General features: G+C 41.8%; 4 protein-coding genes across 10 annotated transcripts; 2 read left to right on the top strand and 2 right to left on the bottom strand.

Annotated features, from left to right (window-relative positions):
* Positions 1 to 1,097: 1,097 nt before the first annotated feature.
* On the bottom strand, positions 1,098 to 14,066 carry nfx1 (nuclear transcription factor, X-box binding 1). Of its 2 annotated transcripts, XM_022767125.1 has the most exons (23): positions 13,841 to 14,066; positions 11,462 to 12,391; positions 10,759 to 10,920; positions 10,383 to 10,460; positions 10,091 to 10,196; positions 9,569 to 9,640; positions 9,293 to 9,432; positions 9,027 to 9,126; positions 8,691 to 8,908; positions 7,781 to 7,878; positions 7,232 to 7,262; positions 7,056 to 7,138; positions 6,349 to 6,457; positions 6,007 to 6,126; positions 5,843 to 5,922; positions 5,522 to 5,752; positions 4,899 to 4,972; positions 4,715 to 4,816; positions 4,264 to 4,401; positions 4,058 to 4,124; positions 1,985 to 2,130; positions 1,755 to 1,859; positions 1,098 to 1,542 (listed from the first exon to the last, which is right to left on the bottom strand). In XM_022767125.1, the coding sequence occupies exons 1-23, from the start codon at positions 13,857 to 13,859 to the stop codon at positions 1,467 to 1,469; spliced, it is 3,285 nt and encodes a 1,094-aa protein (XP_022622846.1). In that variant the 5' UTR covers positions 13,860 to 14,066; the 3' UTR covers positions 1,098 to 1,466. The 2 variants fall into 2 exon arrangements, with proteins under 2 accessions (XP_022622846.1, XP_022622847.1); XM_022767126.1 differs by lacking the exon at positions 1,098 to 1,542 and having other exon boundaries at positions 1,751 to 1,859.
* A 3,820-nt stretch (positions 14,067 to 17,886) lies between these two features.
* asap1 (ArfGAP with SH3 domain, ankyrin repeat and PH domain 1) lies at positions 17,887 to 72,568 on the top strand. 6 transcript variants are annotated; one of them, XM_022767117.1, is made up of 30 exons: positions 17,887 to 18,039; positions 36,690 to 36,762; positions 38,435 to 38,580; positions 41,060 to 41,134; positions 41,579 to 41,628; positions 41,857 to 41,986; positions 47,115 to 47,200; positions 49,299 to 49,374; positions 50,190 to 50,276; positions 50,994 to 51,002; positions 51,299 to 51,399; positions 51,555 to 51,624; positions 54,593 to 54,680; positions 54,927 to 54,975; positions 56,942 to 57,108; positions 59,635 to 59,768; positions 60,042 to 60,133; positions 60,225 to 60,411; positions 62,052 to 62,137; positions 63,063 to 63,178; positions 63,272 to 63,339; positions 63,957 to 64,064; positions 64,940 to 65,168; positions 67,266 to 67,334; positions 68,031 to 68,192; positions 69,873 to 69,951; positions 70,107 to 70,171; positions 70,257 to 70,801; positions 71,649 to 71,771; positions 71,890 to 72,568. In XM_022767117.1, the coding sequence occupies exons 1-30, from the start codon at positions 18,010 to 18,012 to the stop codon at positions 71,962 to 71,964; spliced, it is 3,375 nt and encodes a 1,124-aa protein (XP_022622838.1). In that variant the 5' UTR covers positions 17,887 to 18,009; the 3' UTR covers positions 71,965 to 72,568. The 6 variants fall into 6 exon arrangements, with proteins under 6 accessions (XP_022622838.1, XP_022622834.1, XP_022622835.1 ...); XM_022767113.1 differs by having other exon boundaries at positions 17,887 to 18,591; XM_022767116.1 differs by lacking the exon at positions 17,887 to 18,039 and adding an exon at positions 30,767 to 30,827.
* A 1,486-nt stretch (positions 72,569 to 74,054) lies between these two features.
* Positions 74,055 to 76,000, bottom strand: LOC111237914 (elongation factor 1-alpha-like). Its single transcript, XM_022767225.1, has 7 exons — positions 75,857 to 76,000; positions 75,587 to 75,766; positions 75,215 to 75,511; positions 74,989 to 75,139; positions 74,580 to 74,836; positions 74,265 to 74,499; positions 74,055 to 74,164 (listed from the first exon to the last, which is right to left on the bottom strand). Exons 1-7 carry the CDS (start codon positions 75,998 to 76,000, stop codon positions 74,055 to 74,057), a joined length of 1,374 nt encoding a protein of 457 aa, XP_022622946.1.
* Positions 76,001 to 87,070: 11,070 nt separating this feature from the next.
* Positions 87,071 to 113,559, top strand: LOC111237833 (protein FAM49B). The gene is made up of 11 exons (XM_022767099.1): positions 87,071 to 87,154; positions 98,133 to 98,215; positions 99,334 to 99,455; positions 100,578 to 100,683; positions 104,155 to 104,294; positions 105,945 to 106,022; positions 110,671 to 110,787; positions 110,890 to 110,969; positions 111,065 to 111,191; positions 111,269 to 111,339; positions 112,766 to 113,559. The coding sequence occupies exons 2-11, from the start codon at positions 98,143 to 98,145 to the stop codon at positions 112,827 to 112,829; spliced, it is 978 nt and encodes a 325-aa protein (XP_022622820.1). The 5' UTR covers positions 87,071 to 87,154; positions 98,133 to 98,142; the 3' UTR covers positions 112,830 to 113,559.
* Positions 113,560 to 121,377: the final 7,818 nt, after the last annotated feature.

Here is a 121,377-nt window from a genome sequence, read left to right as displayed (position 1 = left end):
CAGTTTGTTATTCACTCAGCCTTAAGTTTGCTTTTATTTCCTAGATTGATCTAAGGACTTCAACTAACAGCTATTTTCCATTTATGACTAGTCTGCCAATTATTTTCTGGATCATCAATTGTGTTATCTATGAAATGTCAGAGAACAGTGTAAAAAGGCCTATCAAAATTTCCCAAAGCCCAAGGGTACTCTACTATTCTGCAAAAATGTTCAGTTTATGTTTCATATATGACAAAGAAAACTTAAATCCTAAACAGCATGTTTGTATTTTGGCTTTAAGAATTACTAAAACAATTAATGAGTTATCAAAGTTGCAGATTCATTTTTTGTTGATCGGTTTATCAATCTATCGTTGCAGCGCTATATGTCTGTATCTGCAAAGTTAATCCAGTTCACAATTTTCATGAGTGATGCATAAAAGTAAAATGGAACAGGCTCTACTCGTCGCCATTGTATGAAGTCTCTTGAAATATTTTGCCATATAGAAGACTGTTGCTGCTGCCTTAATAAAAAGAAAAATATAAGAGGAAAATCTGAGTCACATTTGAATAAAATATGCTGTTTTTGTGCTGTGACTCAAGTCTGAGCTGGCATCAAAACTCTAACCTGACTGAAAGGGACCATCAGTTCGAGAAAATCTGTCAGGAGTGTCAAGCTGACCAATGTCCTCCCTGTTCAAGTGTCCTCGAGCAAGACATGAATCTCTATCTGCCGAGCCTGACCTCAAAATTCCTTGTTTGACTAAGGAACAGTTTTCAGAAAATGCAGCAGCACATCTGGGTCATAGCTGTGTTTCAAACAAAACTTTCTTTCCGCAGTGCAGCCCACTCATACCTACCCACAAACTCCATCATCAGAGGTTTACTACTGAAGCCTTGGCTCAACACCAGCAGGAAAAACACAAGATACCCCATGGCTAAAAAATTACTTGGCATATTGTTGGAGCATCTCAAAAAGAAAAAAAGAGAGAGAGCTCAATTGGAAGAAGCACCTACTGTTGAGATATGATCTATTTTTATGAGGAGTGATTGGATTTTGAAGCTGATGCATTAAATGGATATCAACAATTGTGTCCTTTAAATGAGGAAGAATTCACTTTTTATTAAACCGGCTTCAATGAGGGAGCGGCTGCAGACGGGGGAGGCAAAGAAAACACTCAGGAGCTTTTCAGAAACATTCCATCTTCAGAATCTGAGCAAGTTTACATTGACTTCAATATCTAAATTCACGAGGAAGACTTCACTCAGCACCATTTCGATTCCTCCTCCCCAGATTTACCAAGTGTGGGGTTTTCCTATTCTCCAAGATAATTTTATTTGATTATGAAGCCAGGGAAATTCTTATTGAACATTGATGAGCACAAATGAGAAAGATTATTGAGACTTTTTTTGGCAGATGATCAGTGATGCTTCTGAGCAGATCCTGCAAGGCCGAGCAAGGTTTCCTCTTTGATGTCTGGCATCATATTAGTCCTGGACATCAAAATAATCTATCACAGGCTCTTCTTTAACCATCTTCGACCAGGTGCTCCCACTGGCAACCCTAGCGGAGAATCGAGAAGGAAATGAGTCAAAAGAGGGCAGGAAAATTTGAAACACTAGACAAGACAGAAATAAAAGAATCAAGATGCAAGGACAGACAGCTGCATATGAGTTATTAATTAATCTTTATCCAGAGAAACTTTGAATGATTGAGGAGGCAAGAGTTCAGTGTGATTCTTAAGGACTAAGGATTAACCTCGGAGGAAGACTCACTTGCTACTGTGCTGTTTGATATGAGCGATGGGAGGCGGGGCTCTTGCAGCTGTCTCTCTCTCTATCAGTGATGTCAGGGTTGAGTTTGGACAGGCCGACTTCCCCCTGGACGTTATCAGGAGATACACAGGCACATCCTCAAATCCACAGTCAACACTTTTTACTTTTTTTTTTTTTTTTTAATTTCTGCCTCAGCATAGATATTCCTGTATTCCTGTAAAAGCTGTTACTTGTGGGCTGTGATGACCACGTTGCGTTTGGGCTCGCTGTCGTAGCTCACGCTCTCCACGCCGTAGACCTCGGCCAGCTCGTGGATGATCTTCCGGTGTTCTCTGTTCATGGGCGGGAAACAGTGGCTTCTCTTTGCCAGTTTTCCCTGCAGACATCAGTAACGCATGTCAAGTAGGGATTCATACTCGGAAGCATTTCCAAGGTTCACTCACCTGCATCCCTCTGCTCTCCACAGACATTTACTTGCGGAATTAGTGTTAATTTTGTCGACATGTATGCAGTTCTAATGGAAAACGACAGCTTTCATGGTGAGCTGAACTGCCAGAAATTAACCTAGCAAAGCAACAGATGTCATCATTGGCCAGTGTACACAGCACATCTGATGGTTTTACAAGATGATTAATAGGATATGAAAGAGAAAATGCTAAAACTGATTTATCGTATCAAGAGTTCCTTCCAGCTGCTGCTCTTTTCTTGTGAATTAAATCATAATTTCCTTTTCTTAAACCTCTAAAAAAAGTATTCAAATGAATGAATATATGGTTATAGACACACAACCTGTGACAACAGGTAGAAATAAGGGTTCACAAGTCAGAAAGCATGTTTCGTTGATGTTTTGTTTGCTTCAACTTTGCCTATATCCCCGTGCACACACGTTTGTGCATTTAGGTCTGGTTTAGGCTGAAACCCTCAACTCCAACAAGGGAAAAATCTTAATGCAACAACACACAGGGACATTGTAGACTACAGTGTGCTTCCAACTTTGTGGCAACAGTTTGGAGAAAGCCCTCTTTTCTGTGTCAACACAAAATCTCCCTGTGCACAAAACCAGGTCCATAAATAAATGCTTTTTCCCCCCAGTTTGCTGTTGAAGAACCCGACTGGCCCTCCACAGAGTCCTGACCTGAACCCCATCCTGAACCCCATCCAACACCTTCAGGATGAAGCGGAGAGCAGACTGCGTGCTGGGTCTCATCACCCAACATCAGCGTCCAACCTCACTAATATTCTTGTGGCTGAATTGGAGCAGATCCCTGCAGCCATGTTCCAAAATCTTGTGGAAAAGCCTTTCCACAAGTGTGGATGCTTGCAGAGTGTTTTTGGGTATGTAGCGTAAGTGTGGCCTAATTTCTGAAGACAGGGTCACTGAGCATGTTTGACCCGACTTTTTATAGTAGTATGTTAACAAAGGAAAAAGTTGGAAAACAGCTGGCATAAAACAGGTCCACCTTCTTTGCCAGAAACCAGTTAGAAAGTACTACAGCAAAATTTCGACAGAGTTGATTTAATAACCTCATTTTTGGGAATGTTAACCCACACAAGAAGAAAATGAAATCGGTAAAGGCAGCACGGTCTGCAGCAAATTCAATACGTGAGAAGATAAAACCTTTCATAAGCAGAATCCAAGGCAGTAAAGCCTTGCACCCATGATACAACATTCCAAACAGAGATTCAGGTGGTGATAAACAATCTTTTATATTTGTCAAAGAAGCCAAAGCAACAGTGACCATGGTGACCTCACTCCTGATTGCCTCAATGCATCGAACAAAGCTGGAAAAAGAACACGAAGACTATTTTTCTAGCTGCCCCACGAGGTACCTACTAATTTAGCCTGGCTTAGAAACAGTTACTAAAGAGGTTTCACTGCACTGTCAGAAATCTACAGGCAACCACAGCCGGTTCCATGTCGGAGGTCCACTGGAGAATTGACCGAGCTCAAAAATAGCTGAATATAAAACAACTGGGTCAGAAAATAATATGACACTGAGGTAAGCTGTGGGTTTAGATTCATGTATTAATGTCCGCAGTAAGAAAGGAAGTAATATATTAAAGCAAATGATGCCTCAGATGGGCAGAGTAGGCTTCGGCATCTTTCAGCAAATTGTGCTTGAAAACCTTCTATGCCATGTCATTTAGTGCTCATGAAGAGTTTACTGCACTGATTCTCTGTGAATCCTGTTGTATTAGAAGTTCAGTTTGAATTATGTTTTGTCTTATTCGTGGGCTCTCAACGCAGCCACCAGAGGGAGCATCACATCACAGGTCGTACAGGATTCACTGTAACATCTCACCTTATTGACAAGCTCAACAAGATTCTTGATCTCCTCTTCTACCTCTGTGACAAACTTCAGATCTTTTCTGAAAGAAACAAGAAGGAAAAGAAAGCTGAGGAGGGTTTCATCTGCATTTTCTTGGCTGTGAGGACAAAACGACACAGAAAATAAAAGCCAATGATGACAACCAGTTTTCTAAGATCATGGAAGTGTCAAAGACAGACCTGGCGTCCTCTTTCAGGCTGTCGCTGTATACGGAGGTGGAGCGGATGTTGAAGGGGTCAGACGACGAGTCTATCTGTAACGCCTCAGCCAAGCGCCTGTTCCTCTCCAAAGTAGCGCACTCTTGGTCACATTCAAGCCTGAGAAACATTTGAAGAAACATACACTCAGGGTCTGCATCACAACATTAGGATGGGTGCTGTTCACACATTATTTGTTTGAATTAAAATAAAATCTCTTATAAAAACAGATCGTCCTGATTGGCTGAGTCAAGCTTGAAGCTGATGTAACCCATTAACTGCAAACCTCTGATCAATTGATTTAAATATTAATGCAGAAATAATAGGTCTTTGGTCATGGTGAGCATGAGAAATCCATTTCTATGGATGGCCTTTAATGGGTTGTTGCTTGGATCATTTGTCTCTCTAAATCTTTCACACAACATTACTCTACCTGGTTTGTTTCAGCTCCTTCTTAGTGAGGAACGGGCCAATGTCCATGGAGTCGCCGAGCTGCATGTCAGACAGTTTACTGGCCATGGCGATGGCTGCATACCTGCAGTACAGAGAGTAAAAGATGTTTCAACCACTTCATATTCAAAATTCAAACAGCTAAATACAGAAACAGTTGAACTGACCTCTGATATGAGCTGGCTGCTTCCGTGCAGACGACCATTTCCTTCCGTCGACCACAATCACACTGTAGAGCTACCTGTGAAAATTAGGAACAATTAGACTATCCTACATGTGCCAAAAACATGAGGGATTTGGCTTCAGTCTGATGCAAATGGTTTTTCTAAGCAGACGCATATGTTGCTTTTTTGAAAGTTTGACACTGCTCATGTGAGGAGCTGCAGCAGCTGTGAAAGGTCTCATTGTTTGTTGAGCTCTTGAATTTGGAGGACTGCCACTGACATGTTTTTATTTCATCCAACTTAACTGTTTATGGCAGTTTCATACTATTACAGCAGTTGTCATCAACTGCTACTAGCCTACATATAGCTAAAAAGGAACAGAGTGAATCCGCAGCTGTGCTGTTGAACATAACCTTCAAATCATTAAGGAGATGTGACACATTCATAAAACTGGATTTATTCACTAAAAAACGTTTTCACCAGGGTAATAACTTATTATACTGAGGAGAAACGTTTGATGGTGGGAAAATATGCCTCAACGCCAGCCCTCGACATAACAAAGACCATCTGCACAAACTTTGTAACCCACTGGAAGTCCAGCTGTTCTCTGTGGTAGTGTTTTGTACCTTGGCAGTGCAGGTGGTGCGTGGGCAGCTGCTGCCTTTATGACAGGGGACAGAGCACGGGTGGCCACAGTCTGGACGCGGCAGGATGCATGGCTGCTGGCAGCTGCCTTCTGCCAAGCAATCGCCCCGGTGGCAAATCCGTCTGCAGCGGTGCATTTCACATGGCAGTGATTTGTTGCATGCCAGGCCACAAGAAATGTCTTGCAGATGACATGGGATGTTGCTGCGTTGCTGTGGGTCAAAGAAGACAGTGTCACTTTACTCCCGGGGAAAAGAAACAGAAAACAAGTGATTAAACATTGTCAGCTCAGGGGAAGTTACCTCGTGCTTCCCCATGCACCACTTCTGAGTGAGGTACGTGCAGGGTGGACACTTCTCTTCGCTGTGGCAGTTGTGAAACACTAAATGAGAGGCAAATGTTAAAATAAAACACTCTTATTTTCCAGTTTATAACAACAGTGTGAACAGTTGTTGTTATATTGTACCTGGGTGGTCACACTCGTGTCGTCTTGTACACAGGCTTTTGCACTCTGGTGGCTTGGTGCCACAGGGGATGGGCGGGTACAATACAGTGAGCCCACAGTGACACGTCAGCTCATCAAAACCTACAAACAGAGGGAATCATGGCACACTGGTTGTCAGCTGCGTCGCTACATCATGACATATTAATCCCAAACATAAAACCACAAAGGGGGAAAGAAAACCAAACAAAAGATGATGTAAAAACCTCAAATTAGTTGTTTTTGAATGACAGAATAACTCTGTGGTACTTCTGAGACTTGGCTTATAAATACTGTTGGATTGGATAAAATGTCTGCGGGACTCACTGGACTGCCAGCAGGGTTCACAGTTTCCACGGTGACAAGGCTCCTGGCAGCGGTGGAGGCCACAGTTGAGCTTGTAGCCGCAGATCAGGGAGCACTTGTGCTCCACAATCTGGATGGACACAGACAGAAACCAGTGACAACACCTCATATGGTTTGGTGCCGTCCTAATAATCGAAAATGATTTGCACAGACTGTGATGGTGGCTACAGATGGTGCAAGGAGGAATAACTAAAAAAAAGAAGAAAATTTGGAGCAAGCTATAGTCTGGCTCTTATATGAAATGAAACAAGTTGCAGTTAGTTTTTTAAAATTCGCCCTATGAACAGAGAAAACAGGAAAAGACGGTTGTATTCCTGACTGGCTCTAAAGGACAAAAATCCTACAACAACCAGAATGTACTCCATAAAACTTTCACATAAAAATAATGGAACTCTCATACTTCTACTAAAAGTGACAAAACTAGTTCAACTCAAGTCAAATTAACGAGACTGCAGTGCTTTTAGTAGAAATAAAGCACAGATGTTTTTGGGACACAGCTTTACAGTTTGTTTCCCACATTTTCAGTAGTAAAAAAAAACAAAACAAAAAAAACCTGAGTTTGTCACTATTAAAACACTGATGGGGTCTTAGCTTTTATCACTTTCATCAATTTATTCAGAACTGGACAAGGTGTGCTTGATTTTAAACAGTGCAAACTAATCACTCACCACACAACACAGCTCGCCACACTTGTGTCGGCCACAGGAGCGTTTCTTGTTGCAGCGCCTCTCGCAGGTGAAGATGAGCTCGTCTGGAACAGAAAGAGTCAGAAAGGAAAATTTGTCACGTCGGCTGAAGGGGTTCTCACGCTGTTTAAATTAATCTGAATGTGCTTAAATCTCACCTTCTTTCTGGATAGTTGCACATGGGACCTCCTAAAAAACAAGAGACTTCTTTATTAAAACTTAAATTTTATTGCTTTTCAAATTATTATTATTACAGAAACACAAAAATTGAAGGTTTTGATGATGCCTTAGTTATTGGTCGTCTAATAGATATCTGTCTTCATGTTGTATATTTTCTTGTATCAGATTACCTAAGTATAGTGCCACACGTCTTTGGTAATTCCAAGCCCAATATCACCGTCAGTTCTAGCCATACATCATCCCAATACTTTCCTAATTTCAAAAATTCCCAGAATACATGACCGATCTGTATTTTTCTCACCACACAGCCTCCAGTATCACAGTTGTGTAGATGATAGATACTTTGAGTCTGAAGAGTAATGAAGGATCTGACTATATTTTTTCCAAGTGAATTCCTTCCGCAGCTTGGAGCTGCCGGCTGATTGTTGTAAAAAGATGCCTTTCAAATCTTTGGAGTCACACACTAAACAAAACAAATGACAGTGACACAAACAGCAGACATACAGCAAACAGATGTTCTTGCCCACCTTGGTCTTGGAGCCACATCTGCATCTGATAGTAGAGGTCAGTGAGCAGGGCCCACAGCTGTCCTCATGGCACAAATTCTCACACAGATGGATGGTGTCTGAAACAACACAAGTTCATTAACTCACAAACTGTGAGAACACTGTAAGCTCAAGATAATGCACATCCTGTTTGCACACAGAACACTTAAGACCCCTGAGCAGGAGTTAAAATCAGTTTCTTTGTTTCAGAATTTAAAAACTAAGGCCAACGGAAAATAAAGAGAGACTACACAAGGTAAATGTCTTCAGGAACTGGATCAGTTTTTAGAAAAATCATTTAGAAAATACACAAATAGGATTACATGTTCATACAACTAAAGACATTCAGAGTCAATGCAAAACACATGACAGTGTAATGTGTGCTGGGAAAAATGCAGTTGTAAACAAGATAAAAACTTCCAGTTCAACAAGACATGATGGAAAGGAATGAAATCTTTACATTTCTCAAGTCTTTAAAGCCGGACCTTGTGAGGTTTGATGGTTTCTCTGCTTTTCATTACCAGTTTAAACGCTCAATAGATTCCTGTGTGCAAACAAACCATCAACACCATATTTACATTGACTCATTTAGCAGATGCTCTTATCTGAAGTAACTTACGAGAGAGGCGACTTGGGGTTCAGTGTCTTGGCATGTGAACAGGAGGAGCTGGGGATCGAACCGCCAACCCGCTCTGCCACCTGAGCCACAGTCACATATAACTGCACAGGACTGTTTTCAATAGAGAACGCGTTGCATCTGTGTGCTGCCTTCAGTTTTACTCTTAAGATCTGTCACAGGTTTTCATATCGTGTTTGCAGATCTTTTGTTAGTGTGTCCATCTTTTGAATAAAACTTTCTCTACTTGAGACACATCTTGTCCCTTTGTCTTACCGCTGGATCCACAGGCCAGGGGTTTGTTGCACGTCTTTCCACAGGAAGGGATGGGATCAGAGCAGCTTAGTCGTTCTGAGTAACCCAGTTCCAGGAGTTTGGCCAGCCGTGTCTGACCGCAGGGACAAGTCTTCACCAGGGTCGGGGAGCGTGGGCACGGCTGGCATGGACCGCGGTGGCACACCAGCTGACACTGGTGGGCTTCACAGTCCAACATCCTGCACAGGAAAAGAAAGAAAATACAGTGTCGAGCTATGTGTGGAACCGTCAATGTGAAATAAGAGCTTTAGAATAAATGGAGGAAGGACGTCATTAGCGCTGTGTCATCATACTCACTTTCCACATGTTTTCTGACAGGAGAAATGTCCCGAACCGTCAAATCCTTCTTTATCTGTTCCACACAGAGCTTTACGAGTTGTAACTCCACAGAAGCAAACTATAGAAAATCAGATCAAGGTGGAAAGTTGTAATCAGTTGTTTCCAAGACGGAACTACGGTTATTTATTCTTACAAAAGGTGAAAGTTGCTACGGGAAACGCCACTTCAGGATGCATTTCATCAGTCACAATGTTACACAAGGTGACTGTCAAAGTGAGACTCACCCTGCTGAACCTGCAGCTGGCAAGGCTGACATGCCCCACTGTGGCACACCTGTGTGCAGGTATGTTCAGCACAGTTGAGTACAGCACCACACACTTTGTCACACTGGAGCACTGTAGCCTGGCCGCAGCGCATTGGTTGACTAGAAAAGAGATGGTTCAATATTAAGGTGACAAAACTCCAAGTAACAAGGAGACGTTTGAGGAATCAAACTCTAGGGTTAACCTCGCTAAAAACACAAGAGGTCAAAGAAATGGTAGTGAAAAAAGGTTAAGTACCTGGTCTTCCCACATGTGCAGGATTTTGTTACAAAGGCAGGACATTGTGGACAAGGTCCAGGGTGACACAAGCTGAAGAATAATAAGGAAAGTATTGATTAAGACAAATACTGCTCTCCTGTAAACCTGTGTGTTTGGTTAATGACATTTAAAGTTACAGTGACTTTTTAAAAACATATATATTTTCATGTGGATCTATTAAACAAGTGAAGCCAAATTTGTACAAAATTCTTAAGGATAAAAAAAATCATTTTCAAATACAGCTTATCTTTAAAACAGTACCAGCAGATGAACCCAGAGATGTTCACAAATGATGACACACACACACACACACCTCAAAACTGCAGCTTTACAACTATCAAAGTGACTAAACTGGCATCACTGTGTGGTGTTTTATTATTTGGCCATTGACCTCTGAAAAAAAGCCATGTCCTCTTTTAAGAGCTCCAGCATTACTTGAAAATACAGAGACAAGACAAGACATTGTCTAAACACTATATTCTTGTGATCTTTCAGGCTCACATGTTACAGGGGTGATTGCAATCCACTCCGCTTCTTTTCTTTCCACACATGTCACCACAGCTGTGAGGAATCTCAGTGCGCTGCCACTCCGGGTTTGTCACTTTACCTGCCAATCAAATGTGGAATAAAATGAATGATGTCCTTGTTTCACCCAGTGACTGATGGGTTTTTAGAAATCTTATAGGACAGACAATAAATAGTACATGATTAAATTTTGATTACATTTTCTAACCTGACAAATAGCTTTCTATTTTAAGATGTATTTCATTGCATGGATGAAACTGTCACTCACCACAGAAGCAGGTGTAGGAAGTCGGGTTTTTCAGTACAACATGCTGGCAGGCTGGACAACGCCAACCTTCAGTTGAATCTGAAAAACAGCATCAGAAATATAATGTTTATATAAACTTAACATTTAGTGTAGTGTTGTGCAGCACTATGCACTGTTGAAGCAGCAGAAATGCAGATGCAATGTTTTGTCAACAGGGCCACAATGGCCACCTTTGTACGGCACATGTACCCGATGTTGTCTACATAGCATTACAGAGCATTATGCTATGCAGACCCATTGTTTTGTAGCCCTCCAGAGAGGTCCACAATAACCAAAGTCTAGGTCAGTGCTGCATAAACTGATCAGATGTTGTTTTAAAAAAAAGAAAAGGTAATACCGTCTGCCTGAGATGCTGGAGATCGAGCCCACTTTTTGATGCAGTTCAGGTGGAAGACGTGGAAGCAGCTCTGGCAGCTCCACACCGGGGCCATGAGCCGGATGATATCGCAGCACACCATACACTCGTACTTCTCTTCGGAGAGCTGCTCAATTAGACACCCTGTGGAGAGAAGAGATCAGAGGTTCAGAAGACAGCAGAGCTTCAGACAAATAACCCACAATTAACCTCTTTAACCTAAAAGGACCCTTTTTGGCAGCTCAATCAGAGAACGATCATGTACTGATAAACCCTGTTCACGCCCATTGACCCTTATTCTGTGTTTCCAAAGATACCAAATATATTATGCTAAATTACAAGGTGGTGTATAGAATGATGCACAAGCCATCTACGTTATTATAATGGATGAAGCTACATGTTTCACTTGAGGAAACAGAGCTGGAACAAGCTCGTAACTGAATAGAAAATATGTCAGCAGTGATTTATGTTTAACTGAACACTGATTTATTGAGAATATTCAGGGCAGAATCAGGAGCCCTGAGGTTCAAGTGATAAGGTAGATGGGTAAATACAATAAATTACAACAGCTGGTAGGTTTACCATGATATTCTGTACTAATACAGGCGGGGAGTTGGTAATTTTTTTCAATTAATACCAACTCTTTAGTCTCTACACAAGAGTTCACAAGGACTTTCAGTCTAACCTGTCTGTGTCTCCTTGCTCTCTGGCATCTTGTCCCAGGTCCTCTGAGCAGGTCTGGGGTTTTGATGGTGTGTTCGTCTCCCCCCTCTGCCCTGGAGTTGTGTTCGTCCTGAACCTCCCCCAGCTTTACTGGGTGGATCCTGAGACGATCTGCTGTGTCTGAAGTGATCTTGGCCACTGGCTCCCCTCTCTGAGCCTGTCTCCTCTTGAGATGGTGGTTTGGGTGGTTTGATTGGTCCCTGCCGTCGCTTCACCTCAGGGTGTTTCCTCTGATGATCATCATGTTGAGAGTCTGGACCTGCCCTGCTCCTCTGAGTTTTCTCTCTGTTTTCTGAAGAGTGGTTTTCTCCTTTAGTGTCATCTGACCTCTCATGCTCTACTGAAGTGTTGTTCTCCTTTAAGTGGGTGCCCTTCTTGTTATGTTCTCTTCTCCTCTGCTCCTGGCTAAACTTCCTGGGTTTTTTCGCCCGGGCATCCTGGTCTTCACTGGTTTGTTCCAAATTTCTGCTTACATCATCTCTTCGCCAGTTTGCCCTATCAGGTCCATCCATGGGATGTGCACCTGAGTGGTAGCCACCCACACCCCTGTTACTGCCACTGTACGGGCCATTGTCACTTCCAGGTCTTTGCCACCAGAAGCTGGAGCCACCAAAACTCCCATTCACACTTCTATTCCCTTCTCTCCTCCCTCTACCTCGCCTTCTGGCTCCATCTTCTCCTTGGTAGGGAGGATGCTGATGCTCTGCATAAGTTGAATTATTATGGCTAAATGGTGGGTTAGAGCTCTGATGAAAGTGTCCATATTGTTGAGAAGGATCATAACTATTACTGCTCAGGTTCCTGTCATTGTTGTGTCTGGGCCGACCTCTTCTGGATTTGTGCTGATGTGGTTTTTCATGTGACGCCCCATTTGGATTGAGGTCAGGTGGGTCTGCAAACAGAAAAAGTGACAGTCTTAAAAGCCTGAATCTGTGTGTGTGCAACAATCACAACCAAATACAGCAACAGTAAATATACAGTAGTAAACAGTGGGGGACGGTAAAACCTCTAGACTCTAAGAGTGATTTCAGACATCATTATGACCAAGCATAAAAAAATAAGTTACTTTTGCCTGGCAGATACAACATTTTTGAGGCTGATGCCAATATTGATATTTTAAGATTTATAATTAAAAAAAAAAAAAAAAAAATTCAGATAATGACATCAGCCAATATCAATATCACATGACCAATATCACATAATGAATAATATAAAACAGTTTCATAACGTTTCCTAACATTTGTTCCTTCCTTTTTTAGAGGGATAAGACACTGAATAATATACTTCATAACATCACTGCCCTCTGGCAGACAAACCATAGATTGAAGATGCTGTCTTACGTTTGGCATTTTTGTATATCAATTTCTTGTCAGCTGACACATCTGCAGTGAGCTAATATCAGCCGCCAATTTATCAGTAGGACCCTGAGAGTTATTTTCATCAGAATTGATCTGTCAGTTACTATGTCTCTTAATCAGATCATGAGAGATATGTTAATTACACCAAGGGAATAGATTAATTAGTAACCAAAAAGTGGAGATTTACAAGAATTGGCTGATATGGGTAGACACTATGAATAGAGACTACAATTACTAGCCTTTGTGAAGATAGGAGTATATAAAGTACACAGTGACGATGACAAAGATAAGAACAAACAAGTTACCAGACCTCAGAAGTATGTCATCTTCATCACAATATTAATAACAGTTATTTAACTAAAAATGGTGTGGGAGACATGAGCAGACACCAGCAAATGTTCGTGCTTATGGTACCTAATTGTTATGAATTTCACAAGGCCTCCAAACCGTAATCTATTAGCTATTAATCTTATGAGAATTAACTTCTGCTTTAAGAGCTACACATATTGGGGTTTTTTTTGTAGCCCGCAGTTATGCTACAGCTGTTAAGTAACTGGTAATAATTTAATATTCATCAATACACACATTTCATGTGTAAAAATCTATTAAAACACTGATACTACTACGGCTAGACAGGCTTGTTACTAGTGACACAGCTCTTGGTCCTGGCTTGCAAAGTTCACTGTCACATGTCATCACGTCAGCTACGAACAGCATGATCACACTGAGATGCTAAGCTAACATTAGCAACCTTTAGCTAAACGTGAATAATAAATCAGCTGCTAGCTTCTCTTAGGTTAGCTGAAAGTTCATAGAAGCTAACCTTAGCTGTGCAAATTACCACAAACAAAACGTGTAAAACGTTAGCAAACAAGCTTAAGTGCGCAGTCAAACTAATTCAGTTCAGTCTTAATATTATGAATTTGTTTTAACCACTGAAGTTGTCAAAGTTAGAAAAAATATTTAGAGAGCATGTTATTTACCCGAGGAGCCCTCAGCCATTCAGTTTAAACCGTGGTTGTTGCTTCTTTCACGCAGCAAGTTTGAGGACAACGGACTGTTTCCGAGAAATGACACGTGTATCCAGGTACCCAGCGACAATATTCACCTTTTCACCTGTGCCCTGTTTGTTACAAATGAGACGGACTCTTTAAAAAGCACCAACAAACTCCAACTATCTCTTCAGCTCACCTAATCAGTACTAGCTAGCAAAAGGCTAGCACAAAAGATAAAGCTAACGTGAATTAAACCGGGACTTCCCGTTATGATTTTCAAAATAAACCGCTTACTGGCAGGTACTTATTCCACTAATTTTTTTCTAAAATAAAAAGGCCCCATATACAGTTAACTCACATATAAACGATGGCCTATCAGCCTATACCTCTCCCATCCATTGACATTATTAATTTAGATGGTTTGGTCAATGACAACCATTGACAATAAATAAGTATAGTAGTGAAATTAAATTAGATTATATTAGAGGTCCTCTAAGAACCCCCTCAAGGATGTCTGGGTAAAAAACAAACAAACAAAACAAAAACATAACCTCTACGCAAAATAAAATGAAAAAAAAAAGCAGCATGACCACAAGGTGGCGCTTCATGCTTGGGTTTGTACTACAGAAAATCAAGAGGTTTTCCTAAGGAAAAATAATGTTTTCTGTAACACTTTGTGACTTTGTGCACACAACTATACAGAAACAGCATATAAACATTTAAGAAATGGTTTATAACACACTATAACATAGTTGTCAGCATTTTAAAGTCTTTATTAAAGTGTAGTATTGTTCAGTAATATAACTTGGACAGTGTGTATTATTAAACCTGTGTTTCATTATATTGTCATTCATTATCTGTTACAGCAGCTTCTACTTATGGGTGTCCACAGGAGGAGATATTGACAAATTCACAACAAACACTTACTTACAAGCTACATTAGTGTGTTGTAAACCATTAATTTAATGTTTATATGCTGTTTCTGTATAGTTTCGGCCACCTGAACAAGCTTGTTCATGGCCTCTGGTTTGAGAATGAGGCTCGTTGTCTCTAAGAGTTTTGTAGATATGACAGACGGCTGTGAAGTTGGTTTCAAAAAGGAAATAAGCTGATATTATTTTGTGGCAAAATTCCAATTCGTTTTTGGCTTATATGGCAGATCCTTTCTAACTCTATCAGAAATGCCTGAAATGCAATCTTCAGGTCTTTCCACAGATGTTTTATTCGGTTTATGTCAGGGCTTTGGCTTTGCCACTGAAGGACATTCAGAGACTTGTCCCGAAGCCACTCCTTGGTTGTCTTTTTTTTTTTTTTTTTTAGAAAAGAAAAAGAAGAACCCTTTTTTGTCCAAGTATGTTTTACACACAGGAAATTTGACCTCTGCATTTAACTCATCCTTAAGTACTGACCACACACACACTAGGAGCAGTGAGCAGCTGTGAGCAGTTGCGGGCTGGGGGCCTTGCTAAAGGACGCCTCAGTCTTGGATGAAGGACTTGTCTGTATAGGTTCATTTCATCCTTCCCTCAATTCTCCCTGTCTTCCCATCACCTCCCTTCTTACCTGGTTACTCAGTTTGGTTTTATGGCCAACTCCAAGAGTCCCAGTGGTTACAACCTTCTTCCTCCATTTCACAGTTATGGAGGCCACTGTGCTCCTGGGAAGAACTCAAAGCATTAGAAATGGTTTTCTGATCCAGGACTCAACACAACTGTATCACAGATCTCTAAGTTGAGTTCTTTGGACTTCATGTCTTGTGTGTGCCTTTCTAAATATGTCCAATCAGTTTAATTTGCCACAGGTGGACTCCAGTCAGGATCTAGACACATTTCAAGTATAATTAACACAAAGAGGATGCACCTGACCACAGTGTGGCGTGCCACAAAAACAGGTCTGAATACTTTTGATTAATGGAGACGAGAGAAGCAAAAAAAAGTTCTGATACACAAGTTTGTGTTCAATTTTTGGACTTTTTTCTTTTCTTTCTCTCTTTATGGAGAAAAAAAATGATAATTTTACCAGTTTTGGGTCTTGAACAATTATCTAAGTGAGACCATCTGAAAAGTATCATGGGGAAAAGTGCTAATGGGGTGAAAGTGTTTATAACTCAAAGACATCTGAAGGCATAGAAAGGCTGGGAAACACTGGTTTACTCTAACTACGCATTGTATTTCATGAGGTTGTTCAATGTGAAGTCATATATCTGAAAAGTAACAAGTAACTACATCTGCCAGATAAATGTAGTGGAGTTAAAAAGTACAACAATTTCCTTGTAGTAGAAGTATAAGATAAAACTGAAAGTACGTCAAATGTTCTCAGTTACTTTTCACCACTCATACACAGATTGGATTATACGTATTTAAAACTGATTCCCAAGGGGGGAAAGAAGTTAAAATAAGTTGGAAATAGTTGAACTGATCCTTTTGAGAGCTCACATAGCTACACCATACACGCGCCATCAGAGCCAGAAACATGAGAGCCTGTAATTTCAGAGCCCCAAAAGCCAATTTATATTCAATCTGGTGACAATGACAGACTTTGTAAACTCATAAAATGTTTCTTTGGACACCTATATGACATTAATATATTACCACTCACTCAATTCCCAGTAAACCTATTGTAATACTGATTCTTTTCTCCAAGTCACAGTCAACAGAGTTAGAAGAGGAACTCACCTCTGACATTAGGTAACACTGGTATGAACTCATTACAACCAGCTGCTCTGTTTTAATCAAACCATGGGTGTGAAAACCGTGGGGAAATGAAATTAATGATCAGAAACAGTACATCATGATTCATTTGGATAGCTGTTACTGACTGTTGACCTAATTGAAAACAGGGACACATAGTATAAGAACATAAAACTGAGAAATTTTTTGCTAAATTGTTTGTTAAGACAGTGATTCTCAAAGTTTTGAGTTACGTTAAAATCAACAAGGCCAATGGACGACGTTCAACCGATAGCGTTTAAAAGCACCGTTATGTTTAATTTAGTAGCTTTTCAAACCAGCTATTTCCAACTGACAATATTTAGATGGGCTCGTGGTCTTCAAATAATACTGAGAACTGTAAATATCCCAAAAAAAATGTAGCTTAAAGTGAAATAAATGACACACGACTGTTGGTTTTTTCTGTAAATCGTTGTTTTCTGTATCAGGCACACAGTCAAACCGCTCTCTCTGCAGTCACCGATACCATATCGCGCATGCGCAGAATGGCTCCTCGTTCCCGTCAACCAGGCTAGGTGGGTGGGAGAGGTTTGCGTCGAGTTACCATCAACAGATATAAAACACCGGAAAACGGATAATTTTGTTTTCAAAATAAAATCATAAAATTCTATTGTGGCACGAGCTTTCTGCTTTTGTTGCAAAAACATATGTACCGCAAGTATTTGTATGCTTTATGATGAAGCTTTATATAGCTGCTAAAGTTTAATTTTTAATCTCATAAACAACGAATTGCAGTTGTATAACAATTAATTTACAAAACATACACACGTTTGAAACTGGCTAGTAACACAAATTGGGCTCTTTCACCGTCCAAGATAATCAGACAGCATAAAACTGCACCTCATCTCTTGATTTTATACTACTTTATACATCTATTTCACTAGGCTACATTTCAGAGAGGAACATTGTACTTTTTAATCCACTACATCAATTGTATAACCTTAGTTACTTTGAAGATTCAGATTAATAACCCAAACGTATTTTTAAAAAATTGAATCTTTCCCTAATTAAATGTAATTTTAAAATTCTTTTCCTTTAACCAGAACATACTGGGGAACTAACAAAACGTGAAAAAAGCTGGAAGCAATTTTTTATTTAAATTTGAAATTGTGAGAAATGACATTCTGGGGCACATAGTCATTGACATTTTTATTTACCACTTCTCAAAACATAATTCATTCCAACATTTATTTGGGTATTTGCAAATAGTCAACCTGGGATTTTATATTGAAAACCATGACCGGAAATCATGTTTCCCTTCCAGCTAGCTTGACAGCGTCTCTGAGGAGCCTGAGCGCGGCCGAGCAGGAGAGAGTGGCAGCGAATGTGTCTGCGGCAGCGTTTAGCATTAAAAAACATCAACTACGGCTGAAGAAGAGAGGACCAAACCCCGCTGCAGCGTGAGACGACCTCGGCATACCATGGACTATGATAAATTTTAACCAGAGGCTGGTAACGGTGGGCTGTTTTGACGACAAGCGGTTTATTGAACATCTGTAGAGCATAATGAGGGCATCCGCTATTCTTTACGGTGGTTTTTCCTCCGAGGTTTAGTTAGACGCAGAGTGACAGTATTTATAAATGCGTCGCTTTTAGACATTCTCTCAAGGAATAGGCACACCGACGGGACACAGCCTGCAGATATTTAGTTAATTCCCTCCTCCCATGGACCCTGGGGAACAGTGAAGTCATTTGAGAAGTCACCGGAGAAGAAGACACGTCTTAATCATCTCGATAGTTTTACACAGTTCTGCGTGGAAAATCGACTCTCCCGTCCACCAGACTCCCCCTGCTTTCTTTCTATTTTTAAATCTTACATGGTTTTGTCTTTCTGAGCTTTCATCGCCAAAACCCTCCAGTGGGCATTTTCCCCCCCGTTAAAGGATGCCGGATCAAATATCGGTGTCCGAGTTTCTCTCGGAGACAACAGAGGATTACAATTCCCCGACAACATCCAGCTTCACCACCCGACTGCAGAGCTGCAGGAACACAGTGAATGTGCTGGAGGAGGTAAGGCCACGGTGTCAGCCTGCCTGTGAATGATGGATGGATGGATGACGGATGGATGGATGGATGAATGGATGGATGATTCAAGATGGCTAATTAAACAACAGAACCAAACGGAGTAGATTATAATATAAAGATGTATATTTTAATGAAAACACACCAGGTTTTGATGGTGGGATGGCGTTTAAGTACAGTCAAGGTTACATGCAGTCAACCTTAAATTCAACTGGTGATGTTTGACAGCATAGAAGCCCAAAAGCATTATTATGTTGTATATCTTTCTGTAATTGCACCTGTTGAGCTGCAGTGTCTGTTATTTCTGATCTTGCACACCTATTTTAGTTCCTCATCTGATGCAAAAATGGACATTTCCCCTCTCTGTGGGGACTGGTTATGCAGAGCCAGCGAGTGGTGAAGGTGAACCCTCATCTTGTGTGTTTGCTGCTGCTCTTTCTTGCCAGAGATGTAGAATAATATAATAGAGAGGGGGTGGGGGTGGGGGGGTGGATGGCTTTGGTGGAAGAGTGCAGGGAATAGGAGGATGTGCACTCAGGCCTGGAGCTCTCTGTGTTCACTATTACATAACTCACAGCTTCAGAGCATGCTGCCAGGCTGTAGCAGTGTGTGTGTGTGTGTGTGTGTGTGTGTTAGACAGAGAGAGAAAAACCTCTTCTGGTCACTGGCAGTCAGATCTGGATTGAACTATTTCAAGATTACAGAGATTCCCTCCTCTCACACAGGCCAGAGTGCATTTAAAAATGATAGATTTCTTCTCAAAGCAGTGAAAAATTGTGCAGGAACACACCCAGAGTCGCACTCTATGATGATGCTGTGTCACCTTTGATTATGTAGGAGGATTGTAATAAGGTCAGGGAGGTGGGTTCTGATATGTTTGGGTGTAAGTGTGTGTTTCCCACTTCCCCTTACCCTCCACTGGCATCCTTCCTGCCATGATTGAATAGAGCATCAAACACACTTTCGCTGTTGTACATTAATGCCAAAGCATGACCTCATTTCCTACTTTAAAACACATTTAGCCGAAGACATGAATGACCTCAGACTCACAGTTATAGGTGTAATCTGTCATTTAAAGCTGAAACATTACCCAACAAATTTATTGCTCATTTTCATTCTAAAGCAATTAATGGGGATTATTTGTAGCTAAATAATTGCACAGCTCATATGCAAATATTAACATTAGCAGGACAGTAACCACAGATGGTTTGTTTAAAGGAGGAAAAACATAAGCCTAGTCCTCTCTTCAACACAATAACAGCTCACAATCTGTGCTATCCATCACTTTTAACTTCAGTCCTTTACAAGTTTATTATATTGTAGCAATAGAAAATCCAACAAAACAGAGCCAGGGCCGTGTTTACTGTGAACCCGGGGCACACTTTGTGTCTGCTGACTGTAACAAGGAAAAGGCTCACATCGTGAATCACCTCTCTGGCTCTGTGCCTCAGAGCCGAGAGACTGCAGCAGCACAAACGAAAAACATCTGTTAGAGAGGGCCGCCATGTGCGCTGGGCTTCAGTAGCCGCTCTGGAATTTTTGCACAGAGATCACATGACAAGGAAGACCATTATACTGGCACCAAAGAACGAGCATCATGCTCTTCAGTGTTTAGACAAAAAGGCAAGATGCTCCTGAAACATCTCGGAGAGGATAATCAGCCGGTCGGGTTACTCAAACTGGGATACACCCATCAGACGCAGGTTGTGGCAGAACACAAGCAGCAGACATCCAGCCTACAGTCATGAGTGCTGTTAGATTAGTGTCTGTTATATAAAATTCACTACCCTGTTTGATCCCTGCGTAGACATGCAGGGACCCAAAAGAGCCTCCTTGAGATGCAAAACTGCCTTTGGCATCACTTTGCCTGAAGAGGAGTTTGTTTAAAATGCCCTGGATTTCTGCTGAGCCGCCGAGTTCCTGTCCTCAAACTGAGAGCATTCACCCCTTTTTTTTTTTTTCTCCAAGTCATTTCCTTGGTATGTTGACAAGGTAAATTATGCAAAAGTACGGCAGTGAATATTTAATACTGTAACCTGAGGGGGAGAGTTGACTCCGCAGGAGAGTTGTCATTCTCTGCGTGCTTCCACTGACTCATCTAGATGTGCAAAAAAAAAAAAAAAAAAGTCCTTGCAGCATCATGTTGTCTTAATTCAGTGCCACACATCAATTACTGATCAGTGCATGAAATGACACAAAAGTATTCATGAATCACCAGCCTCCATCCTGTAGCTTTTTCTCTCTCTCCCTGGGGCAGCAGCAGAGCACTCAAAGATGTTTACTGTTTATACTTGTATCAGTGCAGAAATATGGAAAACAATGAGCAGCGAGATGGGGAGATAAAGCCCTAAAAATAACCTCTCTGGCCCGCTGTCTTGATTACTTGAGACACAGGGGATGGGGGCATTGTGTGTTACTTGTGTGTGGGTGGCAGACCAGGAAGCTGGTTGATGTGTCTGGGTTTTTATTTAGGTGACATCTTTAGTGTAAATCAGTCATTGTTGTGATGTTCTTTCTTTTCCCACTGCATTTCCCAGAAAAACTCTTGAGCGGAGGTTGGATTTTTCTGTGGAAGTGTTGTGGGTGATTATTTTTTTGTGTTTGTTCATCCAGATGCGAGAGATTATAGCTGCAACTAACTGGGATTTCCATTATTGATTATTGTCAAAGAGAACAGTAAATGCCCTCCCATGTTCCAGGAACACAGAGTCTTAGAATTTATTATTTCAATTACGCTGATGAGAAGCAGAGAAAAGCAATAAAATCTTTGGATTTTAGACACAGTAACCCAAAAGATATTTAGTGTTTTTTTAATCTGTAAAAGGTTTAACAAGCATATTGCACAGAATTTCATTTGTTAATTCATGCTCCGAGTATTTGATTTCTCAGAACCTTGTGGGCAGATTGCCATGAAATTTGCCAACGAGAATTATGCTACTAAGGGGATTTGATTTTTTTATGAGCCATGACGTTCTCTACAATGCCACCATCAAGTCAGCTTTACTTTTTTTTTTTTTTTGGCCCCCACTACAGGTAAAACCTCCAAAATAGGACTTTTATATTTGGAGTATCATGAACATATTCTGCCAGGAAAGGCGTTTTTGAATCTCAAAATCTCCTTTCAATGTCCCTGCATGACTGGTAAACAGCTTATAACAATTAACCAAATGATCAAATTATAATTGATAATTTTCCTGCAAGTTAATTGACTAATTAGTTCAGCTGGTGCCAAGCCGATAACAATCACTACCAATTTCATCTATTAAACGCAGACGTACGCCAATGCTGTACTCTGTTTTCATCACCTTCTATGAACTTAAGAAGCACTACAATATGTAATGTAGTAAAACACTCTCAGTTGCCAGTTTATTAGGTACACCCAGCTAAAGCTAATGCAGTCTGATACGACAGTCATCACAGTGATAATGTTTTGCGATCTTGTTTTCACTCTGGCTAATTAGAGCTGCCTTAGCAACACAACAATTAGTCAATTCATTGATCAGTTATTAGTATTACAATAATCTATTTATCATTTAGGTTATTATTCGAGGAAAACCACTAACCGTTGTCTGTTTGAAGCTTCTCTAACATGATGATTTACTGCTTTTCTCTGTTTTTATCGTCGTAAACTGAATATATTTGGGTTTTGGATAATTGCTTGGGCAAAATAAGACGTTTAAAGATGCCACCTTGGACTCTAGGAAACATAGAAGGACATTTTTCAATATTTTCTGACACTGGAGGAGCAAGGAAGAAAATAATCAGCAGAATAATTAATAATGGAAATGATTATTTGCAGCTTTACAATAGTAATATTACTCTTGACTTGGTTTTCTCTTTCCTCTACATACACTCAAAGAAAAACCATACAACACTCACTGTGTATCAGTAACTGCGACATTAACATACAAAATTATCAGCGCATCTCTAATTTCTTCCACACACACATCACTCAAATGCATCTCAAAGAAGAGCAAACACACTGGCCTGAAATAAGTATAAAAACTACCAGGCAGATTGCGTTTGTTGTTCAGCAGCAAATCTGACATTTGCTTATATGGAAATGTCACAGGTGATTACTCCCGCTTTCTCCGGTTTTTTCTCTGATACAGCTTATTATTAGCAGCAGGCACTTGTTATTCCCCTGTGGGGCGTGTATTGTCGCTCGCTCTCTACCCCACAGATGGCACTTTGCGTCATTGGGTTTGTTTTCCCCTAAACCACACAGAGCCACGGCAGTGATACAAGGGAAACCCTCACTGCATTGGCATTCCTTTGAGCATGCCTCTCACACCACATCACATGGGCAGGACCAGAAAAATGTTGACTTTTCACAGTCATTCTATTCAAGCATGGCTGGGCTTGACCTAATAGGCAGAGGTCTTTTTATATTTTTTTACTTTTATATAACAAGCCTTTTCAGTCCCGGCTTTTTTAGCTTGCAGAGAGTTTGATGTTATCCCTTATTTGAAAAAAAGAAACTGCTGAGTGAGGAGTTTTATTCATTTATATTGGAATGAAAATCATCGCCTTAAGTCGTCATTCTTTCATGTAGTTCGTAAGTCCAAGGAGTGGACTTAACATTCCTACCATTCTTTTAAAAGCTCCTGTGTTTATTTACTGTATGTCATTTTAGAGTTGCCCTGACTCCTATCAACTGTTGGATCTCTCAATGTGGAAAAACAAAACTCATCTGTAAGGAGCCGTTTGAAGATTTTAATCACTACAAGAATAAAGACATTTTTTCCGATTGATGGCGGGTCATGCATTTTAAAATCTGCTGGTGTTTGGTGGTGCAGGAAGAACCGGAGCTGATGAAATGTAGGTTTTAAAGCATAAAAAAAAACAAAAAACAAGTGTTCACAGTGTTCACTTGGGGGTGGCACAGACATCTGTGTCACATTCAGTTTTTTTCCTGTGTGGTGTGGCACATGTTGGCCCAATAGTCACTATTTATGGGCAAGACTGCTAAAAAATGAATTCTAATTACTTGGCATATTATTTCCCCATTAAATCATTCTCAGTCTATTAAATGTCAGAATATAGTGAAAACTGCCCGTCACAATTTCCCATAAACCACGGCAAGGTCTTAAGATGGCTTCATTTTGTCCAACTAGCAGAAAATACTCTGTCTGCTGTCATGTATTGATCAAAAGGAATTTATTTATTTTTTTTACATTATATCGCTCAATAGAGGAATCAATCTCTGCACCTAAAGTCAAAGCACCTAAGGCCATTAATCAATCTCCGAAACTGTTATTGAAGTTAATCAGTCAGTGGAGGTTAGAAGATGTCTACTGCCCGAATCTATAATAATACTGTTAAATGAAATGAGAAACAAATCAAGAACCTAAAGTAGAGCCTAAAGAGAGAATTTCACTAAAATACTATGTTGGTGTTGTACATGTGTAAAAACTGCACCCAAGCAGCACCCAAATAGCTTGCAACTCCTCCACTGGATATAAGAAATGCATTAAAAATAACTAAACAACAAAATATTATGTAACTGATTTTTTTAACAATAAAACCCCCATTCAGTAACTTTTAGAGAAATCTACTCTGTGTTGATTCACAGAAGAGTTGTTGTTTGTCCTTGAGTTCAGATTCAGAGCGGAGACTAAAACATACACTATCTGTTAATTATCGTAGCTCCGAGTTGTTTTTCTGAAAAGTGCCTGAGGCTGGAGCCTTCATGACATGTTGTCATGTGAGGCTTCGTCTCTGTCACATGTAACGTCAAGTTCCACCAGCAAAGAACTGCAGAGAAAACGCTTGATTCTTCTTCTTCAGTTTTTAGAGGGCGAAGTTTCACCTCTCACACGGGAAACTACCTGAATATCCAATGAAATACGTGATTTTCAAGCGAAAGGAAGTTTCACTTTCACCTCTGTCACAGCCAAGTGTTTCACCTGTTGGTGCCTGTATATTCTGTCACGTACTTAATTAACACTGAATACATCTGTGTACCATGTGCTTGTCTGTGAGTCAAGTGTTGAGTCCTTAAGAGGATTAAAAAGACTAAAACCGTCATATTTTGCTGCATTGTAAGTTACATTTTGCATTATTATCAGATACTGTAAAAAAAAAAAAAAAAAAAATAGACTGGCTCATTATTTTGCCTGTCAAAAAAAGCAGGTTTTTTCCCTCATGTCCTTAATTTGATTAAGATTGATGTTTTGGACCGCTTTTAGTACCGTACTGTACCGTTCCCCCCCCCCCCTTGCAAAAACAATGAATAATTCACAAGGATGAGACAGGTTTTTATCATTCTTGACTTTACATAACAAAACTGAGTGCTGGCTATTTATGTCTCCATTCTGCAACATTTGCAACTGAGGAGCTCAGCTGTGTCAAGATTCAATTATTAATGAAGTTATGGCTTTTTATTCATCATTTGTCCCCTGTGTCACCAAACCCAGTGAATCATATTGTGTGAGTGAATGGGAGCATTTTATTTTGTCCCCTGGCAACATGGCACATGACATCTTGTTCCAGTTAAATAGCACTGTAAAAAAAAAGAAAGAAAAAAAGCGGTTTAAATGGTGATTTCCAAGATTCTCAGTCTCAGTTTTGACATTTTCAGAACCAAGTAAGCTGTAGTCATAGTGTTTCTTCACTGCATTCCTCATAGGTAACACAGTAATATAATACTGATCCTAGTGCTATGATAGGTGAAGGTTTCTTATCCCAAGATTTACATATCTGCTTCCACAGACCTGCTTTTCCGTTTAAATAGCAGTCAAGTGTAAAACTGACTTATTTATGTGTGGAAATGTTTCAGGCTGTTGCTTTAAATTAAACTCAAACAGATAGTTTTTGTTTTATAATGCTTGCTTGGAAGTCAAAGTGTCAGAAATTATCAAAGTTTTGGGAGAATTTAAATTTGAAAACGACTCCACTGCCGTGTTTTAGCTGTTTCTACGCGCTAGCAAAGGGGCTATTAGCCGGCTGATTAATAGCGCAGACGAAAGAGCTTTAATTGAGCTATGACAAACCCCGCTAGCTTAGCTACCACATCGCCTCACGCTCCGTTTGCTGGGTGTTCCTTACAAAATGGCGACTGAACGGAGGAAATTCCAGGTTCTGAGTAAATGTGATGTGTTTAGGGAAGGTATGTAGACCGCAGTTGTAAGTTCCAAACATCATCACAGAGATACCTCTGGGAATGCAATGATTATTACAGAGCGATGATGCATCAAAGAGCATCCAAAGGACGGAAATCTGACTCTTAAGTTTCCCCCCCCAAAAAATACTAACAAACCTCGGAGCCATTTTCTGATTTGCTCTCTGACTCCCACAGCAGGAGGTGAGACTGTGTTGTGTTGCTTGTTTGTAGGCTTGTTTGCTGTCTGTGGCTGAAATCTGATAATCGGTCTGTGGGCCACAGCTGTTGGCCTACCTTCCTGCCACAGCTGCACTGCGTATATCATCAAGGGCTATTAGCCGGCAGCGGATTAGCCCCAGACTAGACCCTGCTCCGGCACTCTGATCCCCCTGCTCTTCCCCAGATTTAGGTGAGGAAGAGTGGGTCAGTGTTCACATCTGTCTGCTGCCGTTCTCACGCGGATGGATGGTGTTAAGGTCTCCCTCCTTTTCGACAGCCATTTTAATCTCTGATGGGGCAGGGCGTACTATCAATGAAGCCAGGATGCGTTTACATGACGCTTTTGGAATTCTTGGATTTTTGTTTGAATAACATCAGCTTTCAAATGATGGTTTCTAACTATTATTTCTATTATTCGAGGTACAATACAGTACGTAACAATTTTTATTAGCCATGCTAGTGACACTGTTCTAGGGATGGCAATGTTTGATGTTCGGCCGCTTTCGTTCAGAAATGTCCCAACGACTATTGAATGGATTGGATTTGATACAGAGAGTGTTGAATGTCTGGATTTCAGCTGCAACAAAACAGCCACAGATCTTCTTCATCCTCCTTCATTCGCCTTTTGTGTTTGTTTGTCTTCTGTGATTATATCAGCGCAGTGGTAACATTGTTGTTCTCAAGGATGGCCCTGCAGAACCGGGAGACAGCGTTGTCCTGTGACGGCTGGCTGTCTTGTCGTGTCCTGAGGGGTAAACAGTGCATCTCTGTCTGTGCTTGCTTTGTTGGTGTTTGCCCCTGGACCGTGTCTGTCTGTGTGTATATGTATGTGTGTGTGTGTGTGTGTGTGTGTGTGTGTGTACCAAAGCTAAACAACACGATGCAGCCTTTCAGTACCGAATTTGAATGCTACCTTTCCCAGAACAGCCAAGGGCCTGCTGAGATCATTCAAGCTTGCATGAAAAGCATTGATGGTCCTGCAAGACAAGCTGTTTACACCTTTTCCTAATGCCATTTAATGTCAGGGAAAAGTGTAAGATCACCTTTTCTACATCATGACAGCAGCTGTCAAAGAAACTCACACTCTGAAAATGGGGGGAAATCCAAGTGTAACTGTGCATCAACACAGTTTCCTCGAGTGATTAAAAGCTTTTGTTAGTTGTCACAGTGAAGGCGTATTTCTGTTCCTCTGTATGTCCAGTTGCTCAAATGTCTGAACATCCAAATGGCCCGTGGGAGTGGATACACCTGTGGTTTTGGAATAGCTGGTCTCTCACCCAGCAGAGTCCCATAAAGTGTGAAATTTGAGACTCGTCTGCAGAAAAAACTTCAAGGAATGCCATAAAGCGCTCTGCAGAGTCCTCGCCTGTGACTTTGGCCGAGGACTCATGACTGCTTCAGGAACGTTACTCAGAGGCTAGAAAAAAAAGAATAATGTTACTTCTCCTTGTGCATGTTTATCAAAGGAGCACATTCCTTGGCGGCGTGCCCCAAAGATTTACAACGCGGGCGGCTGGTTGGTAGGAAGTGTTGCTGGCAGACTTATCAGCTGATCAATGATAAGCGAAGGATTAGTGATAAAAGCTTGGAGTAGTTTATTTTAGTTTTTCTTTGATCGACCTACACGGCGCTGGTCTGTTACAAAAGACAAGTCTTGTTCTTTCGCCAGCTCATCTTGTGGAGTAATTCTCCTTCATTGGGTTACGCTAACACTCACCATGTTGATGTTGATGTAATAAACCGGATTTTCTCTTTGTTTGACTGGATTGTTTGTAACAGCTTCAACTTCAATAATAATGTGTGTTTGTAATCTGTGTTTTTCATTAACAACATGACGTCAGCCTGGATGTGATCATGTTGTGATTTGTCATTGGACCTAAAAATAATTAGTTGATCAATTGTGTTTGGATGAAGGATGGAAGGTTAGCTGGCAGCTGTTTTGATAATCTGTTGATCTTTTCAAGTCATTTTCCAAGCAAACATGCCAAACATCAGCTTCCTAGCTTCGTATTTGTGAGGATTTGCTACATTTCTCTGTCTTATGTGGTAGCCAACTGAATATTTGGGGATTTTGGACTGTTTGACTGGACAAAACAAGTGTGTGTAAGATGTCACCACTGACATTTTTCATTGTTTTCTGTCGTTTTATAGACCAAAATAAGTTGGGAAAATAATGCATTTCACCTGTATTTGGCATTATCTGTCATTTCGTGAGCTAAATGGTTGATTGAAACCGTTTATCAATTGAGCAATTGCTAATAGCCAGTCACAGCTCTGAATAGGAAGTGGTTTTGACAGTTTTGAGGTTCCAATTTGTCCTGAGACAAACAGTCTTTTTGCTCTGCTGTTGGTTTTTTCAGTGACAGAGGATGCTCGCTATCATTTTTTAATCATCAGCGGTCAGATCCTCCCACTACTCTCCTGTGGATGGTTGTAAATAATCAGAATAATCTAACAGCTGCTTCAAATGAATGATAGTTTCCTGACTGGTAAACATAATACACATAAAGGTATGCTGCTTGTATGATGTTAGGGGAGTATATAGTCATTGCAGCAGTGTGTGGGTGTGATGGTGAAAACATGCACGTTGCTCGAAACAAGTGGTGGGGTGAGTGAGAGCATGCATCGCAGGGGGAAGCCGCCAGATCATGTGTGAATGTAACACCGCTGCATGCACGGCTTGACTTTTCGCCCCTGTCGCACGCATGCGCCTCAGCTCCTGCGCCTCAGAGTCTCTGGAGGTGTGCTGCAAAGAGTCGGCATCCTCGCAGCTCAGAAAGCTGGCTTCATCCACCGTGTGGCCTCACCAAACCCACCGCAGAGGAGCGCACAGCCGAGCAGCTCCTTTCTCTCGCTGGGAGGCCAGAGCTGGAAGCTAATAGCCTCAATATATAATGGACTAATCTCTGACTTGTATTGACTTCTCTCAGTGGCCAATGACATTAGCAGGTCAAGATTTGTATTACAGATACAAGCTGGTATATCAGACGCTACATCAGAGGAGTATACCGGGGATTTTACATTCTTTATAAACACATAAACATCATATTCTTCCATTTTACCGAAGCATCACAGAGGATTTTAGCAGCTACTGCTTTCAGTTCATTTCAGCGTAAAATGAAACTCAGCTTTGATCATTTCCAAAGTAACATTATCACCATATGACAGCGCAGTTGACAGCGGTGACTGTTGAATTTCGTTGTGGTTTGAACTTCCTTGTGGGACATTCAAATGCTAATGAGAGGTTGCCGCAAATGGGAATTGAGAGTTAGCTGCACAAAGGCAACACATGGGGGAGATTTGTTGCTTGAAAATCTAATGTGGAAGATTAGAGGAGGCTGTGCATTGCAGACGAATATCATACCATGATCTTTTTGTTCATTTCTCAAGATAAAATGGTGTTTGGAACATATTGTTAAGTCAGAGCGTTGGTTCTCTGTAGACCAGGGGTAATATTACATATGGGATCTGATATAATGCAACCAGCTATTGTGTGTAAAAAGCCGTGTAGATGTGTAGGTCAAGCACCGAATGTGCAAGTAAGCAACGACATAGACTGCACCGCAGCTGCTTGTTTGTTCCTAAATGTGTAATTTTCTGAATATTGAACCATTGAATTATCAGGGACATACCTCATATCACAATGTCGAGCCCCGGCCTGAGACAACAGGCAGATGTGAGCGGTATGAAAAGGATTATACCAACTTGACAGCTTAGAGAAAAAAAAAACTTTGAACTTTTCACACCAGCTCATGGAAACACACGAGCAAGAAGAACAATTCAAATCGGCCTCGTTTTGTTTTTTGGAGATCATTTAACTTTAACTGGTCTCTGTGAATTATTACCCATAATATATCAAGCAAGTTTAAGTCTCTGAGTTTTTTCATACAAACTAAAACCTGGAATGTAAAGTTACCTGCAAACACAATAGCGTGGTATCCTCTGGACGCCGTCCTGCATTATGGATTTGTGAGTAGATGAATGGACACAAAGCATGGACTCAAGTGAACTGTCAGCATTTGGCCAAATTGTTGCTATTGATCAGTATCTCTCTATCAACTTCAAGACTCAGGAAAAGATGGATCTTTACTTAATCCTTGTTGTTTCAGTTGCCATGTTAGATACACTACAACAGTCATGTGGTCGTCCTGATACACCTCCTAACCAAAACCAAAACCACTGGCAGTCGATCACTTTCTTTCAGTTCTCTCTCTCTCTCTCTCTCTGTGTGTGTGTGTGTTTGGGTGTGTGTTTGTGTGTGTGTTAGAGAGAAAGAGAGAGAGACAAATAGGCCATCTGACCTCAGCTGCTTTTGGAAATGTTACATCCTCTCATTTTTCCCATTCCGCAGGCCCAGAGAAAGGGATGTGCATTTGTTTCCTGCCAATGAAAACTGCTCCCCACCCTTCCTGCTTGAGTCATGCCACATAGACTTGACAGACAAACTCACTTGACAGACGGACTTATCTTTTTCTGCCACTTCTTCTTTCTGACATTGCAGCATTACATTTCTTTTAAAAAAAAAAACTCATTCTTTATAGCAGTTGTTGTGTAATTGTGAGCCAGAAAGGAAATGTGATTGCATTTGTACATGCTGGTCAGTCCCCTTCTATAAATGCCCTTGGTTTTCAGCCCTGTGTTTTGACTCTGGGGAAGCCGTTTGATCGCTGAATCCCTTCCTGTTTTCTTCTTCTAGGAAATAATTTGCATATTAGCAATTCTGAGAACTTTAGCGCCCGTCTCCGTTGGGTTAGGAGTAAAAATGCCACAGTGGCACAGCTGAGTCCCAGAGAGCTGCTGACAAGCGGAGAGCTGGCTGGTTAGTCAGAGCAGCTTCCCGCAATCTCCACGGTGAAGAATGTTGAGCCGACGCGTGAGACAGCCGGATCACATCTCCTTGGTAACCGCACAGTCGCCCGCCGGTGTGATGCCAATTTTGCCGGGCTGCAGGAGGAGCGGAGCCGGGAAGGATGAATTCAGGCAGGAAATGAGGAAGACGACTTTAACGTGCCATGAAAGTGCCAGAGCAGGAATCTCAAGAGTGGATCAAGAAAAACACCTCGCAGACGTCCAGACAGCGTGTTGTTGTTATTCTGCAGCTGACAGCGGAGAGCAGTTGGTGTCATTAGACGGAGTGCTGCCGACCCAGGACAGGACACTGTCAAGCCTGGCCGCTTCCTGCTTCCTGTCAAAGGACGGCTGCAGGGGAAACGGCAGGGCTGCTGGGGGAGGATAAGGCCTCGGGCAGGAAGCGTGAAGCTGAGGCAGCCTCCAGTCAGTCATGCCCAGTCACTGCGGCCACCAATTTCCCCCTGAGGCTTGTGGTTGTTTGGGAACCAGAAAGTCAGCCTCATTAACCCCACTGGTCACATGGGTCACACATGGTCCCTTAATATTTTTGATTAAAGTTATAGTCAGAAAAAGTAAGAAAATCAACCATTTTTGACATTTGAAGATGTCACTTTGGGCTTGGCGTATTTAAAACACTTTTCTTTTTATGGATAAAACAATTAATCAATGCATCCAAAACATATTTGGCAGATTAATTGATAATCAAAATAACCCTTAGTTGCAGCTGTAGCATATTTGTTGTTGTTTTTTTTAAGTCTTTTATTTATATTTCATTGAATAATTTAGAGTTTTAGACAGTTTAAAAGAAAAACAGCATCCACTGAGAAGAGCGTTCATGTGCCCAGAACATGATCAACAATGAGACAATTTTTATAGATGCTGATGTTGATACTCAAAACAATCCTCAGAATCCGTTGGTATCAGTCCACACGGCCGCATCTAAACCTCTCAAATATCGGCCCACGACCGACGATTTCCGCTGAACAGGATGAAATACCAGGGATGCGTTTTCTGCCTCCTTGCGTTTTTAATATGAGAAGTTTCAAGGACAAGTCACTTCTGACTCTTGGTGCTCGCGCTCTTGCCAAAACCTCCTCATACTGAGGCGCCATGCACGGCCACCACCATCACCCTTCACCTCCCTTAACTTGACCCTTGACCTCTTTGGCTCCATCTCTGACAGACTTGGACTTAAAAGCATTCTGACACCGACATGTTGACTTTCACGGCACAAATGGCTCCTCAAGAGAGATATTTCTCAGTAGAATAGCACACGGCCACGAAACCTACTTCATCCTTTGCTTCATTTTCTCAGCAGCACTAAATAAATCATCCGTATGCATCACTTGCTGTAGGGGTGGAGAGACGAGCGGCCGCAGATGTTTTGGCATTGTCACTCTTGCTAATCCCCCTGGGTTGAGTGGGAGCTCGCAATTGGTTGCTGGCAGATAAAAACAATCCTTTGACTATATTCAATAGTTGTCAGCCTTTTGGAAAGCAGAGTTTGGATGCATTCTTGCCTGTTGCCAAGGGCTTGCAAAGACTGTGTGCCAAGACAGCGCTATTTCATTGATTTTTTTTTTTTTTTTTTCACCCTGAAAAGCTGAGAGAAAACAGCTTTAACAAACCACCTCTCCAAGTTACTTAGTGCCGGCCAATGAGAAGATATTTATCGTTTATCTTCTGTAATAATTTGTTTCGACTTTGAATAAAAGTGCTCAGTCTTTCTTTTTTTTTTAATCTTGTCCAAAGCAGCTACTGAATTAGATCTCTTGTGTGTAGTAATGTACAGATGTACGACGTTACGGCTGAATATTTAATTAAGAGCACAGAAAGGGTGAATTATGGGTGACCCTTGGGGTGGCGGCGTCAGCTGCTCTCAGCATGAGCGCCGTAAAGGTCAATCTGCTCGCTCAGCCTGTGTGTCGTGCTCTTCATCTCCTAATCAGCACACATGACCGTAACTTTCGAATAACCACAGATTTATTTTGGAGGCGTTTCACTGCAGACTGACTCCTACTGAGTGACGAAGGCGGCGGTTAGGGGCGACTTGAGAGAAGACACAGCTTGTTGGTAAATGTGCTGGCTGTTAAGGGGATCTAATGTGTGACTTTTGCGGTATAACACAACATGTCTATTCATTTAGCTTGGAGTCACTCAGAAGAAAAAAAAAAAAAGATTGATTCTCTTTCAGCTTGTAGAAGACGACTCTTTCAACTAACAGTTATTTTCATCATCAATTTGTCTGCTGATTAATTTCTTGAATAATCATTTACTGCAGTCTTTGAAGTAATGAAACACGTCCATCATAGTTTCCCATAGCCCACAGTGAAGTCTTTGACATCTTCAGGGTTCACCAGAACCCAAAGATATTCAGTTTACAATTATAAAAACAACACAGAAAAGCAGCAAATAAATCACATTGAAGTGGCTGGAAACAAAAAATTGAAAACGGCACTGAAACAATTAATGTGTTATCAAATTGTTGGCAATTAATTTTCTTTGAACTTAGTGATCCTACTCTACATTTTTGAAAAATCTGATTATAAACCAAAGAGAAATCCATCATATTATTCTTACTTCAAACATGTGGTGCTGGAAAATACACTAGTGGCACTGCAGATGTGATAATAACTGAGGGACAGAGAAGGAGATGAGATTTTGTTTAAGTTAAAAACAGATAAAGTTATTTCATTTAGGTGGTTTGCTCGTGCTACCTGGCTGTTAGCTGTGTTAGCGATTGTTAGCAAAGGCTAACAGCGGTGTTAAATGCCAATGTTAAATGACAGCCAGCACGCTCTCGCAAATCCTACTCCACGGTGGAAGAGCAGGACGAGCCTCCAGTGAAGACGGGCTTTTAGCTCAGACAGCTACAGTCTTAAAGCAGCCTTGTGACACATTTTACCTTTGTCAAAAAAATTGCATCGATTTGGATTTTGCACTTGCCCATATTGCGATTTCGATAGCATTTCGATTGATTGTTCAGCCCTACTGCGAGGCGCGCGAGTTAGCAGTCAGGAGAGAGGCAGAAGGTTTTTTGAGTAAAGCGGGAAGAGGAAACTGCATTGTGTCGACTCCTCTGGTAGGAAAGCTGACGACTGCCGGCGCCGGAGTGATGATATGATAATGAATACAGAGACTTCTGAGGATAGCAGTGAGGCAGCGTTCCCTATAGGGAGACATCAACTCATGATAACAGAGAACAGGGGTTACAAGTAACCTCAGGTTTTGAGTGAAGCTTTTTCATCCTATATCGTATGTTTACATACTGTTTGAAGATTTTCATTATAGTAATTATCAAAATAATATGTATGTATATACACAGAGATAATATTGGCCGTGGTGATGGTACTATTAAATGTTCATTTTGGGCCATTATTTTGGTGAACAGACACAGGGTTACGCAGTGATGCAGTGTGGGTAGGTACTGGGCAGCAGTCTGCTCCCATGTGCAGGAGGATCAAAGGGCCCGGGCCTGGCAGTAAGGGCCCTGCGGCGACAAACTACTGCTGCCATAATTGGGGAAGAGCCATGTAAAACTGTCCAGGGGAGGCCAAGGACAGCTTAATTATGTTGTGAAATTTAATTAGCTCACTGTTGTGTGTGTGTGTGTGTGTGTGTACGCCTCTGCTCTTAACCGGCTGACCTTGATGTAATGGTGTTTTTGCTGGTGTTTATCATCTATTATGAGCAAACACGGCAGAGTTATGGTTCCATTCCCCCTGGTTAAAGCAGGCTGGATATGAAATGTTTGTGCTGTCACGATAAATTTAATGTGAATTCAGCAGCAGTGGCTCAGATTTGAAATCATTTCGCCGAGACAGGTGATGCAGGTCTGCGCTTGTGTTGCTTTTCCTGAGCGCATCGAGTCCACCCGACGGTCTCGGCCTCTCCCGCGGTAAATGAAACAATAATAGATGTCACACAGGCAGATGGAGTTCAGTATGACAGCTGATTTTCAGCTTGTTGCTGTTGCTGTGCGCTGAGAAACACTTCCAGTGTTGTTGTAGCTGCACTCTCCATGCATGAAGCAGATCCAGAGGTCCTGCAGCACTGAACTCTCGTAAACAAATAAACATCCTCCTTTCATTTCATCACTCTGTCGTTGCTGATAATAATCAAGGAAATATGACTGGTAAATAACTGCTGGAAACGTAGGGGTTCATCACTGCATTAAATATATTTTGGACAGATAGTAATGGTGGTCGAACTGAAAGGGGGTTTGTATTGATAGCAGCATGAAATGCATGCGAGTAAAAACTCATTGATTAGTATTCACTCTATTTATTGGGTGTGGGGTCACTGTGGGGCATATTTCTGGTCGGCTCCATGATCATTTCCAGCAAGTGTTGCAGGTCAAAATTGATCTTTTTTTTTTATTCTGATTTCTGCTTTAGCACTAAAAAAAAGACCCTAAACCATTAGAAGAAGAACATTTCTTAACCAATTATTCTTTGAGTAATTTGTAAGGTTTTCTTTAACTTAAAAGAAATCTAACATCGTGTAAAACTGCCGTCTCCTAGAGGCTTTTAAACCACTATTTAGAGAAGGTTTACATCTGCAGAGAGCAAAATTCTTCTGTTGTTATTCCCATGCACTGTAATAAATGAATCAAGAGCATTATTTACTGAGAATTGTACTTGCTAAGAGGCAAAAATAAGAAAAAAAAGAAAAAGAAAAATGGCACAAATTGCAAGAACACAGTCCAAAACAGTGCACAGAGGCAAAGCTGTGACACTGACAAACAGAAGAGGGAGAGAGAGAGATTTGAAAGGAAATGTAGATGAAAGAAGAAGAAGAAACAAAACCCGCTGAGATGAAAGTGAAATCAAGATGATAACAAGAAAGATTTACAAAAAATAAAGGGCTATAAAATCTAAAAGGATATAATCAAATATTGAGTTAAGAGGTCGTTAAAATGCAACATTTAACTTAATTTAGGATATCAGCAAAAGTCCCAGATGTATTTTACTTGTGTTTAGATTTAATCAGGCCACAAATCAACCACAGACACCGGACTTTCAAAACACAGTTTCATTCACCAGCTCAGAGATTAGAGGACTGAATTGTCAGCCGGTGATGTGACTTCTATCTACGATGTGTGTGTGAATGATGAGGTGTGCGTGACTGCGGTGTAACTTGAGATGTCATCGCTGTTGTGTTCTCTGGCAGGGGTGAGCTGAGTTTCTCTTCTGTTCGGACGATGTTTAAGTTGAATTCTCCTGGTGCAAAGCAGCTTTTTTTTGGGGGGGGGGAGCAGATGTCTAAATGAGTTCAAGGGTCACAACTGCACGGCTTTTGTCTTAAATGGCTTTCTCTAAATATAGATACGCATTGTTGTGAAATGAGCAGCTACTACCACTAGTGCCGTGATCTATAGCATCTGTGAAGTCTTTTTCTGTTTTATATTGGTCATTATTTAGGTGGTTTGGCATCTAAACTCTGAGCATTAATCTCCGAAAGCGCAAAGGAAGTGAGACAGATAACTCACTCTAACAATAGGTCAGTGGCGGTGTTTATTTTCCAAGCGTTTAAATGTTTCATTGTGAATAATTGTCATAATAAATAGCCTAAGCAGGATAAAATTGGATACACTGCCTATTTATTTTTGCCTATTAGGGAGCACAAAGGGTTTTCTCCAGCAGCCAGCAGTGTTGAAATAATGATTTATGCCACATTCAGGTCAAGCACTGCATTGTGAGCGCTCTGTCTACATTAGCTTTATGGAATATGCTTTGAGTCACTGAGCAAATATTAGCTCTTGTTTGCCACGTCATTTATATAAAGAAATAAAGGGCTTTGAATCTCTATCTTTGTCGTCTTTTGATGTGATTGTTTACAGTTTGTTCTTAAAGAGGGAAACCACTTTAAAGGTTTTAAGAGCATCTTTCTTCTCCTCCTCTTTTCCCAGGCGTTGGACCAGGATCGAACCTCCCTGCAGAAGGTGAAGAAATCAGTGAAGGCCATCTACAATTCAGGACAAGGTGAGGCCGTCTGTTTCTAAATTAATCAAGCGTGAATGTGCCTTAGCCAACAGTTGGGTGCATGTTCACTGCCCTTTCCAAGAGAAACTCCCAGAGGAAAGCCCAGGATTTCTTAAATATCTTCAATAAAAAATGAGGTTTGCTTTATTTTTATTTTTTTTGTCTGGACCATTGCCTTTTGTGGGACAGATGGTGTTTTGTGTGTGTATCCAGGCTGTCCCAGAAACCAACACCTGAGTTTGTTTTGCTCGTTGCTGTGACATGGATCCTCAGTAATTTTCCACTGAATACTTTAGAGAGCAGCCTCCTCCCTGTAAATTGACAGTTTCAGTTTGTGCCACAAAAAAAAAAGTTTGTTTGTTCTTCACAGAAAAATTCACTTCACTCCACTCTCATTGTGATCTGTAGGAGATGAGACACTGCAAAGTCCCAAAACAACAGAAACATCTCTTGCCAAGAGCCAAAACAACCCGCTGGCGAAAATTGCAAAAAAAAAACAAACTTATCTTGTTTTTCTTTTTCTTTTTTTTTCTTTTTTTTTTTTTTTTTTAACATTATCCCCGGTGACAGATACTTTAGCTCTTTGTGACAGCTTCACAATAAAAGCCACTCCGTGTTACGTCAGCATCGTGCCTTTAATGTGACGCAGCATCAGCAGGAAATGTTGGGTTTCCATTACAGTAACTTCATACAGCTCTGATAGCTTGAGGAGGGCGGACGGTGGGTCTCAGTGAGATGATATTAAAAACAGCAGCACTGGATTACACTACCACCACCACTACTAATGAAAACTGCTATCCAGAGAGGTAATCACTGAATGTAAATACACTGAATGGCTGCTCACTGACCATACACGTCGTCAAAAATGGTTTTGATGGCGTCCTCAATGGCAACTAGAGCCCTGTTTGGACTATGTTTGAGTTTCCAGTGTGATAAGAAAATTCAAAATGGCTGCTGCAGGAAGAAGCTCTGCAGGGTGCTTGTCTCACCTGACGTCCCTCGCTGGACTCTTCTCTAGATCTGGCAGCAGTCTGAACATCTCTCCCTCTCCGTCTCTGACTTAACGACAAGGACAGATGGGTGCTGCCGTTTGGCTCCCGTAGAGTTTCACAGACCTGGAGAAAACGCATTGTCTTGTTATGCTGATCTAATTATGACTTACTGTTTCAAATTTTATAAATCAAAAAGGTCTCTGTGGAATAGCATGGATCAAAAACCATTGGTTAAGGTCACATTTGTCTGTTATTATATTGCCTCTGTTGCTGCAGGATTTCTACCACATCTGTGTTATTAGGAACATCCCGAGGACTGAAACCTTTTTGTTCCAGGTGTTTGTCTCTGTTGCTGTTGGAAACAAAGAGCAGTGCATTACTGAAATATTTCCTTTCCATCTTAAACTCCTTCTGTTTTACCGCACTAGTAAGCCTAAGTTTTCATTCTGTTTATGCCACTGTGTCACAAAAGGACAAATGTTTTATTTATATAAATGATATATATGAGTAAAAAAAGATCACCAGTCTGATCGGGCATTTGACAGTGTCTGTGTTTTATATACTGAGGTTTGAAAACCCCAGCCATACCCTCTAGGATATGTGTCACCTTTGTGAGCGACACACAGAGTTCAGGGCAGGTATATTGAGCGCTGGTTGACTCCTCTTTCTTTCCAACTCAGACCACGTTCAGAATGAAGAAAACTACGCCCAAGCTCTGGACAAATTCGGCAGCAACTTCATCAGCCGGGACAACCCTGACCTGGGGACGGCCTTTGTCAAGTTCTCCTCCCTCACCAAGGAGCTGTCTGCCCTGCTGAAGAACCTGGTGAGTCCAACATGTCGACACTCGCTTCATCATTAAAATGAATGTCTTAGAGAGCCTGTCCTACTGAACGCTGCCTGTCTCTGTGCGTGCTCGTGTCCTGGGAGGATAGAAAGAGGAAAAGTCTCCATAGAGAGTTTGTTTTCCTGTCTCCACATGGGTAAGTGGTTTAGGATTTTGGCTTAACTTTAAGATGAGGATTAGGTTAACATCAGGTTAAGAGTTAGGGTTAGACATGTAAGGGAGAAGCTGAGGGTCTGGAACACTGTTATACCAGAGCTGTGTCTGTTTGCCTACAGGTTTATTTTGTCTCTACATTCGTACGTAACTGTGTAAGAATCACCTACACAGTCAAAACTGTCATCACAGCCGGACAGTATAGCTGACTGCGGCTAAATCTACCTCCGAGCCTTGTATTTCTTTTTCCAGTCGAGGCTCTTATCTGCCTGCTGTGGATTTCCCCTGACGTTTCCTTTGAATATTGTGTCCTGTTCGAATCCTCTGTGAGCGATTGTTGTTGGAAGAAGAGCCAGTCTCCGTTCTCACCCTCTCTTCCTGTGTGGCTGACAGCGAGATTAGGCTCCATAAATACACTTGTTTTCACCAGGAACAACTATGTGTGTGTGTGTGCGCGCGCGTGTGTGTGTGTGTGTGTGTGTGTGTGTGTGTGTCTGTGTGTGTGTGTGTGTGTCCGTCCATTTGGAAACCTTCTTAAATCACCCCACTGTGGGGGCTACCTGCATAAAGGGAGGAAAGTGAAATTGTCTCTGTACATTCCTCTCTTCATCTTCTTTTTCTCTCTCTCTCTTGACTCCTGTCTTTTTCTATTTTAAGCATTTTATTGAGTGAGTTTTTAGACTTCAATAACTTTTGCCCTGAGGCCGCTGGTATGTGCGTGCACAACAAATGAGTATTGATGAACAGCACTTGCCCTAGATGTCCGACATGTGTTATCGGCTGAAATGTAAGGATTTTTTAAACAAATTTATCCAGGTTGTTGCCAGCTTCTTTTTTTTTCTTTTTCTTTTCCCCCTGCACCTTTTTTTCTGTGTTTATTTTCCTTTTCCTGAGAATTGTGCAGTAAGAGAAAGCAAAGGAGACAGTGACAGTTTCCAGGATGGGCTGTTAGAGCACACCGGCAGTCGGCCAGTGGAAGATTGATTCTGACGTTGGCCATATGCAAGACAGGCACTTAAGAAGCACATTAGCGCCCATTAAGCGTTGTTTACTTCCTTGACCGCTGCTGTGTGTCTGTGTGGACTTGGATAACGGCAACAGGGACTTAAATGCTTAGTACTGTTGTAAATGACCTTGCTGATCCTTATGGTTAGAGCTGCTGAGCATAGCTGTGGCAACCGGAGGTGCTGGCAACGTCAAGCTTTTGCTAATTCTTCCATAGGCTAACTTGCACTTGTGCTGTTTTTGGCAGGAGTTTTGCTATTATGTTTGCTGATTTCTTCAGTCAGCAGCAGCAAGAATGTGTTAATGCATCGCTCTGTAGGTTAAAAGATGAGGCCAAATCCAACATTGTTCTAGTCCTCTTCTCTCAGTACTTTGCTACATCCCTCTCTTGTTTGTGGCACCGAGCCCCAATCATCACCTGACTCTGCGCCTCCTCTCACCTACAGTATACATACCCTTTTTTTCAGCTTGTTGTTTTGGTTTTTGCCCCGCAACTTAACTTTTACCTTTCCAGCAACAAACTGCAGACAAAGCTAGCAGCTAGCTAGGGAACATAGTGGAGTAAATTACTCTGCTAAAAAGCCATGTTTTCCTCAGGAGTTGGTGGAAACCAATAACAGAGCTAAGGAGGAGAGTTAATATTGGATTTGGGATTTGTCAGGTTGCCAGAAATAAGACCCCCATTATTGTTAATGTTGCTCTGTGTCCACTGGAGGTGTAAATAGGCAACACGTTTGCCATAGCAACTTTATAAGGTGATAATATCTCAATTTAGTGTTTACAGCTTGTTCCACTGGCCCTAAATGGCAAAAAGATTCAGCTAATTCTGCTTTACAATGTGGTTAGAATATATAGTTTCGTCTAAAGCAGCTGGACATTGTAGGTTTTAGCAAATGTTATTCAAACAGGAGTAACTAGTGCATTTATTGGGGACTATTTTCAGCTGTGGATTAATACACATTTGGTGTACTAGTATGCTCAAGTATTTTTGGCAGCAGGATTTACAGAAAATGCAGTGCCCATGTTCATAGTAAAGAAGGAACGTGTCAACCAGTGCAACGGTGCTGGTGAGGTTTTTATTTATTCATTTTTTTTTGACGACAATCGAGCTCTTTGTCGTAGATGAACGAGTTATGTCAAGGTTTGGCTGGACAGAGGTTTTTGTCCACAATAACAACCATATCCCGTAAATATTTGCCTCTCACACTGTTATGATGATATGTTACCCATGTTTGCTTGTGACAAGAGCCACGTTATAACTCTCTGTGTTCCTCCTCCTCTTCTCTGTGTCCTCTTTTAGCTCCAGAGCCTCAGCCACAACGTGATCTTCACCCTAGACTCTCTGCTGAAGGGCGATTTGAAGGGCGTGAAAGGGGTAAGATTTACTGTAAAACTGTTTTTCTTTTTTCCCTCTCTCACTTGACTCCCCCCCCCCATGATATGTCTCGGCTGTGGAGCACAGGAAATAGATACCTCGTCAGCACATCTCTATATTCATCTCCGAGTTTCTGTGCATGTGAGTTAGAGGAGAGACGGGGGAGTACAGTTCTTTGTTTTAAAGACCACGTTGTAAATCTTTCAGGAATAAACACTGCCTCTGTGTTGTGTTTGAGGTGAATGGCAAGTAACTGGGTCATGAACCCTTGATGTTTGGGGTACAAGGAGGGGCGTGGTCACTCGCTTGGCGTGCAGGACATAAATCGTGAGCGGAGTGAGCCATTTGCTGTGTCTTTGGTAGCGATCCAACTCTGCAAATAACTCCGTCCCCACGGTGACCTCTTTGTAGTTTGCTGATGCTTGTCCTCCTGTGTTTCTGCAGGACATAAAGAAGCCCTTTGACAAAGCATGGAAAGACTACGAGGCCAAGTTGTAAGTGGATAATGAAAGTGTGCTGTTGTAATACTGCATTTTTGCATCATCTAGCTCATTATAGTGCACTGAATAATGGATCAAACACTGTTTATAATGTCTGGATCCTCCAGGAGCCTTGTAGAAGTTACTGCAGGCAGAGCACATTGTAAAACACAAACCTGCACACAAAACATGTGAAAAAGAGAAGTGCATCCACGTAGTGACTTGTCCTGTCCTGTGTATCAGTACAAAGATAGAGAAGGAGAAGCGAGAGCACGCCAAGCAGCATGGGATGATCCGCACCGAGATCACCGGGGCTGAAATTGCTGAGGAGATGGAGAAGGAGCGGCGTCTCTTTCAGCTCCAGATGTGTGAGGTAGGTAGTAAAACGAGTCTGCATTAACATACGATCTTTATCTGGAAATCCTGTCCGGATATGGACGAATGGCCGGACCGTACAGAGTGACATTATAACAAATTCTACAAGTTGGTCTCATGACAGTTGAAGTGATCCTAGGTGGTCAGTCTTGCATTGTGGTCAGATCTAAGATGTAAATTCGATCTTTCTAGTTTCAGAAAAAAATATCCACCCAGCAAATTGAAAGGTTGCATAATTGCACGTCTTCGTGCTCTCTTAAGCAAAAGCTACAAGGAGCAATCTCAGCAGTCTGGCTCAACTTTTGCTGCAGCATAAAACAACATCGTCTGACATTGCACTCCATCAGCCGGTCAAACACATGCATGAAATGAAACATGCATTCCCAGTAGATTCATTGTTTGTTCATGATCCATGAAGCGGAGAATAAAAACATTTTTTGCCGTGGTAACTTTTTCCAGAATTGTAAAACCCTTTCTCGAAGTATTATAAACCGCCGTTCAGTGTTGTGCTCTGTGATAAACTCTGAAACTCATGGATCTATCATTCAAACCGGCCTTCCTGGATGGTGTTTCATCTTCTTATTGGTACCTATGGCAACAAGCCTCCACCAACGCAGTGCTACTTTTGGTCTGAACACCCACTTATTATTAAAATCCTATACTATGTAAAAGATTTTAAGCTTGAGTTGACTTTTTTTTTTTCTCAGAGATGATTTGAATAATTTAAAGGTTAGCTGTATCACTCATGCAGGGATTACAGTTTCTCTTAAGATACAGCTGTACCTAAATTAATTCACGAGGATGGTATGTACTTCACCAGTCTCTGGCTGTCATCCTCAAGACTCGACCAAAACTGGCTGTTACAATGATTTTATGTCGGTGTGGATAAGATTTAGAAAATACAACCCTAAAAAGACGTGATGAGTACGTGTCAGATATTATACCACTAATAAACGTATAAAAGTATTTTCAGATATTCCATTGTTTCTGTAAACTTGTTTGCCTTTGAGAATGTGGCAACACTGTTTGAATCATGTTTTAGTATTAATTGTCAAAGACTGTGATTAAAGAAAAGTGACAGCTAGAATTAAGTGCAAAACAAATGTGAGCTCTGTATGTGCCCAAGAGATTCAGAACAAACTGTTAGAGCTCACTCTGCTTTGCCAAAAACCTCTCTAGTGGTGGGTGGTGACGCCTACGCCTTGTTCACTCTTTTATCCTGTTAGGATTTTTTAACTCAAATTACATAATGGACCAATGGCTGTTCTACTGCTGTTGGTTGTGTGAATTATTCACTACAGGACTCGCTGCAGTCCTTATGTGCCCTGCCATGCTGATCTTCTCTCCTGTCAGGGTGACTCAGAGGTATTTCCTTGCCCACATTTCCCACCTGTGTTTAAACGTCCTATTATGTTACAGGTCAGGCTGTACGGCATATTCATGTCAGGTTTACTTACCAGTAATGTTTTACAGAAAGTAAAAACATGAAACAAATGGAACAGAGAAGGATACAAACAATATAAACAAGACTACAGCCATGTTAGCATCTGTGTGAGGCTAAATGCTAATATCAGTATGCTAACATGCTCACATTTACAATACTAACATGCTGATGTTCAGAAGCTATAACATTTACCATTTTTACCATCTTAGTTTAGCATGTTAGCACGCTAACATGTAGCATGTTATGCATGTTAGCGTGCTAACATTGCCATTAGAGCTACTAATATGGCTAAAAAGTAAATTCACCAAAGTTAGGTAAAATTTGAGTATTAATCTGCTCCAATCCAAACTGAAGCCCTCGTCTTCAATGTTTTTAGCCCTCCTAGTGATAGTTCTTAGGATGCTAATGCTAGTTGCTAAGTTGTTTGGTTGCTTAGTTTAAACAATAGCACAATTTCCTAACTCTGACATTTTGACCTATATGTGCATTTTGTCTAGTACCATGAAAAGTTAGCTATTTTCTGTTGGAAACATTTCTAAAATTAAATGATTTAACCAGTCTTAAGTTTCCCTTTTTTCAATAAAGTTAATCCAGTATTAAATTATTTTTTGCTTATCTACACATTTAGCAGTTATGTCATGTTTCTGGCCACATGGCAAATGCAAGTCCAATATTGACTTTCTTTATGCTCTATGTTTGGTCTCTACTAACCTTTGAGGGAATTATCAGGCTCTTTAGCTGTTAACTGATCTTCTATGTTCACCAGCTAGACGCTAAATTTGTCTGTCTGAGCTATGATACCAATGGGAGTGAACCGAAACAGTCAAGTTGTGTAAACATTAAGATGAAACTCTATAAAGCTGGGGTGAGCCGAAGAATCAGGTGATAATTCATCACCACAAGCGACCCCTTTTCCCATTGTCACATTGTTTCACATTTGTAATTTGATACATATTTCTGATGAAAATATCAACTGTTGCTGTTTTAAGTTTGAACCTGAATTTGAAACAGAAGACCTACTTATCAGTCACTGTATTATCCAGTGTTGAAGCTCGCCTCCAGTTGCCGCAGGATGCCAAAAAAGAGTTGTAGCTCCCACATTACATTAACAATGGCTTCCTCTTTTGTTGGCTGCCTGAAGCGTAGATTTGATTTAAAATTTCTAATCATCTGCAGAGCTTTGCATGTTCATGCTCTGACTTCCAGTATGATACTGATTTGTTGTATCCTCATAGCACTGTGGGAATCCTCTGAGTAGGGCCTGTTGGCTGTTTCAGGGTAAGAACTTGAAACAAAAGGCCTTTGTGGTTTTGGCCACTTGTTACTAAACCAGCCTCACTGTAAATGATAGTTAGACGACCATGTGGTTTGAAGAATTTTCCCAAAAAAGCATTAAAAAGGGCTGTATTATGAGAGCATAATTCACTTGTTTCTATGCATATACTGTGCAGTATGCCGTGTTAGCTTCAGGTCAAATGCAGTTCAGTGTTCAGGCCAAAAATAATGAGTTTTGAGAGCCAGATATCTCACCAGCTACTCATGTATATATAGAGTCATACGGAGATTTACACTGTGAGACAGGACAAATGAGTATTCCATGGTAGCGACCCTTTTATATCTCTGGCTGTAGTAGGCTGCTGTAGTCATCAGCGAGAAGGTCTGCCTAATGGAAATACTGTATTTTTAGTTATGCTTGCACATGGCTAAAAACACAGTGTTTCCAATATCTTAACATCTACAGTATCAGGCAGAACGCAGCGAGAGTTTGTGCATTCGTGGTTTTCAGAGGATGAATCATTCTGACCTTGGTGATCTCCTGACTTTTCTTCTTTCAGGTCAAAATTTCAGTTTGTCATATGCTTTGATTTTTGACCAAATACCTGCAAAACTAATGCCATTCCCATCAGTGTTGGTGGAATTTTGTGTTTAGCCCTAATTAGCGAATGTTAGCATGCTAGCATTACCATGTAGCTCAAACCACCAAAAGTAAAAAGGTAAACGGTAAAAAGGTTTAGAATATCTCAATATATCAGAGCTGATGAATTAGTTGATAAATAAATCAGTCATCAACAGAGAATTAATCAACAACAATTTTGATGGCTGATTAATCAATTGAATAATTTTTCAATCAGATTATCTGTTGCAGCTCAAATTTAATGTAGTATGTTCTCGTGGGCTTTAAGAAATAGTTTTCACTATATTTAACCTTCCATACACACAACAATTACTTGATTATTTAAGAAAGTAATAGAAGGAAATGTTAGTTGCAGCCTTGCAAGATAAACAGTACTGATAATGTGATATGAAATTACATATACAGTTCTATAATTGAGGATTTTATCTATTGCACCTTGAATATCAACATTTTATCTGAGGCATTTTTTTAATCTGACCCATTTGTTTTATGTATTGGACTTGTTTTTGTGATTCATTGATATTTCTGAAGCATGTCGTGTGTGTAGAAGGCGCTTTAGCAATAAATAGAGGAGACCAAATAATCACAAACATCAGAGGTTTCCTAAATCAACAGTCATCCTGGCTGGAAATACCAGTGGGGCTGTTGTTGTGTGTGGGACAGTTGCTGCAGTCAGTGATACAATCTGTTCATCCCACTTAACCTCATTTCTCTCTGTTGCGTGCACTCTCTCGCTCTCACGCTCATTCCCCCTCTCTTTCTCTCTCTCTCTCTCTGTCTCTCTCTCTCTCTCTTCATGTTACTCAATCACCAGATTACAGGATGCTCTCGCTCTCTCACCCTTTTCATCCTACGCTGTCAGCGAAGGAGTGTGGAAAGGCAGGGATCAGCGGGCTGCATTATATTCCGCCCAGACACGGCAGCAGTTCGAGCGTCGCTGCTCATTCACACAAAAGAGTTCAACACGCACATGCGGCAGTGGCTCTCCAAAACACTGAACCCGCACAAGGCTCAGACAAAATGTGGATAATCTCCCATCCAGCAAGCACTGTCAGGCAGACAAAGGGACAAGGCATGCATGCGTACACACATAGATGCACGCACACATGCGCCCGTGCATCCACACACATGATACAAGGAGCAAATTGAAACTGTATGTTGGCATGGAGCGTCACAAGGCTTTTGTGTGATAGATTAAATTTTGCTGTGGATCTGAAAGTGGTCTTTAGCTCTGACTCTTTGTAAATCTCTGTGGATTGGCACACTGCGGGATTAGCTCAGATTAAGATTATCTTTTATTCGTTTGTTTGGTGGGAGCGCTGTCTGAAGACACCCAGACATACAGCCTACAAAGCACTTCCTCTCGAGGCTGTTCTCTCTTTTTTTATAATGCTAATGTAAAGTATTTTTCATCACACTTTTGAAACTTTATTTAGATCAAGGGAGAGGGATGATATTCTCTTGTACTACAAGGCATTTTCTTCTGTGTTTACCAGTCTAGTCCCCACTCCCACAGTGTCAAGGCAGTCTTGGCTCGAACATCAAAGGCTTCGTAAGGCATATGTGCACTCAGATGCGATTATCATAATGCAAAGTGTTCATACTCAAAAGTGTCTACGGCAAAGCAGAAGTCTTTTTCTGTCTGTGTAACAGTGGGGCCTCATGCTACCTCATTAAACCAAAAAAAAACAAAAAAACAAAAAAAAAACATTAAACACCGTGAATTTCAACTCCTGGCTGAACTCTGCACCTCTCTTTGCTTTGCAGTACCTGATCAAAGTAAATGAGATCAAGACCAAGAAAGGAGTGGACCTCCTCCAGAACCTGATTAAGTATTACCACGCACAGTGCAAGTAAGTACCACATAAATCCCCCTAACCTGAAAGTGTGAAGCTCCCCATGTCGCATGCATCACACTCACTGAGAAACGTATTGAGTCTAGACAGTTGAGTCTCTCTCCCTCTTTGCAGCTCTTCATGTCAGTTTTCTATCTCCTTTATGATTCACGGATCTTTGAGGGTGCACCATTGTGTATGTGTGTATGTATGTATGTATGCATATATATATATATATATATATATATATATATAAATATATATATATATATATATACACATATATATATGGCTCTCATAAATATGCACAGGTCATCATATGGATACGTTCTGACAGCTGTGGGGTTTGGTGGGTAAATAAGTGGACGCTCTCCGTGCCAGAACCGCAGCTCACAACGGCCTGTCACAGAATGACAAATTTTCTCTCAGCGTTGCTAGGTCCTGTCATAACACTGGGACAAAACAATATACCTCGCCATTTAATCTGTTCAACCTGGGCCTTTTGATGGATAGAAAAGCTGCACTGGTGATGGATCAGAAGCATAAAGGCACTGGGCGGAGAGCTAAGAGAAGTGTGTGACTGCTTACAGCCTAGAAAAGAAGGAAACAATTAAAAAGTGTGTGTTCATTTTTACAGTCTTAACCATTTTATTCACAAAAGTAAGTAGGGTAATTAAAAGCAAATGTCAATCTTCGTGTTATTCTCATATTTTTATCCATCTTCTGTTGGTTATGATAACATTACTCATCCCCTCTGTTGTAGAGATTTATGAAAGACCGGATGACTCCCATCGAGAATGAAATCGATCAAGATGTGTGAACCTCAATAAAACAGTAGAAACAGTCCCACAAAAATCCATGCAGCTGTTGTAGTAAAATACATATCAACTGCAGAGCAATTAGCCAATTGACTAGAGCCCAGACTAGAGTGGCAGTCAAAAACTGAACAATTTTTTATTTCATCAGATGAAATGAATAAAATAAAATGAATTGGGTTATTTATCAATCACATAAATTTATACATTTTCTCTGAGGCCCTAAGCATCATAAATATAATCAATAGTTAGTGAGTTTTATTGACTTAAATATCACAATACCAACATATAGGATGATTGATCCAAAAGCACAATATTCCATGTGTCTGTCCACAAATGAATAAAGTAATTAAGCAAATGTTCCAACATGTGAACTAAGTGAGTTTGAGTTATGCTCAGATCTGTAATTTTGGAGGCTACTACAAGGGATCTATAACATGCAGGATTTGTGCAGCAAATATGTTTGTTATCACTCCTCTTGCACAAGCTGAATCAAAGTGAACCATAGTCTCACTCTAAGATGAAAGAGCATCAATAAGGCCGGTAAATCAGCTACAGGGACTCCCAGGGGAGGACTTTCTGTGTTTACTTTCAGCTGAACTCAAAGCGAGTTGGATGAGGTTTGTTTGAGAAGCTCTTGGAGGCTCCCACTCTGTGCCCCAAATGACACCGTTCTTGCCAAGCTGATGAATCTGCATTTCCCAAATCTCTGCAACATAGTTGGGGAGTAAAGTGTCATCACGACCAAGAGTCAAAATAAAAGTTAGTCTACACACACTCTGCGAGGCCAACAGTACTTGACATGTAGAGCTGGATGGAGCTCGAGGAGAGATGTGGGATGGTCGATACACAGGGTGAAAGAAAACAAGCAGAAAAGGTGTGAAAGTAAAGAAAGGAGGAAGGGAGATGTGAGCTCCAAGAAGAAGGGCAGTGGGTGGAGAGAGAGTGAAGGGGAGGTCATTAGCAGTGATTTGCAGATGCAGCGCTGCGTCGAGGTCTGTACCGCTGACAGATCTGTAATGGATTTCAGGATGTGCTAAGCACCTCTGCAAATCTGCTGTGGACACGGCCAGAGACGATTTCTGTGCCAAGAGGCGAAAGGCGCCAGGAGGAGCCGGGCTATACATTAAACATAAACTGCACCAATTTCTCCCCGCGTGACCTTCATAGTGGCCGAAAAGATCGTAATGTGACACCTGACATTTGCGAAGCAGTTTCCCTAAATGACCGATCCGTGTCTCATATTTATTCCGATGAATGTTAATGTCAGTGACAACTCACATGTACCTCTGTCCCTCCAGTTTCTTTCAAGATGGCTTGAAGACAGCGGATAAGCTGAAACAGTACATTGAGAAGCTGGCAGCTGATCTCTACAATGTAAATACTCACACAGTCACCTTTTCACCTCTTCCTTCATCTTTATCACCGTCAGCTCCAGCTTTGGTTTCCAGCCTGTGTTTGTGCACATGCATACTTGGACCAAAGCTGTAGTTAAAAAATCTAACCACTTACTTACTTCAGCAGATAAGTTTGCTTTTACTGACGTGGTTAAAAGCTCTGGAAAAATCTAGTAAGAGGACCTTGAGTTGAGGGTTTTTTTTATTTTTCATTTTGTCAAAGTCAAGAATGCAGTGCTTTCTCCCGAAGCAGCAGTTTTATCAGAATACAGAGCTCCTGCCGTCATTATATGAGGGAAGGTGGCTCTTTTGCAGCAGCTGTCACGATTCAGAACTCGCTGTAAAGTAGTTAAACCTCACTTATATGAAGACAGTAACGCATGGGAAAGTAGATGTCAGACAAAAGATCATCACACTGCACTGATTCCTCCCAATAAATCGAATTTAACGGAGCAACGTTTTGATCTAACAATGCCTGATGCTCGATTAAATTAGATTTATCGGCGGCCATCAGTGCAGTGTGAAGGTCTTTTGTCTTTTTTTTTTTCTTCAGTTTTGTGTTTCGTGCACTTTGGTTGTCAGAGCCTGGGGAAGTGGCACAAGTTTTTGGACACTGGTGTGAGGGATGGCTTGTAAAGAGAGCAATTTGTAAAGTGACTGAAATTCGTTTTGGAATACACCAGTTTATTTCAGTCTAGACATTTATACAGGTCATTTTTATTAGTGTAATAAATGGCTCTTTGTAAACACCAGCTCTCTCCGTTCTCTTGGTGTACCTCTCCCTTTCCTCCACAGATCAAACAAACTCAGGATGAGGAGAAGAAGCAGCTGACTGCCCTGCGAGATCTGATCAAGTCCTCCCTCCAGCTGGACCAGAAGGAGGTAGGCAGGTCACATCCAGACACACCGGGCCAAATCTGAACTCGTAGGCAGGTGAAGTGCTTCCTGCACCAGCCCTCCCAGAAATATATTGGGCTGAACAGAGCCAGGGTAGAGTCAGTCATCCCAGTCATACTGAAACCCCCTTTCCATGTTTTACCACACAACCCCCCCCCACCCACCCCCCACCCCACCCTCTCACTCTGGCCACTACCAGGTTTGGAGCTTGTCTCCTGCAGCACAGAGCGAGTGCCCAGTGCTGTACCATGCTGGTAGCCAGTGTGTGGTAGGCTTTGCTGGTGACCAGTGTTGTGCCTCACTGGCTGCTCAGTGGAGAGCCACTCACTGCCAGACTCGAAACCACACACACACATTTAAAACACGGCCACCCCTGGTTTTTATTTATCTACACGGGCCGATGTAGCCGTGCGTCGGTTTCCAGCGTCATCGCTGTTCACATGTTCACACACTCAGTCCGCTGTTCTGCATGAAACCGTCTATAGAGTCTTTCACATTTCATTTACACGTTCTGTAGCTTGTCTTGTTAATAGCACCCGTGCACATTTAGAAAATAAACACTTTTTCAGATTGTGGTTGATCATTTGGCAAACGGGCAGGGAACACACACTCTTTCACACCCACCACTTGCACCTGAGCTGGATCTTTCACACCTCTCCCCTCTATCTCCCCCCCTCTGCCTTCTGCTTGTCTGGAATCAAGTCTAGAAGAGTAAGTGCTGGTGCATGTTGAGCATGCTGGCATCCGTCTATTATGCTTGACAGTAGAGTGGTTTGACCCTTTAGAGATGTTGCAGAGCATGCCTTGTAGATTGAATTCTTCTGTTAGCACTCACTTCGGTTTTTGAAAAGAGACACCCTGTACTTTCATGTCAGAGAATCAGTTTGTTGTGTGTTTGTGTCTGTAATGCATGTCTTTATGCAGCTTCTTCGTACATGCTATGTGTGTTTAATGTAGTTTTTTGTGTGTATGTGTTTGTGTTTGTGTTATGATGTGGGCTTGCACAGGACTCGCAGAGCAAGCAGGGTGGATACAGCATGCACCAGCTGCAGGGAAACAAGGAGTTTGGCAGTGAGAAGAAAGGCTACCTGCTGAAGAAGAGTGATGGGTAAGCTGCTAACACAGCCATTGTTTAAAAACGCTGTAGTGCACCGTTCGTGTTGCATTACGAATTAAAGAAGAAAGACACGACAAGCCCTTCAACTAATGTGTGTACCCTGCCACCACCCCCCTACCCCCCACCCCTCCCCCCTCTCATCACAGGCTGAGGAAGGTGTGGCAGAGGAGGCAGTGCTCAGTGAAGGGGGGCATCCTCACCATCTCTCATGCCACAGTGAGTACAAGACAAATACACACACGCACACGCACACACACACACACACACACACACACACACACACACACACACACACACACACACACACACACACACACACACACAGTCACGTGAACCCCCTGACCCTCACGAGTAACTATGTGAATCAAAGGGAGAGCATCATGCAGGGAGGTTGTGTTGGGCTTTCTCAATCTGGAAAGCTGGAAGAGTGGAGCTGACATAGATGGGTTGTCATGGAAACAGTGACCACCACCCCCCCCCTTTCCACAACCACCGAGTCCCCACCACCCCTCCCCCACCTCTGCCTGCTGCGCCTCGGTGACTCATCTCAGAGCGAGTGTGAGCGTACTGTATATGCTGGCACGTCTGTAGCGTTGTCTCCTCTCTTGTGCAGCAGCAGCAGCTCAGTGTGATGTTTTCTTTCCTGTGTGAACTGCAGGAATCTGCAGCTGAGTTCAGCTCTGAGGTCATTCTGTAACACCTTATAGCTCTATAGCTTCCCACTGAGCCTCAAACAGTTAGGGGCTTAGCACAATCAGTAAATTGAGATGATTATTGGCAGAGCAGTGGCAGGTGTCTCCCTCATCACACTCAGATCATCAGTGAATCCAAACATGTGAAAAACAGGAAACATTGCATTCGGCGGTCAGACTTAACAAGGTTTTTCAAAATAAGATCCTATGCATTTTAGTTGTACTACGCTAATTTAAAATCATCAAATTATATAAACTAAAATGCTAAATGTTTTTTGAGTGGATCTGAAAGATGCTCCTCTGATATCTTGTGTAAATTTTGGGGAGGGAAAGCCACGTTGGAAAAAAGCCATCATAGAATAAATAATTAAGTTAATAAAAAATTAATTAAGAGACTAAGTTTGGGTGTGACATGCATCTTCCTCTGGCCTACAAACCAACATAGCTGTATCATTATCATTCAAGCTAAGATGACTCGGTCCGTATCATTATAGAAAGAATAGGATCAAAAAGGAAACAGAATTTGTCATATGTACTTGATTCTTGGACCAAAGGCAACAAATTGTCAGCAGGCTGAGTTGCTTCTATGAATGAAGAAACACCAACAATAGATATGGATTATTACAGAATATTGCATGTAGTTAAATAACCAGACCATTAATCTATCTAAAAAAAACAAGCATGTATTATTCAGCAGTTATGTAAATTCTCTACAGTTTGATGTAATTTCTTTACGTCAAATAGAATGAGACAACCTAAGAAGATTATACGTCAAACACATCAATCTCTCAGGGATTTATTTACCAGCCTGTGCTGGTTATCAATCACATGACCGTCCCCATAAAAGGTATTACCTTATTTGATCTGCAGCCTTGAGAAAGAAAATGTTGTCTGCTTCATAAAATAAAGTGCTCTGGTTCGTGCGCCTCATGCAGTACGCAGGGTCTTTTCTTTGTTATTTGTCCTGGGAGTGAAACTAGAAAAGTGCCTCAGACTACGATTGAAACCCACAATGCATTGCATGGTTAAAGATCTGTTACTTCACGTCAAACAGGTTTCATCAACATGCATTATTCAGGAGTTTGCGGTACAAATGGAAAAGCAGCATTTTGTGTGCTTCTCAAATGGTCAAAATTTAAAATGAAGGCTGGTTTTACACAGTTTTATCTTTATCTTCTTTCATTTCTCACGTAAACAAACTTGTAATAGCTCCAGAACGGACTAAATTATTTAGTTCTTATTCTAAGGATAGCAATGTCGTTCCACAACTCTGGTTCTGACTGTACTTTGTTTTTAGTTCTAACTAGCAAATGCCAGGATGCTAACATGCTAAGCTAAGATGGTGAACATGGCAAACATTATACCTGTGAGACATCCGTAATTTGTACTAGTTTCCTGTTACATGTTTTGAATATTGGTACTGGTGCGATGTGTTTGGAACATTTTGATAACAGAATTTTATAACATTTTATCTTGTATCCATATAAATATTTGAATTTGAGGTCGGGACAATATTAGTAACTTTCACTGCTGAGGAACAGTGAGTCAGCTTGTTGTCTGAGCTGGTGAGGTTGGCTTTCTGGAGGCTTGTTTACCAACAAGACACAGTTGTTCCAGCTGAAACGCAGCAGGGAGGATCAGCTCTGGCGGCGCATAATGATCACGACCGATGTGATCGCGAGCCTGTGCATTTTTTATTGTTCACATTTGCTGTTTTTATAGTGTTAGGGTGTGAGCATGATTTGAACCTTCACACAGCGGCTGCCTCAAACATGATATCATTTCTGTTTGCTAGAGAGACTCAGGGGAAGTGGTTGTCTCAGATATGATATAAAAGGTTTACCTCTGTTCTACTGAAGGGACTAAATCCTTAACTTCTCTGTCTGCTCTGGTCTGAGTGGTAGATCTACGAGACCTTATAATCACTCCTTTCTGTCTGAGGGCAGTTTACCACCACTCCAAGTGTTTTTTTTGTTTTGTTTTTTTTTTTTCTTCTCTCCAACCCTTGTGGCAGCTGAACTCTAGGTGACTCTCGTTGACATGGCGGGATGCCAGCAGGCCGGCCGAGCTCCAAGGCTCATCATCGCCTGTTAGCATTTCATTAGCACGTGCACCGGCCCCTCCCCTGCCCCGGCACTGGCAGGAGACAATGCTCAGTGTACATGTGCCAACTGGGCCCATTATTACAGTACACAGCCCAGCCAGCGCCGTCCAGTTCCTTAGTGGGGACTAGAGAAGCCTTGAATTCAGCCTGTTGTTCGACTTGTGTGACTTTTTATCTGAATATTCAAATTGTCACAGCAGCATTGTTGAAGAATGAAAAAATATCTTGTTAAAAAAAATCTTGGCTTTTTCACTTTGACGTTTCATACAATAAACAGCTGATACATTGCATCATATATAATAACCATATAGAAACCTCTGTGTGTAATGTTGTGCATCTAACCTGAAAAACCTGCCTTTTATAATGCGTAATGTGTTTCGTCTTGCAGTCCAACAGGCAGCCAGTCAAACTCAACCTGCTCACCTGCCAGGTCAAACCCAGCTCAGAGGACAGGAAGTGCTTTGATCTCATTTCTCGTAAGTTCTGCGTGCAATTGCTGCTCATTTCACTAGTGTATGTGCCAGAATGGGTCAGTTATTTAGATGTTAGCCTGCTGAAAGATGGGGAATTCCTGCTTAATCAAGATAAACATCAAGGGAAAAGAACTTGTACAAAAGGATCACATGACAAGTGATATATTTGAATAGTTTACTGCATGATGTCTGTTGCTTCTAATAAAAATGCAAGCTCATTTGCTTATTTTACATCCTGGTTTTCCACAGATAACCGGACATATCATTTCCAGGCTGAAGATGAACAAGAGTTTGTCATGTGAGTACTTGAGAGTAACCATGTCCAGAGAAATGCATCATGCTCTGCTTGTTTTCTGCCTGTTGAGCTTTTATTTTTATTTCCTTTTGAAGGTTTATGAGACGTTTCCTGTCTTATGACCTTTCACCTAAATCTAGTTATTGATGTAGATAGCTTTCATTAATCTTTTTTTATTAATGGGGGTTTGATTGGCGGATTCTCGGTCGTGACATTGTTATTCTTGAAGACAGGATGTGTTTGACTTTGCGGAGAGCAGAGAGACTGTTGGCAGTGGGTGGCAGAGAAGAGAGCAGTGGGATTTGTGGTCTGCAGTAATTCAGGTCACAGTACCCTCAAACTGTTGTTTCCCATGCAGTCACACACATGTGCATGTGAATAGGCAGAAACACACACACACACAGACAGATTGGGACAGTAGTAATTCATATAATGCTTTATTAGATTATCACACAATATTAATCAGCACTTTTTGTAGACTTTCAGTAGTTGTGCTAATTGTTTAGGTGACCTTTTCCACACTCACCACACATGATATAGGTTTGATTTTGTTTTTCAGTAAAGTGCACACTGTTATAGCGTCTGCAAGTAGTAATATATGTTTGTGTCCGCTGTAGATGAATAGGTAATTTGTTAGTTGGCTATCAGCTAGCTTAGTTAGCTCCCATTAGAAGGTCCCACTTTTTGCAGTTAGCAAAAGATAGCTGATCCATGGAGCTAATATCTGGTTTTACTTTGAGTAGATATGAGTTCATTTCCCAAGATGACGTCTTCTAACTGCTTATTTTGTCAAATGAGCCAAAAACATTTAGTTTAAATGATATAAAACACAGAAAAGATGAAAATCCTAACAGTGTTTTCTGATTATTTTTCAGTCAATTGATTAATTGTTTCAGCTCCATGCTAATGACACAAAGCTTCTTAGATGGATAATCTTCATTATAATGTTTTTTCCCCTCGAAATTATGAAAATAGTTTAATAAGTAAACTCTGTGTTGCTTCTCGAGGGAGAAACACCCTGAATCATTAAAAGGAAACTGAATCTGAGTCTCACTGAATCTTCTTGAGCTGTCTAGACTAAAACGCTCTTGAAGCACACTTTGATTTCTGACACTTTTGTTCTGGGCTGGCATCTTCTTCCTCTGATGCCGGAAGCTTTCTTCTATCTTTGCTGTGGTTGTGCGGCTTGTTTCAGTGCTGCTCGAGCACTCTGTAGCTCCATGTACATGTAGTCCTCTGGGATCCAGCTCAGTGCTTCTCACTGCCGGTTCTGTCACGCACCTCCAGCTGCAGCAGCAGCAGCAGCAACTGCAGCAGCAGCGTCTTCATGGGATTCTCCATGAAATATTTAGTATTCCATAGGGCTTCTGCTTTGGGCAATCACACTCCCCCTCAATTAGGCTGGGAGCATATTATAATGCATATTATAAGTAAACACAGAACTGCTTTGGCTCAGCAGCTGCACACCTACGCATCTGTGGATTAAAATTTCTTGTTTTTACACACAGACGGATAAACAGACAATCTAACACATCGGTCCGTGTGCCCACTCCCTGTCTGGCCTCTGTCTTTACAGGCGGCATTGAGTGGCATTGACAGAGGAAATGCTGACGTCAGGCTCATAAAGCCCACTTTGTGTGTGTGTGTGTGTGTGTGTGTGTGTGTGTGTAGGTGTGTGTGCGGGCCAGTTCAGTGGGTAGAGTGTAGCAGCACATTGTGTTTGAAAGTCAGCTTCAGTTTTTCCTGTTTGCATGATTCTTAATGACCACAGACTTGGCTAAAGATCTGTTAATAACTGTGTGTAATGAAGAATACACTGGGTTTATGGAAACTGGCACCTTGCTCTCTCGTAGCTATAATCAACTTTTTAGTGACTTATTTCTAATTCTAGTTTTTCAAGCAGAAAAATTCAAGCAAAATAGTTCCAGCTCTACTTATAACGGCATTCATGATGTCCTACCTCCTGCAGCTGGATCTCGGTGCTGACCAACAGTAAGGAGGAGGCGTTGAACATGGCGTTCCGCGGTGAGCAGAGCAGCGGAGGCGAGGACGGTTTAGAGGACCTCACTAAAGCCATCATAGAAGACGTGCTGCGCATGCCGGGCAATGAAGTCTGCTGCGACTGCGGAGCTGCAGGTGAGTACTGCTGCTGTGTGTGTGTGTGTGTGTGTGTGTGTTTGTGCCCAGAGAAGCTTTATATAGTATGCACATCCTCTTCCTGTTTTATGCTTAGTCAACCCTCACCTTGTTCCAGGAAAAAGACAAACACCTTCACTTCAGCATTTTCAGATTCAGCTCTGAGCAAATGTTTTATTTTAAATCCACGCACCAATCTTGACTCCATTGCAGAGTCACAGCTACCTTGAACTCCGTGTCCTTCAGTTGGATGGTAACTGAACAAGCTGCACTGCAAAATCCCCCAGCAGCCTTCAGTGAACAAGTGTGTGTGTATGTGTGTGCGTGCATTAGTGTTGTTGGCATTCAGGACACAACCCGATCCTGGTCCTCCCCCACATTGGGAAGCAAAGACTCAGCACTCAGGAGTGGCGTAGACATTCAGGCCCTCTGACACTTAACACACACACACACACACACACACACACACACACACACACACATTCTCCTCTGTCAACACAAACACACACAGCAGCTCGGACCGACGGGAGGACTTTATGCTCTGAGGGGAAAAAAAACATTTCTTCGCTTTGAGAAACAACATCATTACATCACGTCGTTACATAAGTCACACACGCTCCGACGACCCCTGATATCTGCAGAGGGGGGAGGTAATTTGTCATGTCTATACTCTTGTTGCTGCAGTATACATGGCTTCAGTAGTAACACTGCCAGATGTGGGTTGTTTTACTTTATTAAAACCACAATCGATTTTTAGCTTCCGCCGAGGAGATGACACCCAGCGCTGAAGTGCGTCTTTTTCCTCCACGCCTAAAATTAACTTCATGGTTGAAAGGTCGTTGCAATGACTTTGAAAGGTCGCCTCTTTGTTCCCTCTGGTCTGAGCAGAAAGAGGACGACTCCATCTTATTTCATATTCTCCCAGGGTCTCCCTCTATAACACACAGCTTTGCAGCATTAGCGTTAAACGGCTCTGGAGGTCAGCGTGCATTCACTCATCATGCTTTAACATGCACTTCGTGACCTATCACCATCTTGCATCTGTTCATTGTCCTGTGTAAATATGTGTGCACGCGTGTGTGTGTGTGTGTGTGTGTGTGTTGTGCCTGCCTGCTCGCGGCCTGTGTTTCTGTGTATGACTCATTGGTTTTTGGGGCTGCCTCTGACGTTCCCGCCGACCTCTGCCCGCTGTTAACATGTCAGATTCGGACAGAACGACATTCCGCGACTCACAGCATCACCGAGGTCACGGACAACACGGCCGAGCTGCATGCTGAGGCTTAAATCTCCCAGATTGCATCAGAGCATCAGGCAGTGACGCCGGTCAGTCAGTTCAGAGGGCGCCGCGTGAAGCCGCCGCTGGTGCATCTCAGCGTGCTTGTGCCGTTTGATTGACTGTAGATTATGCAATGGACTTTATCTGCCTCCTGCTGTACGATGTGACTGTGGGTCACTGTTTGTGATTTCAACATTCATATAGTTATCTGCAATGTTTATTGTTGATTTGCGAATAAAAATAAATACATTCAGTCAATAAATCCAAGGCAGGTTTGTCTCATCAGCCGTAACATGACCAAGATTACATGATCTTACGGCTGTACGCACATCACACGTAAGAGCATCCACAGCTTCATCAGATATTTGAGCTGATGAAAGGTTGTCTGTGTTTTTCATCAATGACACAGGATTAATAAATGCAGCTGTAGCACAAAAACTTGGATCTTTCCTGTTTGTTAAAATTAAATTCTGGTATAGGATTTTTATACTTCTCTGTCTGCAGGAAGTGTCAGATATGATATTCTGAATTAAAAAAAAATGTAATAACATAACTAATTAAATGGCATTAACAGTCAAATAAAAACAGGTACTGACGATGAACCTGTTTCTGTTCATGTGTGAAATGTATTTCTCTCGTTCACACAGAAAAGCGACAGAATGTAAACAGTGTTTAGACGCTCGCGGCGCAGTTATCAAGGAGTCCTGAAGCAGAAAAATGTTTCATCTATCCCTTAAACATCGATGTCTGTGGTTTTGATGTCGGCCCCTCTCACTTCAAGAGTAATAGTTTCTGTCAATGCCACACCATTTTTCTCCCAGATTCAACAATCATCCAGGAATGAATCAAGTTCAGAGACACAGAGAAACTATTTTCTCTGCACACAATGGCCTTAAAGAGCTAGAATACAATGCAGCCAGATAAAAAAAATAATTTTCATTAAGGGTCATGACTGATGCGTTTTATCGCTGAGAAATCTCTTGCTCTTTTATTCTGTAAACATGATCTCTGTGGCATTCATTGCCCATAAAGATTTGAATTAATATGCACGGTTTCTGGGTAGTCGAAGTGAAGTTACTGTATCTCCTGCTGCGTCTGGAGCTACCAGCTTTCAGAGGTACCTGGTGCATCTTATCCAACTTGAAATAGTTTTACTGGGTCCACACCAGCTCCACTCATGCCTATTGCAGTATCTTTATACCGGAGGTAGATGGCTAACATGTGTTTTCTTATATTGTTTGTGTTTGTAGACCCTAAGTGGCTTTCCACCAACCTGGGGATCCTGACCTGCATCGAGTGCTCTGGCATCCACCGTGAGATGGGGGTCCACATCTCCCGCATCCAGTCCATGGAGCTCGACAAGCTGGGAACCTCAGAACTCTTGGTGAGTCTCGACACGGTCTGCAGAGTGAATAAATAGTCGTTTTTGGAGAAGCAGCAGTCCACACCCTCTACTATTTTCATCTCTAGTGAAATATTAGAAAATAATGAAAGAGTAGTGGAAACACAGGAAAGTGCAGAATTTGATCCTTAAAGCAGCGGGCTTTCATACTCCCAGATCCACTGTGCTCATCTGTCTCTGAGCACAAGCAAATGCTGCTCTACGTTTTCACATTACTGTGATCCGATGACTGACTTTTCCCTCTTTCTCCCCCAGCTGGCCAAGAATGTAGGGAACAGTAGTTTCAATGAGATCATGGAGGGAAATCTCCCTTCCCCTTCACCAAAGCCCACTCCCTCCAGTGACATGTAAGTGCTCTCTGACTTATATATCCAAATATCCAAACAGAATTCCTTTTCTCTTAAAACACACTTTTAATACGCAATATTTTGCCCACAGGACGGTGAGAAAGGAGTTCATCAATGCTAAGTACGTGGACCACAAGTATGCGAGGAAGACATGCACGTCTGCGGCAGCTAAAATGATCGAGCTGTTTGAGGCGGTCCAGTCCAGGGACCTGCTGTCCCTCATCCAGGTCTACGCAGAGGGGGTGGAGCTTATGGAGCCGCTCCCGGAGGCGGGGCCGGTGAGTCTGAACTTTGAGGCAGTGGTTTCCAAGCTCAAAGCTAATCATCTGTACAATAAGTCATCAACCACTTCGCTGCTTGGTTTGGTTTCCTGTAGCTGTTGCAGTGATTTCAATTTCACAGCACTTAAGAGTTTATATGCTGGATGCAGGAGAGGTGAAAGGCCAAATGTGTGTGCTATAATATCCAAATGTTTGACTTTTAGTATTTCCGTCACCCCTCTCACAGTCGGCGACATTGCCAATGTAAAAACAGCTGCAATGCATAAAAGAAATCGGCTCAGTGAAACTGCAGACAGTGAGATTGTGGATTATCCAGATTATTCAAGGACACTTCGGCAAATAAAACCCAAACTATCTGCATGCTGTGAAACCGCTCAGCGTCAGTGCAGATGTATGTTTCTCGCCTTTGTTATTTGGCTGAACTGGCCCTTTAAATATTGAATATTTCTCAGAAAGCCTTGATGAAGATACCTATCATGTAACATTGACATTCTTGCTGCCTGGAATCTTGGCTACATGTCAGCCTCCTCCCATAACCTCCACACTATATTTCTGTGACGCTCGGTGATCCCACGCTAAACTACAAAGCCAGGAAACCTCCTCCCCACAGCTCTTACACATGCCGCTGCAGTGGTTCATCCTCATGTGAGGTTTATTCCCGTCCACCAATGCTGACACATTTCTACCAGTTGGTGAATTATTTGGTGGGCAGAAATGGGCGTAACAGTTGGAAAATTTTGAGTCATCCGGATAACTTCACCAGCAGGTGGTGACATCCAGTAACCTCCACCACGTTGTAGAGCATCATCTCTGCTGAGTCCATATTTACTTAAATGACGGCATCTGTGGTGGCTCAATTCGTGTGTCTGTTTTTTATTCTGCGGTTCAGCCTGTTTTCTCTTTGTTTCCTCATTGCTGTTGCGCCACTGCTTTAGGCATAAATGAAAGTTAAATAACAGGCAGGAGATGGTGAAGATACTGTAGCGTAAACAACATGGGTGGTCAGAGTTAATCTGACATAAATGGGTCGATGGTTTTATAGCACAGACATGGTTCTCCTCTAATGAAAAATTAAGCATTCAATGCTGCTACGCAATAAAAGAGGATATCATTTGGTGACAGAGGGAGCTGCTGCTGCTGCTGCTGCTGCTGCTGCTGCTGTCTGCGCTATGAAGTCTGACTCACCGATATCTAATCTGCTGCTGTCAGTACATCTGAATGGCTGCAGACAGCACAGTGACATCCCACTCCCCCATTAAACCTAGACACAGATAGCCCGACAGGAATGCAGGACTAAATGCAGCATGTACTCTACTCTACAGACGCCAGGATGCCACCAAATACACAGCACATGTAACCGTTACTTCCATTAATGTAATCTTTTATCTCCATCTTTAACGTCGAATCGAAAGAAATAACACCTAGATTCAATTTTAAAACGGCAAATCACATGGCATGAATGCAAAAATGGGCAAATTTCACTTTCGTGCTTTGTAGAAATAATATTTTTAGGAGCCATTTTGTTTACTGCAGCTTGTTTAAATGCTGAAAGAGACACAGAGAGGGAGAGAATACAGAATGGATGCTGCCCAAGATTGTCTCACCGTGTCTTTGCTGTGTTTGATGGCCCCCTGCAGGAAGCCGGAGAGACAGCACTGCACTACTCTGTACGGACTGCTGACCAGACCTCACTGCACCTGGTGGACTTCCTTGTGCAGAACAGGTACATTTTTAAGAGCCACTCGCACGAGTAAGTTAGAATAGCGTTGTATAATTGTATAAGCATGTGGGAGCGGCTTTCTGCTTTTCCCACGAGTTAAACAGCCCTCAAAATGTCTTTAAACACATCAGTGGATTACAGCTGAATTATGTAGTAAACAACACTTTAGTGGAAAAACATGCGTATTAAATATGTTCTGTCTGTCTGCTGTGAGTCTTTCTTGTTCCGCGCTCCGGTCTATGATAAAGCAGTGGAAGTGCAGAGGAAAGCTTAGTGCTGCACAGCTCAGCTCAGATTCCCACAAGGCAAACAGAAATGGGTCAAGCACTTGTTCTCTGCCTTAATTTATTCCTCTCCTTTCAATTGTTTACCCACCACTGCTCCTGCTGCACCCAGCCTCCACACAGAAGAAGCGGGACCCACTCATTAATTAATAGCTGTGCTTATATGGTGTCATGCTTCGCCCTCATTATTTAAAGTATTTCTCTGGGAGCTGCAGAAGATCTAAAATGGAATATTTACCTGCTGTAACTGTGTAGCGTGAAGTTGGTTTTTGCACAGGGAATACATGGTTGGCTTGTTTTTCCAAAGCATGTCTGTCTTGCATTATTATTATTATTATTATTATTATTATTATTATTTCTATTATTATTTGTTTGTTTTAGTCTCATCACCCAGATCCCAATTTTGTTTATTTTGTTGTATATATGTTGTTTCCAATCCATTTTCTCTCATGCTAAAACACAGAATACTGGGTAATAACACATTAACCTGAAGCCACAGGACTGTGGAAAACACCCTTGTGACCTGTGTCCTGACTAGTTGTGTGTGTGTGTGTGTGTGTTTGTTTGTTTGTTTGTGTGTGTGTGTGTGTGTGTGTGTGTGTGTGTGTGTGTGTTTGTGTGTGTGTGTGTGTGTGTTCTCTCAGCGGTAACCTGGATAAGCAGACGGAATGGGGGAACACCGCCCTGCATTACTGCTGCATGTACGAGAAGCCCGAGTGCCTCAAGTTACTCCTGAGGGGCAAGCCGGCCACTGACATCGGTGAGTCACATGTCGAGGTTCAGCCTCTCGTTAACGACGCCTGTGTGCACGTATCAGACCCTAACCGCTGATTATCCCTCCGCTCCCCTTTAGCCAATCAGAACGGAGAGACGGCGCTGGATGTTGCCAGGCGACTGAGGAACACTCAGTGTGAGGAGGCAGTAAGTACAGGACCGCCCAGCTGCAGCTTCTGGACATCACAGTAGATTTTAATGGTCTATAAAGACTTCCAATTATATATACAGAAAAAACAAAACAGATCAAATCAGACACATTTAACAAAAGGCTATGGTTGAGTGGACACGTGTTGACCAGTTCTTGGGCAGATTATTCAGAACACTAGATGGCAGTCAAAGGTCTGTCTTCAGCCTCAGGCAACAGAGACAGCAGAGTGGAAATAATTGTTGATGTATGTTTGTTATTAACGCTAATATGAGCGTGCAGACAAAAAAAAAGCAGCTTCAAATGCAGCGCAGAATCTCTGGCAAATTTATTTTGTAGTGTACCTCTGTATATTGGGTAATTGCTCATCTCTAGAGAAGAGTATTGACTGATGGTTTTGTAGGATTATTCTGTTATTTTATTTTTGCTTTACTTCCTGTGACTTGTTTATAGTGTTTTGTTGATTAATTGTTAGTAAAAATAATGAAAGTGTCCAACATATGTTGGTTCCAGCTCCTCAAATTAAATATTCTCTGCTTTTCTTTGTCTTAGATATTTGTAAACTGACCATCTTTAGATTTTAACTGATGGATGTTTGTGTGTCTCTTTGTGTCAGCTTGTCCAGGCTGCAGAGGGGAAATTCAACCCTCACATCCATGTGGAGTATGAGTGGAGCCTCAGACTGGAGGAGATGGATGAGAGTGATGATGACCTGGATGATAAGGTTTGAACAGATCCTCAAATTCACTTGTTTGAACCTGAATTCAGTCTGGATTTCAACACACCATGCTATTGAATAAAACTAATGATGAACGAAAATTCTGTATATTGTTAAGCTCCCTTTAGTGTTTTCGTGGTACATCCTTTATTTTTATGGATAATCCTCCAATGCAACGTGGAATAGAGAATCAGAATCAACAAGTCAGGATTTGATGTATTATCCAGTGAAAGAACGAAGGCTTCTCTCTAGATTCATAATTTTGCGTAAAGAATTAGATGGAGCAGGTAGAAGGGAAATAATGGAAAATAGTCAAAAGACGTCCAGGTTATTCAAAATTCTTGTTTGAACAGCACACAACACACAGTGTAAGGATGTATTTCCCAAGGTTGCCAAGGTCGGGGTTCAATTGATTCAGCTGCAAATGGATTTTCGCCACTTTAAAGCATCAGCAGCTCACGTTACAGTGTCAGTTCTGCAGAGTCAAAGATCAAGGGCCTCTCTCTCAATTCACAGCTTTGCACTGACTGAATTACATTTATGCAGAAGCAGAAATCCACAGTAAGAGCGAATATACCAATTTCGGATACTTCAAAACATCATAGTGCAATGCAGCCAGAAAACTGGCATTCATTTAGTGATGTAGTTAAAAAATGAGCTCAAATCATTTGAAAAGTGAAGAGTTTTACAAACTAAATTACATTTTAATGACCATATCTAAGTAGAAATAGATTCTAACTACATATTGAAATGCCCGTTGAAATGCTGTTGAAACCGCGGTTATATGCAAACAGCTAAACATTAACAAGCAAATTAAAGAGCAAGTGTATCTTCGTAGGCTGATGTCAGCTCTGTCTCATCTGTTTCGTGTCCCTCTCCAGCCTAGTCCCATCAAGAAGGACCGCTCCCCGAGGCCTCAGAGCTTCTGCCACTCCTCCAGCCTCTCCCCCCACGATAAGCTCTCCCTGCCGGGCTTCATCAGCCAAAGGGACAAGCAGCAGCGTTTGTCCTACAGCGCCTTCACCAACCAGATGTACAGCGCATCCACCGACCTCACCTCCTCCCCTGTGGCCGACGGGCCGCCGCTGCCACCCAGGAACCAGGGCAAAGGTCAGAACTGCCTGCTCCAAGAACCCCTCAAACCTGCATCCATTTTCAGACGACACTCAGTTTTATCGGTCTCTCGCTTATAAACATGACAGTCAGTAAATTCAGGAGATCGTGTTCTGCTATCTCTTTTGCAAATGTCAGCCTGTAATGCAAATGGTCTAAAGGTTGTCTGTATGCTTTACTGTGTGTGATTACTGTAGAGAGAAGATAGCTTGTGAAATTGACTTTATTATGTCTGTTAATGTTTGATTATATCCAGGGCAGGATTAGCTACAGAGGAATGCTTCGTAATCACTTTTCACGAAAGTTTCTTCTTTGCGCTGTCAGTCAGTCAACTCACACACACACACACACACACACACACACACACACACACACACACACACACACACACACACACACACACACACACCCTGCAGTGGTATGCAATTTGTCAACACACAGATCAGAGGGTGGGAAGCAGGTGTCATTAAGATTGCTTACACAGTAAACCTTCAGGAAAACATGGCTGCAGGAGAGGGCAGGGAGGCAATGGTTAGTCAGGCGTGCGAAAGGGAAGCTGGATACACACCTCATGATTAGCCTCGACACAATATACACACACAGAGTATACCGTGGGCGTGCTGTCGCCGCAGTATTAGAATTAAAAATAACACTCCTCCCTGTGTGGAGGGAATTAAAACACTGACAGTCTCCGCTTTGGTCAGTGGTTTAAAACATTGCAAGAGCTTACAATGCACAACATCCATCCTAACAAGTCATTTAATCCATTATTCTGCGTATAAATCTTATTTTTCTTAAAACAAGAGGAGTGAAATCTCACCTGTTTCCAATGCAAATGAACATGTTTCATTTGACCCTTCGTTAAAGCTCCCATGAGTTACTGCTAATGTAAGTTTTCCCCTTCTAACGTGGTGCACATGCTGTTTCCAGTAACAGTGGCAGATTTACCAAACAATGGGTTTTCAATTTCACACATAAGTAAACAAAATTAGTTTCTCATTTCTAGCAGATGAGATCGTCGGCAAATTTTAGTTTTAGCTGCTGCTAGCTAGCAAATTACCGCTGACTCATTCTCCAAATGACTTTTAATGTTTCTACCAGATTTCCTTTAAAACCAAAATGCTGTTTTTAATATCCAAAGCTCTTACATACCCCTCTCTGGAGGCCCATTGTCGAAAAACTGGACAAACAAACTGCAGTTGCTGGAGTATAAACTTCCCCAAACCAAATGAAGACCAGAGCAGAGATGCTAACCTTTTTCTAGTGTAACCTGTAAGTCCACAAACTCATGTAGTTACCTAATGAAATGCTCCTTGGCTATAGAAGTAACACTAGGCTACCACTGTAGGTAGTAAGCTAGTTAACCAACATGCTAACATTTGCAGCTTACCTAATCACAGACTGTTTTTAGCTTTGGTAAAGGTAAAAAAAAGACACCACCCCTACAAACTCTACTGATACTACCCCGTCCATTCCCCTGTGGTCTGTGGGGAAATCCAAAGCTTCATAGACCTGACACTTTTCCCTTTTCCACTGCAGGAACTTTTTCAGGAACCTTTTAAGAATTCAGTTCCTGGTCCCCCAAAAGTCTCTGTGTTTAGTTCCTGGAGCAACTTTGTTCCTTGGGCTTGAAAGGGGGCTATTAATAATTTTGAAAGGTTTCAAGTATCTTGATTGATTAAAATAGCACTGGAAACAAGTGGAGTGTTTCAGTTTGATTTATGCAAAAATAAGATTAAAAGCCAGAATAAGAGGCTAAATGACATACATACATGTAGAATAACATGCTAACTCTTCAGATGCTCCTGATTAGCAGTGCAGCGCTCTCTCTCTCTCTCTCTCTCTCTCTCTCTCTTCTCTCTCTCTCTCTCTCTCTCTCTCTCTCTCTCTCAGTAGGTGCTGAAGAGCTCGCCCCGGGGCCAGCTTCGCGCCGTTTCTCCTCTTTTTGCTTTGCTTGCCACTGATAAGATTTCATCTTGTTATTTTATAGTGTGTGGGAGCAGCTCTTTTTAAGACTGACATACTGTAGATTCTCTCCCACACTCCTCATCTCGCTCTCTTTTCTTTCTCTTTTTTGTTTCTCTATTCTTTCAGCTCCACACTTGGCATTCCTTGGCTCTCATTCGCACTACGCCACACTGGCTGGCACTCGACCATACATCAGTGAATATCCTGTTTTTACGTTCTCCCCCTTACTCGGCTGTGTGCCCCATATACAGTTATCGCTCAGTTGTTTCTTCCTTTACAGCTCATATTTAAAGGGTGGTGGTGGTGGTTTTTGTTTAAGTGAACAATGGGACCATGTAGGCAAGCTGTTTCTCCAGTTAATTATTTCTTGCCTACATGATTTTTTTTCTTCATCTTTCTACAATCATGTCCCACCATCCTTGAGCTGTAAACTCTTAACACAGCTGATTCCTCTCTGGCTGAGCTCTCTATTAGCTGCTCTCACTCTACTCTTCTCTATAATAGTGACCAGTGAGTGCTTTGGTGTCCCAATAGAGTCAGAAAGACATATTCATAAACACACCAACCTGATAGACACACCAAAACACATGCCCACACCCCAAATCATAGCATCCCTTTAATTATATTTGCGTTGCCATCCAGACATTTATGTTATATTTGTTGTATTTGTTCAGACAGTATTTTGTTTTTCTTGTATTAATGTGTCTCCTCGTTTTGTCCCAAACACGTTCCTGACAGTGAACACAACCTCTTCCAAGTTTTCAGCTCCTCCTCTCCTGTCCACGTTTCATTATCGTCTCTTCTCCTTTACCTTCTCTGGGTTTTTGGGGTTAAACAGGCTGATTTGTGGGGACCTCATCACCTCATGTGTTTTGTGTATCGCTCCTCCAGCTCCTCCCCCATCTGGCCCTCCCTCTACACTCACACCAGGAGGCAGCTCCACCCTGTCCAAGAAGAGGCCTCCGCCCCCACCTCCTGGACACAAACGCACCCTGTCTGACCCACCCAGCCCGCTCTCTCACAGTCCACACAGTAAAGGGGGCTTGACTGGGGGTGAGACGCAAGCACTCGTAACAGTAGGGCTGGTTCCAGCCTGAAGCGAGAATATCGTGGTTCTTCAGAGATGCAGGAGGATTTTAAATAGTTCTGCACTGAAAAGAAAAACATGTTTGGAGAGATTGATAAAATAATCTTAACTCAAGGTCCACTTGCTATTTTTTTCCCCAGAGCTTTCAACCATTTATCAACCGGTGTACAACCTGTTATCATGTGATGACAACTTAACTAACTCCATTACAGCTGAACCAACTACATTCACTGGTGTAGACTTTCAGATGCTATTGAGAGCTCCACACAAAGCTCGTCAGAGGACCTTGAGTTAAATGAAAAGGCTTGTGTTGTTCTATGTTTTCACACAGTCAACGAATCCCACAAAAAGACCAAAACAAGCAATATGTTAGTCCTCCTCTCAAGGTCTATTGGTGTCTACTGAAGACACAGATCTTTTAAAACAACTCACAAATAGATAGTTTCTTTAAAGAAGTCATTCTACTTTCCTTAAACATGTTTTTAACATTACACAAATAGGAATAAATAGTGCATTTGCTGGGGACTGATTAATGCACAATGGGCATGAGTATTTATGAGGTAGCATTTATGTAAACTACAGCGCTGATGTTCATGGTAATGAAGGACCGTGTCATCCGGTGCAACGATCTGGCTCGCCGATGTGTTTTTAATGGATGACACAGGAATAAGAAATATAGCATATAATGGATTTATTGTTGGTTTTGGTCTTTGGTCTCTGGGTTTGTTGACAGTAGCTAAGTGTAGAAAATCAACAGCCTTATCTTTTAAGATTATTTTGTCAAAGAATAAACATTTAATGAATTTTAATGCTCAAATGTTTAGAGATGTTTAGATTCTTAATGGTTTAGGGGGAGGGTAATTTTTACCCTGAACTGCACAGATCATGAGTGCCTTCTTGCCGTTTAAAGGGTTGTTCAATGGTGATCTGAGCCTAAAAAAAACAGCCCCTCCCAAAGAACTACATATTTTAATTTATTTATTAAGTTTCATTTTTCATTGTGTTAACTTTTACTACATTGCTATTTACATTTCTGCCACAGCAGATCAGTGACAATTTCAGAAATATTAAAGTTAGATATAAGTTATATATATTTTTTTCTTTTTTTTAATCACTACATTAAAATTACAAAAGTTTAAAGAGACATATAATGCAGTTAACACCCACAAATTAAGCGAATCCCACCATTCAACATACCTTTAAACTGTTCGTAGAGACAGTCATGAGTTGGTCTCACTCAGGGTTAGTTGGGAAAATAGCGAGATCTCAAAAGCTGAAGCATCAGGTGATGAAATCAAACGCACCTCAGTCATTGTACCTTTATCCCATATGTGTACAATGGGGATATTTTTTTACTGTTATCCCACTTGTTATTGTTTGTCCTCTGTGGTGTTTGTGTCACACATGATGTAACACCAAACCACTAGTTAAAGGATGACACTTTGTACTGCACAACCTCAGTCTCCAAATACCACGGGCTCATGGAAAGCTCAGCCAGATGACGCCTCCCTCATTGATTTTTTTTTTTTTTTTAACCATCACAGCATGTTAATTTATTCCCACATTTATATCAATTTAATCCCTTGGTTAGCGCTCTCTTATGGTGTTGAGTAATCTGTTTGTCGTCATTAATGTTGGTATTTTAGGAAGTGACTCCACCCCACCTCCGGTCAGCAAGATGTCTCCTGTTTCTAACAAGTTTGAAGGCATTCCTCAACAGCAAAGGTACCAAAAACACAGACCACGGTGAAATTCGAAGCTTAATCGGTCTGAAATTTATTGAATCACTCGCTGTAATAAAATGTATTCCAGCTGATGAGGTGCAAGCAACTTCTTACATTTTGTTTTCGTTTTTACGTCATCTGAAAATCTCTTCCCAGCACTACGTCAAGCAACACAAAGTCTACACTTGGTCCAAGGGTTCTTCCCAAACTACCTCAAAAAGGTACGGCTTCTGTCCAGTTTTCATTTCTGTGTAGGCTGTTCAAATGAAGGAGTGGTTGAGTGTGACTGTATGCTGTTCTCTCCAGTGGCATTGCGGAAGATTGACACCATACACCACCCGTCTATGGATAAGCCCAGCCTTCCTCCAGAGGTCTTCCAGAAGTCCCCGCCAGCAAGTGACACCCCGCAGAAGGCTCCTCTGGCGGACAGGCCTCAGCTGGGAGACCTGCCCCCCAAACCACAGCCGTCTGAACTTCCCCCTAAACCCGGAGAACTTCCTCCGAAGCCGCAGCTCTCTGACCTCCCTCCTAAACCTCAGCTGGGAGACCTCCCGCCCAAACCCCAGCTCAAAGACCTCCCTCCCAAGCCTCATCTCGCAGACATCCCCCCCAAACCTGGAACGGCCGAGTCCGCTCCCAGGCCGCCTCCTGGAGAGACGACGAGGCCTCAAACGCAACCTCCACCTCCACCTCAAACTCAACCTCAGCCTCAGCCGCAGCCTCAAGATTCACCATCACCTAATCAGCAGGCAAATATAGCGACCCCCTCCCACCAGCCTGCCGAGGACACCAACGGGACTCCAGCGGGAACTGCAGAGACGCCTGTGCCGCTGCCGAGGAAGATCAACACGGTACGAACACTCTTGCCTCTATTGCTTGAGTTTTATTTATTTGAGAACTTATTTCATCGCCATCGGTTCTATCAGTTACGATAACATTGTGCTCACCTCACTAGTGAGATCAGAGTGCGTGGACATTGCCGAAAATAGGTCCAACAGGGAAGAAACGCATCATTCAGTGGATCACACAGATCAACCCGAGGGGCAACTTTATAAAACTATAAATGTAATACATCCACATCCACTATCAGCTGTTTAATATTCTGTTCATGGCACCGAGGTTTGTGTGAACCTTTTTGTTGGACTCAGGCAGTCGCCCTTTGTGGAAGACTCCGGTCCTCAGCTGCTCCATATTTCATTCCTCTGCTATGTTTTTTTTTTTTTACTAGTTTAAAAAAAGCTGTTAGATGTTTTTAGTGCTAATGATGTACTGGTGGTGTTTTCTCCTGCTGCTAGCAGTGTGGTGCCAAATGTTACTATCCATTCAGGCTGCGTAGTCAGTCGTTTTTAAATCACACACAAGATACAGTACACCAGAAACCGTTACCTGGTCAGAGACTCTCGGAAATCACCTTGTGGCCCAAAGGGGTATTCTATGAACGTGGAATCTGCGCCTTAATTTAGATTTTCCAGGTATTTCCTGAGCTTTGAAGGGGATTTCTTGTCCTGACCTTTTGTTAATTTCTGGACCTGCAGCTCACACAGTTTTTTTTTTTTAAAAGGATTTTGATGCTTGTTTTGTTGCCCAGTGAAATGAATATCTCTGGTTACAGTGGGTTTACAAATTAAATGTAATTTAAACCAAAACAAAAGTCGTCTTTGTTTGCAATTCTAACGGTTTTGTCGTCTGTTTATCCAGGGGAAGAGCAAAGCCCGCCGTGTGAAGACGATCTATGACTGCCAGGCTGACAACGATGATGAACTGACTTTTGTTGAAGGAGAGGTGATCATAGTTACAGGAGAGGAGGACCAGGAGTGGTGGGTGAGTCCAGCTTCACTACTTCCACTGTGTACTGCTCCTCGAGCACTTCCCCAAAAACCACTCAATGCCACATTATACTCTTTTCCTCACATGCTCTCTTTACCCTTTTTACTTCCAGATCGGGCACATTGAAGGAGATCCGGAAAGAAAAGGGGTGTTCCCCATGTCTTTTGTGCACATCCTGAGTGACTGACAGCCAGAAAGACTTGCACTACGCCTCTCCCGAAACCGGGAGCTCCTGTAAATAGCTATCATAACACCCCTTGTCACACGACAAGTGTCCTAAAGAAAAAAAAAAAAATGAAGAAACCCAAGAAGGATCATCTAGCCATGGATGCCTCATCCATGCTGTACAAAGAATGTGTGTATTCTTCCTCTACCAGTATTATCTTAACCCTATAGCACGGCTGTGACAAAGCCGCTCTCAGAACCCTAGCACTTACCTAAAAGTCTATGTTTATGCTGTTACTGTGTATATATGTATGTAAATATATATATTTGTGTGTGAGTGTATATACATGTTTTATTGTACAAAACATGTACCATTGCTCTCTACCTGTCAGATTAAGCATCAGGGTGGTAGAGTTTGAATTTTATCTGTATTAATTTTACTGGCCCTCAAGTAATTATCAGCTTATATTTCTGGAAAAAGGACAAATAAGAAAAGGAATGTGAAATAGGTCATGTCACTATTTGTGTCTTGCATCCCTGTTTACCACCATAATTGACTGAAGAGGAAGGAGTCTCCCACTGATCTTCCCGAGATGAAAAGATTTTCATTAAATGTACTCCTTGTTCTTGCTTGCTTTTGTGTGTACACGTATTATGGTTGTTTTACAGTATAGAAACCTGCTGCTACTGTGTGGTGGAATATCAAAGCCTGTGGTTCACTGTAGGTCACTAATTTACTCCTTGTTACACTGTTCACTGTGTGTATGCTCTGTGTGTGAACTCGACGCCATCTCCACAGTCCTTTGACCTTCTCTGTGCATGGTGTAACAATGACTGGAATTGAGTGGAGTGCTGCGTTCAAAGACGCTCACCTCAGGGTTTGAAGAGCCACTATTAATTAAGCAGGACTACACAAATGGTATCCTGTCGTTGAAGCCACTATTAAATGACAAGTATGGGAAACTCAAGAGGACATCTTAGCAATAACTTGATTTTCTGACAGGCTAGAAGTTTCACAACAACCTGTGTTCACAATTCAGTGTCTTGTAAAACCTCATGAGCTTGAATTTTTTTTTTGTTTGTTTTTTAGTTTGAGTCATGTAATATCATTCCATGTTACTGGATTCAGTACATTTCCAGGTTTGCCTGTGAACTAGAGATGTCTTTTTAGATGAAGGGTGGACTTTGTAAAAGGCTGGACGGCCGATGTATTTTCACCCGGTCCTCACTGACTTGCAGTTCTTCCCATGTTAAGGAACAAACCCATCAACCCATTGTATCATTAAAAGTGCTGTACTTCAACTCTCAGCCTGCTCTTTTACTTAGCTGCCATTGCACCACATGATTTCAAGATCCGTTTGTGCCTCCCTTGGAATTTCAAAAACTCTAGCATTAGAGAAAAAGTTTTTTTTTTCTAAGCAGCTTATTGAAGTTACTGTTGGACTCAAGATAAAGAAATAGACAATTTGGGAAATTTACATTCTGTAAATATGAGCAGTAGTGGATTCTAACTAGTCAGTACTGTGTTACAATTTGTAAAAGGTACGCTTTTTTAATTTTATGCTACTTCTACTCCACTACATTTCAGTTATTACTAGTTATTTTAAAAGAACAAAATGCAAAGAAAAACTCTTTACACAAAAGCAGTTAATACAACAATCCTTGGACTAAACTACTAACATACAGTATAATGGACAAAACTACGTTTTGAATACTTCTCACTTCTGATATTTGCCATAGATGTTTAACCCAAAATATTGATTATAGAGAACGTTACTTTATGTCCAAGTTATTCAACAGTGGTTCAACCAACTTTCAAAAACATTTAGAAAGTATTTCTAACTTGATTCTACATTAACCTCAGTTTAAGAACATGCAAAGCAAAAGTTCTTCTTCAAATTATTCTTTATTTCGTTATCTCATCAATTCTGATTTAACATTTCAACCTAAACACACCATCCAACTCTTTTTGGATTCAATATTAACACAGGAATACTATACACCTCAAACACAAAATAAATACCTTGTGTCAAAACACACAAATACTGTCTTACCAAATAAAACTGTTCACATAAAGCAGTACTACCAAAATACTGGTAAACAAATACAAACTTATTTACACACTTGGACTTTGTGTGGAAGTTTCGACCCTTGGGCCTTCTCCACCGACTTGATGACGCCCACAGCAACCGTCTGCTTCAGGTCTCTGGCTGCAAAGCGACCTGTGGAGCACAACAAAAGATCAGTGCAAAAACACTGCACAGGTCGACACGGGGGGAGATTTCCTTTGCATTTAAACCTCAGTGGATTGACACTTCGTACCTAAGGGAGGGTATGTGAAGAAGCTCTCCACACACATGGGCTTGATGGGAACCAGTTTGACTGTGGCAGCATCTCCAGACACCAGCAGCTGTGGCTTGTCCTCCAGTTTCTTGCCAGTGCGACGGTCGAGCTTCTCCTTCAGCTCGGTGAAGCGACAGGTCACGTGGGCGGTGTGGCAGTCCAGGACAGGAGAGTAGCCGGCTTTGACCTTCCCTGGATGGTTCAGGATGATCACCTAAAAAGACAGGAAAGATCAGTTCAGGGGACAAGCACATATTTTACAGCCAAAAATATTCCTAGCTGCATTGAACTAACCTGAGCTTCAAAGCTGCTGACATCTGATGGCGGATCCTGTTGGGCGTTGCCAGCCACATCGCCGCGCCGCAGGTTCTTGACGGCCACGTTCTTGATGTTGAAGCCAACGTTGTGTCCTGGTAGAGCCGTCTGCAGCCCCTGGTGGTGCATCTCGATCGACTTGACCTCGGCAGTGAGCTTGGCGGGGGAGAACATCAGGGTCATACCAGGTTTGAGGACGCCAGTTTCAATCTTGCCCACTGGTACAGTGCCAACTCCTGGAAGCGGGAACAAAGCTGTTAGATTTTCTAGTCAACAGCAAACATTTGATTGATTAGAGCTAATCAACTGAGTTGGCTGGAAATCAAGGAAGGGTGGACTTGAATTAAGACAAAGCATTCATTAAATCAACTTTAGAACAGTTCCTAACCGCCTATTTTGTAGACATCCTGCAGAGGTAATCGTAGAGGCTTGTTGATGGTGCGCACAGGCGGGTGTATGGAGTCCAGAACTTCAAGTAGAGTTCTTCCACTTGCATTCCCATCCCTTCGTCTGACTTTCCAGCCTTGGAACCAGGGCATCTGTACACACATTACTTTAATGTATTTCATGTCAATTCTGGGTGATTTTAAGCCTAATAAAAAAAGTGTTTTTACCTTCTGAGTTGCAGTGATCATGTTCTCCCCGGTCCAACCAGAAATTGGGACAAAAGGCACGGTGTTGGGGTCGTAGCCGATCTTCTTGAGGAAGCCGCTCACACCTCGCACCACTTCGTCAAAACGTTTCTGGCTGTAAGGCGGCTCCGTCAGATCCATTTTGTTCACACAGACTATGATTTGCTTGACCCCCAGAGTGTAGGCCAGCAAGGCGTGCTCTCTGGTCTGACCACTTCTTGATACACCAGACTCATACTCTCCTTTGGCTGCAGAGACCACCAGGAGGGCAACATCAGCCTAAAAATCACATTTGGTACAGTCAAAAAAAAAAAAGTTTATGCATACAGAAAATTGTAAACTTGTGCTTTTTACCTGTGACGTCCCCGTTATCATGTTTTTGATGAAGTCACGATGGCCTGGAGCATCGATTATAGTCATGGTGTACTTCTGTGTGTTAAATTTTAGCAGTGAAATATCAATGGTGATTCCACGCTCCCTCTCAGCTTTCAGCTTGTCCAACACCCAGGCAAATTTGAAGGAACTCTTTCCCATCTGTAAAACAAAACAAACAAACCAAAAATGTATATTTAAACTGTTTTAACATTTTGATAATCAAGTTTATTGCAGAGTTGTTATTCTCACCTGTGCCGCAGCTTTCTCAAACTTCTCTAGTCTTCTCTGGTCGATGCCACCACATTTATAGACGAGGTGTCCGGTAGTTGTTGACTTGCCACTGTCAACATGGCCAATAATCACTACATTAACATGAGTCTTCTCTTTTACCATGTTTGAAGGAAGATTTCTTTTTTGTTTTTGCTGAGCAAACACGTTAACTGTTGGCTTCTTCTGAGATGAAACAACACTTGACTTTTCCTTTTTCTTCTATCAAATGGATCTGAACGGCCTCTTCGCACTAACTTTATAGGTTCCCAGGGGCCTCGCTGCACAGATGATTGAAGACAGGTGTGCTGCTGATTTAAGCTTAATTGGTGTCAGTCCAACTCTGCTGAAAAATGGACTCTGCTAAGAAGTCTGCAAAGAAGGAGAATAAAATGCTGAAAAGCTTTGGGAATTCTTCATTAATGCTGCTTCTGATTGTGAACAACAGTGAGTAGTAAGAAATATTTCAGCTTCAGCTTTCATCAGTGAGCAGCTACACGCACTTACAGTTTCTCCTTCAAAGTCTACCACTATGGATCACCTAATCATCTCAAATTACAGCCAGGTGTGTCTTCTGGAGGTTTGCACTCTTTGAAGAGGCCTCTGCCTATATATCAAACAAACTATGATTAACCACAAAGACTGAAAGAAAAACAGCTGACACATGTTTTCATATAAAAATACTGCTGATTGTGGAAGTTTATCTGTGTTTAATAGGAAAGTCAGGAGCTGAATAGCAGTTCAAAACTTCAAACTGATAAGCTTGTGGTGTAGTTACTGTTTTCAGTATAAGATGTGTTGTGTGTCCTAGTTGCAGGAGCGATTGAGTATAAAGACCTTTACAAGGTGGGTTAACTTTTCCTGTCTGTATCTGTGCATTGAAGTTTATTTCACAAAACCGTGAACATCAGAAGTGACATTTTCTTTCTTCTAACTGCCCTTTGACAATTCATGATCATCAGCTAATGTCATGCTAACTTGCATACAGGCTGTAAAAAACCATGTTAATGCCTTTTCTGATATCAAAGATTTGCTTTTATAGAAGTGTTCAGTGCTCTCTGATAAATGTCTCCTTTTACCTTCTTACCGCACCAGAAATTACAAACACATAAGGTCAACAGTCGTGTACAAGTGTTCATTAATAACACATAGTTTTGCATATTTTCAGAATGACATAAGGATGCTGAGGTCATAGTAGAGGGTCAAATAAAACAACAGCGCCCCCTGGAGCTTGTCAACGCTCTGTATTAGCTTCTTGCTCAAGGACACCTCGGTAGAGAGACTAAACTTTGGGACAACTGGAGACGGTGTGTCTAAACGGTTTCTGACGGTCACGAGTCCTAATTAAAGCAGCGGTGAGACATATTAATAGGCTAGGTCAGTAGTAATCCGGTTCAAGCCACCGTTGAAACACACCGGCGGGGCTCCATTGACCGGGCGGGTCTAGCTTCAGTTAAGAAAAGAAGGTGTATTCGTTCCCTCCCTCCGCGCTCAAGGGATACACAAAACGAACTCCCCTCCCGTTTGACGGCCACAATGACGCTCGATAACTAACCCGGAAACAGCGACCGCAAATCGCTTTTCTTCTCCTTTCAGCCCGTACCACTGGCTTCTAGCGTGGTATCCAGCTCGTCGACTCCCCTGTTTCTCTACGAGCATCAAGGTAAAAGAGAGAAAATTACCACTTTATTTACGCTCTTTCTGCCTTTTCAACTTGCCGCCTTTATAGTCCACCGGTTGCCATTCACCGAGGCTCTTTTTGAGTTTTACATTTTGTTCCTCGGAGGCAAAAAGATGAATGATGAATCATAAACGTGTCTGGCGAAATCAAACCCAGTAACTTATCGTGAAGTTGCTCTAAAATTCAAACAATGAGAAGTATCTGAATTGTTTTGATCGCATCTTCGATGCACCGTTAACTTCCTCTTTTAAGACCAACGGTAGGTTTCTCAAGGCAAAATTTTTCCTTTATTTGGCCAGTGGCATTGAATGTTACATGCTTGACCCATATATGACTAAAGCCACGTTATCAGCTGTGTTGTGCCTCGCGCGTGCTATAAAGTGTGTTAGATTATCTGCACAGTTTTAAACTAACCGTATAGCTTGGATCAAGACTGCTCGCTTACAGGCAGTGATGCATCATTAAAGATGCATTAAAAGGAAATGCACACGCTGACAGCTGGGACGTGGTTAGAGCCGGTTTGTCTCTGATGATTTTTCATTTTCATCAATGCATGATAAAAGAGTTTGCCTGAGGTTTCCAAAGTGTGATCCTGGAACTAATTCAGATCAACTATTCACTTTATTCACTTGAGTAAAAGTAGCAGTAACACAATGTTAAAATATTCTATTACAAGTAAAAGTCCTCAATTCAAAATCTTACATGGGTAAAAGTGCAAAGTATTATAAGAAACATACTGCTATTGTGTTATTGGATTATTAGTATTGGTATTTTTATGATATTATTCATATTGTGTCTTATCTGCAGCCCAAAACCCAGATGTGTTGAGTTTACTTTTATATATGACACAGAAAAGCATCAAGTTCTCACGGTCGAGAAGCTTCAAACAACAAAAAAATAATGGAAACTATCATGTGATTATTGAAACAGTTGCCATCTCATTTCCTGCTGATTGATTAACTGACTAAAGTGTGATATTTCCTTCTGAAATATAGTCTGAAGTAGCATAAAATTTAAATATCTACCTCAGAATTGCACATTAGCCAGTACTGTGCTAATTTCAGTCAATGTACTTTGTTATATTCAACCACTGGGCCCTGGCATCTCCCAAAAGTCATGAGTCCACTAATAAACCTGCCATTAGCTCAGACGGCAGATAGCTAATATTGACTAAAGTTGGTTGGTTGTTTGCGTCAATTATCTACACAGCCATAGAACAGAAGTGATACGTTATTTCCTTTATGCCCAGTCTCTGCGTAAGCCCTGAAAGTGGAAGTGAAACATCCAGAGAGCAGAATTTGATGCTATGTTAGGCGGATGGTTGCGGTTGTGATGTAACGTCTACATGTAATTTGTCTCAAAAAGTTGTCACGGTTTCTGCCTGTGCAAATTAGGCCAGTTCTGCTGCACTGTGGCTGATTAGACATGTTATGAAGAGCAGCGAGGCTCCGGAATAATCCCCTGACAGAAGAATGTTCAGGTGAAACTGAGGCTTAAACTCTGACACATTGCAACGCAGAACTCCCTTTTAAGATGGCAGAGGTAATTTCATTGCCAGTGGGACACAGTCTTTAGACTCATGCATTAGTTAAAACATGTATACTCTTACCTTTTAATGCAGTGTAAAAAGGTCTCAGTCATACCTCCCCATGTTATGTGAGTTTACTATTGTAGTTTATCCTCCTCACATCTACAACTGTGCATTTTGAAAGATGGAGATATCACCTCTCTCTCTCTCTATGTTAAGCCATTTTCTTAGACGGATGACACACATTCCTGCTCTCATAGTTCAACTCGGTGTAGACCTGTAAATTTGGACTGGAAACAACATGACAAGTACCTGACATTTCCCACAGTTGTAGCGGTAAGAGACAAGGTACAACTTGTTGTGCCGTGTCTCATACCCATTCTGCAGTGGTGTGAACAGATGGGACAATAGATGGAGAGACTTCTGAGGGAGTTCAAAACTCACTTAGTCAACTCTTCCTTATTCTGATCAGTGAAGTATGAAAAAGTTGCAGCAGCACTTACATAGATTGCAAAAGTCAGAGGAGAGGCTACTTGTGACAAGAAAGTGAATTCCGGTCTTGGAGCATTTTGTGGCCACAGGAAGTCGCATGCAGGAGCCTCTTCTCACAGCCTTGTTCTGTGAAACAAGCATGAAATGAGAATGTGGCTCATTTAGCACAATGTGGTCCCTCATAAATCACAGGCTAATGCAGGTAGAGGCACGGTTTGTTAGGCATGACCTTTCTTAGAAATTAAACATTGACTGGATATTGTGTAGCAACGTTGCCAAACAAAAATGTTCTTCCAGATTAGGAAATAGTTCTTTTTCAGATTTTACTTATTACTATTAAGTACCTACCTTGTCATAGGCTCATATAGCTTTTCACTCCCTGTCTTTTTTTGTTGGCTTTGGACTGGACTTTCATCAGCACTTTACATCAGTGTTTACATTATGGTTGCTTAAATAACAACAGGAACAGAGATATGTTAAATATGAACAAAACAGCCTCTCGTTGCGCTCACCCTAGTGCAGATAAAATACAACAAAACTGTCTCATTTCGACCCACTGGGATGCCTTCAGGGAGCCACTAAAACCAGTAAACCCCAGAGGAATCCCATGAGGGCGGATTTTCCACATACTTTCTCCAGCAAATGTGTTTCCTAGTTGGACAACTGTAGATACTGTAGCTGGGGTGATAACACGAGAGTAGAGTGAGTTTAATGGTAGGTCATTTTAATTATTAATCATTTTTCCAGGAGTCTCCCTCAAGGACCTTTTTTAAGACGGAGCTGCTTGGACATTTTCACGTTCACAGACTTACAAACAGGCCCGCATTCATTATTTTAGAAGGATGAAAACTGTCCATATATTGATTAGGAAAGATTAGTCAGAATAAAACATTTGATCATAATACACAGTTTGGATGTTAGCTCATTTACAGTGAATTAAACTGTTGAAAAGAATGTCCCGAGCCGCTGAAGGCGTGGACCGCTCTGTGCAGCCCCACTCCCTTGAACGCACCCAGTGCCACTGAGCTGCTGGCTTGAGGGTTGAGTTACTCTTGGTATGAGGTTCATTGAAGTGTCCTGCTGAGAGTCAGACTGTTTTATTATATTTCCGGTGGCAAGTGTACACACACACACACACACACACACACACACACACACACACACACACACACACACACACACACACACCTACCTACACCTACCTTATGTCTGGTCTAGTTGAGTCATTGCTGTAACACATTCAGTTGATGCTCAGTTGTGTGGTTTTACTGTGGTGTTGTGACATTTCATGCAGCTCAACGTGTTTAATTGCTTTTTCACCACTTTACCTTAAAACAGAAACTTATTTAGAGTGAGAACCATCTTTTTATGGGTTTTTATTCGGACGCTCATATTTGATTTTTCCCCACTGTTTAAAGGCTGTTGTGATCTTCGGTGGGCTGACACAAGAACGTGATCACTTGTGTGATGTAACGCAGCTTAGAAAAACTAACCAGCAGCTGTCTGACACAGTCCCTAAACAAATATGTTTTATAAGTTTTGCACATATTTACAGGGCTGTTTGCATCATCATACTTGAGGTAGCATGCTCAGGTCAGGTGCTGCTGCCTTAGCTTTATGCAGAACAGAGCTGTATTGATCCCTCTCTATAGCATAATGCTGTTTGTGCAGTTATTCGGATTAACTTCCTCTAACTGATTTGGCCTGTTCAGCATTTTGCCCTAACACCACGATCATGACACGGCTTAATCCAGAGGAGTTGGTGACTTCAGTAGCACTCCCTTTCTGCAGTGCTTTCTCCTGTTGTTTTAAAGTATACGCTTTTTAAAGTGTTTATTCACCACCCGAGCCTCATTTGCCCCTCGAGTACACAAAATTTCTCCCTCTTCCATCGCCGTTGCATGCCTGCTCTTGTCCATAAGCAGATCATAGTTGAAATGATGACATACTTGTGTTAGTCAGAAGGAAAGGCTGACTGTGCCACCCCCCCACCCCACCCTCTGCCACCCCTCTTCAGAGCAGGCCTGCACAGAGCTGAATTATTAGAGAGCAGAATTTTGATCCGTCGTATATCTGACTCTGCATTTCGAGAACATTCTTCCTCTGATCGTATCTATATGACTCTTGATAATTATCTTTATATATCATCTATCTTAGTTTGTGGTGTATGTTTTCGTAGCCTCTATGTTTTGCTATGTGCTGTGGTTGTCTTGGCCAGGTCACTGGTGTAACTGAGATTTGTAATCTCAGTCAGACTCTTCAAATGTCTTGATTGAATTTGCTATTTAGATTCTACAAAAGCTACAACTTGCTTTAAAACAAGCATATGGATTCAGGGAGTGCGTGAGTATATGAGGAAGCATCAACTGCTCTCGCGCCCTCCCTGCTGTTCGGTCTGCTAACAGATTTATTTCATGTGGCTGATTGCTGTTAAATGAGCAGAGAAAGATGATCCGGAGCTGTGGAGGTCCTAGTGGTGGTGGTGGTGTGTGTTTGTAGCCTTCAGCGGCGGCAAGTGATACACTTTTGATGTGAGTCTCTGATGTGTATGAGTCAGCGTGTGTGCCAGTTTCTGATGTGCAGCGGCGGCGCTGGCTGTGCTGGTCGACTCGAGCATTCCTCTCAACTTTCTCACTTCCGTCCTGTGATGTTGGCTTATCTGAAGCCCGGAGCATGCACATAATGAGAGGAGAGGTCCTGCAGGCGGTCCATCCAGAGGCCTCTGACAGGATGCTTTCATTTGTCCCTCCCTGTGCGCCGCAGCAGCATCTTCACAGTAAATGTGGGGAAAAGAAAAGCAGAGTGTGCTTTGCATTGAATCTCTCAACATTAGGCTATAAATAACATGGCCCCCCAACACACACACACACACACCTTTCACACATGCAAAGAAATGTGCTCCAGGCTCAAATCAGAGAAAAGACACATTAGGGATCAAATCGCTAAAAGGAAAAGTGGGTTTATTGCTGCAGCCAGTGGTTAAAAATCTGTGATGCCTTTTATTGTAGCATGTTGAAGCGGGCAGGCGTGAGATCCTCATGTGGCCGCCTACATGTCAGTGGACACATAGAGGAGGGGTGTTGCCACAGATGGCAGACCAGCAGGAAATTCAGCTTCTTTTTTTTTTTTTCGCATGAAACTGTTGCCGTGCTGCCCCCGCATCAAACCTTCATCCTCATACTCCTTTAGTGTTAAACAGTCACATAAACCCGAGGTGGAATTGTGCCCAGCTGCCCCTACATTCATATTAAACCAAGTCTAGACCCTAGAATTTCACATCCTGATATATTTGAGTCATAGAGGTGTGTGTCCTTGAGATGTTTATTGTAGTGATAAATGGTTACGTTCCTCTTTTGGACAAAGCTGTTGTAGAGCACATAGGGCTTTTTATTAGCGGTTTTTATTTTTCAGAAGAGCTGCAGTGGTTAGTTTATCGATGGAAAATTATCAGCAACAATTTTTTTTTTATAGTTTAAAGCATACAGACTATCTTTGGGATTTGGACTGTTGATATGAAGATGTCACCTTGGACATTTTCTTCTTCTTCTGACATTTTATCGATCAAACAAATAATCAACAGTTTAATCAATGCTAACTGCAGCCCTAGTTAATTTAAGATTAATATCCAAATGCATAATGAATAGCTCATTTGCTTTTTCTCCTCCATGTGAAAATGTTTTTATCTATTTGTTAAACACACTTTGCACTGCACTTTGTATTGTTGGTGTTGGAAGACTCTAAGTTGCTCCTTACAAAAGCTCCTAGTGATTATAATAATAAAAATGGCGGTAATACTAATAATAGACCTCTATTCCACTCTCTGCTTGGCTGTAATTGCCTGACGTGATGCAAACCCTGTCAGAATCCAGCGGAGAGGAACGAGCGCTCCACAAGTCATTTGTCGTGACATTTCGGTTGGAGCATCTCCAGTCCATGTTACTGAGCTGTGGGAGTTTTCTTAATGAAATGATTTTCCACAGAGGCTCCACTGTGCTCTGTTGGCTTTCAGCACCTTCAGTCGATATCCCTCCTCAGCTCTCGCTCACCAGTAGGGAGAGGGGAGTACAAGTTGTCATGGCAACTTGAGTTTTAATGGAAGTTTTATTCAGTGGTGTCGAAACCAACACCACAAGCGCTGATTTTCAAGTGCCACATGTTTCAATTGTGTGCTCAATTCTTCATAACACACACAAACAAACACACACGCACACTACAGTTGTACAGCATGTACAGTATATATCATGGACACTCATATCAGATTAATTAGTGCTTGAAATGGACTCAGCAGTCTCACTACAAGGTCCATTTAGTAGCAGTTCTGAGGCTTTCGATTGCATCACAGAGTCTTCCTCTACCCAGTTGTTATGCAATTGTAGATGTTCAAATTTCCATGTTTCTGGGCCCTTCAAGGACTTCTCATCCTCGTGGCCTTAAAAGTTACGTTTTAAAAAATAATTCTCGACCGTAGAAACAGTCGTCGACAAAATTGGCCTCACCGGAAAAAGTCACTTTTAAACCAGCATGGACGAAACATTCATAAACTGCTTTAGAAAATGGAGCATCTACAGTCAAAACTGGATAACATCATCTGCTGAGGAAGATGACGCGACATGATAGAGAGCTGCAGCACAGCTACTAAATGGAATGCACTGTGCCGCACTGGGACTGAACCATGTGAAATACATTCAGATATATAATACCTCATATTTATCCATGTGCGTGACAAATGGACGGGCTCCACATATAGATCCTATTGATCTTGTCGGTGCTCTGGTCTATAGACGGATTCAGCACTTGTTTTTCTGTCCGTACCACACAGTCTGCAGCAGGCCCACACATGTTGACCCACAATTTATCGATCCCTTCGTGTGGTGGAACAAATGAAACTCCAACAAACATGTATGCGTATATGTATGTTGACTTCATCATTATTGCTCCTTTTTAAAAACTGGAGATGTAGTGATGTTTCAGCCTCATAAGACAATTCTTGACCACAACATTTTCACATCCACTTTGTGTATGCGGCCACTGTCCACTTCTCTGGAAGTGACAAATCAAAACAAGGAAATAAGTATTTGAAACAGCAGGAAGTGAGCATTTAGTTCAGAGCAAATACACTGTGCAGCGTTGGTTTTATTGCCTCTGATCCTGTGGGAATGAAGCAATATCAGACCTTGTCGGTGAACTGTGTGGAATTTACTGAGGTTCTGGTTTCTGATTTAAGCATTTTTGAATTTCTCATTTCTTAAACTAAACACCCTGCTGCCATTCATCTTCTGTTTCCCCGACTTGGTCTTTTATTTAAGTGACTTCTTTCAAGTTTTCAGGACAAAGAACTTGTCACGAGACAAATAGACGCCTGCGAGGTATTTGAAACACTGAGCACTTACACTGGTTAACTGTGATGTCGTTTTCCTGATAGCCTGGATTTAATTGTTGCTCGGAGGGATGAGCAAAGTTGAATCACTACACACACACACACACACACACACATGCGCACACACTTGAATGAGCTCATCATGTGGGTCCGTTCCCACATCACCACTGCAGTAAATGACAGTGGTCCTATATTATACAGTACGAGCCATAAACCTCAAAAGAAGATTGGTGGTTTGAATTGTGATCCATTTGCCACAGTCTAGTTAACAGTTTAATTAAACATTTATAACGGATGGAGGAAAAGAATCATAGACAAGATGGAGGCTCAGGTAGCCTCAGATTTATTATGTTAGCTGCAGGGATGACGGTGTCTGTCAGCTGGTGCAACACTGAAATATCTCAACCGCTATTCAGTCAATTGCTGTGCATTCATTGTCCCCTGAGGATGTATGTTAATATCTTTGGTGATCCTATGACTTTTCCTCTAGCCCCCATCATGAGGTTCATATTTGTGGTCAGTGAAATGTCTTAACAGCTATTGTATTGACCGTCATGGCATTCATGCGTTCATATCCCTGTCAGGATGATTAGTAATAACTTTGGTGATTTATTCTAGCGCCATCGGCAGGCCGAAATTATCAACTGTTTCCATCATATTATAGAAGCAAGGCCGGTTCTCTGTTGTTCTACTCATCCTGTTTCCTTTTTAATAATAATAATAATAAAAAAATATATATATATCATTAGAAATCCTAATGCACTGCTCCACATACTGTAGGTCTAACATTAACCTCTATAACCTCATGTGCTTATTTGGGGTGGTGAATCGGCCGTATGCTGTGCCCTCCAGCTGTAGGCATGATGCAGGGCTGACTCCCATGATGTCGCGCCACAGATGTCACTCAGAATTTCCCCTGTGACACGTCGGCTCTATTGGATTAAGAGCAGGTCGCGGTCAGTTTGCATGAAAGGAAAGCTTCTGACGGACTGAAGGATAAGAAAAGAGGCTGTCACACCTAACTTCTCAGATTCAGAGGGATGTTATTTACTTATTTTTTTATTTCAGAATTGAGTCCACTCTTGCTTTTATTTCTGTAGCTTGCCCTTTTCACCGCATCGTATTCGATCATATCTGCTCCCCCCCCCCGTCTGACTCTTCCTCAGCTCTCACCATTCTCATGGGTTTGAAGTTTCAGGGTTTGAAGTCTGATCACATTCATGCATGACCAACACCGCCGCTATTGCCGTGCATTTGTATGCAGGCTGGTGAACTGAGAAGTGCCTTGGTCCTAATGGTCTCACAGTCTACTGAGCTTGTATTCTCAATTAGGGCTGCACAACTTGTGAAAGGAGCTTGTGGCTTACGGAGACTGTGTTGAGAGCTCTGAGGTGACTGCTGTCGTACTTTGGTCGGACTGGCATTTGAAAGGTGTTATTTAAGATTAAAATATTTTGATCACAAATGGATAACCTTTATATTGCCTATTCAGTTAGCACTTTGCATTGGTTTTCTTTTCAAATCAAAAGACATGAACGTGAGCTGGAGCTGGAGTGAATTAAGTCGTGGCGCTCATACAGGAGGAAGCAGGGAGGCTTGTAGAAAAACCTGAAGTGAATCAGAGGAAGTGTTGCACAATAGGAAGTGGTGTGTTTTTTTTCTTTTTTTTATGTGCGTCTATTTGTTCCATATTTTTTAAAACCTCTTGTTAGCTGTCAGCCCATATTTCAGAAGGAAGGTACAGTAGGACATAAGAACAACCCTGTTATTGCATCCTCAACACGGTAACTGTTTCATCTCTGGTAAAGTTATATTTCCCTTTTGCTTGACTTTAGTGAGTTATTACAGAGAGTAAAAGGGAACCAAAATGACATGTAGCCTTTTGCAATGGGTGTAACCAGTGTGAGTGAAGTCTGCACCAGTTGTGTTGTCCAACAAAGTGCCATTTGCTCCATTGAAAATGCACTTGAAAAAATAGTCCTTCAGGTATTCTACTAAAGGTTGTCTCGAGCTGTTGGTGTGAATTTTTTCAGGCCCTCGATTTGTTAAACCTTATCTGATAGTTTAATTTTTGACGTTGTGTGTGACTGCCGACCTGTGTTTCAGAGGCTGACCTCTGCTGGAGGACTGTGACCCGGGGCCACCTACCAGGCCGGGCCTCCCTGCTCCTGACTGATAGTCACACACACAGTTCCACTGCTGGTAAGTCCGCGTGCCACGTCTCACCTGTAAGCCTGGGGAAAGTTTACCTTTAAATGATTGGTTCAGGGCTACACCTATTTTTATTGCTGAGTGATCTGCAGATTATTGTCTCAAATGATCTATTAACTGTGTGGTGTATTTAGTGTCCAAAACCTAGAGATATTTGAATTACTATAACACCGGACAAAGAAATGCAGGTAACCCTCACAACTGAGGAGCTACAACTGAGTAATATTTATCTTTTTTCTGAAAAAAATTACCTGATCAATTAATCGAATATTAAAATTGTTGCTGATTAATTTCCTGTCGATCAGCTACTTGATTAGTCGACGAATTGTTTCAACTCTAGATCGGTTCAAGAGTGTCCATACTGGCTGTGAAGAAGTCCCTACTTAATGCAGGTCCAATGTAGGTGGTGGGGGACAGAGTCTGCAGTCCTTGTTCTGCGCAACAGTGCAGTTCATAGTTCAGCAAAAGCCAATTTGAAGCTTCAGCAGCTGAAGCTTTTGTAGCATACAGATACCCTCCAAATACATGTTTTAATACAGTAAGAGGGAATAAAAAGACTGTGTATGTTTGGATGATACACACATAATATGCTGAAGCGTCATATTACCTTTACTTGCAGTTTTATCCACGTCCATATATTAGACTGTGGATTTTCTATTATATCTATTATACTGGAATAGTGTTGGGAAGAGATCTCTACACAGCCAGCGTGACAGCCAAATGTGATCTTATCATTTAATTCCTCTTTCCAAGTCCATGAGTTGCATGTCTGTATTTGATTCACCAATGCAAATATGACCCTTAGACTATTTTTCATGCTGTAAGCTTTCATTCTGCATTCCAGATTACCATCTACAGTTATTTGTTTGCATGTCTGTTTATGTCTGTTTTATATCTGATCCTAATTTGAATTGACCGCAGTGCTTGAAAAGCAGGTTATTGAGATTAATGGGCAACATACCTAACGCCACTCATGTTTGTGCGCCTGAATTTCTCCTATTGTTTCTAAAGTAATTTAGGTCGTGGTGCACACTGAAGGACTTTGAATCAATGGAGGCATTTCTCTAAATGGCTGTTGAGTCAGTTGCTTTGTTTTCTTTCCACTGATGGTGTTTTCCATGCTGATGTGGGCTCACTATAGGTGGTTGGAAAACTTGTATAACTGTTGTCTCAATGACTTTGCTGTTAATACAAATTCTGTTTGAATGAATGATATCCAAGTACAGGTTAAATGCTGTATACCTTGTGGTCTAACTTTTCACCTCATATACATTCGATCCAGAGCTTTGAAAATGACTATTTAAAAAAAAAAAAAAAAAAGATCCACGTCACATTTTAGGGGAAAAAATTGTAACTATGGACATTACAATGGCTTAACATTGGCTTGACATTACATTGGTCTTTATGGACACTCTTCCCCAGCCTGTGCAGAATCAAATCCTGTCCTTCTTGTATCTTTTCACCTCCTACAGTCTGAATTTTAACAAAGAAAAAACTTGAATGGGAACTGATCCATTTGCTTAATAAATAAAATCATTATAAAAACTGTAGAAATGCAATTGGAAAACTGACACTTTCTTTTATTTTGAAAATCTTGCTGCTAAATTTAACCTCTATTTTTTGGTTTTCAAGGTTAGGCTAACTTCTCATGTAATGGCCTGTATTAATAAAATGACAACTCAATTGGCAATTGACTCAAAATCTTTGCCTTTTGTCACTGAGGTTTAAACATTTTTAGCACCTATACAGAGATGTCATTATGTAGGACCTCGTGTGGTGCACCTATACCTATTATTATAGTCTTAATGTGCCATGCTGTGGGAGTATGTGTAATGCTGGCTCAGGAAATGAAGTGCATTGTGGACCATAAAAAGGAGTAGAGTAATGTAGGTGCTCCCGGCTTCCTGTCCCCCCCCCCCGCCTGCCCCTCCTAAGGCCTGTGTGCTTTTGTAACTACAGGGCGCTGGGTCACTGCTCACACGACAACCTGGCAGCTCTGACATGAGACTGGCCACGTCTCGCACGATCACATGTTGTGTATTTTAATCTTGTTTAATGTCTGTGTTGTTGACCTTTTTTGTGCTTTTCTTAGTTTCAGAGCAGAATGTTTTATTAATGTGTAGTTTCAGTGCAGGTTTCATTTTGTTTCTAAGCTAGTGATTTACTCATGTTTCCTGTTCACGTTTCCCTTCGCAGCAAAAGGAACTATTTTTCTTCTTGATCTCACCTCACCCTATTACACCTCCCATCATTTCCCCTGATTACATATCTGCCCATCCCTTTTGTATTTTCCCCGCTGGAGATTGTTACCATGACACAACAGCTATCATTCGATTGGCTAAGCTCTGGTGCTGGAATGCTGCGTTGTTTTGACAGCTAAGCCTCAGGTGGTTCATATATAGGATCACTAAGTCAGTGTATCCCCATGAGAAAGCTGTTGTATGTGTGTGTGTATAGGCTAACACCAAGCTGCTGTGGTGCCCTAATAACACTCAAATCCATTCACTAAAATAGCCTGAATGGCAAGCTATTTAAGTTAGCATGCAGTACACAGCCCTGTGGCGGTACAGAGGAGCGTAAGACGTATTGCATTATAAATGGAGAATGGAGCTGACTTAATGCAGCAGGCTGAGTTTTGTGTGAATATATACAGGATGGATTAGCCTCTAAGCCAGGGGGAGGTGTGGTATAGCAGCCTGAGGTGACGCTTTTCTTAGCTCTCCTGTTGTTAGGATCATATTTGGGTCAATGCTGCCCTCAGCTGGTGGAGCCTAGTAATGTTATACTTGTGTACAGAAAATATGCAGTGCATTCAGAAAGTATTTGGACCCCTTCACTTTTTTTCACATTTTGTTATTTTGAAACCTCATGCTAAAATCAATTTTATATTTTTCCTTCATCAGTTGACACTCAATTCCCACAATGATGAGGCAAAACAGAATTTTGCAAAGTTTTTGCAATTTATTAAAAATGAAAAACTGAATTGACAAAAGTATCCAGACTTATGGTAAATTCAGTTGATTGGACATGATTTTGGAAGGCACACAGCTGTCTTTATAAGGTCTCACCGCTGACAATGCATATCAAAGCAAAAACCAAGCCACGAAGAGGAAGGAAGTGCCTGCAGAGCTTAGAGACAGGATTGTGTCGGGGCACCGATCAAGGGCTACAAAAAAGATTTCTGCTGCACTGAAGGTTCCCAAGAGCACAGTGGCCTCCATAATTCTTAAATGGAAGAAGTTTGGAACAACCAGGACCCTTCCTAGATGGCTGGAGCAAAGTACAGGGATATCCTTCATGAGAACCTGGTCCAGAGCACTCAGGACCTCAGACTAGGCCTGGGGGTTCACCCTCCTACAGGACAATGACCCTAAGAACACAGGAATGGCTTAAAGAGAACTCTGTGAACGTCCTCGAGTGGCCTAGCCAGAGCCCCCAATTGAACATCTCTAGAGAGACCTGTTCACCGACAGTCCCCGTCCAACCTGACAGAGCTTGAGAGGATCTGTAGAGGAGCAGAACATCCCCAAATCCAGATGTGCAAAAAGCTTGTCACGCCATACCCAAGAAGACTTGAGGCTGTAGTTGCCGCCACAGGTGTTTCAACTAAGTACTGAGTAAAGGGTCTGAATACTTATGTCAATGTGATATTTCAGTTTCTCCTTTTTAATAACTTTGCACTGAATTTTGTTTTGGATACGTTGCAAAACAAAAGTAGTCTTTTTGGCCCGTTTAAGCAGTTATCCTATGAGAAGGTATGGTCACAAGTCTGTTATTAAATGGAAATATCACTTGCTCCACCCTTGAGTCAGCATATGGAAGACGCTCCTGTCGCCCTTCAGCCTCACCCGCTGCATATGTAATTTGAGATGATATGTCTAAGTGGATGTAATATATGGAGTGGCTTGTTATGTCAGCTAAAAGCTCCCAGCTTCTCCTCAGCTATCTATTATTTATGCCACTGGAGGGCTGACACTGTAACTTCCTGCCGTGGTTTCCTTGAGAACGCCGGGCTGCTGTCATTCCTCTGCAGGAGTACATGTTGTACAGACTTGATATGTGGCACACTGGCATGTAACATGGAATTAACATTTAGTCTAGAGAAATGTAATTTGAACTTTGTGTCTTCTTAAAAGAAAAAAGAAAAAAACTGTAATTCCTCCCTTGCAACACTAGATGGTGCTCTTGTGTCAGTCATCTTCATGCCAGGGAACTGGCATGTTACTAGAGTCAGAAATTTCTAATCTTTTCAATTATCTGCTGCAAATTTATGTATTTATTTCTTACAGCAACAAGTCACTGTAAGTGCTTTCACTTGTCACTTGTGTTTGTATGTTTAAGCATAAGCATCCCTGAAGCTGGTGTGTGATGGTGTAAAGTTTGGGAGTGGTCTTCCTTACCATCCGTGCACAACTGTTTTCATCCTCCAGATGGCACTCATCTCTTACTGAATGAAATCGCCTGGTACTCCTCAATCTGACAGTCATCATCCCTCCAAAATCTCCACCGTGCCCCACCCAAAATCCTGTTAGGGTAATATTATGCAGGAGAAAGAAGAAGTTAAAGTGATGCTCAACTGTATCTCTTCAATTCAAATCGAGGCTTTAATTTGTGTTCACACAGAATTGTAAAGAAGTCTCTCTGCATGTTGAACGAACCAGACTTTCGGATGCAGTGATGTTGGTGAGTCACAGTCAGAAGGTCAGTCGAGTAATGATGGTTCGGAGCTGTTTTTAGCAGAAGAATGGGAGATCTGTGTGTGAATGGGTTTAGGAGGCAGCTGCCCCAAGGGAGGTGCTGCTTAGACCTGCGACAGTGAGTCAATATACCCCCCCCCCCCTTAATGATTTCCTAACACATCCTAGAAAGGAGTTGGAGGACTCTCAAGGGCAGGGTGGGGAGGGCTTCCTTCTGAAGCAGATGTTCAGCGGATGCAGAGGAGAATCAAAGTGCTGAATTTGGTGTGCAGTTTACTACAAACATCATAGTCTGGTTTGACAGCTCTTAGGACTCCTTAAATATATCTGTCACAAAATATCTCCAGCCTTTTGGGAATATGTAGCATCATAAAGGCCCTACGGCGTCCATGTAGAAGCCAATGAGCCTTTTTTATCGGTTAAATGCATTGATCTGAAATTAACCCCATTCAGGCTGTTGGTATCTCTCTGTGTGTTTTGATGGTATAAAGAGTTTTATTGGTGTGACTGAAGAGTGGCACTAAGAGCCTCTTCATAGAGCTTGATTTCAATGGAGCCAGCGTTTTAGCTGACTCTTGTGTATGTGCCTGTTGCCATGGTTTCAAACTTTCATCAGGTGCCGTCCAAAGAGAGGGGCTTAGCCGAAGATGAGGCGCTCCCACTTTCATCCTCCTTTCTGATCTGCTTCTGTGGACAAACTGCTGGTTTCATGGGTTCATTTCCATTCATGCTGATTGTGTTCACCGCGGCTGCGGTGATGTGAAGCAGGAAGCTTTTGTAGGAGTTGTTGTTTTTTTTGTTTTTTTTTTTTAAGAGAGGGAATATTTTTAGCCGCCTGTGTGGTTGCAGGAGTAAGATGAAACCTCTGATAGTGGATTTCACTTCAAGTATCTCCGTCAGTCGTAATGATTCAGTCCTCCTGTAGGTTTGTTTTGATTTGACAGAATCTGGGTGAGGGGGGCATTAGCTGATGTTTACCCGGGTGCAATAATACAGAGGCGTGGCTACGAGGTAATCGAGTTCACCCCCATAAACAAACAAATGGCAGACACCCCCCTCTACCCCCGCCCACTTTCCTCTTCGCCATGTGCCCCCTAAGCCATTTTTAGTCAGCTGGGTTGAATTGGCATGAGATGGGGGGTGTGAGGAGAAGTTGAGTGGGGGAGGAGGATTGAGGGAGTTGGGGGACGCATGCCAGTCCCCATTTGGGAAGTGCTCCCCCATTTTCTGCCTGTCGAAACGGGCCAGTGTCAGCGAGCTCCAGCGGGTCCAGGTCTGGCCGAGTGGGCTAATGCGATGTGGCATGTCACCCGGGGAATCTAGGTCAAGTTTAAAGCTGCCTCGCTGTGCCCGCCTCTGCCGCAGTGTGACGCTTCAAATCCCTCCTCTTCCACACACGCACTAATATTCAGCGCTCATCCTTACCAACATAACTGTTTTATTTTTTTGTGTTTTAAATTTTTTTTTTTTCTTTAAATGTCATACAGAGACAAATATGAGCCACGCATTTCCCTTTCCAGACCCACATTATTTCAGACATAAACACACACTCTCTACTGTCTCTCCCCATCCCCCCCTCCACACCCCAGGCAAGCTCGCAGCTTCTCCACGGCGGAGCCCACGTGACGCTCCGTGCTGTGTCTGCGCGCGGCCGGGGAGGGGAGGGGAGGGGAGGGGAGGGCGTTGTTTTTCTTCCATAGTAAAGCAGCAGGGCACGTGGATCCTCATGCTGCAGCCGAGTAGTGGAATGTCAGCACTATCCCTCCCTCACATTAGCACAGCCATCACCCCCCGAGTCGTTCTTGTAGGACGCTGCCGCAGTGCTCGGTTTCAGCTGTGTGCCCTGCTTTGCTGTGTGCCTATTAAAGGGGAGACACAGAGCTGGGAGACGTTAAAAGGCAGTGCCATCCAGAGGTCAGGCTGCTGCATGGGCGTGGCACTGTTTTGGGTGTCTTTACCAAAATAAGCTTCAACCGTTCCTGCACCATCTGCAATACTTGGGGTGTGGATTTGCACTGTTTATATATCCAACATTTTTCAGTCATAGTAAAGTGACAACATGTATAATTATATTCACCATTTGTTCATATTCATTACTGTACTGATTTTGCAATATTTTCTCCCAAAAAAACAAAAAAAAACCTGGTCATAATAATGTGAATTTGCTGAGCTGCACATAAAAAAATCAAATCACATTAAATCACAAAGTACTCAGTAGTGGAATTAAATATTTCTCTTCACTCCACTGCTAATCCGCTGTTTTTGGCGCATTACCTCATCTGTATTAATATATTCATGTGCTTTCAAGTCCTACTACTACTGTACTCGCTCCTCATCCGGAGCTTCCCTCTGATTGGCTGCTGCAATGTTTTCAATGGCACCAAATTTTTTTTGACTCCATGGATACAGTGAGCTGTTGGGTAGATCGGCTCAGCCAATAGGAGAGCTGTGTGGGCTCCTGCTTGTCAGATTCTGCCCCTGGCCTTAGAAGCAGCCCTCCCTCCCTTGCTGCGAGCACGCGATGGCTCAGTGGGGGGGTTCAAAACAACAACAAGGCTGTCGTCGCGCTCTCTGTGGTGCCCAGGTCATGCCAGCACTATTGGGTATTACTACAGCCACTGAGGAGGGGGGGGGGCTTCAATTCCTCAATCGCTCTCTGATACTGTATTTTTACTCTCAGCCAGCTCTTCTCTTGTCTTACTACAACATCACTAAGCGACCAGTTTGCACACAGTAACTTATATTGGCTAAGATTTATCTCTAATGGGAGGGTTGTCGTCCTAGAAAGTCCATATAAGCTACAGAATCAGTGTTGGTTCATGTTTATGTAATAAATGATTCTCAGGCTGCACTTTAAGTGGAAGAGTGAGATATAAAAAGCTGCAAAATGCTAGAACACTTTAACGTTCTCTGGTGGACTTTAAAAAGCAGCCACGCAAATCCCTGTCCTTAAAATGACCTCATTTCAAACAGCACGCGGGGGTAGCGCAGGGCCCACAAGGCTGCCAGTGCTTGCATTGAAGCACTGTGAGCCCTGGCAGCTCTGCCGACCGGCCAGCCGGCCGTCCTCAGTCTCAGGGAGGCTGAAAGGTGGCAGTAGAGGACCAGCTGAGGCCTGGCGATGATGGGCAGTGCCCACATCATCCAGCAGGGTGAGGACAGTGACAGCTCTCATCCCTCCTGATGCTGGAGTGGGTGCTGCTTTCCGACAGCCAGTGAGGTGCCAGCGCTGGCACCGTCAGACATTCAGGTCACATTAGTGGAGGGTTATACGACGAGGCTGGACAAGGCAGGTGGGTCTTTGCAGGTGGTCACTGGGTTCGACTCTTGACGAACGGTTGAAATAAGTGAAAGTAAAAAAAAAAAAAAAAAAAAGTGTGCACAGTTTAAAAAAAACTGTCCTGCAGGATAGATCGGAGTGAAACTGCATCAGGTGTAGGTGAAAAACAAAAGTAAAATGCTCACCAAATATTCAACACATTCGTCAGTAGAGGGACTGCAGTTAATTATTATTTCATCATCAATGAATTGGCTGATTTGCTTTTCAATTAACCTATTATTATTATTATTATTATTATTATCATTATTGTAAAAAGGGAAAAAATACAGAAAAGTTGTGACGTGTATTTAAATGTCTTGTTTTGAACTACACTACTGCTAGTACTGAAAATCCAAAAATCTTACATTTACTATCAGAGCAGAAAACCAGCAAATACTCACATTTAAGAAGCTGGACCTGGAATATTTTTGGCCTTTTTGCTTAAAATGAAAATCCACTATCAAATCTGTCAGATAGTCTTTATCAATCAGCTAATTATTTCAGCTCTTTCCTTCAGCTTGACCCACTGTTATGAGACAGAGTGAACTTGCTTGTTCCTTTTGACCTTGAGGTGGTTTAAGTGTCAGTGGATTATCAGGATAAAATGTCTAAAATCTGATTTCCCCTCAAATTTAACAGTTGTGTAAAAATGTATATAATATTTATCACTAATATTTTCTTTGTAACAAACAAAATAAAACGCGGGCCTGACCCACAGCTATGTTTTTGAGATGCATGAACGATGCAAACCTCTCCCTCATGCACCTGCACCTCATGCATTTTAAAACCACTCCATTTAACCCTCCTCCCCTGACTGCTGAGTGTGTAGTATGCTGTGTTGCAGCACCTCCCTGTCTCCCAGCATTACTTGCGTTGGCATGATTTACCCCGTCGCCACTAGCCCTCACTCAGTCACTTTGGCTTTTCACCTGTCACTCATCTCGGCTGACATCTGCCTGTCGAAGTATAACTTTGTCACTGTCCTGCGTCGAACCTGCTTCCGCCCTCCCAGAGTGCATCCTGCCCGTCTCCGCTCCGTCACCAAGGGTTGAATCTGTCTCCGCTGATGGAGCCCGCCACTCTTACAAACCTGCCACAGATCTTTGACTTGTCATATGTCTGTTGACCTCTGCTTCTGAGAAGGATCGGCTCTGTGCTTTCGAGGAGTCAGAGGAACGACGGAGCAGAGAGCCGTGAGAGGCTGTCGCTTCTGATTACGCAACTCTCAGCTGATGTGTAGTACGTTGTGTATAAGCTATATGGTATACGTGTGTGGAGCAGTGGCGTGTATGTCTGAGCAGGGAAGGTATGAAGTCAGTGTGTCCACCAAAGCTTGGACACACCAGTCTTCCTCTTCTCTCCTCCTCAGTCATCATCCTCCTCCTTTTCTTTTAATTAGCTCACAAAACTAAAAAGACAAAGGTTACATAATACTAGTATTAAATCAGCAAAGAGGGGAGCCTATCATTTCTAATCCTTCCAAACCAAACTCTAGACCAACCATTAACCCTCCATGTACCCTTCAAAATCACCGTTAATATCCTTGAACTTCAACTGAACTCTTTTGTTACAACACAAACAGCATTCAGTGTTAATAAAGCACTGATGGAGAATTAAGCAACCGATATTAGATTGCATCAGAAGAGAGAACAAAATCATAACGGCAACAGCAATACAAATATTGAGATAAAACGAAACAAAAACGGTGGTCTTCTTCCTCCTTAACGTGCTAATCACTTGAAGAAACTGTTTAATTTATAGGAACAAAGCATTTGTGATAATTGAAGAGTGATATAGCACAGTGGTTGGGCCAATTACACAGCAACTTTCAGCTTGGAACCTGCTGAGCAGTAATGAAAGTCTAGTTAGAAAGTTTAAAGTGTGACAGTTTGACAAGAAACTGTTAATGCAGATGTGGTGCAACAGTCATTTCTGGTCTGTGCGTCAAAATAGTCTCTTTGTTCAAGTACAACTCTGAGGTACTTATACTTTACCCTTTACATACAGCAATATTTGCTTGAAAAATGACTTAAAATGCTGAATCAATCATCACAACAACTGCGTATTAATTACATTGATCATTTCAGCCTCATAATCAGTAGTTGAGCTTCACAGAATGAAACGTGGTCTAACATGACTCATGCAATGCATATGTTGTTATATCATATATCCTGCTGTGTTGCGTCGGCACGCTCTGTGCACCTGTGCTGCAGATAAGGCTTTGTGTCTGTATCACATGTGCTGTCGGTGCTTAGGTTTTTTGCTAAGGTATGTAAAATATTGATGTAATGTTTCAGCTCCCATGACCAAGGTGCTGCGCTGCACTTCCTGAAGACATCGTGAGTCTGCCGAGAAGATGAAGTGAATTTCAAAGCATGGCAGACTAAATCATATACAGCCAACAAACTTCATAATCAGGTCGTCTTATGTTTCTACATGGCAACATCCATTTTTTTTATAAAAGTTTAATAGGATGTGTCCTACTGTGTGCAGGAAACATCTTCATGTGTAGACGTGAACATAGATTATATTTGATTTCCCTGCGGAGGCTTGTAAAATGGATTACTTTGCATACAACTGCCTGTGAATGCTTATGGTTGCAGGGAAGAAACTTAACAAAGCAGAAGAAAAAAAAAAAAAAAAAAAAAAGAAGCCCAAACTGAGTTTTTGTATTTTTGGGACTTTTTGTGTTTGACATCTGGCTGGCGAGAGCCCGGGCACAGGAAACACGCCACTGAGGGGGGTCCGAGGGGAACGCTGGTGTCTGCGAGCAGCGGGCACATCTGGGGCACCGCTGAATTCATACAGGCACCAGAGCAGTGAAGCAGAGCGGGAGCGAGGTGGATACAGTAGTGTATCACCACCTGCTCACTTTCCTGCTGAACTCTTTTTCTTTCTTTTTTTTTTTTTATTGATTTTTTTTTTTTTTTCCTTTGCTCTTTTCTCTCAACAGGTATCGTAACATGGGGAACCTACTGAAAGTTTTGACATGCACAGATCTGGAACAGGAGCCCAATTTTTTCCTCGATTTTGAAAGTGAGTTCTTCTGAAGTAATTGCTCCCTCTCCTCTGATATTGATCACATGAATATCTTACCATAACATTATCAACTCTGAAACTCTTAAGTCTTTTCACCCTCACTTATCTTTTACACTATGTTCCTCCCAGCGGCAAAAAGGAATCAAATCTACCACCAGAGCTTCTTCTCTTCTCCATCAACCTGCCTCTTCCACGCTGGTGTGTGTGCAGAATATCAATCAGGGCAGAGTTGCAGCAGAGCCCCCCTTCTCAAATATAAAGCGCTTAAGTTCAGCTGCTGTGTAGCCTAAGGCCCCTCAACACGGCTTGATCCTGTACTGTAGTATTCTCCTCACACTTGGCAAACCCAGAGACTCAATCATACCTTTAGAGAAAACAATGCCTCATACTGATCCAACTGTTTCTAGGTAATTTTTTTCATATTAAAAGACCATCGCAATTACATACCTAGAATATCTTTTATGCAACATTGCTCAATATCGTAAAGATTTCTCAAAATGAGCCACTTTTTCAGGATTGTATTTGCATTTTTACACAGCTGCTGAAATGGCCTCAAAAAGGGCTCACACCAAATGTAAACAAAAATAAATTCAAATGCAAAATTGAAAGATATGGTATGCAGTAAAAAAAAAAAAAGACTGTAGCTGCCAATATGAGCCGAGGTTTAGGTATTTCTTCTGCACGGGAGCAGGAGTTTACAGTCATCACACTTGGCAAGGTGTTCTTGCTTCAGGTGGTGGAAAAGGGTTCACAGTGTTGCAGCTCTTCATCGCCACTTCTCTCAAGGCAAAATAAAAACTCGGAGACGTAACCGCCTCTATACCCAGAGCTGTTACAAAAGCTACGCATAACCCTTTTCATTTCTCTTCTCTTATCTCGCTCCATTTTCCTCCCTATCAGCCAGGAAAAGTGGGTGGTGTCGAAACTAAATGGGAAGCTTTGTGAAGTTTCATTTACATAATTGAAAGTTGCATGTTAAACTTTCTATCATATCGGAGGATTCGATAGATTTCCTAGAGCTGGTGTTTACTGTACATTGAGCCAGTGTGAATACGGACTAGATACCAATCAGATTTGCCCTGTTGACCTTGTTGTTGTTGTCGTTGTTGTTGCAGATGCCCAGCCCACAGATGCAGAGCGAGAGGTGTGGGACCAGGTGGACGTAGTGCTGAAGGATGCAAAAGGGATCCTGGACGAGCTGCAGGCGTACAAGGGAGCGGGGCAGGAGATCAGAGAGGTACACCTTTAACAAACATCCACCCCCGACTGACAGCACACGGAGCTGCTGCAGAGTGAGGAGAGTCAGCTGCGTCCCACTGTGAAGAGATGCTGCAGTAGTTCATAGGGGGTCTTATTAAGAGCTCATGGCTCATGAGTAGTCTGGATGTTTCCTGCATTGTTGCATTATTGTTTTTCCTAATTGACTGCACCCTCTTGGCAAAGTCCATCCTATCTGAAATAGTGTAGCAGTGGATCTTTCTTTGATTAAGAAAAGTCAAAAGAATAACCTTCACAAGAGACGACTGCTGGGAATAATTCACAAGGGTTGTCATAAATTATTAAATCAGTTCTGATTCCTTGCCTCAGTCTGTTTACAAGCCCTGACCCACAAATGAAGCCTGACACTGGAGACATTTTTATTAAATTTCCAACTGAAGAAGTATTAGCATCCCATTGTTGGCTTCACACTGACCAAGAGTGAATAACAGTGGTTTTGGGAACAACAGGCTTCAGACAAATGCCTTCTGTAGCCTCAAAACTCAGCACATTATTAAACATTTCATGGAAAGCTCAAGACCACGGATTGAAAACATGTTTTCACGTCCTTTTTTTTTTTTTTAGGTGGAAGAAAAAGAACATTTCCTTTTCACATTCCTATAGAGTCATGAAGGACGGTTAAAATTTTTATTTTTTATTTTTTTATTGATTTCAAACATCAGAAAACAAACACTGTCTTTTTAAAATTCCTTATCAAAAACTGCTGCCTCCATTACCCACAAGGCATCTCAGTTGGCGATTCAGCCCGTTATGCTAGTAGTGGCTAACGTAGCCTCGAGCTGCCAGCCTCAAGCAGAGATGAGGAGTGGGCTACAGAGATACTCGTTCGTCTTTCTGGCTCTAACCGATTCTGACTCAAGAAGATGAAGAGGACATCTACCAGATTTCGTGCAGCTCCCACAGGAGCCACGAAAAAATCAATGCAGTTCTCCTTTTTAATAGATCACTATACAGAGTTATGGGTGCCTTAAATTTTATTAAACCGAACTTTTATGCCTATGCAATATATTATTGTGACTTTTAAAACATTTTCTCTGTCACATTTTGACTAATTGTCTTTTTTTTTTTTGGGCGTTTCCAGGCGATCCAGAATCCAAGTGATGAGGCGTTACAGGAGCAGGCGTGGGCGGCTGTGGTTCCCTTAGTGGGGAGACTGAAGAAGTTCTATGAGTTCTCCCAGAGATTAGGTATGCATCTGCCTGTGCTTTGTCCACAGGAACACATTAGTATAGGCAGGGGAGAAATTACATCACTGCTTCTCAGACAGAAGCTCGCACGTCCACCGTTTCAAGTGGAACAAACTCAGGTGTCCTGGGAGAATTTGTGAGCAGAAATCCCAGTGTGTGTTAGTTTGAGCCTTTAGGAATGTTTGATGCCATTTGTAATTCTGAGCGTCACCAAAGTGCCAGACTTGATACCATGAAGGATGAGAGTCGACGTCCTTGATGTAAAAAGTCTTCTTTAGAGGCCTCGCAGAGACGCAACCTTCATACATGACCTTAATTGTTTGCATGTGCATCTGCAATATCGACTGCTGAACTGCAAAAGTCAACATACATGCGGCACATACACATAACATGCACCCAGCCTTATATAAACACTCTTTGAAAACCCCCACAGACATGCATTTCGCATCATGCTGCTTGCGTTGCATTGTGCGCCGACCTCTGTGGGGCCATAGGTTGTTTAATTAGCATAGATAAAAAGGGGGGGGAGGGGGAAGTAGGCTTACTGCTCCCTGATCTTCTTATGACCCCGGGGGTGTGTGGGGTGTGGGGGTGCGGGGTGGAGCCCCGCCATGCCTCAACGCCCCTCAACCCCGTAATCCCAGTGGCGGTGCAGAAGGTAGTCAATGGGAGCAGTGGGCGGCAGCAGCCTGGCGATGGCTGTTATGTAACGAAGTAGGTCACCTCCCAGCCTCGGCGGCTGCTGCTCTATTTCACTGCCTTGACTTTAGGCTTCAGGGGCCATGACGGCCTCCGCAGCCCACTGTCCCGCCTGATACGCATGAAGCTGAAAGTCCCTTACTACAGGCAGGTGGAGCGATCTGCCGAGGATGGGAGATATTATGGGGCAAGATTATGCAATTCGCTTTACATTTGAAATGAAGGGACATATTTCTCCTGCCCCATCAACTAGTTATTTTACCGACGCCCACGCTTGACCTAAATGTAACCCTGCTGACAGAAAAATATACCTTTTCTAAATATGGACCCACCTACAATCCAAAGTGATATCATCATGTTGCTTGTTTTTGTCTGACCAACAGTAAAGAAAAAACACAAAAACAATATCCACTTCATAGCCTTATGAAACAGAGAAGCATTTGAGAAGCTGAAATCAGTTATGTAAGTTATGGAAGGGACATTTTTCTCCTTCAAACTGTTAGTCCTTGCATGAGCACTCAAATCTGACTTAAATTTATCATTAGTGAAAAAGCAGTTTGAATTTTCTTGCTACAGATCGAACCCAGAATCCATTTTAATAATCAACATTTTACTGTTATTAAGAGAAACCGTTGAATTTGAGTCAGTCTGATTCATCATAGACTGTAGCGTCTAGACCATCCTCCGACCCTCCCCTCTCCGCGAGTAAAGCGCCTGCATGCCCGCATTCTACTTGCCTGCTCTGCCGTGACCTGATGAGATCAGACATGTCCCCCGCGCCCCGCCCTTCCCCGACTTCCCGACATACTAGAGTGGCTCATTTCTGAGGGCCAGAAAGCAGCTCCATCTTAACTTCTGTTTTGACTGGGACGTAGAGGAAGAGAGAGAGAGAGAGGAGGGGAAAAAAAAAAAAAAAGCACCACTAAGGTTCGCTTCGCTGCAAACGCTGGCCCAAGCAGATGGGAGTCATTACTGAATGGCAAACGTGCTCAATTTACTGCACTGCACTGCCAGCGCTCTGTCTGTCTTTTAAAGTCCCCTTTACGATTATCTTAAGTAGAGCGCTCTCTGACTCGGCCCCTTTCTGGGTTATGTTGACATGCTCATCGTCATATGTAATCAACAAGAATTGTAAAATACACTCAGACTAAATCTATCCAAAGTGCTCATTTGGTACCACGCAGATTTATTGCATCAGATGTTGTGCTCGTCTGGGTTATGTCATTATTGAAACGTCTCTACAGTGTCTAGACTGAATTCTGCGCACCGTCTGTATCTATAAATAAAAATTCCCTCTGGGCTTTAAAGGTATGCTATTTTTTTCTCTCTTTTTTTTTTTTTTGGTGTTTGAACAAGAGGTGTGTTTTAATAATATTACTTGGTTGCAAGTTGTCCGCTACATTTCACTTAATCTTTTCCTCATTTCCCTGCCGGGGCTCCTCCTGCATGCTTAATTATTGGTCTATGGGTATGCTATGTCAAGGCATGGCACAGGCTTTGTATTTACTTACTGTCAAAACAATGAGTGTAATTCTGCTTGAATGAAATCCTGTTCCCCTGCCCCCCCCCCGTTTCATGCCAATGAGATAATTAGTCCCATGTCTCATCTGCATCTGAGCAGGAAAGCCTCTTGGCCCCCCCCCGACCCCACCGAACCCACCCCCTCCCTCACTCCCCCCAGACTGGCACTGGGCCCTGGGCAGTTTGGGCACCACCGCTCCCCATTATCTGTCTGTGTCCTAATCAGGATGCTTCAGCTGGCTGACACACTAACTGCGGTTATGATCCACTTTAAGGACTAATCTTTGGCCTCATCCAGTATGAGAACACAGCAGACACGCTGCCATGCATTTTATACCTAATGATTATTTTCATTATTGATTAATCTGTCGACTGTTTTTCCAAATAACAAATTATTATTAAATAAATAAAGTGCCAAAAAGACAAAGGAAAAAACAGCCTGTTTCAGTTTCCCAGAGCCCCACGAGACGTCTGCAGATGGCTTGTTGTGTCCAACCAACAGTCAAAAACCTAAAAATATTAAATTTGCAACCGTATAAAACCATAAAAAATCGGTTATGTGAATTGTTGTTGATTAATTATGTGGAACTGTAATGGTTTGTTTGTTTGACAGAAAATTAGCAGCCAACTATTTTGATAAGCGAATAATCGTCTCAGTCATTTTTCAACCAGACGTCATCTGGTAACGGCTCCTCAATTGTGAGGATTTGCTGCTTTTCTTTGTTATATAATAGATTGAACATATTTTGGGCCCTCAGGCGCTTGTTAATATTTTTTTTTGACATTTCGTCAACTAAAGAAATAATTAATTGAGAAAATAATGGGCAGTTTAATAAATAATGAAAATAATTGTTAGTTGCAACCCTATAATTCTCTCAGCTGGTTTACTAACTAATTGCTGCTGCAGTGTTTTACGTTTTAGACTTGAATATCCATCACTCTGCCGTGCTGCATACAGTATTTCTTCTTTCTCACGACCTTTGCGTCTCATTTCTGGAGTGTAGTGCTGATACTTCAGCCGTTAACCGGGCGATGCGAGTGACAAAAACCTGACAGTGAAAGATTTTGTAGCAACACTGACTGATGACCTTTGGGACTATACACATATCAGCCAAAGTGTCTCAGTGCAAGGCCTTCCGTCAGGGTCCTTACAGACTGAATAAAAGCACATATATATATATATTTTTTTTTTCTCAAAAGAGCTGACGTCTCTGTGCTCATCTTCTGACAGAAATCTTATTTCCCTCACAGAGGCGGCGCTGCACAGCCTCCTGGGAGCTCTGACCAGCGAGTCTTACGACGACCCCACTCAGCACCTGGAGCGGGAGCAGGCGCTGGCCAAGCAGTTCGCAGAGATCTTGCACTTCACACTGCGTTTTGATGAACTCAAAGTAAGACACTCGTTCCTCCAACGATATCCCAAGTGTGGGGCGCCCTCGGTGGCTCACCTGGTGGAGCGCTCGCCATTAGGACTGCTGCATGTCATCCCCTCTCTCTCTCTCTCTCTCACCACAAACTTTCCTGTCTCTCTCTCACTGCTACTCTAATATAGGCATAACCCCCCCCCCTCCAAAAAATATCCCAAGTGTCAGTTTCTGCGTTTAAACCCCCCAAACTCACCTTCAAGATGTTGATGTAAACTCTGCACTTTTCTTCTGTGATACAAACCAGACCTCTTTGTCGCCCTACAAGCTGCTGATGCCCTTGAATTGATTTTTGCTCTGTGCAATTTTAAACTGCAGCCAGTGAACGCATAATTAGCATTTAATTAGAATCCTGATACTGCTCTGCTGTTTATAATACAGTGGATGTCAGTGGAATGGCTAATAAGGGTTATTGCGGGTAAAGAGGTCTGCAAATTGTTGCCGTCCCGAGCCGAGTTCTGCATAATGTGGCAGGTTTTTATTAATGATGGAGGGAAGGAAACTTTCGGGAAATGATTCGGTTTGCATTCGGACGCAAATTGCTCATGTGCAACCTAGAAAACACCAGGAATCAAACATGGGTGTCGGTTGAATGCCCGCTGTCAAAAACATAACCGTGTAAGCGCTCATGATCAGACAGTGGGTGAACTGGTTCCCCGTACACCCTCGCTCCTTGGATAACAAAAACCCCACTCCCCTGACACCCAGAGGCGATTTGCTGCGATGTCCCAATTAGTGCCCACTAGCCAGGCTGGCAAGATAAAAAAACACGAAGGTAGGGGGTGCAAGGTGGCATGCCAAGCCTAGTCATCAATCTTTCACACCCATGCATGAGCTTCTGACCTAGTTAAAGTGTCTGTGCGGCGGGCAGCCCCTCCCTGGTGGAGCAGCCTGTCTCTCCTGGTGGACACAGTGGACACAGACTGAGTACCAGTCTATTGTAGCAGGATTAGCATGCTGCCAGTACAGCTTTGAATGTGACAGGCTCATACAGGAATGACGATAATTAGCCACACGATGAGCTCTCACTAGTGGTGACATTTGAAAGCAGCTCTCTGGTTGGCTGTTTTCTATTTTAAGGGTTCACTTTGGCTTCGTGTTAAAACCACATGATTTATATTTGGAGGAGGTGGTGTCAAAGAAGTCAACTGACTTTTGTGGCTTTTATCTGAGGTCTCTCTAACCTTGCTTCTCCCTAATGAGACCCTTTTCATACCTTTCTGACAGCTACATAATTGTTGACCCTCTTGTCACATACTGTACAGATGCACAGCCAGACTGGGAATGGGAAAATAACCAAATATATCCTGACAGGAAGAGCGAGGATGTGGATGTTAAGGGGGTGGATGAGTGTCAGAGTATTCGAATCCTGTTCAGCAAATAAAATTATAATTGTATCAGTGTTCTTTTTATGTCATTTGCCCCCCAAAGCTGCATTTCTGCCTTGTTGGCTAAAACATTCTGTCATGACGATGGCGTGTTTGATCCAGAGCTGGATGTCCCGCTGCAGGCTGCGGCACCTACAGACATGCAGAGAAACTCTGTCTCCGTCTCGCTCTCTTTATTAAGATGCATTTCTGTTTTGTTTTTTTTTTGTTTTTTTGTTTTTTTTGGCAGATGACAAATCCTGCCATTCAGAATGACTTCAGCTACTACAGGAGAACACTGAGCCGCATGCGGATCAACAACGTACCGGTGAGAACATTATATCCCTCTGTTGTTTGGGCAGGTGAGGATGCTGTAATTTAAGAAAAACCTTAGCCACCAAAATCAGAGCTAAAAGAGAGTGAAAGTTTTGTCCTGTGTGTGCAGTGCCCACAAATGTGATCAGTCTGAGATGGAAAAACACTGTAGCTATAACTTCCTATGTGGGTTCACAAGTAGACATCACTTTACTGATCTTCCTTTTTGGCCACTTTGGTGCAGTTGAAATAAGTCACTGACATGTCACCACCTTTTTAAACTGATGCGGTGAACATGTTGCCAAAGTGTTACTTATTTACACATCCAGCAGTTACTGAGCAACATCATCGTTCATTTGGTGTCACACAGTCAGTCAGTTTCTTACAGCTTTCTTTTTTTCTTTTTTTTTTAAACAGCTGCCTGCTGCAGCCAAAAGTGAAACTAAGAACGAAGTGAAAGGTGAACTGAGAGAAGACGGCTAAATAAAAATTAAAAAAAAAAAAGTTGAACTGCCAGACAATGAGCTTGAAACTCACTATAAACCTTCATAAAGCAGATTCAACCACATTCAAATTGTCACATTGTTTTCACACTGTCAGTTTCTATGTTATTGTAAAAAAAAAAAAATTGATTATAGCTGTTTTTAAATGGTTTCAAACGGAAAAGTTTGAGAAACACTGGTCTAAAATTTCATTGCCTGCTATAGCGTTAAGATTTTCTGTAATTGGAACTGTTGTGCAAAACATACATGCCACATACTTGTGGCATGTTGTGTGTAGTGCGTTGAACAGTTTGTCACTGACAGTGTAATTACATAATGTTATTATTCGTTATTAGATAAATTACCTATATTTCTGATGCCAGACTTGTCATAATGGCAATCGCCACAATCATTTTTACATGTCTTATTGTAGTTGTAATGTGCGGCATGTTTAACAGTTATGCGCAAATTTAGTTGTGTGCCACTGCAAACATGGTAGCATTTACATCCACTCACTATATTTAGCAGAGATGAATAATGAATTCATTTTAATATAAAAATCTTCCTGTCGGTGTTCAGACAGTCTGTAATTTTGTATTCCTTTAATGTCTCCATGGCGCTGGCCCTGATCAAATTCAAAAATGTGCGTCATCATGATTCATCTAAACTCAGACCTGAGCCCTCAGTTCTCATCATTATAATCCCAGCACAGTTCAGACTGCACCGGTAGAAAGGCAGGAACGATGGATTAAGTTTTCAGACTGTTTGGACACCCGGGGGTCGAGAGGAGTGCGTCAGGACACCGGCTCACAACATGAAGTCAGAACATGAAGTGAGACCCACAGGTAGTTTCAGGGAGGCTCAGTAACGTGTGGCGGGACGATCTGATCCCAAATCAGTTGCACGGCCCAAATCCGCAATAGGTAAAACATTAAATCCAGGTTTGTGTGGCTCGTGAAGAGTAGATGACACCCTCTGGGTCTTGGTCTAGTTTTAAGTAAACGTATTGTGGTTTATTTGTGAAGTGAAAGCAAAGCCGACCAACTACAAACTTGTCATTAAGATGAACGTGAAATTAGAATAGATTCAAGAGTGAAACTATCCAATTCATCTGATGGATTTTCCCCAGGTTTAACCAGAGAGGTGTTTCAGTTTATTTCCTACTCTGTATATTTAAACGTTTCCTAATTAAAGCTGCTATTAACAAACGCAACAAACGAGTATGTGAAAGGGTTCATTCATAGTGACAAACTTTAACTGATCCTTACCTGACTCTGCAGCTCTACAGAGCTTTTCAGCCTGTTTCAGCTCATTGTTTTGTTTTCCTGGGGTTTTGGTTCAGTCTGCCTGCTCTCACTGTTTCCACTGTACCGGCACCAAACAACAGACAGACACAGTTGGCGTTGGTGGTTACCTGGTGAGTTGGTAGGGACCATAAACGGAGCTAAAAGAGATTTCACATTGGACGTATTCATCAGACGGACAGAGACGCGATTCAGAATAAGTCGTAGTGTTGTTCCGTACCTGCTGGATGTAAACGGATAGGAAACTGTTCACTGACGAGTTCAGCGTATCAACTTACGAGCGAATATTTAAAAGATAATATGTTGGTGTTGTGCTAACAGATTGTTTCTACTGCCCCCAAGTAGCCAAAAAAATCATATTGCAGGTTTAAAAAGTGAGAAGGAATTACCACACAATTACTGTCCTCCCCCTAAACATTACGGTACAAGACTGTTTGTCCTGTTTCTACCCGCTCATCACTAATTATGAAGCTCACCCCGAAGTCTCGACTTATCGCTCTCATAATCAGTTATTTCTCGTGAGCTCTTTGACGGTAGAGAACATAAACACACACAGTAGAAGCAGTAAAGTGCCATCTTTACCTGGGATTGATTGATTTCCCCAACACGTTCCATGTGACACTGATGATGCAGGATGACACCGGCAAAACTTTCCAAGCAATTAGTCACCCGGCAGCCCAAATTACCTCATGTGTACAACTCTAAAAGGCAACGATGTATAGTTTCCTTACAAGATAAAACCAAATCACAGGTGAGAAAGTAACTGAAAAGACCTGCCGGTGCAGCTTAAACAGCATAAACAGTTTTACTCTAGGGCCATAGAAGGGAGCAGCTCAATCAATACTGGGTAAATGTTGTAGGATGTTTCCTGTATTGCTTGCAAACAATAGGTCTTGAGATATGAAATTTACAGACTCATTCACTCTCTGGTATCACACAGGCTCTTCTTCCCCACGTATACATTTTTATTCAGGAGATTTCAAGGACATGTAAAAGATAGCTGGTTCAGGGAATAGTGAGATTTCAGTTCAGTTCCTGCGTGTGTCTGAAACTCAGTTTTGACCTGTCTGACGGGAGGTTTTATTCTCCAAACCGGAATATGCCATTAGGCAAATGGGCCCAGACAAGTTGTCGTTAGGACCTGTCACTGCCGTCCTTCCTGGTAGCTCAGTCTCGCACAGCAGCAGCGTTTTAGTCACCGCTCAACTGAGTCATTCAGAAGTCTGAGATGAAATGCATCTGTCCCCACGGTAAACAGTTTTTCGAGCTCATATGCCCATCATTTGTTAAAACATGAATCGGTTTGAAAATTTTGGGGGAGATTATTCATATTCTGTCAGCGTTCCCATAAAAAACAATAAAGGCACGAAATGTTCTTATCATTTAAATATGCAGACAAATTTAGAACAGGCTGTTCAAAAGACACCTTGTTCTTTGTTATCCGCCAGGTGTTTTCAGTGTCTCGTTCAGTCTGAAATTGTAAAGCAGCAGGATGTGTTAGTCAGCTGGGGAACCAGGCGGAGCAGGAGGGGTCGGTGATATGATTTATATCAGGATTTTTCTGTCAGGATTTTTTTTTTTTTTTTAATTAAACAGCTTTCATATGCACAATCACAATCTAGTCGAGCTGCATGGTGACGAGTGTGATTCCAAACAACAAGAATCTGTTTCCAGATAACATTTTATGCTTTGTGCCTCCTTTCATCAGGAGGGTTTAAACTAAATTAGCTGATTATACATTTTAATAACAAAATTGCCATTATACAATATCATTGCAGCAGCTTTCTGAAGCATTTCTGCAATTATATTTCTGCAATAGAATCAATCCACACCGACTGTGAGAGACACGCATGATGTGTTTTTACTTTCCAACACCTGAGGAAGTCTAATTTCCATCGGCAGCCATTGAAATCATACAAATCATTATCAGCAGTGCTTTTTTCAAAAATGTTTACAACTGAATTTTACAAAAGGTCAAAAGTCAAGAAAAGTGCCATCTCTAAATAAGTCAATCAGTTGTCCATAACATTATCAATATATCACATTATTACGTGTGTGTGAGAGGGAACCCACAGAGCATCAGCACCAGACTCTGTAGTTCCCTTCAGCCTTTACAGAAGCTTTTTAGCGTCTTTCAGCTCCTTGTTTTGGTTTTCTGACCCAACATCTTTACTGTGTTGGTTCACGCTCGCTGCTGTCGACGCGTGTTCCCAGTGAAAAGGCTCTAAAAACCGCCCAGCATCAAATTGCCTTGTAATTGGAGCAGCCGCACAGACACTCACTGCAAACACACAGGCTGCAACCTGAAGAGAAAATATCTCCACAAATCGTAAGGGGGGGGTGAATGAATCAATGAATGAAAATAATGCAGGTTTCTTCCTGTATACATCTGGAGCATGTTTGAAAACCGTCCATATGAATGGACATGGATAATTTGTTATGCTTGGACAAAGTTGTTGTTTTTAATTGGTTATCCATCCATCCATCCATGCAACCATTTTCTGCTGCTCATGTTAGTCATTTTATAATACAAGCAATTATGTTTATATGCAGCCGGGAAGTATTGACAAAAAATACTGCGAGTGTCATTTAATTATAAAGTATTTATTTGTATGCCTCGTGTTCCCCGCTGGTCTTCTGTCATCCTTTGATCGGTACGATTGTGAAAAAGTGTCGAGTTTCATCCTACGTGGTTTTAAAAAGGTCTTTAAAAATGACGCCGGTGACTTTGGTAATGAAGGTCAGAATCTGTTTAGACTGAGTGAATTGACATATTAGGAATTTGGGATCAATTTCAACTGAAATACACAAGTACTTACAAACTCCAAAGGAGATACAACTATTTATCCATTTGTTAAAAAAAATGATTTTTCAGGCGGAGGGTGAAAACGAAGTCAACAACGAACTGGCCAATCGGATATCTCTGTTTTACGCCGATGCCACGCCCATGCTGAAGACATTAAGTGATGGCACAACGAAGTTTGTGTCAGAGGTAAGACTGACGTGACGTACGATGAGCTTCTTTAGCAGCTATGTGGAAGCACGCTCTCATTCCTTTTTCTTTTTTTTTTTAATCTTTTTTGTCTTTTTCCAGAACAAGAACCTGCCCATCGAGAACACGACAGACTGCTTAAGCACAATGGCGACAGTGTGTAAAGTCATGTTGGAAACGCCGTAAGTGGCCCTTTGTGTTGCCAGAGCTGTTTCGCTTTTCTGTTCATTCCCTTCATGTATGTAATCCACCCCCCCCCCCGCTCACGTCCTGCTAGGGAGTACCGTAGCCGATTTACTAGCGAGGAGACGGTGTCTTTTTGCCTCCGGGTCATGGTCGGAGTCATCATCCTGTACGACTACGTCCATCCTGTGGGAGCTTTCGCCAAGTCGTCCAAAATTGATGTGAGTACAGCCGCGCTCGCTCCACCACGCGACTTCACGGCCTGCTCTGACACTAACAGTCCGTTTCTGGTCCACAGATGAAAGGCTGCATCAAAGTCCTCAGAGATCAGCCTCCGAACAGTGTAGAAGGCCTTCTCAACGCTCTCAGGTGAGCTCGTGTTGAAATCAAATTGCGTTTTTTTTTTTTTTTTCCCTACCTACAGCTCAGCATGTAATGTGATTGTAGCGCACCAGTTTGTGGTTTTCAATGAAAAGGAGAAGGGCTGCTCATGCTGCGAGTTGGATGATATCGGCGCCTGTTCATGAGCAGCAGACAGACCTCTCGGTTTATTTTAACCCAACTCCCCCTCCAGTGCAGCGACTCATTCTCCGCACATTCTCCGCACAGTCCACCGAGGATCCCCTCCGTGCTGGATTCGGGTTGGGTGTCGAAGCCTCTCCAGAGAGGCCGATTACTTCTGACACCTCGTCCCCTTATAGTCTCCCAAATATTACCCGCCTTGTCTAACGCTCACAGCTGCCGGAGCTGACAGGGCAGCTTCTGCGTCAATCTCACATCTGTATCTCTGTCTCTGTGCAGGGACCCGAGGCAGGCCGGCGCTACCCGGTCACGTTAGGTCATTTTCATGCAAAAGCTGCCATATCTTCTTTCAGTGATTACGTGCCCGATCTGACAGGCGATGACAAAATATTTTAGTTGGCCGCAGTGGTCGAACGTAACAAAGTACATTAACTCAAACGTCAACGGTCTTGTGCTTGAGTACTTCCAATTTTTGCTACTTTATACTTCAACTTCACATTATTCCAGAGGTCAGTGTCGTACTTTTACTCCACTACATTTATCTGACAGCTTCAGTTACCTGTTACTTAACAGATCAAGATTTAACATAAAAAACATGATATATTAATAAAACAAGTTGTTCCTAACTTTTTTTGGCTTGTGTAGAAAAACTGTGTAGTTGGGGTCCCTTGCCACACTTCAGATGTTTATGAGTTGTTCACAATTACATTGAAGGAAAGCTGCAGCTAACAATTATTTGTGTTTTGTGGAGCCAACAGTTCAAATCCCAGAGGTATTCAGTTTACTATAATGATATAATATATAACTATATAAAAAAGGCAATCTTGCAATCTAAGAAGCGGGAAGAAGAGGATTTTAGACAGTTTTTGTAAAAAAAAAATCACTCAAATTTGAAATTAATCAATTAGTAAAAAAAAAATAGTTTTTGCAAAATTTTTGATGGTTTGACTTATTGATCGATAGACTAATTGTTGCAGCTCTACTGTTAATCAAAGAGGAAAGTGCACAAATGAATACAGATAAATACACACTGCCTCAGTTAACAAGTGAATAATGTCATATATAATAATTATAATTGCAATTCACTTCTGGTTCTTTAAGTAGATTTCGCAGATAAAACCTGTAAGCCTTTCACTTATAGAGTATTTTTAGATTTCTGTTTTGGTGCTTTTACCTAAGTTAAGGATCTGAATACTTGTTCCACCTCTATCTGTACGGAAAGACGATGAGTGATCCAGTCATTGATGCAGTTTTTTTTTTTCTCACCTTGCAGGTACACAACCAAGCATCTGAATGATGAATCAACCAACAAGACTATCAAGAGCATGCTGCAGTAGGACTGAGCTGCTACAGCTGCTTGCCTCACACCCTGCTGGGGGGAGACACGACTCTCCTGACTGATGTCGGTGCACAGAATGTTTTTTTTTTTCTCTTGGCTTTTTTTTTTTTTTTATTTTTAAATGAAAAAGAGCTATAGCTCCGCCCTCTTTTATATTGCAAAATGCTACTGCCATTATGAACGTCTTTTTCTGTGCCAAAAAGATGTTGCTGTAATGTTTTCGAAAGAAGGCCATGCATCTATGGCAGCTAATGAAAGCATTGTGGATCCTCTGGTGTTTTTAAAAAATATCTTGTTTTTCCCTATATAAGGGACGGGAGTGCTTTGACTTGAAAATTTAAAAAAGAGAGATATATAGAGAAGTATATATTATTTTTGTTTGATTCGTTATTTAATATTACATCTTCTGCATGATGAAAATTGTCTTTTCCTTCTATTTAAAAAAAACTAATGGTTCAGTTTCATTTGTCTGCTCGGTTGTGCATTATTACTTGTTTTGTTATTGAAATGGTACTTGTCAAAATGAGATTTAAGAGTACTGTTTTTATATTTTTTATAGGTTTTAATTTTGTGCATATGTCTCTTTTTTCATAGTTGTGTTGTATTTTTCATTTGAAAACTTAAAACTGTGATTTGTGCAAAATCAAATTAAAATTGGGATTCTGTACTGTAAATGAACAGTATGTTGTGGCTGGAGAAATTAAAAGGAGAAGTCTTGTTTTCTACAACCGCCTTGTCAGGTTTGATCTTATCTCATTGTCACTGGCAGATGACTGAGAAGAAGTTTCATTGTAAAGGTTTTTTTCTTTCTTTTTTTTCTTTCTTTTTCTTTTTCTCGTGTGAAAAGTTGTGAGATGAACATTCTCACGCTCAATCACAAAACAGGCAGAGAGGAAGAATGTGTCAGATCTGCCAGCTTGATTAAATGAACACAAAGACGCACAGAGAGGTAGTTCACTGGGTGAGATGTGAAAACCGATTCTGAAATATGGATATCTGTTAAAAATAAATAGAAGGATATACCAGGATTTAAAATGGCTGAATGTAGCTGCAAAGTCACTTATTTCAAGTAGAACCGACGCAATTGCATGATACGGGAGGCGAAGTTAATCTGCGCAAACGTTCCACACAGAGTTAAAGTTTGGTGAACTCTAATTAGCGAATTCATGCTGTTGTTGTCGTCTTAAATGCGGTTCTGTTCTCTGAAAGGTCAGCACAGAGTCAAAAATAGAGGAAGCTGCCGTAACTTATTAGCTGTGTTACATTCACTTTTATTAAACCTTCACTGTCCATTCAAAGAGTTAGCTCTGTCCAGGTAGAGACTTAGGGAGTTAAGCTAATGATTTTGCTGACTGACCGTGAAAGCTTTAGCTCATGTATTTACCCTCTTCAGTAACTTTTCATTGAACAAAATAATGTAGATTGGTGAACAAAAAGGCAGGTAAACAAAACAGTAGAGAGAAAATCCAGACGCTCCAGGAACTGACTAACGCTAACCTGGTAGCTACAGCGGTTCACCAACCAGCCTTGTGGAAGTGAATATTAACTCGTACATGTATAAGAAAAACCAACCAAGAGATTGGCTGACGAAAGAAAATTTATTAATGGTGCAAATTCGGGTGTTGCATATGATTTTTTTGCTAACACTTAATTTGTAATCTGATATTAGGTCGTAACTATTAGTTGCTGTCTGCCTATTGTGGCCTAAATTAATTATAAAAGTTATTTATTAGCAGTAACCTTGTTTTAATGCTCTGAGCAGTAAAATACAGCGCATCTTTGTAGCATCCATGTTTTTTCCACTTTCTGCCTTAAAAGCACATGAACTCAACAAAGTTGGAAGAAAAACTTGGTCCAAGGAGCATGTGAACGCAGCATAACTCATGGTAAGAAAATTAATTTCCTCAGATATCAAACTATTCCTTTAAGCAGTAATGTGTCAGCATTAATGATTTGGGACAGAATAGTTGAAGCCTAATTAAAAGTTAAATAAATAAGACAATAAAAGTAAAGTAAAAAAAGATTGTGTTTCTCTTTGTATCAATTTATACATTTGTCACTGTTACATATGAATGTGCTTTTTCATTTGGGCCGTGTTCTTTTTTGTCTTTTGTGACCACCTGTCTACTATAGGCTACTGAAGGGCTTATTAAAAAAATGTAACTGCATGATTGCATGATGTCAATGACAAGTGGTCATCTCCCTTTCATAATAACAAGCTTCTCTGGACCCATTATTCTTTCCCCTCCACATTCAAGGTTCTTTTTCTTTTGAACCCATCCTTCAGTAAGAGAGAGCAATTGAAATATGCTTTCAATTCATTTTCACCCTAACCTTTCGGTTTTTTTCCCTCTTTTCAGCAGTGCTTCAGAGTGAAAAGGGGGCTACTCTTGGGTGGGCACTGCAGCACTATCAGCAGTGCGTTGGAGAACTTCTCAGGGTCAAGGAGAGAGAGACAGGGAGGCAGCAGAGTGTGGATGGGTGTGTCCTCTGCAGCATCACTGCACTAACAGACACGGGAAAGGAAGGAAATGGGGAGGGAGTTGAAGGAGTGAGACGTGGGGGGAAAAAGTGGTTCAATCTTGGGTGGGTTTTAAAGTCCTTGAGGGGAAGAGTGGTAAAAATGGAAAGTGCTGCCTGTAGCTTTTGTTGCAGCTTTTTTAAGTGGAAGAATGCAGCTCAAACGAGGTTACAGAGCATGCAACACTCACAGAAAAGCTGCCTGTTTGTCACTGTGACATCTTCTCAGTGGGCAGCAGCAACCTTGTCCTGCTCCCGCCGTGACACTCGATGCAGAAGCTCTCACTCATCCTGCATCATCAGCTGCTGCAGGCGGAGAGGGCTGATGTATTTTGATCAAGTCAAAAAAAAAATCTCAAATCTCCACACTGCACTTTGTGTCCAGGTGGTGTTACTGAGCGATACAGCGATTATCCTCCAGCATGCTTTGCACTTAACATTGTTTAAAAAAAGGTCAAGTTTCATCTGTAAAGCATGGAAAAAGATAAAAGCCTCATGGATTACAGTCTGTTCATGATCTGAATCACACATTGTAAGTTTTAACTGACATCAACTGGTTGATAAATGTAGATTTTTGTTGTGCTTGGATTGTGTTTCTTTATATTTGTATTTATGTGAGGCTGTGTGCATATATTTATTTAATTCCTTTTGTTGGATATCACCTGGGAAGTATATATATAATATCCAACCCCAGGTTAGGTGCAGTTGGAGGACAGTAAGGACAAAGTCCTGCAGTGATTTCAAGCCTCCAAAATTTTAATGAGGCAACATTTTGACCTTCAGCATTTTTCATCAGGCAAATTTTATATCAGGTCTCCTATACATGCCTGACAGAGACCTCGACCTTGAATGTGTCGATTCTGTCTTCTGTCCTTTGAATATACGATCATGAGACAGTTTTGAATGCTGTGTGTTGACTCGCTGGATGTGGTCAAACCGTGCTCACTCTTTATGTTGCTTTTACATTTTGTATCGGCACTTCATTTTTCATTTTAGGACAAGGTGTGTTTTCTGTAGCAGGAATTAATGAAGCCAAAAAAATTACGACCTCTAATCTCAAATACAAAAATTGAGTAGTTTATAACAAAGATGTACATTGCAAAGACTGAGATGACCTTAGTCTGGCAGTTTATCAGCTGTAATATCCTCCAGTTGCGAGACTCTAGATGTGTTTTTATTTTAAGCTAATTTAAGGTGCGCCTCTCCTTACGCTTTTCTCAGAATCTTTTTTTAATATATATAGTTTTTATTATTATCATTATTATTTGATCTTCTTGCAGGTGTACAGGTGCAACTTCCTGTTCGTTGATGTGTCCTTGAGAAAGAGATTTTGCTGCTGTTACACATCCGTCTTTTTCCCTGGAAAATAATAGAACAGACGTCATATTATGTCTCGGTAACGTGTTGGGTCACCACGAGCCACGTCTCTGCATCTGTACAGTTGGGGATCGCCGCCATTGTTTGGTGATACTCCCTCATATTGATGATGGTGTTGAGAAAGTGCTGTCGGTCCAAATCTGCCCATAGGTGTTGGAGATCTACAGACTGCGTCTCGTATATGACTCACATCGTTTTCATACTCATCAGATAATTCAGTGAGTGCTCTGTGGAAAAGCATTCGTTTTGTTTCTCCACTCATTTATTCGGTTTGTTGTCACCTGTCTGAATGTGGTTTCTATATATTCTTTTAATTAATTCTTGTTGGGAAAATGATAAAACACCACCTAAGGCCAGATCCTGTGTCTTCTTGAGAACAGCATCAGAAGAAACCTGGAAACTGCAGGATGAATTTAAAAAATAAAAACTGAGTGGGTACTGATCAAACCCTTCAAATGTCTCTGAACTTTATGTTCCTCAAGCCAACGGTCCGCCGTAACCTCTTCCACGTGAGTTATCGCACAGTACAGAAACGTCCAGAGGAAGTAAAGTATCATGTTAGTCACACCTCGCAGAGAAAAGTTCTCTTTCTCATGACCACAATCGCTCAGAGCGCAGAGCACAAGTTGTCACCATGTGGCTTATGATATCACAGTTAGGGCAGAAAGAAGCTGAGGTGGCTTTCATGTAATACATTTTACGATTACTGAAGTTAAGATGCAAAGAGTGAAAGTGTGTGAGGAGGCGAAAGGGAGCATTGGAGACAGAAATGATTAGAAACGTCCACCTTTTGGAGTTTTCGGGGGAGTTGCCTCCTCTTTCTGATAGTAATGAGGCCTTTTCTGAATACACACTCAGTTTGAGTGATGTGTCTCTCACGTTGCTTGACAGTTTGACATTTGGACTATTATGTGCCACAGTGAACTGGCACAACTGTCAGTTATTTCTGAGTAAAGAGTTTCTTCTTTTATTCCGGTGAAAACCCAAGCAGCCTGAGAACTGAGTTCTGTCCATAAACCACAAGGCCCTCACACATTGCTCATCTGTCTCTTGGGTGAGACAAGTTCACTTTTCTGAGAAAGACAACGGCTATCCTCTGAGACCACCCCGCCACCCTCTCAACCACCCCCTTCACACACAAACACACAGTCACAGATGCAGAGCCCCCCCAAAATCCCACTTCCTTCTGTACGTTGCTTTAATCGGGGGAGTCTTAGTTAATCAGTCGTGTCAAAACATTAACGGCTCATTGAGGATCACATTTCATGCCAGCAAAACTGAACCAAGGGTGCTGTAATCTCGGTCCGTTGGGCAGATAGGACTATTTGCTTGGGCAAAGCATCAGTGCTTTATCAGGAACTAAGAGTCAGTGAAAGTATTGCTACACATCAGTGAGAGGGCACAGGCCCATGCCAAGTTCCTCTAAAACACTGTCAAAGAAAATGGACGTTTTACACCGAGAAATATGCCCTTTTTGTTTTTAGTGAACTTCTGCAGATAAACATAGAAAAACATTTAGAGTTCAGACACATCAGGAGGACAGTCTGTCCAAAGGGATTCAATAATAATCACTTGCACAGAGAGGAAAGTTCAGTTATAAGACCCCACAGTTTTTCTATTATTCCAATAAAACTTTTTTTATTTTATTACATGTGCTAATAAAAGTGAATAAGCAGAATAATGTACTTCTACTGCAACAATTCTGATAATTGATTAATTGTTTGAATCCCCTTCCAGCTTCCCAGTGGTGAAGATTCGCTCTTTTTCTATATGTTATACAGCATATTGGAAACAGCAGAGGACACAACGGTCTTGGCTAATTGTCCACTGGTAGCTGTTCTGGAGCTCTCAGTCATATAGCACAGTCTTCCTCATAAGACTTACATGGAGTTGCCCAGCTGCCTTCAAAAAGTAGATGTGGTAGAGTTTTTGACCTTGGAAACAGAAAGTTGACAAAATAATTTAAACTCAAGGTCCATTTAGCAGCTGGTGACCCAATCTTGTCAGCACACCACTTTGGTCCTGAAATAAATCAATAAGTGTTGACAGATCGCCATGAAACTTGGTACAGACATTCATGACGTCCAGAGGATGAATTCTAATGACTTTGGTGACATTTCAGGTCAAAAAGTTCTTTGGTTTATGACCAAAGTTCACGGAGCTCCCATCAGCCTCTGCTGCACTTTGTGTTTAGCGCCAAGTCGCAAATATTAACATGCTAACATGCTAAACGGTGGTAGCGGACATGGTAAACATTACACCTGCTAAACATCTGCTTGTTAGAATTGCCATTGTGAGCGTGCGGATGTTAGCACTGTTAGCATTGTTAGCATGACTGTAGATGTAGTGTGCACAGTCGGGTCATGATGAAAAGCAAATGTCGTGGCTCTGGTGTTAACTGTTTTTCAGGTTGTTGAATTTTCTGCTTGTATTTGATTTATCACGGTTTGATCAGAAGCGAACAGGTGAAATAACTGCAGTGCTGAGTGCATGTAAATGATGATGGGATCTTGTGGGTTGTTTGTATTTTATGTTCATATGTTCACACTTCACACCCTTGTGAGGAGAATGTGACATGTGCCTTCAGTAGTTGTCATTTCCTTTTTGACAGTAGAAATCATGTTCCTGAATGGCTGGTGTGGTGACCTGCAACCTCACGCTGCTGGTCGCCACACCTGCCATTCACACGTGGCGAAACTGCAAACAACAACTAGTCACCAATGTAAGGGCACTCTGCGTAGATTTAGGCCAAAGTCGACAGAAGCTTTTGCTCTACTTAAGTCAGAAGTGAATTTTACTTTGTGTATATATTTAAAAAAAAAAAAAAAACACTGGCATATTTACAATGTATATATTGTATTACTGATATTTTGTTTTATTTCTATGTTGTGGGTTTTATGCTTTTGTGTTTTCTGTGCACCTGCAGAGCACCTTGTAGCATTGGTTTTGAAGAGGCCCAATAGAAGTGCAGTTTACAATTTCATGATATTGCCTTGCTGATGTTAAAATGCTAAAATCATAATAATCTTAACTTCATTAGCAGTCAAACTATTATTATTTTTCCATTTATTTAGCGTCTATTAAGCAGCAGTTTATAATCCTGTATGTCCTTTTAGAAGTCGGGATTATTAGAACTAGACTAAGGATGAGAGCTAATAAGAGAATTTAGACAGGTTTGCCACAGTTATTTTCAATCTAGTAAGTATTAATTGATGATTTAATAACCATTAATTACAACCTTGCAAACTATGGCTTTTTAGAAAGTTAAGTCATGAAATTTTGACAGACGTTTTCCCATTCTGACAGGCCAGTCACACAAATGTGCTCTGATTCCAAACTAAGAATAACCTCAAAGCTTGGTTCAGATTAATGCCTGGCTTGGGCATCCAGATGTTTTTGTTCGTGTATACAAAACTGTCATGCTCACATTCACTTCCACTTGCATTTTTGATACACCCTGTCTATTGCAATATCCTCAGACGGAGGTCCTGACGGAGGGAGTCGACCGTTTTCTGTCTTTCTGTAGGACCATAAATCATTGCTCTGAGTCCTGATGACTGTGCAACTGTGGTTACAGTCTCCACAATGGAGGTTTGTCTCCAGCCATCCTGTCACTGAGTAATATCCGACAGAACGGCACAATAATCAAATGAGAGGCCCGGCTGTGTGTGAAATCTGCTGGTGTGGTCTCACCAAGTTGTTGTGTTTCAGTGGTTGTCCTGTTCAGGCCAGAATGGTGAAATAGTTTCAGTTTTTTTTATCTTGGTAACAGGAAGTCCTGGGTACAACAGTTTGGAAATGTCTGAGACCCTTGTGACACCTAAGCTGGAGACAGTTAGCTTAGCTTAGCAAAGATACTGGAAAAGGTGGGGAAACATAGAGCCTGGCTCTGTCCAGAGGTTACAAAATCTACCCATCCGCACCACTAAAGTCCACTAATTTAAAAAAGTTTTGACAGCTTCTTGCATTGAAATCACACAATGCACCAAAGGGCTCTTTCCCCATTGAAGGTTTTTCTGGGGAGTTTTTCCAAACTGAGGGTTCAGGGATGAAGGGTGTTGTATGCTATAAATCCCCTGGAGGCAAATTTGCATTTTATGATATTGGGCCATATAAATAAAATTGACCAAGATCACTTTCAGTGCTTATGTTGACCTTATTAAGAGGATCGGATATCAGCCAGATGGGACTAATCCACATTAAATACAGTTTTAAAATTCAGTGCTTGCGCTATCAGTTACATTCATTAAATCACAGCGGGTTGTTGACTCCATTTTTAGTGCCATGGCAATCCCACGTTCCAAACAGTGAAATATATAAAAGTTAAATATGGAAAAAAGCAGTGGCACTGGTACACATATAGAGAAAAACTCTTAAGATCCCTGTAGTAGTATTTATGTAGTGCCGATAACCTGGCCATCAAAAAGACACGTCAGACATTAGTATGGATCTTTAACAAGCCACATTAAAGGCATTTGTATCCAAAGGCTGATGAAGTGTATTTATATTGAATTATAACTAGGCTGTGTGTGTGTGTGTGTGTGTGTGTGTGTGTGTGTGTGTGTGTGTGTGTGTGTGTGTGTGTGTGTGTGTGCGCGCTGAGGAAAGGGAGGGGCGTGTCAGCCGGTGCAGTGCGCTGCTGACTTTAG

This window comes from Seriola dumerili, unplaced genomic scaffold, assembly GCF_002260705.1.
Source record: "Seriola dumerili isolate Sdu_G_001 unplaced genomic scaffold, Sdu_1.0 BDQW01001124.1, whole genome shotgun sequence".
Lineage (NCBI taxonomy): Eukaryota > Metazoa > Chordata > Actinopteri > Carangiformes > Carangidae > Seriola > Seriola dumerili.
This window is presented reverse-complemented; position numbering and strand designations above follow the sequence as displayed.

What these genes read in the sequence shown, in the direction of transcription:
- nfx1 (XM_022767125.1), bottom strand. An exon ending in TGCAACTATCCAGAAAGAAG is followed by an intron (nt 7,139 to 7,231) that starts GTGAGATTTAAG and finishes TTTCTGTTCCAG; the next exon opens with ACGAGCTCATCTTCACCTGC. An exon ending in ACACGAGTGTGACCACCCAG is followed by an intron (nt 5,923 to 6,006) that starts GTACAATATAAC and finishes CCTCTCATTTAG; the next exon opens with TGTTTCACAACTGCCACAGC.
- asap1 (XM_022767113.1), top strand. Translation starts at nt 18,466, where the DNA reads ATGCCGGATCAAATATCGGTGTCCGAGTTTCTCTCGGAGACAACAGAG. An exon ending in CTGCCCTGCTGAAGAACCTG is followed by an intron (nt 38,581 to 41,059) that starts GTGAGTCCAACA and finishes GTCCTCTTTTAG; the next exon opens with CTCCAGAGCCTCAGCCACAA. An exon ending in CGCTCCCGGAGGCGGGGCCG is followed by an intron (nt 60,412 to 62,051) that starts GTGAGTCTGAAC and finishes GGCCCCCTGCAG; the next exon opens with GAAGCCGGAGAGACAGCACT.
- LOC111237914 (XM_022767225.1), bottom strand. Translation starts at nt 76,000, where the DNA reads ATGGTAAAAGAGAAGACTCATGTTAATGTAGTGATTATTGGCCATGTT. An exon ending in TTGAGAAAGCTGCGGCACAG is followed by an intron (nt 75,767 to 75,856) that starts GTGAGAATAACA and finishes TTTGTTTTACAG; the next exon opens with ATGGGAAAGAGTTCCTTCAA. An exon ending in GGATGTCTACAAAATAGGCG is followed by an intron (nt 74,837 to 74,988) that starts GTTAGGAACTGT and finishes TCCCGCTTCCAG; the next exon opens with GAGTTGGCACTGTACCAGTG.
- LOC111237833 (XM_022767099.1), top strand. Translation starts at nt 98,143, where the DNA reads ATGGGGAACCTACTGAAAGTTTTGACATGCACAGATCTGGAACAGGAG. An exon ending in TGCGGATCAACAACGTACCG is followed by an intron (nt 106,023 to 110,670) that starts GTGAGAACATTA and finishes ATGATTTTTCAG; the next exon opens with GCGGAGGGTGAAAACGAAGT. An exon ending in AAAGTCATGTTGGAAACGCC is followed by an intron (nt 110,970 to 111,064) that starts GTAAGTGGCCCT and finishes ACGTCCTGCTAG; the next exon opens with GGAGTACCGTAGCCGATTTA.